This window comes from Tachysurus fulvidraco, chromosome 13 (assembly GCF_022655615.1).
Source record: "Tachysurus fulvidraco isolate hzauxx_2018 chromosome 13, HZAU_PFXX_2.0, whole genome shotgun sequence".
NCBI classification, from domain to species: Eukaryota; Metazoa; Chordata; class Actinopteri; order Siluriformes; family Bagridae; genus Tachysurus; species Tachysurus fulvidraco.
Genome location: NC_062530.1, coordinates 11678389 through 11822567, shown reverse-complemented (window position 1 = coordinate 11822567; position 144179 = coordinate 11678389). Strand labels below are relative to the sequence as shown.

At 39.9% G+C, this 144179-nt stretch overlaps 1 protein-coding gene and 1 long non-coding RNA gene across 6 annotated transcripts; one reads left to right on the top strand and one right to left on the bottom strand.

The window, feature by feature from the left end:
- The first annotated feature begins 1539 nt into the window (after positions 1-1539).
- Positions 1540-3067, top strand: LOC113660917. Its single transcript, XR_003444946.2, has 2 exons — positions 1540-1724; positions 2686-3067. It is a non-coding gene; the product is annotated as an uncharacterized LOC113660917 (long non-coding RNA).
- Positions 3068-34102: 31035 nt separating this feature from the next.
- On the bottom strand, positions 34103-121035 carry sema4ba (sema domain, immunoglobulin domain (Ig), transmembrane domain (TM) and short cytoplasmic domain, (semaphorin) 4Ba). Of its 5 annotated transcripts, XM_027174700.2 has the most exons (15): positions 120458-121033; positions 108800-109173; positions 100979-101139; positions 100264-100326; positions 97234-97332; positions 96886-96997; positions 92161-92277; positions 78811-78968; positions 57377-57558; positions 56575-56725; positions 41772-41982; positions 41446-41561; positions 40035-40192; positions 38639-38724; positions 34103-38382 (listed from the first exon to the last, which is right to left on the bottom strand). In XM_027174700.2, the coding sequence occupies exons 2-15, from the start codon at positions 108966-108968 to the stop codon at positions 37619-37621; spliced, it is 2547 nt and encodes an 848-aa protein (XP_027030501.1). In that variant the 5' UTR covers positions 108969-109173; positions 120458-121033; the 3' UTR covers positions 34103-37618. The 5 variants fall into 5 exon arrangements, with proteins under 5 accessions (XP_027030501.1, XP_027030504.1, XP_027030502.1 ...); XM_027174703.2 differs by lacking the exon at positions 92161-92277 and having other exon boundaries at positions 120458-121035; XM_027174701.2 differs by lacking the exon at positions 97234-97332.
- Between the last annotated feature and the right edge of the window lie 23144 nt (positions 121036-144179).

Genomic DNA, 144179 nt, shown 5'->3' with positions numbered 1-144179 from the left:
CCCAGCGGTACTGGACCATGTAATCCAGCCGGCCAAATTTTTCTCGGTTTATCACATGGACAGAACACTGGAATCAGGAAAGGCAAGAGGAGGTGGAGTGTGTCTGATGGTGAACAACCACTGGTGCGACAGTGCGAGCACCATTCCTCTTACACGCTCCTGCACACCAAATCTGGAGCTACTGACCATCAAATGTCTGACCATCTATTTACCTCAGGAATTCAGCTAGGTCACAGTCAGTGCCGTTTATATTCCATCTCAAGTGGACACAGACACTGCAGTATGGGACTTACATGAGACACTAACATTACACCAAACACATTATTGGGACGCTGCGCTCATGGTGGTGGGGATTTTAATAGTGCCAACCTCAAACGAGCACTACCGAACTTTCAGCAGCACATCACCTGCCCCACCAGGGGCGAAAGGACACTGGACCACTGCAACACACCGATCAAAAACAGCTACAAGGCACAATCACGTCCACCGTTTGGGAAATCGGACCATGCTGCCATCTTCCTCATGCATTTTTACAAACAAAGGCTGAAACAGGAAGCTCCAGTTCAGAGGGAGGTCACTCTGGGTGGCCGCTCTGCAGGATGCTCTGGATAAGGCAGACTGGGACATGTTCAGGAGCATCTCTGATGACGTCAACATGTTGGTTGGGATCCGTAGAGAAACTAGTGGATGATACGGTGCAGAAAACCACCATCAGAACGTTTCCCAACCAGAAGCCGTGGGTGGATAAAACCATCCGCAATGCTCTCAGATTCTGCTCCGCTGCCTACAACATGGGGCTCGCCACCGGGGCACAGAGCGGTGAAGGAAGCAAAGTGGCACTATGGGAGGAAACTAGAGTCACACTTCCAACATGGTTGCTCTAGGAGCCTGTGGCAGAGACTAAGTAACATGGACTGTAGAACACCTGCATTTAGAATGGGGAATGCGAACACTTCTCTGGCAGACGAGCTAAACACCTTTTACACTTGCTTCAAGGCTGCAGCTAACCACGCTAGCGGTGCTAGCATTGCTAGCAGCACAAACAGCATGCATGCTGAGAGAGCTGGAGAGGTAAACACCTTCACCATCTCGGATCATGACATGAGGAGGGCATTCAAAAGAGTGAATACCAGGAAGGCAGCAGGATCAGACAGCATCGTGTGTTCACTGAGATATTCAAACTCTCACTGGCACAGTCTATTGTTCCCTCATGCTTCAAACAGTCCACCATTGTTCCTGTCCCAAAGAAACTCCAGCCTGCCTGCCTCAATGACTACCACCCTTAGCTCTGACCTCAGTATGCTGATAAAGTTCTTCAAGAGACTTGTCAGAGACTTCATCACAGCATCACTACCAGACACACTGGATCCACTACACTTTAAAAAATGATTCATGCGGTTAGTTTGTAAAACTTAAAATAAACAATATTTTCAGCATAAAATAATTAAGTTTGTAATATATACTTGTATTGGTGAGTTGATAACTCATTTTAATAAGTCTTTCAAAATTAAAATAAAGAATACTGTCTTAACTTAATTATATATCGATTTTGAACACACACTTTTACCTTCTTGTAACAACAGAAAAATATTAAGTTAGTGAAACTTGTATATCTAGTGAGCATCCTTTAGAAGTTGAGTAAAGGCAGAATTTGCCCGGACGTGTTTTTCTGCCAGAGAAGGACTACTAGGAGCCGGAGAAACAGGAGAATCGAGGCTATATAGGTAAGTTAATATTTTTGCTTTGTTTTAATCTCAGCAGCTACCAACTGTATGCACAAAAAATCGTTGACTTAAGTAAAGTTGTCCGCAGATTCACAGATTCGAGTTTCCCGAGTCAATGACTCCTGAGCTAAACGCTACACCTCTTTTCTCTCGTAGTAATGTAGTGAGGCGGCTACAACCGCGTTTTCCTCAAAATCAACTTTCCTCCACGGTGGACAAAATACATATAAACCTAAATATGAAACAAAATGAATGCGGCAAACTTTACTTAAGTAAATCGTTGTTGTCACACACTAAACTGAAAAGACAGTTTGAGCTAAGCTAATTCATCGATTCTAAAGTTAGATGTTTAGCTAGCTAGTGTGTTCAAAATAGGCATTATGTTTTGTTTTACAGTGGCAGCTAAATGATGTTAATTGATATCGAATATGTTTAGTGTCGTCCGAATTTAAAGTTTACACTGGGTTGATTAAGACACACACACACACACACACACATATATGCATACATGTATATACATACATACATACGTACACACACACACATATACAGTATGTATACATACATGTACATACATACATACATACATACATACATACATACATAAACCTGTAACAAGTTAAATAGTTAACTAATAAGCAAGTTAATTTAAGCACAATACCTAACATGACAATGTGTGTGCATGCCATTTTTATCTGCTGTCACGTTTTCACAGTTGATCCATCTTGTAACCTTGTAAACCTTGAGCTTTTTGTAAATTTGCCATTACAACATTCGAGTTTTTATTTTTCTTTCATATACAATCTGCAGCATTATGTTTGATGGTTAGGCAGCTGACATTTCTTTAAGTTTGCAATTTTTCATGGGTAGTAAGTTTTAACTCCTAAGATTTAACTCATGTGTCTAATGTCCTGTTCCTTTCCTTGACTTAAAACACTGACATTGATTTTGATCTACTTAGGATGATGAGGTGCCACAAATTTTGACCCAGCCAACGCCAGTATTATTATTGAGGGAACGGAAGTCCTGCAAGACCTGGATGTATCCAGAGCCTGTGCCCTGCTAGGGCTGGTATATGCTCTCAACCTCAGCTACCCAAAGGAACTAAAAAATACTTTTGAGGTGTTTCAGAAAATAATTCTTGAGCTGGATGGTCTGAAAGCCAGGCCGAAGGTAATGTCTTTAAACAATAAACTGTTGTATTCCTGAAATGTTACATGTAAAAGTTTTGTTGTGCATACACATACAGAAGCTGTAATTTTGACAATTTTTTACATGAAGGTTACAGTGTTGTATTTGTTTGAGACTTTATGGTGGCTGTAGTTTATGTGATGAAGGTAAAAATTAATACTTTGCAAAAAATTAAAAAAAAAAAGGAAGAAAACTTTTAGTTTCAGCTAGGTGGACCCAATAAGCTGACAATTGTGTCTGTTGTAGGAATTCATTTTCCACGTTCCCACTCTTCCTGTACATAAGTTGACATTGGTTTTATAATAAACCAGTTTCATCATAAAACTGGAATTGCTGTGTTATTTCTCCTGACTGAAGTGAAATAAGTTACTTGTACTCAAAAAAATTAAGGTAACAATTTGCATGGACATATCTAAGTAGAATGGAATCAAAATAAAGAAGTTAGAATAGCTTAAATTATGTAATTTGACCATTTAATATCACCAAAACTTTGAAATTAAAATTAAGTTGTTTCAACTTAATTAAGCTCATAGAGGTTAAGTCAAATCATGTTGGTTGTACTAAACAAATTGGGTTAGTCTAACTATAAAAGGTACATGATATCTACTTAATAATGACTGAGTTGAAGCTACTTAAAAAGATGCATGCAAATTGTTACCTTAATTTTTTTAAGTTGAGCCAGCGTTTTATTTTTTAGAGTGTACAGTTCTACTGAGGATGCCATTGCTCATCATTGCTCAACACCACGATGAGCCACCTGGACAGCAGAAAAGGGAATTATGCGAAAATGTTGTTTGTGGAGTACAGTTCAGCGTTTAACACCATAATTCCCTCCACACTCACCTCTAAGTTGGAAGTCTTGGGACTCAGCCTGCAGCTGTGTCAATGGATCTCCAACTTCCTGACAGACAGACAACAAGCTGTACAGGTGGGCAAACACACATCATCCACCCTCACCCTCAGCACTGGAGCCCCCCAAGGTTGTGTTCTGAGCCCCCTGCTGTACTCACTGTACACTTATGACTGTGTGGCCACTTCCAACTCCACCACCATCATCAAATTTGCTGATGACACTGTTGTGGTGGGCTTGATCTCCAACAAAGATGAGACGGCCTACCTACAGGAGACTAAAAACCTGCAGAGATGGTGCCAGGAGAACAATCTTCTCCTGATGTCAGCAAGACTAAGGAGTTGATAGTGGACTTCAGCACAAAGCAGGAACGGTCATACCAACCGCTAAATATCAACGGGATCCCAGTGGAGAGAGTGGACAGTTTCCGGTACCTAGGTGTTCACATCACACAGGACCTGTCTTGGTCCTGTCACATCAACACCCTGGTGAAAAAAGCCTGGCAGCGACTGTACCATCTGAGACACTTAACCCTCTAAGGTCTAAGGGTATTTTTTGGGCCTGGAGAAGTTTTGTCATACCCTGACACCCTACCCTTTGTGCTTTTTTCAGTTGCTTATGAAGATATAAATGACTAAATTCTAATATCACTGTAATCAGCACAAACTGGACTACAATAATATGTGAGCAGCATGTATGTACATGATTGTGTTTTTGAGAAAACAATGTTTATGCATGGTTAGTGAAAAAGTAAACATTATAAATCACTTGAATAAGGACATAAAACACATACAGAACATTGGTTCACCGGACTTTTGCGAACTGGATCTTGTAGCCTGGAGTTTTTGCTTCAAAGTTATGTGAAAATCATCCTGTTTACTCGCTCACAGAAAACAATATATTGATTTAAATTTTCTAAGACACTTTTTGTTTGTAAAGGGCATATGCGAGTAGGCCTCAACTATCAGGAATATTAGTGGGATTCACACCTGAGAAGACAAGGGCCCGCATAATGAGCTGCATAATGAGCCTTACAGGTAAGTGTGACTGAGAGAGGAGTTACAAGAAAGAAGGTGAGGACAAAATAAATGTGTACATTTTTTGTTTGTAGTTTATTTAGAATATTTAACTATCACAGAAAATAACTTTAGAAGTTAGTAATAACACAGAAGACACAATCAGGGCAAAACTGTGCAACAAAAAAAAAGTGTCAACAGGAAGAGTGCAAGATAAAAGGGTGTAAGGGTGTAAGGTTTGTAGAAGCCCACTAACCTACTATACATACTATAACAGTTATACATCTTTGTGCCACTCCAGGAAACAGTTCCTTTTCAGCTGAACACACAACTGAACATCACATGCCTGGCATTTCCAAGGAGTGTCCTGGCTCTTACCTGCTTTGCTTGGCTTTGCAAAGCACACAGGTTCGGATTTCATGTAGTGAGTTATTCCTGTGTCTCTGGGGCGTGTACATGATTACCTGAATCACCTCAGTTCATTTGCACATGAATAGCGCGCTCACAGGGAGGCGGGAACACATTAGCTATAATTAGGCGGACCACTCCTTACTTTCTTACGGATTACATAAAAATTGATTATTTGTTTTTGACTTGAATTTGTTTATTTAAAAGTAGACATTTCAAGCTTTCTATGCATATATTCATCTTGTATTTGAGGCAAGTATTCGCTGAGATTTGGGTTGTTTTATTTATGTGTCTGTAAAGAGTAGTGTCCAAGACCGAGATGGCAGAGAACGCACTCTGTTTATTTTCTTTATTCTACAAAAGCACAGTGTTTTGTTGTTATTATGTGTGTATACAAATAAAAGTAGACACTTCACAGTTTTGAATGATGTATTACATGTATGTCTATGACTATGAATGACGGAGTATTTTAAGTGGACTTCACGTTGAAGAGGAAAAAATGTGCCAAAGGCGTGTGTTGGAAAAAAATCTTAGTAGAAATAATTAAAATATTATTCCTTACAATACTATAACCAAAGTAAAGTATTAGGCCTTGCAAAATATTACAATTGCTGTCATAAGACATATGTAGGTGATGTTGTAGGCCAAAGATGTTTATTGCAACCAGATTTGGGGCTGTTAGGCCTAGTCAGTCTGAGCACATTTGTAATAACAACTTATGTAGAAGGGAAAATACCATTGTTCCCAGACCTTAGCTCATAAATTGTTATGGAAAATGAAGAACACCATGGTTCTCAGACCTTGGTCCATAGCTATAACATGTTATGTAGAATGAAAAAAACAGTGGTCCACAGACCTAGGCACTGAGAACTAAAGGAAGGAAAATCCATATATGGGCATGTGGTGCTCATAAACTTGTTGTGCAGACTGAAGAAGGCCCAGGTGTTTAGTCTGAGGTCATGAAAAATAAGGGAAGGAAAATCCATAAATGGGCATATGGGTGAAAGGTAATGGGAAATAAGGGGAAATTGGGTCAGTGTATTTAGAAAACATAGGAGATGATTTCAGTAAATAAGGTGATATGGCACCTGGGCTCCTAGGAGCGCCAGGGTATATATTGAGAAGATATCTGAGGTTTTTTTTGGTTCTTCACTTAGCATCACTTCCTGGTTCGGGAACAGCACCATGCAGGACAGGCAAGCCCTCCAGAGGGTGGTGTGGTCAGCTGAACGTACCATTAACACTGAGCTCCCTGACAAGCAAGACATCTACAGCATGCAGTGTAGGAACAGAGCCAGGAAGATATAAAATATTTAAAATAAAATATATTTTAAATAAAATATATAATAAAAGTAAAATATCTCAGCATCCCCTGAAAACACACACACAGAGAATGAGGAGAAGCTTTTTCCCGCAGGCCATTCGGATCCTAAACCAGGAGACACCCAAAATCTAGCACTGGACCTCTCTCTCCATACCCACTGTTCTATGCACCTCCCCCCCCTTTTTTTTGCACTGACACTTTAATTCTGGACTTTATACACTATTTACACACCATACTTCACCTGGGCATTTTAAGGACACTTTAACTCTGCACTTGCACAGGACAGTGCCACTTTATACACTTTACACACCACACTGCACCTGGACACTTTAAGGACAATCTTTAAAAAACATACACATTTATGTATATGTATATTTATGCATATGTATATTCATTATTTCTCCATCTATATTTTCATACTTTTATAGTTTTTTTTATATAGTTTTCTTACATAGTTTATACTTTTTTATTAATTTTATGATTATTTTATTTTCTTGCTTTTTTTTTTTATACTTTTTATTCTTATACCAGACAGTTGCATAAAGCATTTCACTGCATGTCATACCGTGTATGTATGTCTATGTGACAAATAAAATTTGATTTGATTTCATTTGAGTCTATTGTCCCCTCATGCTTCACACAGTCCACCATTGCTTCGGTCCTGAAAAAATCCCAGCCCGCCCGCCCGCCTCAGTGATTACTGCCCTGTAGCCCTGACCTCAGTAGTGATGAAGTGCTTTGAAAGATTGGTCAGGGACTTCATCACTGCATCACTACCAGACACACTGGATCAGTTACAGTTTGCATACCGCCAGAACCGCTAACTGAGGATGCCATTGCTCATCTTCTCCACACTACGATGAGCCACCTAGACTGCAGAAAAGGGAATTATGCAAAAATGCTGTTTGTGGACTACAGTTCAGCATTTAACACCATAATTCCCTCCATGCTCACCTCTAAGTTGGAGGTCTGCCACTTTGTCAATGAATCTCCAACTTCCTGACAGACCACAAGCTGTACGGGTGGGCAAACACACATCATCCACCCCCACCCTCAGCACTGGAGCTCCCCAGGGTTGTGTTCTGAGCACCCTGCTGTACCCACTGTATACATATGACTGTGTGGCCACTTCCAACTCCACCACCATCATCAAGTTTGCTGATGACACTGTTGTGGTGGGTCTGATCTAGAACACCGATAAAACTGCCTACCTACAGGAGATTAAAAACCTGGAGACATGGTGCCAGGAGAACAATCTTCCCCTGAATGCCAAGAAGTTGATATTGGACTTCAGCACAAAGCAGAAGCGTTCATACCAACCACTTAACATCAACAGGACCCCAGTGGAGAGAGTGGACAGTTTCCGGGACCTAGATGTTCACATCACACAGGACCTGACTTGTGATGTCTGTACCAAATGAGATGTGTCTGTACCAAATGAGATGCTTAAAAGACTACAAACTACCCTCTCAGGCTCTAAAGACTTCATACACCTGCACCATTGAGAGCATCCTGACGGGTAGCATCACTTCCTGGTTCGGAAACAGCACCATGCAGGAAAGGCGAGCCCTCCAGAGGGTGGTGCGGTCAGCTGAATGTACCATCCACACCAAGCTCCCCGACCTGCAGGACATTTACAGGACACGGTGCCAGACCAAGGCCAGGAAGATTGTAAGGGACCTCAGCCATCCCAACAATGGACTCTTTGCTCCTTGAAAGCAAACACAAAGAGAATGAGGAGAAGCATCCTCCCGCAGGCCATTCAGAGTTCAAACCATGAAACATCCTGGTACTGGACCTCTCCCTTCATCTTCACTTTTGTGTATTGTCTTTTGTGTAATGTCTTGTATTGCTTTTTTGCACTGTCTTTTGTCTTGTACTGTCTCTTTGTATTTTGTCTTGCACTGTTTGCACTAGATTGCACAGATGCACTTTTTGGACTAACTTTTTTAAAGTTTTTATTACTACTACATGGATGCCAGAGACAGCGGTGTTCATGTATACAACCACCAGGACCTAACAAAGTACAGAAATCGTGTAACAACCAACCTGCACAATGATGTACTGGATAGGCTACGTGACCTCGGTCTGCTGTGGAGACCCGGCCTCTGGTCCCTGGTGTTGCCTGATACCGGAGACCAGGAGAGGGGACGCCGAAAGCGGTGTGCAAGGAAGCGGAAGCGCGGTAAGCGGGCGGGTGTCCATGCTAGGCTAAAAACAAACCCTAGCTGGCCGGCTCTCCCGTCCATTATACAAGCTAACGTTTGCTCCCTGGACAATAAACTGGACGACATCCGACTTGAACGTTCTACATGGCGAGAGATTAGAAACTGCTGCGTGTTTGTTTTCATGGAGAGGTGGCTCAGCGACAGAGTTCTGGACACCGCCATTCAGCTGGATGGGCTAACTTCATTTAGAGCCGACAGAAATGCAGCCCTGTGCGGTAAGACTCGCGGTGGTGGTGCGTGTGTGTTTATATCAACACAGAATGGTGCAATAACTCTGTGCTTGTTTCTACTTACTGCTCATCATCAGTGGAGTTTGTGATTGACATTTTATTTACCAAGGGAATTTACTACTGTTTTCATTATCGGAGTTTACATTCCTCATAGCGCTAATGGGAAGCTTATGAAAGTCTAGTTTGTACAAATAAGCTATTTGTACAAATAAGGAGGAACGAGTGTGCACGCGATTGGGCGACTAGCAAAAACAGTGTGACTCCATCGAATGAATGTTCTAGTGGTTAATTTGTTTATTTCAGAGGAATATGACCATGCATCGCGTTGGCATTTTTGCATTAAGATAATTCTGTTCCCGCCCTGGTCCGTGTAATATTAGGTCATTTTAGTATATACAATCCTTTACTGAAAAGGTCTATTTTAGTAAGACACTGCAATGTCTAGCCTATTCATACTAAATATAAAACTGTTTTTTCCTCCTTCTAGTTCAGAGCAAGAAAGTGTTGCAAAGTGGGCAACATGAAGGAAGTATCCTGTTGGGAGTGATCTTTCATTTGTTAATGTGACACATTTGTTATACATTCATGATGTGTGGCTTTAGGCTTCACCATTGCATTGCAGCCTGTTTCAAAAAATAAAGTGAAATGCTTTATTTTGTGTGATTTGCATGTGTATTTTATTTTAGTGAAGTGACATATGGTGACCCATACCTGTACTAGGAATTTGTGCTCTGTGTTTAACCCATTAAAGCAGCAGTGCAATATGCAGACCAATAGCTGATCATCTACAATAAGTTAAAATTTTACATTGGTTCAACTCAATTAATTGTCTTTTTTTAACATAAATGAGCTTAAATTTTAAGATAACTTAACTTGCAATTACTTAGTAGATTCTATCATGTTACATATATTTTTAAATAAACAATGTTGTGTGTACCCAAAAATTTAAGTACATATAACAACGTTTTTTTTTTGTTAATTTTAATTAATTTTTTTCCAAGTTGGGTTTACTTAAAAAGTGTGATGCAAAAATGGTGCATACATATTTTAAGTATATCCAACACATCCTTTTTTACAGTATAGGTTTCTAACTGGCACAAAAATTAGAGAAAACATAGCTCCAGTATGCTTCCAGTTCAATATAGAATTTATTTCATAATTTTACTGATGGTTTTTAAAGCTTTTCACAACATCGCCCCAAGCTATATCACCAACCTCTTAAAGGACCATACTCCAGTCAGGTCTATGAGATCAGGAGATAAACTTCTACTGGCAGTTCCCCATTCCTCAGAAAAATCTAGGGGCGATAGAGCTTTCATGGTCATCGCCCCAAATCTGTGGAACAGCCTCCCTTTGCACATTCGGCAGGCCTCAACTTTAGAAGGTTTTAAGTCTCAGTTAAAAACGTATCTTTTTAATTTTGCGTTCGTTGAGAATAGACTTTGTTTAGATATAGTTTCTTGATGCTTTTATATATTTTATTTTATTTTTATTTCATTTAACCTTTATCTGTTTCCATTTTATGTTTTTTATTGTATTTTATTTTTTATCTGTTTTAAAGATTCTTTGTTATATTTGGTCTGATATATATTGCTTTATGCTTTTTGTAATATTGTGCAGCACTTTGGGCAATTGAAATTGCAGTAAAATGTGCTATATAAATGAATAAAGTTGAAAAGCTACTGAAGACTTTTTTGACTCTGTGGTGGCCTCAACCATATTCTATGGTGTGGTATGCTGGGGCAGCAGCATCTCTACTGCAGAAAGGAAGAGACTGGACAAGCTGATCAGGAAGGCCAACTCAGTCCTGGGGATTCCTCGGGACACTGTACATGAGGTGGGAGAAAGGAGGATGGTAGCAAAACTATCATCATTGCTGAAGGGTCTGAAGGATGAAGGAGCGTTACAGACAGTCTTTTCTCAATGCTGCTATTAGACTTTACAATAAAAGCTGCTCTCAGTGAACCAGTCACCATAAAACACACTGGATTACTGTTTAACTGCAAGAATAACAATAACAATGTATTTTAACAACACATGTGCAATAACAGAAATTTTAAAAATGTGCAATATTACCTGTGTGCAATATGTCTGTTAGCGTAACTACTTATGCGTGGTCTCTTTTTTCTTCTTTGGATTTATACATTGTGTTGTGTATGTACTGTATACCATATTGTGTCTTTGTTTTTGTTTATATATATATATGAACAAATATATTATATAAATGCAAAAATATATATATATATATATTTTTTTTTTGCATTTCTTACCAGGACCTGAACACCCTGCCTCGGGCTGATGTCTCTCATGCCAGCATGTGTTCTTGTTCAGGATCCTGGGTTCCTACGCAGCAACATCGATAACATGAGCACCAGGAAAAATGCAAGTGTGCACTTTACCTTCAGATGACCTCTCCGATGATGATCGCAAAGGGGTTCCAGGTAGTGATCTCAAAGAATGGTGGTAGAGGAGTGGGGAGAGGGCCCTTACCCAGGGCCAGGCTTGTGTCTTCTGCTGCTACTGCACCCAGGATCCATGCTTCTCTGGGTGCACTGGGCCTTGGCCGAGAAATGTGGAGTATAGGTGGTGGGGGTATTAGTTTCACACCATGAATTTCTTTAATATAAACTAATTTTAGGATTTAAAATCAAATAATTAGTAGTCTATGATGATGTCACATGATGTAGTCACATGATGGCATGCTGGAATTTGCTAAAAGGCACTTGAAAGACTCTCAAGCCACGAGAAAGAAAATTCTCTTGTCTGATGAATCAAAACATTTAACTCTTTGGCCTGAATAGCAAGAATCTTCTCTGGAGCAAACCAGGCACAGCTCAACAAATGGCTAATACCATCCCAACACTAAAGCAAGTGGTGGCAGAATCATGCTGTGGGGATGTTTTTTTTTTCACCAGGAACAGGGGAAACTACAGTAGTCAGAATCAAGGGAAAGATGAATGCAGCAATTAATGTCATCTTTTAGATGGTAATGGAAAGATTTGTAAACTTGTAATGTCTTGAGCTAATCATATGTTATGTAATGTAATGTATGTAATAATGCTTATTTGTTGTAAAATAAAGAGAATAGGGATAATACAAGAAAATGCAACCCTGTGGGTAGATTAAAACTGTACAAAGTTTGACCTTTGTATCTGTTACATTACCATTAGACAGTCGATACATAATTGTGTATAATTTTCATATTCATTTTTGTTATTCACAACATTTTCTATTACATTTCCACCCTTTTGAATCACAAAAAATTACATAAAAATTGCTAAGGAAAAAACATTACTGCAATTACTGATCTGTATAATACACATATATTAGACTTAATCATGCATGCTTGTGCTAAAATGTGGTTTGAATAGGGCTTCTTAAGCAAGCATTAGCTAAAACAGTGATGACAAAACAGAAAATGGGTCTTCTTCTAGTTGATTCCACACTTGTGTCCATCTTCAATGCTGTTCTTAATGCGTTTATACATGTCGGCTTGTCTGTGATGTTTTCACACTATCTGGCGCCAGTTCTGTTCAGGTATCGTCTATGTTGATGTCCGCGCTCCTTCTCTGTCGTGTTGCCTTATATGCACGTTTCTGAGATGCAGACCTGGGCCATAGCTGTAAGGGTGTTGTCAAAAGTATCATATCTAGGTGTCAGGGTTTTGTTGTAGTAGACGTTGGGAACACCTTACACACGTAACATGACTCATTAGTATGTTGCCTGGCCATCCATTTGAAGAATTTCCAGAATTTGTTGTCATGTGGCTGAGACAAAGCTGGGTTGCTCCAGATGATCAGCAGCGCTGACAGGATCAAGAAGACTCTCATTTTCCCTTTATGGCACCCGGCACACTTTTCCCATACCCCTAGTCACTGAGATTAACCCAACTTCTTAAGTCTACGTGATGGCACTTCAGGGCAAATACTTTTCCGTATTCAGTTACACACCTGGCCCACCCAGCAGACTACTGGGTGTCTCACTAATCTAGTGCGTGTCACGAGTGTCTGTCAGTGGTGCCGGAACCTTCTGTGTGTGGCTTTGATGGATCCAGGACACCCGTCCATCAACCTTACATGCTGTCGGTGTACATGTGGCTTATCTAATTTCCTATACCTTTCTCATAGCTCTCATCCGATTCACATCTGTGTATGTGTGCAGTGCAATGTAAAGTTTTTTATGTAGATGTGTGATAAGAAGAGGAGAGAATTTTTCCCTTTCCACAAGTGTGTGTGTCATCAGTAAAAGAAAAATCACACAGTTTCCATTTGTATCATAGAGCAGAGATCGGGGATACAGTTTTACAAAGCAGGAGTCATCTCCCCATTCTATCTTAAGGCTTAGTGATGTGCTGATTATATATAAATTTAATTTGCACATCAAATCTCGACCCAACAGATTTATTGGGCAATACTCAGAAATCAAAAAGAAAATTGTTTCTGTGTAGTTACGGTTTCACACCTTAAGGGCACTGAGAATGTCTCAATGACTGACATTCCTGATGCTCACATAGTAAACAGGGAGTTTCTGGGAGTCATTTTAGGTGAAACAGATAATTCACACAATCATAACACAGAGTGCTGCTACTGAGTCAACTAAAAACTGTATCGGTATTTGTTCGACTAGTAATGTAATCACAGGCATTTCTTCAAACCTGGGCTCATTATATTTAGCATATCTTTCATTTGCAGATATAATAAAAAACTCTGATTCTTTGCTAGACATTGATTTAGTAACAGGTGGAAATAGGACAGTTAGCTTAAGCTTTTCTTCCTTGCATTACATAAAAGTGTCAGACTTACCCATCCCTGGGTGCTCACCCATCCCAGACCTGTTCAAACCTCAGGCCTCTTGGTTTCCCCTCGACATTTCTTAGGACAATACCATGCCCAGTGATCTGCACTTCCACATATCCATTCTGAAATCCACATCTGTTCCGTCCTCTTCCTCTGATGGAATCTCCTCAGACAACCTAACCATGTTGAGAAGGTGTTTCATTTTTAACCTTTCGTCTTTTTCTTTTGTCTGAAATGCTGTTCAATCATGCACAGCTTTTCAGTGTCCCAGGTGATGCAAGTTTGCTTGACGTTTCTTGTAATGTCCTCTCTTAATCCATTTATGAAACTGTTTCCCAGATGAGCCTCATATGGAGTGAGGTCAGCAGCTTCATCCATTTTATCAGGGCGCTCAAGGCCACTGTGTGCATCATGTACTACTGTCAATAGTGCAAGATATCTGGAGACTGTTTCATCGTCCTCTTGTCTACACATGGATATTTTTGTCATGTCCATTTTTACCGGAAAGTGAAAAGATCATGTTCCCTGAGTGTGTTGGAAAGAGGATCATCTTGTCTCACACTTCTGAGAGCTGCATTCCTTTGTGCACATCTGTGTGTGTAACATCCTGCTGGAAAGTAAACTGTCCGATGATTGGATGTAGAAGTAGTAGCAGTAGGAAGCAGTATAACAGCTGGTGGTTGGTTATTGTTTGTCTGCAGGGGTGCCTGAGGTGATGGTCTGAGAGAGCAGCCATCCAGGTCTGGGTCTACAAAAGATTTAAAACACTGAAGAGAAGAATATTGTGAATAAGTTGTGTGTGCTCTTTTACTTCTTGTATCTTGACTTTGAAGCCTTATGATCCTGCATTTTTTCTAAATATTTCTCTCAATGCCTTTCACTGTCACTACCTTTTTCCCAAAATCCACAGTCCATTACCCACTTACAATATTGTGATACAGAACCAGGTATATAATTAGTTATCATAAATTGAACATTAGGATGTTTACAGGCCCTTAAAAATTGTCAAACTTTTCCTCTCTTCATATATTGTTACATCAAGGGTGCCGTGTGTACTAGCCATCCATAGCCCTAAATTCTCCCACTTTTCAGACTTTGATTTCATAAGCCTATACATCTCTCTCAGACATCCCTTATCATATTAGCTGAGTCCCAGACTCTGCAAAATATTTTCCTCATCCTTCTCTTCCCTTTTGCAACAACACGCACTCTTAGTACAACAGGACCCCATGATTAACAATAATATGCTCCCATGGCTTGTCAGCACGTGAGCGGAAACCCAGTTTCCCTTTCACTATGTGCACCAAAAACTGTACTTATGTCAATCGTTGTTTAAAAAACCCCTCTGGAGTCTGCTTGTTCTTTTTCTCTGCAAGGTTCTTTTTCCCTATAGGATAGTAGCGTTGTCCCAGTCCCACACGGACTCCCGCTGTGCTTTGGTGACTTCTGCAGCAGTCCGTCACCTTTCAGATGGTCCTGTGGACGAACGAACTATCCCGGACGAGCCCCCAGAAAATGTGGAGGAAATTCTATTCTATTAATCAAAGATAATATTTCAAGTGAACTTTTCCCTAAGTTGCAGAGAAGAATGCAGCAGTGTCCTGTGGAATATCAAACATATTTATTCAATACACTTGCAAGTGTGAAGTCAGTCTGTCCCAACCTAAGTCTGAACAGAGTGAGTTACTTGGATGTAAGGTAGTTCTCCTTTTATACATGGAGCTATGTGTGTGTGTCTTCCACTGTGCGTGACTTCCTCTAATCTTGTCTTTGCACAAGCAGTGCAATGGTCACTCCTTTAGTCTCCGTTATTTCCACATACCTGCAGCCTGCAATGTTCTTGTCCCTTCAGCCTAGTGTGCAACTGGAAACAGTTCAGTTCCCCATTGTTACTTTTTTGCTGTTCCTAGTTTTTGGTGTGTGAGCGTATTGGTACAGAATGTTCAATGTTCATTTTTTGTTATTCACAACATTTTCTATTACAATATGAACAAGATCATATGAATGGTTATAAGAATACCTATAAAAGAATAATTAAATGTAATCATCAGGATTTAGGGCTAAGCATAGCACAGGGATACTACTGGTGTCAGGAACATCTGTGTGAGCATTTAAAAAAAATTTTCATCACTAATTTGCACTGTTGCTTTAGATTGTTAACATTTTTAATGTTTAAGTCAAAGGTACACAATCCTTACGTATGGCAAGCATTGAGTCCAGTGTTTGGAGCTGCAGGATGTTTAGCAATTCTTCCTCCATCATTAGCATTAATATTACTTGTGAAAAATGTATGTTAATTAGCTCTCTTACAGAGAAGATTTAAGTTTTAGGGGTGTGCATTCAAATGCCAGAGTCGATTAGCGATAAGAAGAGTAGTGTAGTTTCTGTAGAAAATAAGCTGGATTGTTCCAAGATGGAGGCACAGCAGTAGCAAGCAACGGCCACTCCGGATTCAATATGGTGCTATTTGCGTCTTTTAAGGTTTTAATTATGGTTTTTAACCCGGCTATTGCTAGTAAATTGACACCAGAGACAGCAGTGTTCATGTATACAACCACCAGCTAATAGAGTACAGAAATCATGCAACAACAAACCTGAACGATGCTGTACTGGATAGGCTTCGTAATGTCGGCTTGTTGCATAGACCATTCAGACCATTCTAGCCTTCAGAACAGAGGACAGGGTGGCCCTAAGAACGGTCCTCAGAACTCTATGTAGAGTCTCTAGTCCTCAGAACTCTATGCAGAGTTAACCCACGGAAAGCTGCTGGACCAGATAACATTCCTGGCAGGGTGCTCAGAGAATGTGCAGAACAGCTAGTGGATGTCTTTACTGACATCTTCAACATTTCCCTGAGCAGCGCCATTGTTCCTATGTGCCTAGAAATACTGGATTTTTTATTTTCTGGTGCAGGTCCCAAGGTGTGATTCCCCCCTGTTGAGATTTTCACAGTTCTTCAGCCCTGCTTTTGTTGTGCAAACGGCCCCATCACCTAGGAGGCCTGGCTCATTTGCATTTGTTCACTCAGAGTAGCTCAGATCCAAGGCAGGCCAAACCTCTGTCTGTGACGGAAACATTCAAGGCCTATCTATACAAAACAGTCTGTTTAATTTATATTAAAAAATTGTGTGCTAAGGTTTGTCATTGCCATAGTACATATCATATTTATACAACCCTTGTGCAGACCTGGGCTGAAAAAGGGTAATAACCCATTGCACTGAAAAGGGTAAAAGTGTGACCTATTGGGCCACTAAATCTGAGGACAAGATTAATTTTACTTGCAGAGTTCATAATTTGGAACAATCCTGGTAAATTTCAGGCAAATATGTGGAAGGAAACCCAAGTTATGACACATTAAACTTTCCAGATGAGTCAAATAGACCCCAGGTCTGCAAAGGGGTTGTATAAATATGATATGTACTATGGCAATGACAAACCTTAGCACACAATTTTTTTATATAAATTAAACAGACTATTTTGTATAGATAGGCCGTGAAGGTTTCCGTCACAGACAGAGGTTTGGCCTGCCTTGGAACTGAGCTACTGTGAGTGAACAAATGCAAGTGAGCCAGGCCTCACAGGTGATGGGGCCGTTTGCAAAACAAAAGGAGAACAATGGAGCTGTAGGGGTGCTGGTAGGTTTGAGATCCAGGGATTTTACGCAAAATTGCGCAGGTTTAGCAAAGCTAGTGTCAAGACTACCACTATTGTCCCCGTCCCAAAGAAGTCTACAGTATCCTGCCACAATGACTATTGTCCCGTCACACTCACACCCATCGTTATGAAGTGCTTCTTCAAGCTCGTCATGAGGCACATCAAGACCAAGCTACCACCCTCACTGGACCCCCTACAGTATGCGTATCGTCCAAACTGCTAGACAGATGATGCCATTGCCACAGCCATCCATTTAGCCCTCATCACCTGGACAATAAACAAACTTGTTTACAAATGCTGTTCATAGACTTTAGTTCAGCATTCAATACAATCATCCCGCAGTACCTGACTGGGAAGCTGAGCTTGCTGGGACTAAACACCTCCATCTGCAACTGGATCCTGGACTTCCTGACTGGGAGACCTCAGTCAGTCCGGATCGGGAACAGAATCTCCAGCACCACCACACTGGATCCCCTCAGGGCTGCATGCTCAGTCCACTGCTGTTCACCTTGCTGACTTACAACTGAGCAGCAAAGCACAGATTGAACTATAGCATCAAGTTCGCAGATGACACGACTGTGTCTGGTCTCATCAGCAAGAACGACGAGTCAGCATACAGGGAGGAGGTGCAACATCTAACTACCTGGTGTAGAGCCAGCAACCTGTCTCTGAATGTTGATAAAACTAAAGAGTTGGTTGTTGACTTCAGAAGAGCACAGAGTGACCACTCTCAACCGAACATCTACAGATCATCGGTAGAGATCGTCAAGAGCACCAAATATCTTGCTGTTCATCTAGCGGAGAACCTCACCTGGTCACTCAACACCATCAGCTCCATCACCATGAAAGCCCAGCAGCATCTCTACTTCCTATGAAGGCTGAGAAAGTCACATCTCCCTCACCCCATCCTGACCATGTTCTACAGAGGAACCATTAAGAGCATCCTGAGCAGCTGCATCACTGTCTGGTTTGGGAACTGTACGATCTTGGTTCGCAAAAACCCTGCAGCGGATAGTGAGGACAGCGGAGAAGATCATTGGGGTCTCTCTTCCCTCTATCATGGACACCTACACCACACGCTGCATCCGCAAAGCCAACAGCATTGTGGATGACCCCACACACCACCCACTGCCGTCTGGAAAAAGGTACCGAAGCATCCGGGCCCTCACAAACAGACTGTGTAACAGTTTCTTCCCACATGCCATCAGACTTCTCAATCACTGAACTGAGCACAACATACACACACATCATCTGTATGGACTGCACAGACTCTCACAAAACACACACACTGACACATCAAACTGTTTACATGCTGCTTACAATCCATAAAACTGTTTACATGCTGTTTTGCACAAACTGTCCAACATTTCAGCCGTTTTTGCATATATTGTACAATATCTCAGCCATTTTGCACATACTAAACAATTTTTCTGTCATTTGCACAATTCTCTATATTATCCCAAGGAGCTGCTGCTAAGAAAATGTGTTCATTCAAATGTTTTTCAATCAAATATTGTTTGAACATTCAGTATTCACATACAGTATTTACTCTGGTCGGTCGGTGCTGTTTCTGTTACTGTTTATTGTCTTTTGTGTATTGTATTTTTTGTACTTTTTGTATTGTCTTGTAACATTTTGTCTACACTGTATTTTGTCCTGCACTGTCTTGTCTGTCTTGTTTGTGTAACTGGGTCCTACTAATGTGTAAAGCTCTATAAATTCTACATAAATAAATTTTAGGTCACTGTATAACACACTTGTGAAATTACTGAGGATGCTTTTGGACTTGAATCAGAAGATGAAGATCGTCTCACTGGAGCAAAGGTAAGTAATAAGTATAATCGTATAATCTAGAAACAGTCAATAATCAATAAATCACAGAATAAATTAAAATAAAGATAAAAAAAATAGCCAATAGTGAAAATAATATAGTGTAATGTTCTGATTGGTTATTCTTTAACTTCAGTCACTTTCAATTTGGCAATGAAATAACAGAACCAAAACACAACAATAACAATGAGTAAATTTAATAATAAAGACTTTAAAACAACAAAAGGGTATGAAAATTCAAAAACCCAAATAAAATTTTCAGATTCAGAATACAGAAAGTAATAATTTCCACACACTAAATTTCAAAATCAGTGTCTCAGTTTTGAATTTAGTTCCTCAAAGTCATTCAGATTTCAAAGTTTAAATCAGTTTAACAATAGGGTTCAGTTCTTCCATTCAAACTCAGTCTTAACGTCCAGTTGAGTTTCAGTTTAAGCTCAGTATCTCTATTTCAAGTTCAAAAATATAAACAATGTTCCTCAGAGGTGGAAAAAATGTGTAATCCAAGAGAGGAAAAAACAATGTTTTATCCACTGAAGATCCAGGCAGAAAACTTGAAAAAAAGGAAAAAAAAACTCAAAGGAAAAAATAGTTTGGAAAAGGAATAGGAAATTTCACACTTTTCTCTCTTTTCAGGTACGAGTTGGTGGAATGGCTTGCCGGACTATGAATATTCGGCAAGGACACGATTCAGGAACAGTTCTTCATCAAAGGGAAGCAAACTCTCTGTCTCAATCGTTTGCACATACATGAGAAAACATACATGCTAATCACCATGTGCTCAAATTAACACTAGGGCCTATGCACAGTGTTAGCAAAGCTAGCGCCACATGGTGCATTTTTCACGTTATGAAATTATTTGTTGAACATGTAAAACATCTTACAAATATCACTATATAAACACATTAAAGCACCATTTAGATTCCTTTTTTCACATTACAATTCATAGTATTCATGGTCAAAACAACTAAATACACTTCTTAATAATGAAATTTGTACTCACCAAGGAGAAGTATAACTCAAAACAAAAATGAAATAGTTTCTCCCAGAAAAACAGTGATTTAATCTCTTTTTCGTCTGTCTCGTCACATCGCTTTCTAACTTCAGTTCAAACTGCTATTTTCAAACTGTAAGCTTCAAAAAATTATATATCAAGGACTGATATTTCAACTTGTTAATAATCTATTTTTGATTACTCAAATTAATTTTATTGTGTCTCTCATTCGCATCTGCGTCTTCTCTCGTCCAAGTTCACTCTCATTCTGCCTGCTAGTGCGCTAAATTTTTGCAGGGGGCAGGGCTAACCTTTCACTTTAGTGATTTCCTTTTTCTAGATTTATTATATAATATATATTAACTTCGATCTGCATTTTCATATGAATAATAAAGATATTAATAAAAAATTAAATATGTATTTATAACTAGTGATCCTGTTAGTGACCTGGGTTACACTCTCCTCTCCTGAATGTATGCAGGTCTCTCTGCATCAGAGGTTGAACAGTCACAATGATTGGTGAATTGCTAGCAGGTTCCAGGTTCCCTTCCAGCGAATTAGTGAACCCTGTACTCAGGCTTGACAACAAAGTCTGGATCACCATACTAAGAGGATTTCCCAACTGGGGATAGTGAAGTCTTTTTGGAGGTTCATGGGGTCTTTGGGTATGTCTTAGTTATCCTACAGGTTCAGTTTCTTTATTCTGATCCATTTCAAGAATTCCAGAAATAACAGAAATGTTATCCCTCCATCTTTTTCATTTGAATTTTCAGCTGACTTATGATCACCAGCAAATTCCTCTTGATCACTTTCTCTTTCAACAACTTCTTCTTGATAATTTTCTGCCAATTTCTCCTCCAGATTCATCTTCTAGATCCTCACCAACAACTTCATCTTCAAGCAAGTCCAGAGGATTTCTTTCCACAGGTTCAGGTAAGTTTGTGTCATTGAAAGGTTTTTCCGGAACATGACATTCCACATCCTTCTCTGAGACAGGTTCCACACCAGGTAAGTTTACAGGTTTTCCACTTCTGGTAGAAACAACAGGATTTGTATCTGACAAAATCCTATTTCAATTTCCAGTGTTCTTCCAGGAACAGAGTACTCAATCACATCTTCATCAGATTCTGAATACTAACTTCGGATTTCAAATTCTTTAGGTTCTTGGGCAGAACTAGCTCTGGTTCTGGGTTTTGTATGTACTTCTTTGGTAAGAATCTCTTCAGGTCTGTCTGTCTGCAGGAATCCACATGGCAGCAACAAATCTCGATGTAACGTTCGAAGGGGTCCCTCCTTTCCTTCAGGTTTGACCGTTTAAACAGGTAAGTTACCAGCCATCTTAGTTACAATCTACACACCGGGTTCCCATTTATCTGCTAGCTTGTGCTTTCCCCTTATTTGGACATTTCTTAAAAGCACACGGTCACCCACGTTTATCGTACCTTTTCTTGTTACGTGCTACTTTAGAAGTGTTTCCTGTTGCGACTTTGTAGCTCTCCTCCAGTCGGTTCTTGAGGTTTTGCACGTACTTTGAATGGGATTCAGGCTGACTGCTGACGGGTAGCCCAAAAGCCAAATCAACTGATAGTCTGGGTTGTCTCCCAAACATCAGTTCGTAGGGCGAGAATCCAGTCACATCATTCCTTGTGCAGTTGTATGCATGCACTATAGGTTTGACTAAATCCTTCCAGTGTGATTTCTCCTTAGTACTCAAGGTTCCCAGCATCTGCAGAAGGGTCCGGTTGAACCTTTCCACCAGATTACCTCTTGGATGGTATGGGGTAGTCCTTATCTTGGATTTTCCTGACAATTTACACAGCTCTTTTATGGTGCAGGCCTCAAAGTCTGGACCTTGGTTGCTATGGAGTTTTTCTGGAAACCCATAATGTACCAGGAAGTTATCCCACAGACTCTTGGCTACAGTCTGGGCTTTATGATTTCTTGTTGGTACAGCCACAGCATACTTTGTGAAATGGTCTGTTATCACCAGTATGCCCTTGGTGTTACTTCGGTCTGGCTCAAGTGATAGGAAATCCATGCAAACTAACTTCAATGGTCTGCTGGTTTTAATGCTCACTAATGGAGCAGCTTTTTCTGGTGGAGTTTTCCGTCTGACACATCGCTCACAGGTTTTTACTTTTTGTTCTATTGCCAAAGACATTTTAGGCCAGAAGAATCTGGATCGAACTAGATCAAGAGTTCGTTCAATACCTAAGTGACCCATTTCGTTGTGCAGTTCCTTCATGACCAGATCATAGAGATCAGCTAATTGATATAACTCACTTCCTTGCTCTTGTCTCTTCCTGAACAACACCCCATTTCTCAGCTCTAAGCGATTCCACTCATTGAACCACAAACTTAATTCAGGAGGCAGGGTCTTAGAACAGGGCTTTTCATTGGATTCCAGCTGCTTGACAACTATTCCGATTTCTGGATTGGCTCTCTGACTTTTCCTTAAGTCTTGTTCAGACAAGTGTGAAAGTTCTCCAGCCCGGAAAATGTATTCCTGCTGGAACGCTAGAGGTAAGGCATCCATTCCAACTGCAAGAGATTCCACTAGTCACTGGTTGGTACAAGGAATTAGAGTCATCACATTGCTGACAAACTTGATGGCGGTCACAGATAGCTTTTATTGCTTCAGATGAAACATTTGTTTGTGTGGTTTCTGTCAAGTGATGGTAAGCAAATTGCCTGATTATTTCCTTCTCTTTCCTCATTTCCAGATCATCAGGAGCTTCCTCTTGTGAACGTCTCGACAATCCATCCACATCCTGATTCCTACTTCCAGCCCGGTATTGGATTTTAAAGGTAAAAGTCGACAGACTTGATAACCACCTATAGCTGGTAGCATCCAGTTTTGCAGATGTTAAGATATATGTCAGCGGGTTACTATCAGTTACCACAGTGAAGTCAGCTCCATACAAGTAGTCATTGAATTTTGTAGTAACGGCCCACTTCAACGCCAAAAATTCTAACTTGTGGGCTGGGTACTTTGCTTCACTCCTGGTAATTCTGCACGAGGCTGCTGGTACTGGCGTCAGTGTGCAACACATATGGCAGCCTGGAGTTGGCAAATCCTAAGACTGGAGCAGATGTAAGTAATGACAGTGTCAAATGCTTGTTGACACTCTTTGGACCATCGTTCTCCAAATTGTTCCTTTGGATCGTAGTACTGCTTGGTCTTATCCATCTCTTTTCTGCAATCCTTTTGCAGTAGAGGTTATCCAACTGTAAGATCATTAAGAGGTTTTACGATCTTAGAATAATCCTGTACGGACCTCCTATAATAACCTGAAAATCCAAGGAAAGATTTTAACTCCTTTAGATTCTTAGGTCTTGGCCAGGTTTTGAGGGCTTCTACTTTTGAAGGGTCGATTTCCACTCCATTTTAGGATACAATGTGGCCCAAATCTCTCACATATGTTTGACAGAACTTACACTTTTCCGGGGAAAGCTTCAATCCAAACTCTCGGAGTCGTTTAAGCACTTGTATCAGTCTCCTCTCATGTTCCTCCAAAGTTTTTGAAAAAACTATGAGGTCATCAATGAACACGAGGGCTTCTTTCCGGTTTAGGTCTCCCATACATCGCTCCATTAGCCGTTGAAACATACTAGGTGCATTGGAGATTCCTTGCGGCATCTGATTAATTTCCCAGAAACCTAATGGGCATAGGAAAGCAGTTTTCTGCTTGTCAGACTCTTCCATCTCAATTTGGTAATAGCCTGACTTCAAGTCTAGGACTGAGAACCATTTTGATCCGGTCAAGACTGAAAAAGCTTCTTCCAAGTTGGGAAGGGCATAAGCATCCTTTATGGTCTGGGAGTTTAATTTCCGGAAGTCAATGCACAGGTGCACAGAGAAGATAAAATAGGTGACTCCACTGATACCCGCTTCTCAAACTCTCTTTCACGTGCACAAGTGCATCTAGGACTACAGTACATCCTGCTGGCACAACTTCTGGTTGGTTTCCTTTCAACTTTACACATCCCACTTTTCCATTTGAAGCTTGTTGGTTCCTCTTCTCCAGTACATTTATGATACCTTGATAGCCATAGAAGAGAGACTTGCAAGTAAAAGTTTCTCCTTGAGTGCAATTGGCATACAACACATCAAGTGAATTGGTTCCAATTAGAATTTGTCTAATTGATACATTAGTCACATCTGGAACTATCAATGTAAGGGTGGGGATTTCAGCTTCCATACCAAGGAAAACTTTGGGAAACTTTAGGATGACCTCCACATAACCAAGATACGGTACGGCCTGGCCATTGGCTCCTTCCACTTCTAACAAATGCTCCAATTATTTCATGGGATGTCTGGATTAATATTTTTCATAATAGGACTTAGGAATGGTGGTTACCTGTGATCCAGTATTTAGAAGACAATTGATTTTTTTTTCCTTCTATTTGTAGCTAAGAGTACTGTGCAGTACACCTTCTTCCTACCAATCCTATAGGTATTTCATGACATGGAGTGCCATAAACATTCTGGTTGTACAGACGGACATGTTTCCTTGGGCATTGTTCTCTTTTGCCAGTCTCTGTCTGCCCCATGATATAGACTAGACTCTATCTCAGTTTAAAGTTTGAGAGTTAGAGGGATTTTTAAAGTCCCAGGCAGCTTGTCTGTCCCTCAGCTCACAGTGCTTTTCTTCAACTCTACCAGGATTTGAATCATTCTCGCAATTGTCTGCAAGATGGCCATCTTCTCCACACCGGAAGCAGTAGCCAGGACGGGGTCTGTTGGTTGAATTCCAGGTGGGTCGTGAGCTTTCATGCATCTCTTGTTCCATCATCCTGGGTCTCTGTTTTTCATTGACATTCCTAGAAGCTGGAGATTTTGCTGAATACTTTTTTTGTAATCTTGGAACAAAGTGAGCTTGGAGATCAGCTACTTGCTGCTTCAGTTCATAAATTTCATTCTCATGACGAGTCTTCTCTTTTCTAGCAGGGTCAGTCTTCATCATAGAAATCTGAGCTTGAAGCTTCGCTACTTCTTTCTTAAGTGCATCTACTTCAGAATTATCAGCACTGCTTTTTGACTTCTGTTTTTGACTTGAGTGATGTTGCGCTTCATCCATAGGCTCATAAGATACATTTCTGCTGTTAACAGACTGTTGGTGAGTGGTCGTCCGAAACTTGACCGCAACAGGAGAATGCTTGTTTAAACCAAGATGTTTTCTCGTTTTCTCCTCTTTTAGAGATTGCTTGTCTTCAGCGGTACGAATGAGTAATAATAACCTTTATTTTCTATAGCGCCTTTAAAAAAACATCTCAAAGTGCTTTACAAAAGCAAAATAAAAACAAGAAAAATACTGTACAGACATAATCTAAAGATTAAAATTAAAACAACAAAATAGACTATAAAATAAGCACTATGTAAAATTACAAATTAGTCAAATTAAAAGCTAACTTAAAAAAATTAGTTTTAAGTTGAGATTTAAAAGTACCAAGAGATGTTGCTTGCCTTATCTCAGTTGGTAAAGAATTCCAAACTTTTTGGAGCTAGTGAAGAGAAGGCCCTATCTCCCATCGATTTTAAAAGAGTTAAAGGTACAGTTAAAAGACCAGTTTCAGAAGAACGAAGGTCGTGAGATGGAATATATGGAATTAAAAGCTCAGTCAGATATTGAGGAGCCAACCCATGTAAGGCCTTGTAGGTGAGCATCAGAATCTTAAAATCAACCCTAAACCTAACGGGGAGCCAATGCAAGGACTCCAGAACGGGATTAATGTGATCTTTTAGCTTAGTTCTAGTGAGTATTCTAGCCACTGAGTTTTGCACTACCTGTAATTTGTTTAGGGTAGCTTTATACATACCAGCCAACATGGCATTGCAATAATCAATACGGGAAAAAACGAAAGAGTTGATCAGTCTCTCAGCAACAGAAAATGACAGCATTGGACACAATCTGGCAATATTTCTGAGATGGAAGAATGCAGTTTTAACAGTATTTTGGATATGTGGCTCAAATGTTAAATTGGCATCGAAAATTACCCCTAGATTCCAAATTTTTCAAACTCAACATTTGAACCATCAAGAGTTAGCTTGACTGACACGGCTTTGCGTAGGTGGTGGGGAGAGCCAACAAGCATAATCTCTATCTTTTCACTGTTAAGACAAAGAAAATTTTCTATCATCCATTCTTTCATCCTAGAAATACATTCAGAAAGGAAAATGACAGGCACAGTTTCATTAGGTTTAAAATGAACATAGATCTGAGTGTCATCTGCATAAAAATGAAATTTTAGACCAAGTGATCTCAAAAGCTGGCCAAGAGGAAAAACATAAATATTAAAAAGCAGAGGGCCCAAGATTGATCCCTGAGGCACCCCAGATTCAACCACGTTAACCTCCGATCTAAAACCACCCATGGCAACAAACTGCTTCCGATCATTAAAGTAGGACTTAAACCAAACTAAAACGGTATTGGTGACACCAAAAACCATTTCAAGCCGAGTAATTAAAACTGAATAATCAACAGTGTCAAATGCGGCACTGAGATCAAGAAGGATCAAAACTGAAAGACAGCCTGAATCTGAAGCAGTTAACAAGTCATTGGTAACAATGACAAGGGCAGATTTTGTACTATGGAATTTACGAAAGCCCGATTGCAAAGGCTCAAAGAGAATGTTCTCAGTTAAATGAGAAATTAACTGAGTAGCAACAACTCGCTCCAAAAGCTTAGCAAGAAAAGAGAGATTAGATATGGGACGGAAATTATCAAGATTCTTATAGTCTATATTTGTCTTTTTAGGTACCGGGGTGATCGCAGCCATTTTAAAAGCTGTTGGGACAACCCCAGTACACAGAGAGTCATTTATAATGCTCAAAACAATTGGACCCAGAGAAGTAAGACATGACTGAAACATACCAGTGGGTATGGGATCTAGTAAGGAAGTGGCTGCTTTCATTTTAGAAACCTCTACAAATAGACAATGCGTGTCAAGTGTCGAAAATGTTGAAAACATAGAACCAGAATAACAAGGAGTAAAAACAACAGAAGAAGACAATGAGGAAGAAGCACAAAAACCTCTACGAACATTATCGACCTTTGTGCCAAAGAAATGCAGGAACTTATTACAGAGATGATCAGAAGCAGTAACATGAGACAGTTTTATGGTTTAGCAATTTGTTAAGAGAATTGAAAAGTTGTCTTGAATTTCCTTGTCGTTAATCATATTAGAAAAATATTCAGATCTGGCAGAAACAATACCAGCCTTAAATTCTTGTAGGCAGTCTTTGAAATTTGATGATGTGCAGTCAGACCTGAGAGGTGCCACCTACGCTCCATTTTACGGCAAGATGTCTTCATCATACGCAAATCTTCATTATACCAAGGAGCAGGACGTACAAATGAAACGGAGCATGACTTTAGAGGAGCAAATAAGTCCAGGCCAGATAAGAGAGCAGAATTTAATGTGGACACCCTTGTCTCTAGAGAATCAGATGGAGAGAAACTACTTAGTGAGGAGTCAATGAAAACGGGTCAATAGACCTCCATTTCCGGTATGTCAAGATACGAGAGGAGGCAGTGTTGGCAACAGGTATGTGCATATCAAAAAAGACTGCCAGATGATCAGACAACCTTAAAACAATAGTAGACAACTGAGACACAAAAGATCCATTTGATATCACAAGGTCTAATATATGTCCTTTGTTATGTGTCATACAATCAACAGACTGATACAATCCAAAACACTCCAGGAAAGCCAAGAAATCCTTTGTTAAAGCAGACTCCTTTTTGTCCATCTGGATATTAAAATCCCCCCCAAAAAAGAGTTCTCTCAAATTTGAGGCACAGATATGACAGCAGATCCGCAAACTTTGTTTGCTTTAGGAGGCCAGTAGACTGTAGCTATAGCAGTTGAGTGACACTTGGAAACTGACAAGACGAGACATTCAAATGAAGAAAACGGAGGAACAGCTACAGGTATTAATTTGTATTGCTGGTTGTACAATACAATAATGCCACCACCTCTACCAGTGGATCGCGGAAGATCGAATAACCCATAGCCGGCAGGAGTAAGTTCATTAAAGAGAAGACCGTCCGATTGTTTGTGTCATGTTTTGACTAGACTTAAAATGTCGAGTTTTTCTTCCAAGATAATGTCAGATATAATCACAGCTTTGTTGTTGACAGAGCGAGCATTGAAAAACGCCGATTTCAACAGACTCGGGGATTTAGAAAACACACGTGCATGCTCTTTATATGTGAGCACAGACAAATTGTTATTAGTTAATCCCAGCAGGGTTATACACCAACCTGTGGGGTTTTCGAAGGAATGTAGGATAGGAAACAACATCAGATGATGAACGTGTAAAACTGCGCCTTGAGGAGCGATGTAAGTAGCGCTTATGCCAGAGTATACCGGCATCGCCACAGTTAGCATAGGTATCATGTGCCAGATAATAATTCCGTTTCAAGTTCAATAGTTGGCTAGCAGTGTACCTCAGTGCCATGCAGGAGGAATCCACACCAACAGCAGACCCGCAGAAGTGTAAATCCTGAGCAGAGCAACAGGTGAGTTGATTCCAGCAGCCAGCAGACATTCAGAATTAAGGAAAAAAAGCTGACGAGTAAAACGTAATTCCCACATCACAGTACAATAAAACAAAATATTGTTCACTCTTCAGATGCTCCAAAACTGTTGTCTGATAATAAAAAAACAAACAAACAAACAAACAAACAATACGGGAGAAAGGAGCGGCAGCCAAAACACGCCAGCGTACCCCTTCAACCCGGAAGTCCATCTCACCCACAAACCCTGTATCCCAAGTACTACAAGCTCAGCAAAAGAAGGGGGTGATATTTTCCTTCCATCCAGCTGCAGGTCGGCAATCAAGCTGTTGTCCCAGGAGCCTCGGCAGAATTGCTTAAGAAGAGAACGATTCCGTTCAGCCTCTGTGAAAAAACCACGCCTGATTGTGGCACTTATCATTACATGCAGATGATGCAGGTCGGTTGAAGGTTTTTCTCCCTGGTTTTGCAGAGCACTTATGAACTTAACTAGCAGCTCATCTCTGTCTTCCACTGAGCCATACACAGATTCCAAAAGTTCTAAGCACTGTGCTGGTGAAGAATCTGGGCCAACATGCCTGACAACATCTGAGGCTGGGGGCAGCAGGCTGTCAAGAATTCTCCTAGTTTTGTGCAAGTCAGAAAGAGACACATCATTAAAGACTCCTCTTATGCTGCCAATACACTGTTTGTCCCTCTTCCCTCTGGAAGGTCTTCAGGAGCCTCTGAACAAAAAACAGTAGACTGTTCAGGCTCTGTTTGAAATCTTGAACTCTGCCTCCTGGTGACCGTCCACCCCTTTATATTATGTCAATAGCACCTGTATATTTGTCAATGTATGCTCTCTCTTTTTGGCTCTCAACAAAGGCATTTTCTTTCCCTCTTCCTCCCCTTTACTTTCATTGCTTTGCTCCTCTTGTCTCGTCTATTGTCTTATTCTTTGAGAGACTCTCTCCGCACTGCTCTCCAAACTAAAAAAACATCATGGATATGATAAACTGGTCTCTCAACGAAATAGACACCAACTTCTCGACGAGAAGCTTGTTTTCGGGGTAACCCGACTGCCCTGCCTGAACGTTCGCAGCTGGCTATATATATGACGCACGGGAGAGGTGGCGTGTCGTGTGTCTGGCGGCTCTTTCCGTGGAGGACATTGAAGATATCTACCTATTCGGAACCATGATAACAGGAGTTCTGCTGATTGGATTAGGCATTGCCCTGGTTTATCGAGGAAATCAGCTGTCCAAAACATCCCAGTAGGCAGAGCGGTCAGCACTGAGGCTGGGACTATTAACCGCAATATGGATAACATCACGGTGAGGCTCACTGCTTTGGATACTGTTAACATCATGGAGAACGTTGGAAAGGAAAAATAGATCGATTTGGAGACCAGAATGGACTTAGAGTAGTCGTGTAAATTGGATGTGTCTACTCGCCCCAAGACCAAACAAACCTAATCTTATCTGCTTTTGGCTCCCCTCGACCAGCACTGGCCTCGGCCAAGGCCCCTCCTGGAACAACAATTCCGCTGGAAGAGCACTGCAGCGAGACGCTCTTGCATTCCTTCCCCCATTTCCATAGACACCTGCGAATTGTTGATTCTGTCTGGGATCTGATCAAGGCTATCTCCATGGCAACTTGCTGTGTATCGCTATGACAATCTTGCGGACTGAGGCACCGAGATTTGATGCCGGGAGCAACGACTCTCCAGGACTACACATACACATACACACACACACACACACACACACACACATAAAGATATGCACTCACCCCCCCACCCCCCATTCCACGCCTTCGCCGCTTTGTACTGCCAGTCTGACAAGCGGGTCTGTGACCAGCGAAGAAGATAAAGGCTGCAGGACCTGATGGCTGCCTGTCTGTGCTGGATTACCTCCACCCCCCACTCCCCTCCCCTGTTGCAAGTCATGTGTTTATGGTGTACTGTATATGTGCTTATGTTGCTGAGGTGTTTTTCCTGTTCCCACACTGTACTCCCCACCGGAGCGTAGTCTGGGGTTTTTTTTTCTCCACCCCTTCCTCATGTTATGCTGTATTTCTTTTCCATTCCCTGTCTTCCTGTCCTGTCCCCCCCTTGTCATTTTGTATGTATTGTATGTATGGACAGGTTGATGGCTAATATCACGGTATCTGTGACCAATAAAGGCTACTACTAATATAATATGTAATATATAATCCCCTGTATATCAGGGGTAATATAAACTTGAAAGGTCCACTTACCAAATTTTCATTCAGTCCGAGGTCCAGAAATGTGGTCGTTATCTTACAAATAGAGAACTCCAACAAAAAAAATCCCCAGAACTTGTGAGCTATACACAAAAAACATCAAGGTAGGTCTTTTAGTGTGAAAGCTGTTCCAAACTTGGGCATAAAAGGTGTGATGGGGAAGCACTGATGTAAGTGTTCATTGGTGAGTGTGGTGCGATATGCATTTTTCACCATGTTCATGGTTGAAAAGGCAGATTCACAGCAGAATGTTGAGTAAAAAATTGTGATAATTTGAAGGGCCATCTTCTGCAGGAGAGGAACACCTGCTGCAGTAACCATCATCCAGAAGGTGACAGGGTCACAGTTAGATTCCTGCAGTGCTAGGTTTTTTGGAGTTCGATTAGCTTTGTTTGGAGAGAAGCCACACTGGCCCATGTGAAGACTTTTGTGGTTTCAATTGAGAATTCTGCAATATCTTTGACAAGAAAAGGATTTTTGATGCACAGCAAGACTAGCACTTCACTCACACACTCCTTGACTATTTCAGCATCAGTGAAGGGTTTCATGTATTTTCCCAGGACCCATGCTACTCTTAGTGAGGCTTCTATTGCCCGCTCCTGTTGTGTGGCTGATCTAACTATTACATTGCTTGTAGTTCATAGGATGATTTCAGCTGGTTTATTTTTGTTGTCCTTAACTCTGAGTTCTGAGGGTAATTTTGTTCAAAATATGCATGCTTGGTTTCATAGTGATGTTTTACATTACCACCTTTGATGATTGCTACCGTGTCCTTGCAGATTGAACACATTGGTTTTTTGCTTCCACTGGGAGAGCACGAATGCATATTTTTCTGTCCGCTCAGTTTTAAACTTGCAGTTTTCAAAATCAACTTTTCTTTTCTTATCAACGGGCAGGTTTGAACAAGCCATTTTCTCTTTTAGTCAGCAAAAGAAAGTCAATAAAAATGTCAGTTACCGATATTTGTCGGAGTCTGCCTTTTCACATGTCTGACCCTGGGCACGTGACCGGTCTGGCTGCCTTGAAGAAGCGAGCGAGCGAGCGATGTTGCTATAGCGATGCTGTTACTGCTTCTGTGATTGGACAGATGAATCAAACAGAGTAGTAGACGTGCACGAATCACGATTGTGCTCTGCACGGAAAACTCATTTGGATTATGATTAAAATAGCAATTTGGTTTTGGCGTCGGTCCAGATTTAACCCTGCTTGGGTCCCCCCCGCCCGGAGTCCACCTATTCAGTACCCCTTCTGTATATCATGTCTATAGCACCCAACCAGTATATCTTGTCCATAGCATATTAATCTGTATATTATCTGGTTTATACAGTACTGTAAATATTCTACTCATACTGTAAATATTGCACTTGCTGCTTATTGTACTTCTGGTTAGATGCCAAACTGTATTTCATTACCTTGTACCTGTACATGGGTAATATTTTCCAGAACAAATACTCCACAAAAATCCCCAAAGGTCCAAGGAACTGGAATCTGTAAGCCTTTTAATCCAAAATGCTTTGGTCGCCTCGCAAATATTCCATTTGTGTTCCGAAAACTGGAAACAGTAGTGCGCCACCATCTTGTTTTTCGGCTCTAACTTCTCATTGGGGGCTTAAAAAATTACACTGATGCATCATATTTATAGCCCAGGGCCTAACGAATCAAACAAGCCCTCACTTGAGCCAATCGGTGCTTGTATTGCAGAGGTAGACGGCTGAGAAGCCAATGATGTCATGGCATCATTTTTGGGAACCCTCCTTTGACTACCAATTGCTCCTTCCAATAGCAATGAAATGGTCCGGGACCTCTACAGCTCTTTAGCCAATAAGGAGACGATTCCAACAGTATGCAACATGCCATGTCTCCGAGGCCTCATGCTGCGCAAAAAAGTTGCGCAAAGGATTTATTGCACAATCCTCGACTTTTTCACACTCTCACAGCTCAGGGTGTCAGGTTACAGGCCTTTTTTCACAGCAGACTTGTAGACAGAGAGGCTCTGTTTGTTTTAGGCCTTTTAAACTGAGCATGCAGTCTTTTTATTCAAAGATATACAGTAAGCAAGTACACAAGAAACACATGACCGGACGGACATGTCCGTAGTAAAATATTTTTATTGAAGCCATTTTTGGGTCTTTTGACTTAAATGATTTTTTTTGGTGAAAGCCAAGACATGTGGCTATGACCCTCAGTTGTTATTTGGTCCTTAACATGTTCCAGAGAAATAAGATTAATCAGTTTATCAGGTAAACAACTCTTACGGAAATCAAAACCTTCCATTCTAGCCTCTGTAACTTTGTGCCAGTAAGGCCTAGAATCAATCTAGAATCAATCACTTGTATCTGAAACTAGAGAATCTCTTCTTTCCAATGAGACCAGGCTCACCCCTGAGCGTGTGTCAAAGTATGTGGGAGCTGTACCACTTTGTGTTGGGTAGGTCATGTAGGCGAAAAACCTGCAATAGGGGGCGAGATCCCTAAGAGGTTTTAAACAACCAGTCTGAATAAAGAGTGTGAGCTTTTCTAAACAGTCAAATTGTTTTCATCAATTTGTTGTATAGCTATAAGCTACACATAAACTGAATGAAAACTAAATTCCATTTGTTATTAGATAACAGCTGTCAAAATATGTCAGAATGGATTATTTAATTGCAATTTTCTCTCTTTCCATTTTTGGGGGTAAGGCTTTATGCAAACTGCGTGAGATACAGACAAAAAGTAATTTATATATAGTGCTCAGCATAAAGGAATACAACCCATTTTGAAAAATTAAATTTTTATCAAATTCTCAGATCCTGGATACTGTATGGAGAATGAAGTTCAACTTGTCGGTTAAGGTCTGGTGACATGCTTGACTGAATAACTTTTACTGTTCCTCCTCAGAAATAAAACAATGGTCTTAGATGTATGTTTTGGGTCATTATTATGTGAAAGAGTGCCCAGCAACCTAGGGCACACACGATTGATTGTAGCACCTTCTCTTTCAATATTTCATATTATGTTTGTGAATTAATGATAGCATCTATGAAATGCAACACCCCAACACCTGCAGCACTCATGCTACCCCACACAATAACACTGCCAAGCCCATAATGTTCATACCAGGCATTTTTTTTATTGTACTCCTCACCATTGCAATGCCATATAGTTTGGAACCCATCAGAGCCAAAAACATTAATCTTTGTCTCATCACTCCAAAGTATAGAGTCCCAGGAGTCTTTGCCTTTGCCAACATGAGCCCTGGCAAATTCTTTTTGTGCAAAGAAATGTGCAACATTTCTTTGTGTGACATTTCTTTCTATGTGCTGCTATTTTGTCAGCATTATATGAGAGTGGATTTTTTTCTCTTAAATATCACTTTTAATCATTAATAATTCTGTGGCTACCTGTATTTTGATTTATTAGATTTATCTTATGGTGAATTCCTGTTCATTACAAATTTATTTCATGCTTTCTCTTAACACATTCATTGGGGTATATGCATTTTCACACCATGATATTAAATTATTTTGTTAAAATAGTTCAATTTTTCCCTTTGGTACTGACTAATCTAATTTAAAACAAAGTAATCAGATTTGCGTAACTATCTCATTGTAATGAATCCCATTGAAAGTATTAATTTTAAAGCAAGATGGAGTTTTTTTCTGAGAAATATGTAGTTAGCTATAGTATAGTCTTTATATAGTATAGAGTCCTTATGCTCTGCTTAAAACATTATATACATTTGGAGTAATGTTAAAGATTATTGTGTATTTGTGGACAGATTTGCAAAAAGAGCATTCATAATAATACATTTACAAATGACCAAACAGTTAATGTAATTCATTCATAATGAAGAGCTATTTTATGAGTTTTATTGATAATCCTAAGGCATCTTCTACACTGAATTCTTTTACTTTTCATTCGAGTGTGTAGCATACAAATCATTGGAGGCATGCAGGTTAGTGTCGATGTATATTCACTTGATTGTGCACAACCATATAAAAAGCTATGAGGATGTGTTTTATAATTGAAACCAACTTGGATTCACAAATTGTGCCTTGAAAGGCATTATGGGAAAAAACAGAACAGCCCAATTTTACACAAATAACCCCATGTTACCATAACATTCTGTGAACATATTTTATACACATACACCCAATACAACAATGGCAGTAGAAATACAGTACTAGGCTGCTACTTTTTACAAAACATACCAGATAACATTAATCATAAACATATAGGAAAATAAACAAGAGACTTTCTTTAAGTAATTACGTTTTGGAATTATTTTAGTAAATTTATCACTACAGTCCATGGCACAAATGTTTGCATGCTCTTAAAAGAGAAATTTTGTTGAGTTTTTGGTTTGTGGTGATCATGTAGTTCCAGTGAAATATTTTACATTTTTTTAACACACTGATCTATTCACTTAAGCAAATGAAATAACAGGAGGAATGTTCAGTTATCTTTGTCTTCAAAAAAGTTAGCATGCAAGACTAGTTGCTTTTCCCATTAATCTTAAACGTTGCTCACATGACATTTATATTACCTCAGTCCTTCAAAATACAAAACTGCCTCATTTCAATAAAGTAAAATATTATTAAGAAAATTTGGCACAATGAACCACAAACTAAATTATTTAAATGTGTATATTATTTACTTTTGTCCACCTTAGGTACTTGATTTTTTTTCTTCTTCATTTCCCATAATTCTCTGTACCATATGCATTCTTAGGTAATGTAGCACTTTGCACTAATATAATCACTCTGTACCACATGACCTCAATCTTACTTTCAATACTTGAGTTTATGTGTGTTGCATTGAGAGGCAGTACAGTACGAAACTTTTGGTCATAAGCTAATGCTAGCTTTTCTAAAAGACTTCCATGTCTTGAAAAATTACCTGTGTCCTGTACTATTAACTTGCTGAGTCCATGATTCTTGCATATACAGTTGTGTTCTAATAAATAGCAGTATGTGCATAAAAGTGCAAATAATTTAATAGCTTTTGTTTCAATATTTAAACGGATGTCAAAATATTACAAATTCAATTCCAAAACAAGGCATTGGCAAATTTTATAAATTGTTTATCAAAGGTTATTCTTTTCACGGAAGCAAACCAAACAAAAAAAGAATATTAATATGTTAAAGAATAGGTACAAAAAACACCTTTTCACACAGTTGTAAATCGATTTTTATTTCAAGATTTAACTTCACTTATTACAAATTACTGAACTAATATTTAGTTGCATAACCATCGTTTTTATGAACTGCTGCACATCTGTGTTGCATGGAGGCAACCAACTTCTGGCACCTAAAAAACAGGTATTTCATCCCAGAATGAATTAACTACATTTCACAGTTCCTGTGATTTTTTTGGGTTTTGATTATTTGCATTTTAATGTCATCCAGCAATTTTTCTACGGGGTTAAGGTCCGGGGATTGAACTCGACAATCCATTACCTCAATCCTTTTTGTCTGGAACTTAGATGTTGCTTGCTTACTTGTGTGTTTGGGGTCATTGTCTTGTTGAAACATTTCCTCTTTGGCTCTTCTCTGTATTTTGATCAATACAAACTGATCCAGGGGTTATGGATCAGTTGCACCATTTCTCTTTGGGCCAATTAATGTGATCATTGGTAAATTTTTAAATGAATCTGCACATGGCAGTTTTTTAAACAATGGTGCTTTATGGGAGTTTCTTGCTGATAGCTTAGCTTCAGTCAAACATCTTATTATTTTACTTAGCAATTCAGAAGGCAATATAATGTGTGGAAGTTCTTCAATGAAAAGGTTCTCTAATTAAACTCTACACTGCTACTATTTTGAACACACCCCTTTCATTGAATGAGTCAATTACTCAGAACCAAGACTATCATGGCAGTTGGGTAAGCTTAAAAAAAATCTACATCTACAAGAAAACATCTACAAGAAAAATTATTTGCATTGAAGTATCACTACTGCTAAAACAGGTTTATCAGGTTACTGATGTGCACAACTGTATATCATGATCATGGATGGCTTTTAATTTAAGCTTTTTCACATTTACACTATCTATGCTGATTTACAATACAACATTTAGACATATGGAACTGTATAGGATTCTGACACTCTGCACTGGTGAAATTAATGTATTAATTAATGTATTCATTGTTAGAGATTTAAGCACTTATGTACATCACTCTGGATAAGGGCGTCTGCCAAATGCTGTAAATGTAAATGAAAATGTAATTAATCATCAAATGGCATAAGCAAGGTTGTCAGAAGAGTAATCCCTGAAAGCACCCATAATGTGTGGTGATTTAGATGAAGTAGATATCAAATGTTCCATTGGCATTACATCAGCACATCATATTTCTATGATCATATAGCTTTAAATGCTGTTTTAAGAGTTATCGGTTTGCCCGTCTCTTGTATTTTGAGCCAAGAAATGTACATCAGTGACAGAGAATGTGGACATTACCAAGACATAAGTAGAAGTGTAAAAAAATAATACAAATATTCTTTGAAACATTCAACAGAAATGGGTTTCAAGTCTTTGCTGTGTGTCTTATGGTGCTGTCAATTCCCTCCACATCACTTTATTGTCAGTGTTAATTGTCTCTGATGTTGCTATTTGCATCTAGAGTCTCAAATGACAGAATCTTTGATCTGTGAACCAAGTCGTACTCGAGGACGAGGGCAGGTGGGTGATATCTCTACACAAGTGTCCTTTAAGTGCTGTTCTGATTCTGAGAAACTTTTGCTGTTCTCAGGTGAGGAACACTCTTGAGTTGGTGTATTGCAGAAGTAGTTGTCATGCAGTGTCTGGTATCCCTTATGGTCTGCTACTGAAGAAGGGACATTGTTACCATTCAGTGGTAGACTTTCAGTGGGCTTTCCTGCCATTTGTGCCTTTTTCTGCTGCATGTTGGGACACTCGCTCTGCTTTAACATGGTTTTCATGCGGTCCCTATTTCGGTAGATTAAACACAATGAAAAGACAAGGAGAGAGAAGCCCAGCAGCGTACATACCACAATGAGCTCATTCCAGTAGCTTTTGTTCTCTACCAGTGAGGAGCGAGCATCACCTGGAAGGATCACTGGTTCCTCCTTGGGCATCAGTGGGGTGTTCGAGCTACCAGTAGGTGTTGTGCTCTCATGTTGTGGCTCTGCCTTCACACAGTAATTGGCCAGGGGCTGCCAAAAGCCCTTTTCTACTGACCAACATTCATAGAATTCATCCCTATCTGTTTGGGCTACTACAACCAGCCCCCCATCAGAGCTTGGATAGAGAAAGCGCCCAGCACCCTTGCTATACTCCCATCGTCTTTCAGCTAAGTTAGAGCGCAACTTACATGGCAGTACTTGAAATGTGTTTGCTGGGATTCTGATCACTTGACATGGAAGAATACCTGTGGGTGAGTTACATTACATTTATATAGTTATATAATTTAAAGTTTTTTTAATACATCACATATTTAAAGCACACATATACACATGATATGATATGTTTATTTGTGAGATGAGTCTGTTTCTGATTCCAAAGCTTATAGATTTCTGCTGTGTTGTTTTATCAATGGTAACTGGACATGAACTGAGCCTAGTCCCTTACAAAAAAATGTTGTTCAAAAGCATTATCACATGTTGTAAAGTCTTGATTTCACTCACGTATGGATGAAAGTGCAGAGTAGGATTTGGGCAGGGCCTCATCACATATGGCTATGTTGGCATCTTCTATATCTTGCAGAATTTTACTGTAAAGGTATTAAGAATAGTATCAATAACAGGCTAATAATACTTTTGGTTTAAAATATTGGTTTAATGAGATCTAATAGGTGTACAGTAGTGATGCACGGATTGCGGTTATATCCACGGGCACTGCGGATAATCCGTGGGTCGGGTAGGTTGGTTAATAAAAAAAAAAAATTACATTTTGATTAATTTCGGGTGGGTCCCGAGTGGATGAGAAATCAATAATTTTTAAGTACAGGCTAAAGACATTTTTATTTTCAAAAGCATATGGCTGATGGGATATTTGTATGATTTTTCTGTTTGTTTGTTCTGTGTTTTTTCTGTTTTTAATGACCTAATGAAAAGCACATTGTTCGACGGAAGTTGTAATTAATTGTGCTATATAAATAAATTGTCATTGTCATTAACAATGCAAATATTAACTACATACTCTAAATATCAGAGGAAAATTTGCTTCTGTTCTGGTAGAAACAAGATTGCTAGGAGAATCTTGTGCATTCCTGCACCAAGCAGTGTGAGCAAATGCTAATTTACTGCAGCAGGCCAGATTTTAGACCGGGAATCACCTGAATCCTGGCACAGTTGATGCTATTCTGTTTTTGCCAAATAAGATAAGGCCAAGAACATAAATGCCATTAAGGATAAATTGGTATTTTTTTTGGAAATTTGCAATACAATAATCCGAACTGAGGAGGCACGGTGGCTTAGTGGTTAACACGTTCACCTCACACCTCCAGGGTCGGGGTTCGAGGCTCCCCATGACCCGAGGTAGTTCGGACAAGCGGTAGAAAATGAGTGAGAATGTATTTTGAAAAGAGTGTTTGTGTATGTGCATTCGCCTTTTTGGAAAGTTGACACAAATGGTGATATTCCAGCTTAAGTATGAAAGAGAGTAAAGCCTGTGTTTATGCTATCATTAAAATGTAGCATAATCTGGCCAAAGAGGAAACTTTTGTTTCATTAATTAATAAATAACTAAATAAAAAAATAAACAGTCATTTAAAAGCAGCATCATCTAGCGTATTATGTTGTGAAGATTGCTCTCACTGTACCGAATGGGCTGTTAAAAAAGAACCATCCATTGATCATTGACCATCCACATCATGCTGAAAACTAAGAATTAGTATAATTATAATGTGATGATTGGATGTAGTTTGGGTGCAGATATCTTAACCTGAGAAAATTAGGGTATGGGTGGTTGGTGGGCAGATGATTTATTTGAAGCAGCGGATTCGGGTGACATTTGAGCTGATCCATGCATCTATAGTGTATAGGCATTTTTCACTCTTGAGAGTGTACATGCTCTTCTAACCTTTTAGATGATGCATGTCTGACATCCAAACACTGCCCCCTTGTCCAGCCACAGTAAGGGTCTCTGGTGAGAATACACTCCTCACAGCTCTTGTGGTTGGAGCAATTAGCAACAGGTATTTCCACCAGTATGGAGTAAGAGGACACATACAACACACCCTAAGCCAGAGATGAGACAGAAATTAGTGAGCACCATTATACCTCAGATGCTGATCATTAACAAACAGTGGCTGCTTAATTGTCACATATTATCTTTTTGCTTTTGCAGAAAGAAAATCTAATTGATCCTCTCCTTTTAGTACATGGTCCTCTCCTTTTCTCCCTGTATACTTACTCTCTTAGTGAAGTTATTTCCTCGCATGGATTCTCTTACCACTGATATGCTGATGACACTTAACTTTTATTCTCCTTCCCGCCCTCAGATACTACGGCTTCTGCTCGGATCTCAGCACGTCCGGTGGACATACCATTGTGGAAGACAGCTCATCAGTTGAAACACAATCTCAGCAAAACTGAACTGTTGGTTATCCTAGGTGATTTGTCTGCAGCTAAGGATCTTGCAATATCCCAACACCTCAATCTGATCTCCCCTTTGTTCACAGCTCACACCCTTGAAGTAACCATGGACAATCAACTCTCCATTTCCTTGCATGTTGCTAATGTGACACACTCATGCTGGTTTCCTCTCTACATCAGAAGGATTCGGCCACTTCAGTCTCTTGTCATTTCAAGACTGGACTACTGCATCTCACTGCTGGCAGGTCTACCTATAAATGCAATTTGTCCTCTGCAAATAATCCAAAATGCAGCTGTACAACCTGCTTTCAACCTGCCTAAGTTCTCACATACCACCCGACTGCAGTGCTCTCTCCACTGGATTCAAAACACTGATGCTGTTGGACCAGCTGTCTCTTACCTCAAAGCTCTAATCACTCCTCGCAAAGCAACCTGACAACCTTTAGAGCCACCAGCACTGCTCTACTAGTTCTGTTTGGGCATCAAGGTGGTGGAATGAACTTCCCCTAGATGTCTGAACAGCAGAGTCACTGGCTATCTTAAAATAACAGGTGAAGACTTCTTGCTGAAACACTTGAACTAGCACTTTTTTCAAGTTTTACATTGATGGTATCCCAAGTCTGTTACCTAGTATATTCATCAATAGAGATTTAAACGTACTTTTGTAAGTCACTCTGGATAACCATGTCTACCAAATGCTGTAAATGTAAATGTAAATGAAGAATTGAAATTGAAAGACAGGCTTAATTACTTACATAATTGAACATAGGTCAAAGTAGAAATAACAGATGAAGGAAATGGCACCCAAGAGAACTAGGTCTGGTTATCACTACAGAAGAAACGAATCTCTAAGGTTTTGATTTGCTGACTCTGAATCTTGAAACATATGTCAATACCTTTTCAGCATCTAGAATGATGTTCTGTACAGGCTGTGGTTCTAGAAAAAGCTTCAGCTCCTCAATGATGTGCATCTTTCCCTTGGAGTTAATGGCTTTGTGAAGTCTGCCATCATCTGGAAAACACGTGACATGTAAAAGGCTACAGGCAGGAATCCAATATAAGCCAATTCTAAGCTATATTCTCTGTTAATGGGTGCATTTCAGGTAGTGTTTTAGTGTATTGTACACATTATTAGTGAATACGCAGTAGGACATATGTAATAAATAAATGAATAAATAAATAAATAATATTTTGTGTTAAACAACTCTAAATAAACTCTCACCTGTACCCAAAAAAAGCACATTGTAGGCACTGTGTACAGCCTGGACACGATGGACAGTGATTTGTATATAATGCACATTTTTTTGAATCAGTAATGGTTGGCCTCGAATCACATTATCCATCAAGAAGTGATCCTTTACAAAGTTCAGCACCTTATCTGGCATGTGCAGTGAGGAGAACATGCCATGAGCGCGAGCTGCATTGGTGATGCACTACAAAGTGAGCAATAAAGAAAGAGGTTAGCAGTGCTTGGATCACTTTATTACAATTCGTTAATTAAAAATATGCAATAATACAAGAACATTTTGACACTAAGTTACATATGTGTAGTAGGAGTTAATACTGAAATTTCACATTACAACTTGACCTAAATACAGACCTAAGTTTTATTCAGACAGTTTTTCAGAAATTGAAATTGTAGGTGGGAGTACATTTTTATTCATTTACCCCATTTTTAATATGAAATGGATTTTTGAAAAGTTTATTTTGAAAAGTTTATTTTGTCAGGCATTTTTCTTTTATTGTTCTGTATTAATTTATTGTTATGTGCTGTAGGGGCTTCCAAGTTATGCCTGAAAGTTTTCATTCAGTTGCTGAAAGAGTTATCCTTTCATGCTGCATACACCACATCACCATTCTTTATAACACTTAGACACATGACTGCACAGCATTGTTCAGGCTAAGAAACCGTCCCCTGTGCCACACAGAATCTCACTAGTAACGAATAACCCAAAACCCAAAATAGCCAAGCTGTCCTACTACACCATCCCGTGTGCTGGAGCATGCTTGTCTGGTTGAGATTTCAGAATCATCATCTCTGTGCACAAATCTGTTGGGCAATGATTCGCAAAATGATTTTGGGCTAGGTCACAATTTTGGCAAAACTTTGCATGCACATGGTTACAGAGCTGCTAATGGTAAGCCCATTTCATACCCTACACTGGTTTTTGATCTTTTAGAAGCCTCAATGTTACCTAATCATCTAGCCGTAATTAAGGTCAAGGGTGAGAACCCAGGAGATTCGGAAAAAAGCTTGTGGTAACTCTCTAGCTGATGAACTAACCAAGTGGGCTTTGAAAGAGCGGGTCTGTTTTTGCACAACAACAACAACAACAACAACAACAACAGTAATAATAATAATAATAATAATAATAATAATAATAATAATAATAATAATAATAATAATATATACACTGGTCAAAAAATAAAAGGAACACTTAAGCAACACATCCTAGATAGTTGAATGTGCACAAAATCACACAAAAATTATCAATGAAAATGAAATTTATTAACCCATGGAGGTCTGGATTTGGAGTCACACTTAAAATTGAAGTGGAAAAACACACTACAGGCTGATCCAACTTTGATGTATTGTCCTTAAAACAAGTCAAAATGAGGCTCAGTAGTGTGTGTGGCCTCCACGAGCCTGTATGACATGCTCCTGATGGGATCTCCTCCCAGACCTGGACTAAAGCATCCGCCTACTCCTGGACAGTCTGTGGTGAAACATGGTGTTGGTGGATGGAGAGAGACATGATGTCCCAGATGTGCTCAATTGGTTTCAGGTCAGGGGAACATGCGGGCCAGTCCATAGCATCAAAGTCTTCATCTTGCAGGAACTGCTGACACACTCCAGCCACATGAGGTCTAGCATTAGGAGGAACCCAGGGCCATCTGCACTGGTGTATGGTCTCACAAGGGGACTGAGGGCGAGCACATGCAGGGCTGTGCAGCCCTCCAAAGAAATGCCACCACACACCATTACTGACCCACTGCCAAACCGGTCATGCTGGAGGATGTTGCATGCAGCAGAACGTTCTCTACAGCGTATCCAGACTCTGTCACGTCTGTCACACGTCTGTCAAACGTCCTGCCCAGTGTTGGGCTGTAAACACAACCCCCATCTGTAGATGTCAGGCCCTAATACCACCCTCATGGAGTCTGTTTCTGACCGTTTGAGCAGACACATGCACATTTGTGGCCTGCTGGAGGTAATTCTGCAGGGCTCTGGCAGTGCTCCTCCTTTTGCATAAGAATGCATAGGAACTGAGAAGTGGTCTGTGGTCACCACCTGCAGAACCACTCCTTTATTGGGGGTGTCCTGCTAATTGCCTATAATATCCACCTGTTATCTATTCCATTTGCACAACAGCATGTGAAATTGATTGTCAAACAGTGTTGCTTCCTAAGTAGGCAGTTTGATTTCACAGAAGTGTGATTGACTCTGAGTTACACAGTGCTGTTTAAGTGTTCCCTTTATTTTTTTGAGCAGTGTATACAAGTGTTGGGATGGCATGGCCAATGCCTTTCGCCTTTGCTATACACAGGGAACCTAATCATTTGAGTTTAAATGAAAGTGAAATGATAAATCAGAATTTTAGAAATGTTTTTTTACAACTTGGAACAGTCTTAAAGTATATTTAATAATTGGTTGTATATCCCTTGGTTGGAATAACTGCATCAATCCACTGACTATCAAACTGTTTCATTTTTTCCCAGCTTGTAGTGCAGTTTCTATCTATCAACAGTATCTCACAGAAGTGAGAACACCCCTCAAATATAATTGTAAATATTTTATTATATAATGTATCATATATAATGACACTTTTCCACAATGTGTTACAACTGTGTAAATTTGCTGTCCCCTTAAAATATCACACAGTGATTAATGTGTAAACTGCTGGCCAAAATATTGAGTACACCCCTAAATGAAAATGCCCAATTTGGGCCCAAAGTGTCAATATTTTGTGTGGCCCCCATTATTTTCCAGCACTACCTTAACCCTCTTGGGCATAGAGTTCACTAGAGTGTCACAGGTTGCCACTGGTGTCCTCTTCCACTCCTCCATGATGACATAACAAATCTGGTGGAAGTTAGAGACCTTGCACTCCTCCACCTTCTGTTAGAGGATGCCCTATGGTTCCCTATGCCCTATGAAGGGAGGGAATCATGCTCTGCTTCAGTATGTCACAGTACATGTTGACATTCATGGTTCCATCAATGAACTGTAGCTCCCAGTGCCGGCAGCACTCTTGCAGCCCAAGACCATGACACTCCCTGAACCAAAAATGTTTATCTTGGTCTCATCAGAACACAGGACATGGCTCCACTAATCCATGTCCTTAGTCTGCTTGTCCACAGCAGTCTGTTTGCAGGCTTTTTTGTGCATTATCTTCAGAAGAGGCTACTTTCTGGGATGACAGCCATGCAGACCAATTTGATGCAGTGTGCGGCATATGGTCTGAGCACTGACAGGCTTAACCCCCACCCCGTTCAACCTCTACAGCAATGCTGGCAGCATTTATACGTCCCAAACAACCTCTGGATATGACACTGACCACATGCACTTGCTCGACCATGACAAGGCCTTTTCTTTTTGTAGCCTATGCCATCTTTATGTAGAGCAACAATTCTTTTTTCAGATCCTCAGAGAGTTTTTTGCTAAGTGGTTGCTTGTTGAACTTTCAGTGACTAGTATGAGAGAGTGAAATTTAACACACCACATCTCCATTCACACCTAAGACCTTGTAACACTAACGAGTCACATGACAAAAATGTGAGGGGTGTACTTACTTCTGTGAGATACTCTATCTACCCATCCATCCATCTATCTATCTATCTATCTATCTATCTATCTATCTATCTATCTATCTATCTATCTATCTATCTATCTATCTATAATAAGACCTAATTTACAGTACCCCACAAAAGTGAGTAAACCTGTCACATTTCAGCAACCTGTGAAGGCAGAGCATGCAGGAGGGAAAGCAGAGGGAAAAGGCGGTGGTTTAGCACCATGGCCAGTGCTGCTGAGAATGCCACCCAGCACTACAGCACCACTGGATTAGAGTGCGAGGTGGGGCACACTTGAATGTGCGGTCTCCCCTATTCTTTGTGTTTTTAGACTCTTCAAGATGCATGATGGACCGACTGCCATTCTGAGCCAAAGCCTCGCTCCTGGGACCACGCTCCCTACACACGTCACTGCTGGCTGTGACTTCCATGCCGACCTCAACCTCAATAAGGCTACCTGTACAAAGTTTTGCTGAGTGCAGCTCCATATTTCTCCCTCCCCAGCTGGAGTACCGCCCCTCCCTGGGACCGGTTGACGAAACCCATGCCCACTCCTTCCCATCCACACAGGTTAAGATCTACAGCCAGGACTGTGACCGGCCGCTCCTCATCGGTCTTATCCCAGACCTCCCCGTCCTACTGGGACATGATTGGCCTTGCTTCACCAAGGCCATGAGCCGGGCCAAAAAAAAAAAAAAAAAAAAAAAAAAAAAAAAAAAAAGGGCTGAAAGCAGAAGACACAAGTGCAGCAGGTGTGTGTGGCTCAGGAAGAGCATGACGCTGATGGCTCCTCCACGGGTGAGTCCCCCTTCTCAACTAACCCTGTGTCACCTATATTCCAGCAACACACCTGGGAGAGGAGTTTTGGGAAGGAACAGAAAGAGGATGAGCAGCAGAAGCAGCTGGTTTTGCAGGTGGAACGTGAAAGCAGACAAAAACATAAGCATGATGAATAGGACATGTGGCTTTTCATGGTTAAACAATGCACAGCTGTTATCACTTGGTGTACTCACTTTTGTTGCCAGCTATTTGACAATAATGGCTGTATGGTAAGTAATCTAGCCATGGGGGTCACAGTCCAATGACCTCTGTGCCGGTCCCAAGCCCGGATAAATAGAGAGGGTTGCGTCAGGAAGAGCATCCGGCATAAAACATTGCCAAATTTAACCATGCGAATCGTCAGTACGAATTTCATACCGGATCGATAGAGGCCCGGGTTAACAACGACCACCATCGGCACCGTTGACCTATAGGGCGCCGGTGGAAATTGGGCTACTGTTGGTCAAAGAAGTAGAGGAGGGAGTGCACAGACAGAGAGAGAAAAGGAAAGGTAAGAATGTAGGACTGAAAATAGGAACTCTGAATGTTGGTACTATGACAGGGAAAGGTAGAGAGCTGGCTGATATGATGGATAGGAGGAAGGTGGATATACTGTGTGTACAGGAGACCAGGTGAAAGGGTAGCAAAGCTCGTAGTATAGGAGCAGGATTCAAGCTATTTTATTATGGTGTGGATAGTAAGAGAAATGGAGTAGGTGTGGTCCTGAAGGAGGAGTTTGTGAGGAATGTTCTAGAGGTGAAGAGAGTGACAGACAGGGTGATGAGTCTGAAGTTAGAGATTGAAGGGGTGATGTTGAATGTTGTTAGTGGTTATGCCCCACAGGTAAGTTTGGAGTTAAGGAAAGGAATCTTGAAGGACAGATCGTAGTAGACTTTGCTAAGAGGATGGACATGGCTGTGGTTAACATTTATTTTCAGAAGAGGGAGGAACATAGAGTGACTTACAAGAGTGGAGGTAGGAGAACAAAGGTAGACTGCATCCTATGTAGAAGAGGCAATGTGAAAGAGATTAATGACTGTAAAGTGGTAGTGGGAGAGACTGTAGCCAGACAGCATAGGATGGTGGTGTGTAGGATGACTGATGGTCTGTAAGATGAAGAGGTCAAAGATAGAGAAGAAAACCAAGTGGTGGAAGCTGAAAAAGGAGGAATGTTGTGAGGAATTTAGTCAGAAGTTCAGGCAAACTCTGGGTGGTCAGGTAGTGCTGCCAGATGACTGGGAAAGTACAGCAGAAGTAATCAGGGAGATAGGGAGAAAGATGTTGGGTGTGCCATCTGGAAGGAGAAAAGAAGATAAGGAGACTTCGTGGTGGAATGAGGAAGTTCAGGATAGTATCCAGAGGAAGAGATTAGACAAGAAGAAGTGGGACATGGACAGGACTGAAGAGAATAGACAGGAATACAAGGAGTTACAGCGCAGAGTGAAGAGGGAGGTGTCTAAGGCTAAGCAGAAGGCATATGATGAGTTGTACTGTAGGTTAGACACTAGAGAAGACTTGTACAGGTTAGCTAGGCAGAGGGATTGAGATGGGAAGGATGTGCAACAAGTTAGAATTATTAAGGATAGAGATGGAAGGGTGCTCACAAGTGAGGAGAGTGTACAGAGGAGATGGAAGGAATACTTTGAGGAGCTGATGAATGAGGAAAATGAGAGGGAAAAAACAGTAGAAGGGGTGAACTCTGTAGAACAGAAAGTAGATAAGATTAGAAAGGACGAAGTCAGGAAGGCTTTGAAGAGGATGAAAAGTGGAAAGGCAGTTGGTCCTGGCGACCTCCCGGTAGAGGTCTGGAAGTGTCTAGGAGAGGCAGCAGAGGGATTTTTAACTAGTTAGTTCAACAGGGTTTTAGAGAGTGAGAGAATGCCTGAGGAATGGAGAAGTGTGTTAGCTCCGATCTTTAAGAATAAGGGTGATGTGCAGATTTGCAGCAACTATAGGAGGATAAAGTTGATGAGCCATACAATGAAGCTGTGGGAAAGAGTAGTGGAAGCTAGGTTAAGGAAGGTAGTGGAAATTTGTGAGCAGCAGTATGGCTTCATGCCCAGAAGAACACAAAAGATGCAATTTTTGTTCTGAGAATTTTGATGGAGAAGTATAGGGATGGTGTTTGTAGACTTGGAGAAAGTGTATGACAGGGTGCCAAGAGAAGAGCTGTGGTACTGTATGAGGAAGTCAGGAGTAGCAGAGAAGTATGTCAGAGTGGTGCAGGACATGTACTGTATGAGAGGAGCAGGGCAGTGGTGAGGTGTGCTGTAGGTCAGACAGAGAAGTTCAAAATGGAGGTGGGACTGCATCAGGGATCGGCTCTGAGCCCCTTCCTGTTTGCTATAGTGATGGACCAGTTGTCAGAGGAGGTCAGACAGAAGTCTCTTTGGACGATGATGTTTGCAGATGACAATGTGATCTGTAGTGAGAGCAGAGAGCAGGTGGAGGTAAACCTGGAGAGGTGGAGGTTTGCACTGGAGAGAAGAAGAATGAAAGTCCGTCGTAGTAAGACTGAGTACATGTGTGTGAATTAAAAGGGAGGGAAGTGGAAAAATAAGGTTACAGGGTGAAGAGGTGAAGAAGGTACAGGAGTTTAAGTATTCGGGGTCAAAAGTCCAGAGTAATGGGAGTAATGAGAGTGGGACAGAGATAAAGAAGCGAGTGCAGGCAGGTTGGAATGGGTGGAGAAAGGTGTCAGGAGTTCTGTGTGATAGGAAAATATCAGCGAGAATCAAGGTGAAGGTGTACAGGACAGTGGTGAGACCGGCCATGCTGTATGGTTTAGAGACAGTGTCACTGAAGAAGAGACAAGAGTCAAAGCTAGAGGTAGCCAAGCTGAAGATGTTGATGTTCTCTTTGGGAGTGACAAGATTGGACAGGATTAGGAACGAGTACAACAGAGGGACAGCTCATGTTGGACGTTTGGGGGACAAAGTTAGGGAAGCCCGATTAAGATGGTTTGGACATGTTCAGAGGAGGGAGAGTGAGTATATTGGTAGGAGAATGTTGGACATGGAGCTGCCAGGCAGGAGGCAAAGAGGAAGGCCAAAGAGGAGGTACATGGATGTAATTAATTTAGGGATAGGTGGAGAAAGATGATTCGCTGTGGCAACCCCTGAAGGGAAAAGCCGAAAGAAGAATGGCTGTATGTTAAGTAATTTTTAGAGGACAGTAAATCCATACCACTATACAAGCATCAATTGACTACTCTAAAATATATATAAATCTCATTTCTATAGTATTGTTTCTTGAGAAGGGGGGGCACGGTGGCTTAGTGGGTAGCACGTTCGCCTCACACCTACAGGGTCGGGGTTCGATTCCCACCTCCGCCTTGTGTGTGCGGAGTTTGTGTGTGCGGAGTTTCCTCCGGGTACTCCGGTTTCCTCCCCCGGTCCAAAGACATGCATGGTAGGTTAATTGGCATCTGCGATGGGTTGGCACTCCGTCCAGGGTGTATCCTGCCTTGATGCCCGATGACGCTTGAGATAGGCACAGGCTCCCCGTGACCCGACGTAGTTCGGATAAAGCGGTAGGAGATGAGTGAGTGAGTGAGTGTTTCTTGAGAAGATGTGCTAAAATGGTTGCTGAAATGTGAGGGGTGTACTCACTTTTTTGAGATACTGTAAGTATTTCAGGAATAAATTTAAACATCGCATGAAAACTGCCAGTGACTTAGCTCTTCATACACCTAGGGTAAGTTCATTACACCAAATACATGCCAGAACAAAGAAGAATCTTAATGTGTACCGTTCTTGTACCATGAAAGATGGTGGGAAATATCAATTGTGACAAGCTGGGTATGATAAGAGCTATAAGGTAAGTGGGGGCTGGTCTGTTTTTGTCTTTGTAGGCAAGCATTGGTGTTCTGATGTAAGCAGCTGCTGAAAGCCAGTGGAGGGAGCTTAGACATGAGGTGCTGTGGGAGAAACTCAGAAGGTTAAAATCACATTTTTTAAAAATATATCTTCTGTATTTGCATATTATTTGTATCTATAGTTTAGATGATTGTATAAGTTGTATGGCACTAACTGGTTGCAGTTGTCCAGTCACGAAATGACAATGAACTGAATACACACGTGGACAAAATTGTTGGTACCCTTCGGTCAATGAAAGAAAAACTCACAATGGCCACAGAAAAAACTTTAATCTGACAAAAGTAATAATAATAAATAAAAATTCTATGAATGTTAACCAATGAAAAAGTCAGACATTGCTTTTCAACCATGCTTCAACTGAATTATTTTAAAAAATAAACTCATGGAACAGGCCTAGACAAAAATGATGGTACCCCTAACTTAATATTTTGCTGCAATCAGTCGATTCCTGTAACTGTCAATGAGACTTCTGCACCTCTCAACAGGTATTTTGGCCCACTCCTCATGAGCAAACTGCTCCAGTTGTTTCCGGTTTGAAGGGTGTCTTTTCCGGATGGCATGTTTCAGCTCCTTCCAAAGATGCTCAATAGGATTGAGGTCAGGGCTAATAGAAGGCCACTTTAGAATAGTCCAATGTTTTCCTCTTAGCCATTGTTGGGTGTTTTTAGCTGGAGGTTTTGGTCAGTGTCCTGTTGCAAGACAAATGACCTGAGACTGAGACCAAGCTTTCTGACACTGGCCAACAAATTTCTCTCTAGAATCCCTTGATAGTCTTCAGATTTCATTGTACCCTGCACAGATTCAAGACACCCTGTGCCAGATGCAGTAACGCAGCCCCAGAACATAACAGAGCCTCCTCCATGTTTCACAGTAGGGACAGTGTTCTTTTCTTCATATGCTTCATTTTTCCGTCTGTGAACAAAGAGCTGATGTGCCTTGGCAGAAAGTTCCATTTTTGTCTCATCTGTCCATAGGACATTCTCCCAGAAGCTTTGTGGCTTGTCAACATGTAGTTTGGCATATTCCATTCTAGCTTTTTTATGATTTGTTTTCAACCATGATGTTCTCCTTGGTCGTCTCCCATGTAGTCCACTGTGGCTCAAACAACAATGGATGACACTGATGTTCCTTGAGCATGAAGTTCATCTTGGATCTCTTTAGAAGTCTTTCTGGGCTCTTTTGTTACTATTCGGATTATCTGTCTCTTTGATTTGTCATCAATTTTCCTCCTGCAGGAAGGTTGGCTACAGTCCCATGGATCTTACATTTCTGAATAATATGTGCAACTGTAGTCACAGGAACATCTAGCTGCTTGGAGATGGTCTTATAGCCTTTATCATGCTGGTCTATAATTTTCTTTTTAATCTCCTGAGACAACTCTTTCCTTCGCTTCCTCTGGTCCATGTTGAGTGTCCACTGTGTTGTCTGGTGACACACCATGTCACCAGACAACACAGTGACTACCTGGAGCCCTATATATAGGCCCACTGACTGATTACAAGATTGTAGACACGTGTGATGCTAATTAGTGGACACACCTTGACTTAACATGTCCCTTTGGTCACATTATTTTCAGTCTTTTCTAGGGGTACCATCATCTTTGTCTAGGCCTGTTCTATGAGTTTATTTTTTTAAATAATTCATTTGAAACATGGTTGAAAAGCAATGTCTGACTTTCATTGGTTAACATTCGTAGAATCTTTATTTATTATTACTTTTGTCAGATTAAAGTTTTTTCTCTGACCATTGTGAGTTTTTCTTTCATTGCCCGAAGGGTGTAGTGAAGGGAGTGGACTGTGAAGATGAAAATCTACAAATCCTTCTGATATATATTAAACCAACATCCAGACCAAAGAGCAGTTTCTGTGATAAAAGACAAACATAAATAGGTAATAAAATGTAAACAAAAAAGCTTATAAACATTGTAACAACTCAAAAGAAAACTCTAAAAACAACAGACAGTGACATCACAACAACTTCCAAAGGGTAGGGTTGAAGGTATGACAATCCCCTGTATAAAGAAGACTTTGAGACGGGAAATATAAAGATCATAACATCTTGATTAAAAACACTTAGTAGAAGTAAGATTTTGGAAGATAAAAAATTCACAAAGAAATACAGAAACGAGACACAAAACTGTTTTTAAACTATACCAATGTGATTGAAAGGCGCAAAAAAAAAGTATTTGCTCTTCAGAAACATAAGTTCATCTGCTAAGCCCAGTGGAAGTAGTGGCATAGCTTGGGCTTGCATTAATGCTTCTGGAACAGACACACTAATCTTAATTGATGTAAATCATGATGGCAGTAGCAAAATTGAATCGAAGTCTACCGAATAATATTTGCTTATTTAAACTTATTTAAGTTATTTTAAAAAAATACATACAATTTCATTGTGGAGAACTTCATCTTACAGCAGGACAATGAGCCAAAACACACTGCCAACACAACAAAGGACTTTGTGGGTAGAAAGGTGGAAGGGTTTAGACTAACAAAGTAAATTATCAGTCCGGAACCCACTTGAGCACACATTTTGATTTGATTGATTTTTCACTGGATTATTATTTTGTGTATATCTACCTTTAGTTTTGACTTTAATTTTAAAAAGCAGTCATAGATTAGCTCAGCAGAAATTTTCTGTACTACTGTAATGAGTCAGCAGAATGTGGTAGCTGCTCTGTGTCAGTAACTCCTACAAAAGCGGTATCTTTCTTTGAATGTGTTAGATGCAATCTCTGTAAGTATACAATGTTAAATCATTATGTGATATTAGCTTGATAATCATATTAAGATGCATCTTAGTTTGTTTCTTATTTTAATGTCAGATTTGCAGTTGAATAATATAAACTTCAGCAATGGGTCTATATTGAAGTTTTTTCAGTCACTGTTTAACTTACTGTATAGTTACTGTAAGTCTTATAAGGCCAGTGCCTTGAAAAATCTTTTATACAATGCCAATGAATGTTTATTTGGAATCAATATACCTCCCTGAGGAGGTGATCCAGGCATGTCAAACTGGGAGGAGGCCCTGGGGAAGACCTAGGACACGCTGGAGGGTCTATGTCTTGGCTGGCCTGGGAACACCTCGGTATTCCCCCGGAAGTACTGTAGGAAGTGTCTGGGGAGAAGGAAATCTGAGCGTCCCTGCTTAGACTGCTGCCCCTGCGACCCGGCTCCAGATAAGCGGAAGAAGATGGATGGATGGATGGATGTGTGACGGGTCTCCTACTTCCCTGCTATGGCCGACCAGTGGGTGGAGCTGTGTTGCTAAATCGGGTGCACCTGTTTCTTGTTATCGCTCCTTATTTAAGTTTGGTGTTGATTGTGTTTAGAAGATCTTTTTCCGCTTGGGATCTGTTTGGGGTTGTTTTCTGTTTTGTTTCTTTATTATTTTCTAAGTATTGTTTTCCATTTGAGTTCACCACTACACTGTCACGTGTAAACTTAAAACATTCTGCCAAAGCTCAGATTAATTATTCACAATTATTTATTAGACAGTAACTAGTATTTTGGTTTTCACTGCGTCCTCCCTTTTCTTTGTCATGATTTGAGCCGGTTGTGACAAAAGTGGGGGCTCGTCCGTTTTTGCAATTTGTGTATGTTTGTACACGACTTTAATTTGGTTAATTAGTTGTAAATTCCATTGATATTCGTTATTCGTTGATCCTTTAGTTTTGGAGGGCTGCAGTGAATTAGGTATATTGTTTTTTTTTGTATGGTAAAAGCGGTTGGAGCAGTAGCTCGGGAACACGTCCATGTTTTGTAATGGCAACTAGTCAATTGGTTGTTTTTGTGAACACTGGTTTATAGTGTGTAAATACCCGCCGCAAGTAACTATATGAAGACTAGGGTTATTTAGTTTATGGTTTAGTTAGGGGGAACTGCACTTCAATTTTGTTACCTATGTATTAAAATAGGCTTACCGTGATTTGTTATGGTTTACGTCGAGGAGTTTATTAAAACTCCGTCAGATGATCTTTTGGAGGTCTTTTCTAAAGACCAACTTTTGGAAATCGCAAATCATTATGAAATTGTTATCCGTCCTAGATAAGCATTTAGAAGATATAATTGGATCTTGAACGTTATCGCTTGGATTTGATAAAAGATGGAACCATTTCTGGCATGAATGGGGTAAGGAAGTGGGCATGATTTGCGTAAATTTGATATGAGTAGTTTGAAATTGGTTCCGAAATTTGATGACAAGGATGTGGAACGGTTTTTTGTATTTGGATGTGTTGCTGAGGTAAGAAGATGCAACACTTTGATGTGTATGTGGGGTCGGCGGACATTTTTGCGCTCCCTACAAAGCCCAAATCAGAGGCTTATGAGATGGTGCCTATTTCTCCAGGCTTATTCATTAGAAATTCGCCATATTAAAGGCTCAGAAAACTTAATTGCTGATGCCCTGTCGCGTATTCAAACGGTGTGAATGTTTTGCTGGTGTACCCATATTCTTGTCTCCGTTTCTTCTTTCCTTTCTTAAATTTTGCTTCCTAGATGTCAAGGTTGCTGGAAGAAGATGAAGAACTGAGGGACTGGACTTATGAGAGTAACTGACATGGCATTAATGCTGATTAGGGAACATGATAATGATGTATTATTTTGTGATTCTTTTTGATTATTGGTGGTTTTGTTTTTTAGAGGGGGTGTGTGACGGGTCTCCTGCTTCCCTGCTACGGCCGGCCAGTGGGTGGAGCTGTGTTGCTAAATCAGGTGCACCTGTTTCTTGTTATCTCTCCTTATTTAAGTTTGGTGTTGATTGTGTTTAGAAAATCTTTTTCCGCTTGGGATCTGTTTGGGGTTGTTTTCCATTTGAGTTCACCACTACAGTGTCACGTGTAAACTGTTAAAACATTCTGCCAAAGCTCAGATTAATTATTCACAATTATTTATTAAAGATTAACTGGTATTTTGGTTTTCACTGCGTCCTCCCTTTTTTTTGTCATGACTTGAGCCGGTTGTGACAGATGGAATGAATATAGCATTCCAAATACTCTATCACATAAATCCACTTTCGTATTTCATTCACCCCTTCATTGTCTACATAAATAACTTAGAGACAGGACTGGGTGCAGTCCTCTACACTGGAAGGAAAGGGAGCCCTGCCAAGAAGAAATATGTAGCTATGGAGTGAAAAGCCCTGGCAATAAAGTGGGCTATTGTGGAGCTCTGCTACTACCTGGCAGGCTAGCATTTCATTCTAGTGACCAAGCACGTAACATTGCAGTGGAAAGCCAAGGCAGAGGAGACCAACATTTGGGTAAATTGATAGTTCCTATCTGTTCAATTGATAGTTCCTATCTGCTACTGGTCCACCATAGCAATGCAGATTGCCTGTCCAGGAGATATGCCATGTGGGTCTAGGACTCAAAAAGACTTCAGCACCACTGCTGTGGAAAGCAGAAAAACACGTATCTAGAAGATGGGGCAGCACTCAATGCTGACAGTCAATTTGTGTGGCAGCAAAATCTCCTAATTCTCAGTAAGAGTAAATGAAAGTGTGGTAGAGGTATAGCCAAGGCCCGGTTTGAAGTAAGAGGAACAAGAAGTAAGGATTACACACCAAAACATGTGCGCTCTCCAAAAGTGAATGTCAACAGGGATTTAAACATGTAAAGCATTTAGATATTTATGTATATATTTATGCATTTGTGTGATAGCGATAGCACTGAAATAAAAACAAAATATTCTAAAACTCTGTGAGATTGAGAATACACCTTGTCTCTCTCTCTCTCTCTCACTTTTTCTACCTACTCAGGAATGTTACAGAAAGTATTATAGCTCACAGCACGTATTAATCCTAGGTCCACACTTTTCTTATATCAGTGCCAGAAAGACCAGAGAAGGTTAAGGTAACATAACATGTACAGATATGTCTTCAAGTATGTGCACAAGAGCTGTTAACATCAAAGAAATTTTTTTTTTAAATAATCATATATTTATATATTCCTTAAATATTCTTAGTTTATTGTCAAACAATCATTATTCTGTCTCAAATTGAGTATATTTTCAGTTTCACAGGTGAATCATATAAACTTCAGAAATGGCTTGATGTCTCTAGTAAGGTTTTTTGAATCACTGTTTAACTTACTGAATAGTTATATGCCAGAGAAATTTACTATTGCCATTTCACAAACAAGAACAGAAAAAGCTGCAGTACAAGCTTGAAAAGGCATCTGAAAAGAATGCAACACATTTATTGCAAGCAGAGTTTTTTCAACAAATACCAAGTGTACTTTAAGACTGCTCCAATATTCTGCTCACCTAAAAAATGTGGTGGTCTGTCACCAATATGTCCATGATCATCAAGATGTATATATCAAGAAATGAAATCTGAAATTCTGATCTAGCATCTCATATTCATTGTTTAATCTAAATGCCAAATGTCTTTACTATTCAACAGTAAGAAAATAATTGTTCTTGTTTTTACAATACTTTCAGATTAGAATTTATATGTGAACAAAATATTATGACTGTATGAAGTATTAAAAATCCCACAACCAAAACAAGGTTATTCCGATAAAAAGGTAAATACCGATCCAGGTCTGGGTTCTGGGATAGGGTTATTATAGGTATACCACTGCTGTGTTTCCCTGTTAACTTCCCGATAGCGACCATTGAACACCTCCTCCACTTGACTCATGGTAAAGGTGCACACAGCGGAGCTTCCAATTGCTGTTTTATACCTGAAAACAACAAAAAAAACACAGTTCAACATTATTTATATAGTGCTATTAACAGTAAACATTGTCACAAAGAAGCTTTAAAAGAAATGACTGTCATCTTGTACCGTGATCGATATAATTAATTTGTATTCCAATAATTTACACTAGTTCACAACTTAAAAATACGCAAGGACATGAACAATTTGGATGAGAACAAAAGAAATCTCTTCTGCCTGAAACCTCTTACAGACCAAAGACAATCTATGAAAAACAGAATGACGTATGTGTTTCTCTTTTGTGTCTTTTAAGGTATGCTTCTTGCAACCCATTTTTTTTTCTAACCAGTGTTTCAGCCTATTACACAGTGAATCAAAAGCCAACACACCGAAAATCAGTGGCTGTGGGTGAAAAAAAATATGATATGACATGGAAGTGAACTTGTTTTGTAAGCTTTCATTTACACAGGAAACCGTTCAATCCTGGTATTCCAAAGTGACATTAACAAAGCATCTGGGTCAAAAAAAAAATACATAAAAAATTTCATATATCTCATGTATTTTGCTATATAACAATACTTAGCCAACTGTACCAGTTTGCACAAATTCAATACATGTTCACATTTGTCGGTCATGTTTTCAATCAAGCATTTGTCACCAAACAGCTAATACCTACCATTGAGATGTGAAAACTCCATAGAACACAGTGCTCTTCCAGTCCTCCTTACTGGGTGTCAAGACAAATATGTCTTGAATGATGTTAAAAGGGAAGCCATCACCAGGCAATGAGCAGAGGAGCTGTGCTTTTAGAAAGGTGGTCCACTTTTTCTGCAGGACTCTCTCTCCTCCTTTATCATCCTACAGTTAAACATACAAATTTATATTTGACAGCTGACATACCTGATTCAAAAGAGGACAATTAATTTACCAATTCACAACATAAATTCACTGACAGACTAGATTTGAAAAAAAAAAAAAATATATATATATATATATATATATATAATAATTTTCAGAAGAATTAAGCAAAAACGAAAAAAATGCTGAAACTGATTGTAGTACATACTCTCTTATAACCATAAAATGTCACTGAATGCTAGCAACCAACAGTTATATACAGAAAAACTATTTGTTGAACTAGAAAATGAGTCTGAGCAGGTTAATATCAGAATGGAAGTGACTAAAATATGAATGTCACAGGTAGAGACAGCAAATATCTAAAAAAAAAAAAAAAAAAAAAAAAAGAACTAGACGTGAGGATTTAGATGTAAAATCACATCTTTGTAATGCTGGAGCTCTACTATTGTGTAATTAGTGAATAGTAAATATTTTATTTTGGTTTTAAATTTTAAATGACAATGGCAACATCATAAAATTGGAAATATACTGAATAACGTCAGTGAACTATGACAGTCATATTTAAATAGTGATGCTACTCAAATATTGAAGATTGGCATAAGCACTTTGCTAGTCTTTTAATTAACTGGCCATTGCAAAGGAAAAGGAACAATTTCAGGTAATTTTTTGATATATACTAGAATTAGCAAAGACTGAGACAACATATTCAAAAGTGTAGGATAGCAAAAACCATTTTTTATAAAAGATGGGGGGGGGTTACACAGATCATTTATGGTACTGTTGTATATTCATTGTTATTGATTCTGACTACAGACAGTGAAGTTTAAAATCACTGTATTCCTTATATATACACAGTTGCAATCAGAAAGACTTTATAATGATGTTGATAAACAATAGTGACAATAAATGACAAAAAAATTAAACAAGAAAAAATATTTATTGATACAAGTTATTTTGACAACAGACGTTGACTTAATTTCAAGTTTAAAGTTTTAAACTCTTACTTAGCACATGTGCATTATTATTCAACCCCAAGTTTCACTTTGTCGAGCATCTTTTAGCTTTTATAAATTCTAAAACATTTTTGGTAAGTGCTGACAAGCTTCTTACAACTCTCCATTGGAATCTTTGCCTATTCTTCATGCGCAAAAGCCTCTAGCTCATGGCTTCTGTGCTGCAACTTCCTTATTTATATTACACCAAAGATTTGCAATTGGATTTAAACCTGGTGACTGAGATAGCCACTCCAGGACATTCCAGGAACTTTTTCTCATCCAACCTTTAGTTGACTTGGAGGTATGCTTGGGATCATTGCCTTACTGAATGATCCAATGGACTGATCCAAAGTGCAATGATCAAGGTTTATTTTATCAACAAAATAAATAATATTTGCAGCTGTTCCATAAGTTGTTCCCAATTGTGTCTCTTGGAATGTTACATTTTTTGGAAATCTTTTATACTCAAGGCCCTTCAGGTGTGATGAAATAATCTCCTCTCTCAGCCTTTGTGAAGGCTTCTTTGCTCCTTATCCATGCTTGCAACTCATTTTGAATACCTTTGTGGGTGGGGTTTATTTACATATCACAGCTAAAGCAAATGAAAGATCATTATAGAGTTCACAAAGCTATAATTGATAATTATGAATATTTCTGATTGCAACTGTATCTACTATGAGTCAAATTCACACAACTGTGACTATTTTATCTGTAAATGCTTAGGAAATGCTTAGGAAAATCTCACAGAATCAGAGGTAAGAACAAATCAAGAGAAGCTCAACTGGTAAAGGTTGAAACAGATATAGGGACTACTGAAAGAAATCTCAACACCAGCAAAAACTTTAAAGCATTACTTTAAAAAGACATGCCCCATCAAAGACAAAGTAAGTGAACAACGCTACAGCCTTGTTAATGACACCACCAAGAAATGACACCTCAGGTTGCTATGCATCTTCCCTATTGGTGGAGTGAGACTACGGCGCGAATGTGACTGAGACTCGGGCAGTGGCCGGCATTTCTGCTTTCCTCACGACTGTGTAAGCTACGTTCAGGTAAGTGAGTGGCACTTTACAGTCATATAATTGAAATATGCAGCATTATGTGTCAATATTGCGTGTTATTAAGCGTTTAGTTATTAGTTTAATTGAGGAAGGGGTCAAATTAACTAATATTTTCCTCAGTTTAACAATACAGTTTAATGTACGCTAGGGCTCCGCTGGTTTGGCATTTTAAATTCCGATGTTTTTGGCTATAAATCAACAGTACTTAAGTAAAGTTGGCCGCATATTCACAGATTGAAGTTTCCCAAGTCAATAACTCCTGAGCTAAACTCTGTTACTACACAAATAACACCTCTTTTCTACCATAGTAATGTAGAGAGGCAGCTACAACCCAATTTTCCTCAAAATCAGATTTCCTCCACAGTGGACAAAATACATGTCTCTATGTGCGAACCAAGGGACCGTCTGCAAAGTGCAAAACCCGAAAAGCGAATACTAAAAACAGTCAACTTGGGAGAAATGTCTTTTTGTATCATTTTTATGTTTTTTTTTTTATATGAAAATATTTCCCCCAAAAGTAAAACACATTTCCCCCCAAGTAAGTGTTGTGGTATAACTATCAGGACATCGGTGATGTGTGAGCTGAATCTGGTGACAGTACAGTGTATTACAGTGGTTATTGACTGTTTTTTAGTATTCGCTTTTCGGGATTTGCACTTTGCAGACAATCCCTTGGAATCTCTCTCATGCACTGAAAGTCATGCATGTCTTTTTTAAAGAATACATCCAGTGTAAATTTTAACCAGTTGGTGAAAAAGTATTCTAAAAACAAAATCTAAATAATTTGTCATAAGAAATTATGCCATTATTATGGCCCACATATTGAAAAATACAATTTGCAATTCCTTTCGAAAATATACTGGAAAATTTTTTTTTTGGTCAATCAGAGGTGGTTAATTATTGCAATTAAAATATTAAAGGAGGAAATTTATATTAAATTATTTTTTCCCCATTATTCTCCAGCTCTAACTTCCAGGTTGTATTGCTGCTAGCATTATTTAAATTCATCTTTATTGCAGAGACCGAGAGGGGGGTAGGAGGGAGCGAATTAAGAAACACAAGGCCCAACAAAACACTGCCGACCCTCATTAGGGCACATCAAAACATTTTTTCTGTGATTTTTATTACTGAGTTGAATACATTCTTAAATGTATTCTTATGTTTACTCTTAAAGCTGTAATTATTTAAACACTTGTTTTGAAGTAAATTGTTTTGAGTACATTTGTTGTTGAGTGTTTCATTTACCTTCAAGTTAATAAGACTTTTACATACTGTCAGCTGCATGTGTGGAACATATGGGCCAATAAATTTTAACAGAACTCAACCATACTAAAATTGCATATAAGGCTCATATTTGGGCCACGTTAAATTGTATTATTTGTCTCATGTTTGGTGGAGTTATGGCACTCCTTTGGTTCAGTTCTTTCAAAGAAGAGGTGTGCCATATTTGGGCCAAATAAAATTACATTTGGCTCATGCTTGGTGGACTTATGGCACTGCCTTGGTTCAGTTTTGGCAAAGAAGAGGTGTGCCATATTTGGGCCACATAAAATTACATTTGGCTCATGCTTGGTGGACTTATGGCACTGCCTTGGTTCAGTTTTGGCAAAGAAGAGGTGTGCCATATCTGGGCCACATAAATTACATTTGGCTCATGCTTGGTAAACTTATGGCACTGCTTTGGTTCAGTTTTGGCAAAGGAGATGTGGGCCATATCTGGGCCGACAAACACAAACTAATCTGGGCCACAGCTCAGCTGTTTATCTGGCCCAAGTCTGGGCCAAAGGAAATTTGCTGACTGGGAAGGCTCTTTTGAGCACATTTGTAATAACAAATACAAAATTGTTATGTAGAATGGAGAAGACCATGGTTCCCAGACCTTAGCTCATAAATTGTTATGTAGAATGAAGACGACCAGGGTTCTCAGACCTTAGCTCATAACTATAACTTGTTATGTAGAATGAAAAAGATATTGGTTCACAGACCTAGGTCCTGAGAACTAAGGGGAGGAAAACCCATAAATGGGCATATGGGAATAAGGTGATGGGAAATAAGGGGAAATTAGGTCAGTGTATTTAGAAAACATAGGAGGTGATGATAAATAAGGTGATATGGCACCATGGGACTCCAAGAAATACTGGGAACCAAAGAGGAGGCTAGGAGCGCCAGGGTATATATTGAGAAGATATCTGGGGCTTGGGGGTGAAGTGTGTGTGCACGCGCTTGTGTGTGGTGTGTGTGTTTTTTACTTTTGCAAGAACGTCGCAAGAGTTTTTGTTTTTGATTGATTTTTGGGGTTTTCATTTGCTACTTTCAACTTGGCAATTTCTCTTAGAAGATTGTTGGCTGATTGACCACAATAAAGAAGTTTGCTCATTCTCATCCAGGTCTGAGGAGTTTTCTCAGTGTTTGTTGTAATAAGTATAGAGTTATCAGTTAAGTCTAACCAAAAAACAGTCTTTAGTAACCAAAAAGTATAAGAGAGGAGGACACCCTACGATGTGTCAACTTGGAGACAGGCTCTAAGTTCCGGCACCATCAGTAAGAACATTCTCTTCTCTACAACACCAACTTCAAAATACTGACTGGAGGGTGTATGTATATGCCACTTTTGGCTTACACACAAATATAATTCTGTCCTGGAAGTATAACACTTGTATATTCAATGCCATCAGATGTGTGGATGAACTGTGAAAGATTCGAACCCATGACCTCCTGATCAGTTGTCAGACACCTTAACCACTGAGCTACCACCCCACCTAATTAGAATCCCATATCACCAAACTATCATAGCACAGAATTTAACTTGGACTAAAATCTTGATAACACATTACTGTAGCGAAACACTGAAATTATGTAAAGAATAAGTCAGAAGACTTTGTTTCCTCTTGGTCCTAAGCAGAGATGTTGGATTCATTGATTGGCAAAGACAAATCCTTTCCAGCATTGACTTGTGTCAGCAATAAAAAGTCTAATTGTAATTTAGGTAGGTCAGTGGCTTTCAGGCTGACCTTCTAGTTTTAAGGCTTTGAGAATTTTCCCGAGTTATGAAAGTGAAAGTGACATGACATACGGCTAAGTATGGTGACCCATACTCAGAATTTCTTCTCTGCATTTAACCCATCCAAAGTGCACACACATAGCAGTGAACACACACACACACACACACACACACACACACACACTGTGAACACACACCTGGAGCAGTGGGCGCCCAGGGAGCAGTGGGCACCCAGGGAGCAGTTGGGGGGTTCGGTGCCTTGCTCAAGGGCACCTCAGTTGTGACTGGCCCGAGACTCGAACCCACAACCTTAGGTTTAGGAGTCAGACTCTCTAACCATCAGGCATGACTTCCCCCATGAATTACCCATATCAAAAGTATAAAATACTGGTCCTGTATAAGAGGAAACAGTGCCCATTTTCTAATTCTCCAATCTGTGTCGATAATTCTGGACCAAAACTGTCCTTGAAATGGACCAACAAAGACGATGTGAATATGTGGCCAAATGTCCAAGAATGTAAAAGTGAATGACAGGGACATTTTTGGTTTTGCTGGTATGACAAACAAACTAAATTGACAAAACTAAATTAGCAAAGAGGATTTCTGATGCTGTAGCATGCTCTGGCCCCATCACAATGTGACATGGAGATGTACCTTACAGCAGGTTATGATCGCTAAACTGCTGGATATCCAATTAGTGCTCTACGTAGGCTTCATAGATAATTGGAGGATTTTCAAAGGCAAGCCACGGCTGTTATGACCTGTTATGACCTGATGGTGTCTATCCCATTCGGAAAGGTGCTGCTCTTATTCCTTGCAACATAGCACATAGTTTAAGAACAGGCCAAATTAATCTGTTACAATCCAGAACCAAGGCCAGGGAGCAAACAAGCAGGCTAATCTGACAATCTGCTAGCTGCAATAAGTTGTTACTCATAGGTTTACAATATAGAGACTATCTGTATCTTGAGCTAAAAAAATACTCAAAAATATTGTTTTAGTGACCTTATTAGAATAAAACTATATAATGGTGAATGCACAGCCAGCATGTTAGATCTAAAGCTAGAACTGTTAAATGTAAGATCTCTTGCATCTAAAGCACTTATTGTTAATGAAATGATTACTAATCAGAAGCTTAGTGTTAATGTTTAACAGAAACATAAGTTAAACCAAACAAGTTTGTCACATTAAATGTGTATATACTGTATAACCAGGCTTGTCTGCCTGGTTATATATACATGACCTGATATATACAGTACATCAGCCACACCCAACAAGCCAGGAAGGAGTTATTCATGGTGATAAGCTAGGCACCATGCAAAGGTGTAGACATAAATTCAACTTGTTTGAAGTTCTATTTACTAACATGACATATGTAGCCACAAAAATAAAGTGTGCCATATCAATTCCACCAATTGTTATTTACAGACCTCTAGAGCCATATTCTGAACACCTCTAAGAATTTGCATATTATATTTCAAAACCAGTGAAGACTATCATTCATTTTGATAATTTATAAGATCCTCTGAAAACAGCAGTCTTGTCTATCTATATAGGGATTAATAAGAACATAAGACCCACCCATAATACAGGTCAAACTCTTGATCTCATTCTAACCTTTGGACTAAACATAGAAAATATAGTCACACTTCCATAATCGAAAGATATCTCAGCCCATTATCTCATTTTGTTTAAATTGCCTCTTAGACACAGCATATGCAATTTGACATGTCACTGTGTTAAACGTTCATTTACTCCTGTAAAGAGATTTACCAACAGTCTCCCAGAATTATTATCCATGATTAAATTGTTTTCTGACCCCACAGAACATGATAAGGCAACTGATTACTTAGAGTTAGGGTTTTGCTACTTCTTAGATGTTGTAGCACAACTTAAAAGGAAAATAAGTAAAAAAAAAAAAAAGAAAAGAAAAGAAAAAACTAGCAAGGTGGTACAATGTCCACACACAAACATTAAAACAATCAACTATGAAATTAGATGGTGTAAAACTAAAACCTTTAAGCATTAAAACTAAAGCCTATAGTGAGCTACAAAAAATCTATTGGTGCTCTTAACCATAATTGAAGATAACAAAAATAATCCAAGATTTTTATTTAATACAAATAAAAATATAAAATGAATTTAAATGAAATCAGGATTAAAACCACAATGTATGTATGTACTTTTTTTAAGATGCCAAACAAATGTTTGTGTGATTTTTTTTCCTGCATAATTGTTTCGATTAGGACCTATTAATATGTATTATGCTTCACATTGAAAAGCAAAATAAATTTGGGGACAATCAGATCCTCCCTGCTGGAATTGCATGATGGATAAGTATCTGCCTGTATTTCTCAGCATTGAGGACATTATTAATGTCTAAGTCCAAGTATCCAACTCTATTTGCAGAAATGCAGACCCAAACTTAAGGAACAAACTGTGACTGTGCTTCATTGTTGTCCAAAGACACTCATTATTGTACTGCTGTCCAGCCATTCAGCAAACAACCTGCCTCCTGCTACAGTGAAATGAGACTTCTCTGTTCAGAAGAAGAATGTACCTTGATCCCACGGGTTTCTGTTGCTCAGTTCAGTTCTTTGCTGAAGGCACTGTTGGACATCTTCCAGTTTCAAAGGGAAGTAAGCATGACGTGTCTTTCATCTGCTGCATTAAGTTTAATTACCATTTTTTCTATTGCTATATATTGTATAACAGGATTCTGAGCTAAATGGTAAGATTTCTATTTATTTATATTCTTGATTTTTCCATCTTCAGACAATCTGCCTGAGATAGGCAGAATTTAAGTTTGGATTCTGGCCAACGGTTCTGGGAACTGGTAAATTTACATAAAAGTTCTGATTATGCTTCAATCATGTTAACTACTTTCAGCAAGCTTTGAAGAAAGCTGCCGCTGCATGCTGACAAGCACAGCAAAGGGTAGCTGTGTAGGTAAAATCAAATAAAAAGAGGTAATAAAGGCTTGTCTGTTGATTGAAAATTGAGAGGGTTACAGACATGGGGGTTGGAGGAAGCAAAGATGAGAGTGCTGTTTTTTAAGAGCATTTAAACAATCTAATATTAAATTTATGGTAACTAATTATGAACGTGGTTCTGTATCACAATATTGTATGTTGGTGATGGGCTCTGGATTTCCAGAAAAAAGGTAGTATTAGTAAAAGGCAGTTAGAAAAGTTGAAAGAAATGATGCAAGAGCAGGAGGAATCAAAGTAAAAGGGAAAAAGACGAGAAGATTGGGTTGCATATAATATGTGGGCAGTTGAGGCCCAAACCAGAGCATGAAAAAACAAACACACAAACTAACAAATCTTTTTCTAGACCTGGACGGCTGCCCGCCCAGACCGCACCTCAGGTGCGCAGCCAAACAATAATCAACCACCACCCTGTTGCACTGCTGTGGCTTCACAGCTTATGCACACAAAATAATTCAGCTTTCAAAGGGACAAAACCAGATGATCCTTGTTCCTGCACAGACGGTAAAAAATGTTTACCCTCCATCATGCAAATGCTCGAGGTAGCAGGTCCAGCAGAAGACCCACTTCTAGTGTACCATCTATGGGGTCCAAATGACATAGAAGATGCTCAAAAACAACACCCAAACCCAAGGGAAGAGAAAAGTCGAAAGTCTGGTGATGAACTGATCCGATTTTGCTGGCTGTGCTTTGACGGGCCAGTAGGAAATACTCAGGTTTGTCATATTAACTTGAATAACAGTGAGAATGTTGAATACAGAGACTTAGCAGCAAGGCTGGCTGAAGCTCTTGACCAGGCCTTTCCAGTAAAAATGGATATGACAAAATCTCCTTATGTAGACAACCCAAGGAGATTCCAGCTGAGGTATTGGCCATGGAAAAGTTAGAGGAAGAGGACAGGGCAGACCTGGATTTTAGAGTGGATGTTTTTTTATGCGGATGTTCAGACCACTAGACCACAGGATTGCCCTAAGAAATATTGAGGGGAAACAAAGAACAAGGAAGGATGAGGTTTGGAGGGGCAGGTGAGCACCCAGTGATGGGTAAGTCTGACTCTGTTATGCAATGCAATAAAGAAAAGCTTAATCTAACTGTTCATTCTCACCTGTCAATAATTCAATGTCTAGCAAAGAACTGCAGTTTGCTATTACACCTGTGAATGGAACCTATGCTAAATATAATGGTCCCAGGTTTAAAGAAATGCCTGTGATTACATTACTGTTGAACAAATACAGATGCAGTTTCTAGGTGACTCAAGAGCAGGACACACTGTGATATGATTGTGTGAATTTTCTATTTCACCTAGAATGAGCAATTGCTCCCTGTTTACTACGGGAGCATCAGGGATGTCAGTCATTGAGAAATTCTCGGCACCCTTAAGGTGCGAAACCATAACTACACAGAAACACACATTTTTTTTTATCTCTGAGTGTTGTCCAATAAATTTGTTAAAATCCATAAATCCATTACTTGGACTTCAGATAGAATGGGGAGATTACTCCTGCTTTGTAAAATATGATCCTAGACCTCTGCTCTATGTGTATGAGTGGAAACTGTGTGATCTTTCTCTTACAGCTCTCATACTCTCTCTTGTTTACATTGCACTGCACACATACAGACACAAACCAGATGAGAGCTGTGAGAAAGAGTGGTATAGGAAGTTAGATAAACCAGATATACTGATGTTCAAATGTTTGATATGGAGTGAGCACAGATGTGCTGTAGAGGTAGATTATCTTGAGTTTTAGCTCAAGCTGGTCATCCACACCCATTCCAAGCAAACCTTGCATCTCCGCATCTCTCTCTAGCCAAATCTGCTGATGAGTGGAAAAACTTGAGAAAATGGATGTTACAGGTTTCTCAGACTCAAGATTGGGAAAAATACAAGCAGCCAGCTGTTTTACAGCCCAAAATTGAATGCATAAGCACACCACTAAATTAGCTGGCTAGAACAAAAAGAGATGTGGAGATCCGTCCTGATGACGAATCAGACCCCAACCCATGTTGCAAAATTGAAGCAACGTGTTGGAACAGGGCCAGAACTGCAGTCTTGACCCTGCCCAAATTAGAATCTTCAGACATGCAATTACAAAATGTGCCCAAAGAGCTATGGGTGGATGGTGAAGGCCTGGTGTATGATGGAATATAATATAGGCCTGAATAAAAATTGCCCTCCAGTGACCATTACAACAAAAAATGATCACAGATCAAAAAAGGCTCAATATCCCGATAAAACCAGAAGCTATAGCAGGTATAACACTTACAACTCCCTGTTAAAAGCCGGAGTTATTGTGGCAAGTGAGATGTCTCCTGTGCAAACACAATTATTCCCACTAAAGAAAATAAGAGCTTCAGGGTAGGCAGAGGAGTGGAGATTTAAAAGCTGTTAATGATGCTGTGATCCAACGAGCACCAAATGTCCCAAATCTATACACTATCTCGTGTCAAATTCCAGCAGACTATGCATGTTTTTCTGTTGTCGATTTGGCCAATGCATTCTTTAGTGTACCAGTACACCCAGTAGTCAATTTTGGTTTGCATTTTCCTTATAGCGTATGCTTTTACACACATAAGTCAGCACTGTTGTATATCTCCCACAATTTACAATGAAGCACTGAAGAATAGTCTTGACGTACTGCAGCTAACTGCAACTTGTTCAACAAGAAGTGAAGTTCCTAGGACATTTAATTTGTGCAGAAGGTAAAAGAATCGAGTCGAGCAGAATAGAGGCAATTCAGAAAATTGCCAAACTGATTACAAAAAACAGTTAATGTCTTTTTTAGGCATGTGTTCATACTGTAGGATGTTCATAGCCAATTATGCTGTTTTAGAGGCACAGAAGACTGAAACATACATTACAGGCAACACCCTAACTAGGCATCCCTGACTCAATAAGACCATTTTAACAAACTGTTGCCAAAAAAGGGGAGGTGCATGACATCAGTTTTGCTGTAAGATCAAGGGGGCAAACTCAGACCAGTAGCATATTTTTACAAATGTATCTAAATTAGATTCAGTGGCAGCAGGCCTGCCCATGTGCCTCAGGCTGTCAATGCCTTATGAGACATTGTGGGCTACAGCAAATTAACTCTGTTGGTACCAAACGCAGTGTTGCAACTGCTTTTAGAACAAAATGTAGAACATATGGTTGAGATAAAATGCTGTGCTTTTAGAAATGCAGAATGTCACAGTTAAACGATGTACAGCTCTTAACTTTGCTACTCATCTTTTAACAGAGCAGGATGGAGAGCCTCATGATTGTGTGAGTGTGGTTTATGAAGTTTGTAGCCCAAGACATGATTTGCAGGAAACACCGCTGACCAACTCTGAACAGAACTATCTGTGGATGGAACAGCATTCTGGAACTAAAAAACAGGTCAAAACTGTGTGGGGTTTGCAGTTGTCACTCAGAATGAAATTTTACTTTCAGGTAAGCTCGCATCTCATTACTCAGCACAGGCTGCAGAACTTTCCGCCCTAATAGAAGCCTGCAAATTGGCAGAGGGTAAAATTGTGACTGTATATACTGATAGCAGGTATGCCTTTAGAGCAGGGGTGTCCAAACTATTGGCCCGCAGCAAATTCTGAAAATATAATTGAATATGGCCCGCACATGGCGCTTGAGCTCAACTCTGTTGCACTTCTCAGTTTCAACACTAGATCGAGCTAGTCACAGAAAAGGTGCTTCTCCACTAAACAAAATTAAGCAAAGAAAAATATTAACAAAACAAAATTACACTAAACAAAATTAAGCAAAGAAAAATATTTACCACGAGTCACCAGAAATGGCAGTACCGAAGAAACGCAAGATAGCAAGTGAGTGTAGAAGATTTCAAACACGGTGGGAAAATGAATATTTCTTTAAAGAAATCAACAGAAAGTGTGTCTGTTTGATTTGCAATGAAGATGTTGCCGTGATGAAAGAGTATAATGTCCGTCGGCACTATGAGACCAAGCATCAGAGCTACGCATCGTACACAGGTGCCGAACGAGCACAGAAATTCAAGCAAATGGCAGCTAGCCTGCAAGCTCAACAACAGTTTTTTTTTCGTGCTAACAAAATACAGGAAAATGCCACAGCAGCAAGCTATGAAGTCGCACAACTTATTGCCCAGCATGGCAAACCGTTCTCAGACAGTGATTTCATAAAGCAGTGCCTCATCAAAGTCACAGAAGTAATGTGCCCGGAAAAAGTGCAGGATTTCAACAACGTGAGCTTATCCAGAAATACAGTGGTGCGGAGAATCGAGAACTTGTCAGCTAACCTGAAACTTCAGCTGAGAGAGAAAGCTGGTTCTTTTGATTTTTACTCGATAGCATGCGATGAGAGCACAGACGCCACAGACACTGCACAGCTTTTAATTTTTTTGCGGGGAGTCGATGATAATTTTTGCTGTACGGAGGAGCTGCTTGATATGATGAGCCTAAAAGGCACAACGACGGGTGGAAATATTTTTGTCGCTGTGTCAGAGGCAGTTGAAAAGATGGGGCTTAAATGGGACAAGCTCTGTGGGGTAACAACGGATGGAGCTCCGGCCATGACGGGTGAGCGCAAAGGAATGGCATCCATGGTGTGCGTCAAGGTAAAAGAGAGCGGAGGTGAGGCTGTTAGGATGCACTGTATAATCCACCAAGAAGCACTGTGTGCCAAGACTGTCCAGCTGGGCGATGTGATGAACACTGTTGTAAAAACTGTCAACATAATTCGAGCTAGAGGACTGTACCACAGGGAATTTCAAGCTTTCTCATCTGACGTGGATGCTGAATACGGGGATGTACTCTACCACTCTGATGTGCGCTGGCTCAGCCGCGGCTCTTTGCTGCAGCGGTTTTATTCGCTGAGATCAGAAATCGACAAGTTTTTGAAAGAGAAGGGGTGACCTCTTCATAAACTGAGTGACCCTCTGTGGCTGGCAGACCTGGCATTTTTAGTTGATCTCACTCATCATCTGAATACACTGAACAAGAACCTACAAGGCAAAGAACAACTGGTGTCACACCTGTATGCGCACATGAAAGCCTTCTGTGTAAAGCTCCGCCTGTTTGAGACACAACTACGAAGCTTTAATGCTGCACACTTCCCTGCGCTGTCTGAAATCAAGTCTGCTTTTCCAAAGGCAGACCTTTCTGCTAAAAAGGAGAAATATGCTTCAGTAATTACATCTCTTGTGACAGAATTCAACCAGCATTTTCAAGATTTTTCTGTCATTGAAAAACAAATCAAGCTGTTCTCGACCCCCTTCCTGGTGGATGCAGAAGAAGTGGAGGAGAGTCTGCAGTTAGAACTGATTGAAATGCAATGTGATGATTATCTGAAGAGTCAACATCATTTTCTCTCCCTCCCTGACTTCCATCAGACTTTGGATCATGCCAAGTTTCCTCTGATGAGACGCCACGCAAAAAGAATGATGAGCCTGTTCGGCTCAACATACATATGTGAACAAACATTTTCTCTGTTAAATCAGAACAAAAGCAGACTGAGATCCAGAATGACTGATAGCCATCTCTGTGAAGTCCTTCGTGTCTCAACCACCAAACTTTCTCCTGACATCCCAGCCATCCTTCAATCCAAAGGACAGCATCACTGCTCCCACTGAGAACAATGTTCTTCACATTATAGGTGAGTTAGAAATACACACAGTAATCATGTGTCAATATGTCACCTCTTGTGTGTGGCCCGGGCCTTTGCTTATTTTTCTGTATTTGGCCCACACCAAAAAAAACTTTGGACACCCCTGCTTTAGAGTCACAAGACTTTGGGACATTGTAAAATTACACATTATGCAAATTTTTCATTGAATTATGCACCATGGCCTGATAGCTAACCTCCTGGATGCAATCCTGCTTCCAAAAGCTATTGCAGTCTGTAAATGTGGAGCGCATATGCATAATAATTATCCTATTTCAATAGTCAAGTCAAGAAGTTCTATTGTCATTTCAACCATATAGTCCTAGCCACATAATGTGCAACTTGCTGCAAACATTGCAAGACAAGACAAACAAGACAGACAAGACGGTGCAAGACAAAAGAGTGCAGACAAAAAATTACCAGACAATCCAAAAATAAGACTATACACAAAAGACAAAAAACAGAAACAGTGCCAAGCAGTGTAAATACTGTATATTAAACAATATTGCATGAAGTAATACTAGAATGAAGAGAGTGTTATAGCAGCAGGTTCCTGAGATAATCAAAAAAATTGTGCAAAACAGCAAATGACTTAAATGTGAGACAGTATGTGCAAAGGGCAAAGACAGTATGTGCAAGGGCATTTGGTGTAGGTCTATGCAGTCCATAGAGTTGATGTGCATGTGAATGTTGTGCTCAGAACAGTTCAGTTTCAGTTATTAAAGAGTCTGATGGCTTGTGGGAAGAAACTGTTACACAGTCTGGTCACGCGAGCCCGAATGCTTCGGTACCTTTTTCCAGATGGCAGCAGGGTGAAGAGTGAGTGTGATGGGTGTGTGGAGTCATCCACAATGCTGTTGGCTTTGTGGATGCAGCGTGTGGTGTAAGTGTCCATGATAGAGGGAAGAGAGACCCCAATGATCTTCTCAGCTGTTCTCACTATCCACTGCAGGGTCTTGCGATCCGAGATGGTGCAGGTCCCAAACCAGACAGTGATGCAGCTTCTCAGAATGCTCTCAATGGACCCTCTGTAAAACATAGTCAGGATGGGGGGAGGGCGATGTGCCTTTCTCAGCCTTCGTAGGAAGTAGAGATGCTGCTGGGCTATCTTGGTGATCAAGCTGGTGTTGAGTGACCGTGTGAAGTTCCACGTTAGATGAACACCAAGAAATATGGTGCTCTTGACGATCTCTACAGATGATCCGTTGATGTTCAGCAGAGAGTGGTCACTCTGTACTCTTCTGAAGTCAACAAGCATCTCTTTAGTTTTATCAACATTCAGAGAAAGGTTGTTGGCTCTACACCAGGTAGTTAGCTGTTGCACCTCCTCCCTGTATGCAAACTCATCATTCTTGCTGATGAGAAACACCACGGTTGTGCCATCAGCGAACTTGATAATATGGTTCGATCTGTGCATTGCTGCAGAGTCGTGAGTCAGCAAGCAGAGGACTGAGCACACAGCCCTGAGGGGATTCAGTGTTTAGTGTGGTGGTGCTGGAGATGCTGTTCCCGATCTGGACTGACTGAGGTCTCCCAGTCAGGAAGTCCAGGATCCAGTTACAGAGGGAGGTGTCCAGTCCCAGCAGGCTCAGTTTCCCAATGAGGTGCTGAGGGATGATTGCACTGAATACTGAACTAAATATGAACAGCATTCGTATATAAGTGTCTTTATTGTCCAGGTGGGTGAGGGCTAAATGAAGGGCTGTGGCAATGGCATCATACGGGGAACAGTGTGGATGATACGCTTTGCCTCTCTGATGGCTCGTGACAGTATGGCCCTTGCTGTTCTTAGGGCCCTAAGTTTTGTTCTGTCCCCTGTTCTGAAGGCTAGGTCTCCAGTCTTCAGCAGCGCATGCACATTATCAGTCATCCGCGGCTCCTGGTTGGAGCGTGTGGTGATGGACTTGGAGACGGTCACGTCATCAATGCACTTGCCGATGTAGCTGGTCACTGATGCCATGTACTCCTCCAAATTGATTGAGTCGACTAGAGCCTCCCTGAAGATGTTCTAGTCAGTGCACTCAAAGCAGTCCTGAAGAACAGAGGTGGCTCTTGCTGGCCAGGTTTTCACCTGCTTCAGAACCGGTTTAGAGCATTTGATGAGTGGACTGTATGCTGGAATTAGCATAACAGAGATGTTAAACAAGATCCAGCGTGTTTTCACATCTCGTCGCAAAGTCCATATACAGGTGGAATTTAGGCAGCACTGACTTGAGATTTGCATGATTGAAATCTCAATGTAAGCAGTGGTGAATTCCCATGGTAAATAAAATGGCCCACATCTAACAGTCACAAACTCTACTGACGATGAGCAGTAACTAGAAACAAGCAGAGAGTTACACCATTCTGTGTTGATGTAAACACACACATCTCCACCACGAGTCTTGCCACACAGAGCTGCATTTTCGTCAACTCTAAATAAGGTTAGCCTGTCCCGATGAATGGCAGTGTCCGGAACTCTGCAGCTGAGCCATGTCTCAGTGAAAACAAACATGCAGCAGTTTCTAAACTCTCGCCGTGAAGTGCATTCGAGTTAGATGTAGTCCAGTTTATTGTCCAGGGAGCAAACACGATGGGAGAGCCAGTTGGCTAGGGTTTGTTTTTAGCCTGGCACGGACACCTGCCCGCTTACCGTGCTTCTGCTTCCTTGCGCACCGGTTTTGGCGTTCCCTCTCCTGGTCTCTGGTATCAAGTGACACCGAGGACTGAAGAACTGGTCGCCGCAGCAAGCCAAGGTCACGAAGCATTTCCAGTATACTGTCGTGCAGGTTGGTTGTTGCACGAGTTCTGTACTTTAATAGTTTCCGATGGTTGTATAAATGAACAGTGCTGTCTCTGGTGTCCATGTACTGGAAGTAGTCAGGCTAAAAACCATAAAGAAACCCGTAAAAAACAATAATAGCACCAAATTGAAACTGGAGTGGCCGCTGCGTGCTACTGCAGGACCGCCATCTTGTTATAGAGGTAATGTCAAAGCTGATGCAGCAGCAAAGGCAGCTGCAAAACAACCTGTCATAAACAAAACACAAACACCATGATTAAACTGTCTTCTTCCTAGAGATCTCAATACATTACTGAGTATGAGTGATTGTGAGGAGAAACAACGCTGGAGAAAGCTGGAATGTGTCTAAAAACAGGGTGTCCAAAAGGGCATGGTCCAACTGGAAAAGCGTATTTACCAAAAAAAAAAGTTTCCTTATTATGCTAAATTGAAACATGGTATAGACTGTGTCAAAAGGAGGGATGGTAACAAAAATAAGGAAACTTTGGCATGTCACAGGCTTTACTAATTACTCCCCAAAATTTTGTGAACGCTGTGTTATATGTGCAAGAAACAACATTGGAGAAGGCATTCCAGTTACTCTGAGTGCACATCCATTTCATTTATTACATTTACATTTTCAGCATTTGGCCGACGCCCTTATCCAGAGCAACTCTCATTATTTTATATTTATACAACTGAGCAATTAAGGGTTAAGGGCCTTGCTCAGGGGCCCAACAGTGGCATCTTAGTGGACCTGGGATCAAACTCACAACCTTCTGATTGGTAGCCCAGGACATTAACCACTAGGCTACCACATGCCCCATCCGTCACCACAAGGGACATTTGAACACTTATAGATAGACTTTAGGGGACATGGTGGCTTAGTGGTTACCACGTTCACCCCACAACTCCAGGGTTGGGGGTTCGATTCCCGCCTCAGCCTTGTGTGTGTGGAGTTTGCATGTTCTCCCCGTGCCTCGGGGGTTTCCTCCGGGTACTCCGGTTTCCTCCCCCGGTCCAAAGACATGCATGGTAGGTTGATTGGCATCTCTGGAAAATCGTCCGTAGTGTGTGTGTGTGATGAGAGCGTGTGTGTGCCCTGTGATGGGTTGGCACTCCGTCCAGGGTGTATCCTGCCTTGATGCCCGATGACGCCTGAGATAGGCAAAGGCTCCCCGTGAACCGAAAAGTTCGGATAAGCGGTAGAAAATTAATGAATGAATGGATGGGCTTTATTGCGTAAACACCCAGTGAAGGTAAGAAGTACTGTCTGATCATTGTAGATATGTTCTTTACCTACATCTATGCAAGATGCCAGTGCAGTAGCAAAAGCATGAAAATTATTCCACGATGGGGAATTCCTGAGAGAATTGGCAGTGATAATGGCACCCCCAATCAGGCACTACAAAAAAGTCAGTAAATACTTAGGGTTCAACCTAAAACAACACTGTGCCTATCACCTAGCTAGTGGTGGAACAGTAGAGAAGGAAAATGGCACACTAAAAAACAAATTGTTATAAGGCTGTGCTGAAACAGGCTTGTCATGAGTCAAAGCGCTCCCAATAATGTTGATGCAAATGTGAGCGCGAGCAAGAGCTAACCTGAGTCCATTTGAAATTCATTGTGGCAGGCCTTTATCCACAGGAGTGGGTCCCCCGGGAAGCCAAAGATCAAGCATTAGCAAATATGAAGATGAAATGTTGAACTATTGCACAAACATGTGTCATCGGATATTCACAGACAGGTGAAGGGCGCCCTTTCTAAACCACATGCGTATGCATTGCATGACCTGAAGCCTGGCGAGCGGATCGTGTTGAAAGACTTCAAACTGAGTCAGAAATACATGCTAGTGGCTAAATTCTCCGTGATAACCAACAGACTAGTCGCAGATCACCTGAGAGGAATTACAAAAGTAGTTACTGAATTCACACCATCACATTGACGTCACAGATTAACATTATATTGCATTAACATCACACATTAAGGCAGTTGGGTGGGACACTCTTTCCACCTGGGGTGACACTAAGCCCCTACGAATATGTATGACCCACACTCACTTGAACCTAGAACTGGTAGTGGTTCCAAGCCCCAGTAAGGTGGGACAAGTGCAAAAGGGCAGTGCACTTAAAGTTGAAAGGTTCACTTAAAGTTTAGTGCTGTCCACATGAATCACCCGACAGAAATCCTAAATATACTGTTACCTAGACACAGAGAGTTGAAATTTGATGAGCACCTCTGCTGGAAAGAGAACAGAGGATAAATTTGAGGAGTGGAGAGAACAATTTCGACACATGGACTTTTCGCCTGATCCAACTCAAACTGACTATGATCCAGCATTGACAAATGTAGATTGATAAATTAGCTTTGCTTACTTTTATTCTTCTTGCATGTCATCGACCGAGGTCTTTCCCTCACAAAAGTAGCAACATTTTCTTAAGTTTAGTTTTATAGCTTAATCTTACAAGTGTGTTTTTGATAATGTTTTGCTACTAATTGGAAGTTGTGCTTCTTCTCTTCCTATCCTTTCCTATGCTCAAACTAGAAGGGCCTATCCCTCAAAGAAAATGTTTTAGGTAATGAAGAGGTCATTGAAAAGCCCAAGGGAAAAGATGGTGTCTGATGTTACGTCTTTTGAATGCCTTAAGTAATTATTATGTTAAAATTTTGTTTAATATAGTTTGTCCTAAAGGAAAAAAAGAGGGAAATGTAATGGAAATTTTAAATATCATGAGCGTTTATATATAATGTTATGTGCTTTTACAGTATACTGTGAAAGACTAAGAAAGAACAAGAGGCCCTTGTTCCAACTGTTATGGGAACTTTAGTGGAGTATGTGTGCATGTGTATTTCGCCCGAGATGCTAATGCCAAGCTTGCTATGAACAAAGGTTATGCAGCCAATGTGCTAATAACAGCTTGCAGGTGATTATACGGACATCTACAACCTGTCCTTTGCCCGAGCGAGACTGTGACAACATGCTTTATATCCACCTCCATTGTGCCAGTTCCGAAACACTCCAACCCGATGTGCCAGAACGACTCTAGACATCAACACCTCCCTCTGTCACTGGATTATGGACTTTCTGACCAACAGACCCCAGCATGTCAGGTCAGGCCACATGCGCCTTGCCACCATCAACCTTAACACAGGTGTACCACAGGGCTGTGTACTGAGCCTATTCCTCTATTCCCTCTTCACTTACGACTGCAGGCCTTTGCATGGATAAAATTCTATAATCAAGTTTGCTGATGACACCACAGTGATTGGCCTCATCACCAACAACAATGAGACAGCCTACAGGGAAGAGGTACAGCAACTGGCCGCATGGTGAGCCGACAACAACCTGCTCCTTAACACCAGCAAAACAAAGGAGCTTATCTACTTCAGGAGAGAGAGAGGAGGCATGCATGCCCCATCCACATCAATGAGTTGCCAGTTGAACGTGTCTTCAGCTTTAAGTTCCTGGGGATCCATATGTTAGAGGACCTGTCCTGGACCACCAACACCTTCAGCCTGGTCAATAAAGTTCACTAGTGCATGTTCTTCTTGAGGACATTGAAGACACATCACCTGTCTTCAGTCATCCTGCTGAACTTTTATCCCTGTGCGATTGAGAGCATCCTGACCAACTGTGTCACGGTCTGATTTGGGGACTGCACAGCCACAGACCGCAAGGCACTGCAATGGGTGGTGAAAACTTTACTTACAGCCATCACGGAAGTACAAAAGAAACACCATCTGTGTCAAGCTGACAGCATTCTTAAAGAATCCTCTCACTCTGCCCATAGACTGTTTGTCCCCCATCCCTCTGGTAGGCAATTCAGAAGCCTCTGGACAAAGACCAGTAAGAAACAGTTTTCTTTTAGGGCTGTCTCCCAGTGAACTCTGCCTCCCGGTGACCACCCCTGTATAATATGTCAACAGCACCTGTATATTTGTCAATATAATATACAACACTCTGTATATAATGTCTATAGCACCCAACCTGTATATTTTGTCCACAGCATATTCATTTGTATATTATCCTGTTCATACTGTAAATATTGTACTGCTGCTTATTGCACTTCTGTTTAGATCCCAAACTGCTCTTTTTTTGCATTGAAATTGTACATGTGTAATGGCAAAGTCTACACTTTTGAGGAGGGTAGCAATGGTTTTCAAATTCCTCCATTAGTACACACTTTGTCTGACTGTGGATTCCCAAACTCTTTAAAGATGGTTTTATAACTTTTTACAGCCTTTTGAGCAACAACAACTTTAAGGTCCTCAGAAATCTGCTGTGTGTTATGATACACTTCCGCAAACATTTGCTGTTTAAATCTGACGTTGATAGATCCTTGTTTTTTAAATAAAGCAGGGAACTCACTCCCACTGAAAACAGATGTACTTTTCAAACTATTAACTAATCACAAGTATGTATAGTACTTTTGTCTGACTCTTTTGATTTGGTTAACTTAGTCTACAATTAGTACTTGTGAAAATCTTATGTTTTGGGTATATTTATGCAGACATATAGAAAATACAAAATATTTCAAGCAACACTATCTGTTGCCAGTGTTAAAGATTTAACAAGCAAATATGTCAGTACATTGATATATGTAAAGCAAATAATTTTATTACATTTAAAGGTAGAAAAAGTGCTACACTGCTTACTATGATGCTGTAAACATAGTGAACAGAGTTCAGTGAATTCTGATTTCTGGGGAATATTCACTAGTTATCCCTATTTGGAGGTCTACAGCCCAATCTCCCAACCCCAAAACCCTAAGCCCACAGCCAAACACAAACTCACTCCAACAAAGCACTCCTCACCTTACACACACGAGCAATACGTGAAACAATAGTGTTGTCGAAGAAATTAAACTCTTTTCCTGCTTCGCTGAAGAAAAAGTAAATTTTATCATCATCACCCACTGCGTTGCCTTTTGGGAGGCTCTCCTGGATGAAGGCAGAGCCTACAAAAGCTGGGTCTGTGGAAAGAACAAACCAAAAATTTATAATAAGAAACCCAAATATTCTTTAAATGTAGAACATAACAGTTCTTCTGATTATTTATGCTGACATTTTATATTTACACTGATGTCTGTCTGAAAATTAACAATAACACAAATGTAGAAATAGTTTGATTCTATTTCTGCAAACCCATTTTTGTAAAAGTATGTGTAGAATATTATATTGGCTTTTTGAGAGAAGCCAAGGATTTGGTAGAACGAAAAACTTTGGCTTACAATTCTTGAGATTTAGTTTAAAATGTGCTCTGTATTATTTTGCCATTAGGATGACTGGGCCCATCTTGCTTACCTGTTTAGAAAGAGGGAGTTTTTATTTTATTTTATTTTTTATTTTGTATCATGGGACTTCTGGCTTAAGCCTGCTTTGAATAGTTGTGTGTGTTGGGTTAGAGTTCATCGTTTACCATCGATATACACTACCTTAAATATGGCTTTCTGAATAATGCTGGAACATAAGTAATTATATGGATGTTAGAATGCAGCTTCAAAATAAAAATGGAGACTGAAATGAGGCAACACCAGCAATTCGGTACCGCCCGCTGAGGATTCAACTACTCTATTTGATGATTCGAATTCTACTATGGAACAAAAGTCATATTACAATGCTCATGACAAATGCCTTTGAGTGGTATAAGACTGAGCATTGAATGCACATCCAATTGAAGTGGATGTGCTACAAAAGGAAAACAAATTTTTGAAAGCAGTAGATGATCGTGGAGGCCAAATATGAGAGTGGTGGGCATCCCAGAAAAGCTTAAGGAGTCAGACACTATTAAGTTTATGACAAAAGTTTTCAAGGCATTATTGTGAAAGGTCTTTTACATCGGACCTCACGTTCTTTCACAAGTGCACAGAATTGAAAACTAAAAATGCTGAGGCCAAACAAAGAAGACCAAAGGTATATTTGGTATACTTTCATTTTATTTAGGACAAGCATTCAATCTTTTTATTTATCAGATGAAAACAAAAGTTGTATTTTCACAGACAAAGGGTGTTTTTTTTCTTTAAAGAGGATTTCAGTGCAGAGTTGATGAAATAGTGAGCGTTTCTACAAGAAAGGAACCAAATTCACACACATGTACATGGCAAGGTCACATATTACTCACAAAGGGAAAATACACTGCTTTGATATTAGAGATTATACTTTTTGTTTTGCATTTTTGCATGTTTTTTAGGGGTTGGGAGGCTTGCAGCTTACACCATTTGTAATTACACAAACCTTTCCCACCTCAAACATTTTAAACCAGATATAGTGTTTATTCAAGAAACTCAGTTAAGATTAGAAGACCACAAAAGAATCTATAAAACATGGTTTAGTCATGTTTTTCATTCAAAAGTGAATAACAGATCTAGGGGTGTGGCAAATATTAGTTAATAAGCGAATACAGTTTATACCATCTGACACAATTAGAGATTATTTTATCGCTGTCTCTGTTTTTCAAATACTGGGTGTTTTAATAAACCTTTTTGCTCCCAACTGATATTCCGATGCTTAATATAAACTTATTCTGGAGACAAGAACTGTGTTATTAACCCACTCTATGAAAGATCTACAATTAGCAGGAACACATTGGCTATGGCATTTTTTACATTTGTGCATCAGAATGGTTGTGTGGACCCCTGGAAACTTCTTAACTTGTGCAGTTCTAAATTTATTCCCATGTTCATCATTCCTTTTCCAGGTTAGATTATTTCTTTATAGCTAACATACAGTTGTGCTTAAAGGTTTGCATACCTTGGAAGATTTTGCAAGGTGTGTACAATTTCTTAAAGAAAATATGAGTGAGAAGGCAAAACAAATGCATTTTATTTCTTATAGGACTTAAGCTATGTAAGACATAACAGAATGTCATGAAACAAAATATAACAAAAAAGTAAATAAGTAAAAAAGTCCATGTTAAAAAGTTTGCATACCTTCAAGTTTACAACTTTGTACCTCTATACACCAGACAGGCACCCACTGTTTCCTTATTTAAAAACCAATTCAAAACACATTTCTATTCCGTGGTTATTTGATTTTGTTAATATTTAATAATTTTATCTTATTTTATGATGTACAGTACTTTGTGCTCAGCTTTGGCTGTTCTAAAAGTGCTTTATAGTATATATTATTATTATTATTATTATTTCTTAATATTGTGTATTGCCCCCTTAAACATCAATGATGGCAAGTAGTCTTTTGTAATAATTGTGCACAAGTTACTTAATTCTCTCAGGTGTTATAGCTGCCTATTGTTTTTATACTGTATTGTTCTGTACTGTATATATCCCTTGATGCCCTTGAGGTAAGGCTGAGGTCCAATAGCGATTTTTGTACATTGTACTTTTGTTTTCTTCCTGAATTTTGCAACTCTAATGCTTCACAGTAAAACTGATTTATATTCCATTATCCCTCTTGCCTTTCAGATATGCATGGGCTCTTGCTTTAAAGCCAGACTCGCAATGTATCCAATTTTGGCCACAATTTGGTTGTCTGAGATAAATGTTGAAAATCCTAAAAGATTTTTAGCATTAAAAATCTATAGTCTTTGATCACTGGTTTGACAGTCACAGACAGCGATTAATGGCTGTTGTGATCAGACACTTACCTGCAATGTGACAACTCCTGTGACAAACCAAGAACCAATAGCGCACAACTTCAATTCAGGGTGATGTTTAAATACAGCAAGAAAAAAAAACTAAAAATGCTGTAGATGGTTTCCGATTGCTGCTACTTCCATATTAGCAAAAAAAACATGGGTCTGAATGTGCCACAGATTGATGAGGTAAACCAAAGGTTCTCTCCTGGGGCCACATTTTTTGCTGGACACTCTGGGTGGTCAGAACCTTGGAGTATTCGTGCCATCGGTCCTGGTGGCCCAATATGAATAAAGATGTCTGGACCTATGGCATGGCCTGCCAGACCTGTGCCCAAAATGGTCACACCTTTCCTTGGACTTTGTCTCAGGCCTAGCAGTGTCTAAGGGAACGGGGTGATGCATGTGGTAGTGGCCAGTCCTCAGTTCTCAAAAGCCTATACATTTATTCCACTGCCCTAACTCCCCTCAAAAAGAAACGGCTGAGCTCCTCTTGCACAGCATATAGTACGAACGCAGGGCTTTCCATTTGCCTTGGTATTTAAACAAGGACCCTCAATGTGAAGTCTCTTCTGGAAGGCCTTTTGCTGTCTAATAGGTGCTACAGTGAGCATATTGTCTGAATATAATCCAAAGTCAAATGGCCAAAGAGGGTTAACTAAAATTTGGTGTAAAATCCTTTAACATGGGCAAAACATCTAATGTGAGTGAAGTATTCCCATAACACACAGTGGAACTCAGCTCTGGGCATGTCACCTTTTGAATGGCAGTTTGGCTACCCACCTCTCATGTTTCCCTAGCAGGATAAGGAGCTAGGTGTTTCGGCAGCAGAAAAAATGGTGGTCCAGCAACGTCTGCAGAAGGCCAGAACAGCCCTGCAGGCAGCTGCCCAGAGTTCTATCAATGTAGCTATTTGCAAGAGGTGCATGCACTACACATTCTGCCACAGCCAGAGGCAGGAACAATAAAATCTGCTATAGTGGGTAGAGTTGAAGAAATTGGCACCTCCATATATTTGGCCCTTTAAATTCCTGAGGAGAATAAATCCCATGGCATACCACCTGGATTGTCCCCTCCTTGAAGATCAACCCCACTTTCCACATGTCTAGACTTGTGCCGGTCCTCTGCAGACCGTTGGCACCTCCTACGAAACCTGTCCCACCCCTCTCTGTATTGTAGATGGATACCTGGCCTTTACATTACACCTGATATTAGACTCCCCATGCTGCGGAAGGGGTGTACAGTACTTTGCCGACTGGGAGGGGTACAGATTAGAGGAGCTCTCATGGGTCCCAGCATGACACATCCTGGACCCAGAGCTTATCGGGGACTACTGGAGAAACCGGGCTGCGGGTTAGGAATGTTGGAAGCCGTCCATAGGGTTGGGGGTACTGTAATGTCATTAGTGCATTTTCAGGCAAATCCACAGCCAATTACGCCAGCTTTTATAGGTCCACAGTCCCATGAAGGTAATCAGGGCTAATGTGTGGCACCCGGAGTTTTTCAGTTTTAGGTATTAGTGGGGTAATTTCTCAGAGATCTCATTTTCCCGCAAGAGTTTATCTTCCTGATTCACCTTGATATTTCCCAAGTTTAGGATTTAGAGAGGTTTTATTGAGATTCAGAAAAAGAGTTAGGTCTCCTCCCCTCTTTCCTTGAAAATCCTATCAGGCGCAGTGATCATGTTTCTCGCTGGACCATTAATAGTCCTCTTCATGGCAGGTATTTCCAGGCAACATCTACCCTCATGCGGAATATTCCTGTGCTCTTTTTACAAAAACAATGAAAAGAAATTCAACATAAAGTAAGTAATAATAGTAAAGTCAAGTTTATAGTTGAAAGATATAAAATTGCAATTACACATTTGCTAAAACTCACGGATAAATTACCCAATGTAGAAGAAAACAAGGGGAACTGAAGCAGGCACAGCAGATTTCAATGACCAATGCAACAGGGGTGATATGCCAATATTTTCTGAAAAGTCAGGGGACTTTAGGGAGTTTTGGGCATATTCTGCCCATGGGAGAAATTCACTCCACTCATGCTTTTAATGGCTACAATATGACTTTAGATATAAAGTTGAGTTTTTGGTTTAGGCATTCCACTTGGCCATTGGATTCTGGGTGGTAGCCTGATGTGAGACTTTTTACCCCCAGTTTTTCCCCTGTCTTGATACCACATCTTTGGGGAGGCCATAGAAAACACTGTGAAACATGGCTTTGGCTATGTCCATGGGCATAGGAAGGCCCTTGAGTGGCACCAGTTGGTGAGCTTCAGAAAAATGATCTAGAACAGGGGTATTCAATTAAAATTCAAAGAGGTCCAGTTTCTAAAATTTCCTCCCAGCAAAGGTCCGAATCTTATATTGTCACTTAAAATAGTGTACCCTCGTGTTAATAAAATCAATAATGCACATACATTTCTATATAATTTATTGTTAAATTTCAAGTGTTTTCAAAGTCTGAACTTGTATGGCACTTGAATGGAAAACAATACTGTAGTTGTCTTTACTACATGTCAAGTAACAGACAACAGACACTGAATTTCTTCTGAATAAAATAAGTAAAAAGTGCAAACACAGCTTTTAGCAGCCTGAACTTAGGGCCTATATTTCAAGTAATGTAAAACATTCAGAATCTTTTGAATAAAAAAAAGTGCTTTTAATCTTTAAGAAAAAAAATTAAACAAAAGACTTTTGAGCTGCCCCTTTTTTAAACATTAACTACATTAATAACACAGGAACATTAGGCAAAAGAACATTTCAAGTAAAATAAAATAGGGCAGAATTTACTGAATAAAAGAAAAGTGCAGAGCTTTGATCAGCTCCCTTTTTCCTCTCTCATTTCTCCCTTTCCATCTTCCGCTCCTAGTGAGAGAAATGGGCATGTAACTGTCCTGCCAGCAGTTTGAATCATAATTGTCCTGCCAGCGTAATTAGGTGCATTACTGCCACCTTCTACTCTGGAGTATGGAACAGAAACTATCTATTTTTGGCTCGGCTTTTGATGACGCTCCTGTCGTAATAACTAGATTAACTGCGCATGAACGAAATATTTATCTGTTTTAATAATATCAAAGAGCTTATATAATCTTATAATATTAGATTATAATAAGGAGATGCTTAATATGATAATATTAGAATTTTAACGGGTCCGGGCAGACCCGTCACTCGGTCCGGATCCGGACCGCGGTCCGCCATTTAGTGATGCCCGATCGTGAATAACTAGAATAGTATTGTAACCATGTTAATTCGGTAGGTCTGAGACAAAGTGTATTGCGAGGTGCGACCAGGGGTGTCATGATATTAAGTAATCCTGCTGGCAGTTGACAAGGTGATTGAGATTGTGCTCACACTGAAAGGTCCTGACATAGGGGGCAATAGGTTCTGTCATGGGAGGTTTCTGCATGTGGTCACATTATTATTTTATAACGCAATTTAGATTACCTTTTTGATATATTTACCCCTAGATTATTTTGTTAAAGCTTTTTTCACCACTTGGACATATCAGGGCTGGTAAAAAAAAAAACCTGTGCCACCGCGACCCAACAACTGAGGCCTGCTACACAGGTAGCTACCCCGGACCCTGTGGCTCAGTATTCACCCCGCAGCTCCACCTCTCTGAGGGACGACAAGCAGGTACTTGATGTCCCTGAAGCGAGACTGCTAAGCTCATTAAAGCAAGACATTGCTGAGATTTTTTAAAACTGTTAAAAATTCTGTTGTATTTAACATTTTTAAAAATCTGGTATCAATTTAGGAAACGTTTCAAGTTTGTAACTGCTTCTCCTTTAGGTCCATTATGTGACATACTGTACTCAGAGGGATTATTTTAACAGTTTTGCTAATATGTCATCATTGTATGGGCTACCTGCCAGACACCTCTCTAGATATTTTCAAGTTAGGCATTTTGTTCAAAAATGTTTTCCTGGCTTTCCCTCAGCTCCACCTCTCCAACAGTGGGAAGGTTTGCTTACGTATAAAAAGTTGTTATCCTGGTGCCACCCAAGTGGCAGCCTGTTGCAGCAGCTCCTGTTGTTTGTACTCTTTTTATTTATTTTATAGTGTTCAGGCACTTTGTGTTTTTGTCCTTTTAGTGTATGTGTGTGTAGCTGTAAACTGCACAATTGACATCAACAAAGTCACAGTTTGCTCTACTTTTCCTGCTTTTTTTTGTACTTTGTTTACAGTCGCATCTGGAAACTCTGTCCACAGCCGCGGTCCTATTGTTTACACCAGGGATCAGCTGTTAGCATTCCGCAACATGGCAATGATACTAAAGGAAAAACCGGACATTCCCCGAGAGCTAAGAAGGAGATGACGGGGGAACCATGCTGGGGTTCTGTGTTGGACTAAAAGGAGACATTACAGACCAACTCTCCCATCCATCCTTACAGGAAATGTGAGATCTTAACCCAAAAAGATGGATGAGCTAGCGGCTCTTACCCGGCATCAGAGGGAATTCCAGGAGTGTAGCATCATGCTGTTCATGGAGTCATGGCTAACTACGTTAACACCGGATATGACCGTGGCTCTGGATGGTTTTCAACTGCTGCGCGCAGACAGAACGATGGAGAGCGGTAAGAGAAAGGAGGAGGACTAGCAGTTTTTGTGAATAATAGATGATGTAAATCTGGTCACATTACTACTAAACAACAGATCTGCTGTAAGGACATTGAGCTGTTAGCCGTTAGCATGAGGGCATACTATCTGCCCAGGGAATTCTCCCATGTTATCGATATAGCTGCGTATATTCCCCCTCTGCTGACGGTGAATCGGCATGCGATGTCCTGCATTCTGTTGTTAACAGACTGTTAACACAGAGCCCAAACTCCCTTCTCATTATCTCTGGAGATTTCAATCATGCCCCTCCATCCACCACTCTGCCCACATTTACCCAGTATGCTTCAAGCCACACCAGAGACAATAAAACTTTGGATTTATTTTATGCAAACTCAAAGGAGGCTTACACCTCAGCACCCCTCCCCCCCCTTGGGAAGATCAGATCACAACCTGGTTTATCTCCAACCTGTGTACAAACCCCTTGTATGCAGGCAACCAGCTGCCTCCCGCTCAGTGAGGACATGGTCTGATGAGACCAGTGAGGCTCTGAAGGACTGTTTTGAAACAACTAAGTGGGAGGAAGTGTGTAATCCTCATGGGGAGGATATCGACAATCTAACAGACTGTATTACGGACTATATCAACTTCTGTGTGGAGAATACTGTACCTACCGGGAGTGTACAGTGTTTTCCCAACAACAAACCATGGATCAACCACGATATAAAGACTCTTCTTAAAGAGAAGCAAGTTTTTAAATCAGGAAACAAGGAAGAGCTGAAAACTGTCCAGAGAGAAAGATGATCAGGGAAGGAAAGGCATGCTACAGGAGGAAGATGGATTATCAGCTGAAGCAGAACAACATCTGAGGTGTGTGGAAGGGGCTCAAAACCATCACTGGTCATAAGGAGCACAACTCTCAGGTTGGGGGTGACCAGAAGTGGGTGAATGATCTAAATATATTCTTTAACAGATTTGATCTGCCACCCTCCCCTGCCCCATCCAGTCCCCTCTGCTGCAACCTCCCTTCTCTGCTTCCACAGCAAGCTGTTCCAGCCCCAACTCTCTCTGCACTGCTATCAGCTCACAGCCTACACACAACACAACTAACCCCCCGTTCCTCTTCACAGTCTACACTGCAGACTTCATGCTCAGCTCAGCAACCAGTCACCTTCAGAAGTTCTCTGATGACTCTGCCATTGTCGGTCTGATCACAGATGATGATGACAGGGAGTACAGAGGACTGATCCAGAACTTTGTGGACTGGTGCCAACGGAGCTGCCTCCAGTTAAATGCGGGGAAAACCAAAGAACTGTTGGTGGATTTCTGTAGGCACAAACAAACTTCTTTACCAGTGAACATTCAGGGAAAGGACATCGTGAGAGTGGACTCTTACAAATACAACCCCAAATAAGAAAAAGTTGGGACAGTATGGAAAACACAAATAAAAAATAGTGTTTAAAGTACACTAGTAGTGATTTCTAAATTTACTTTGACTTGTATTTCATTGCAGACAATACAACAGCACATTATTTAATGTGTTCCTCATGATTTTTATTGTTTAAAAAAAAATCCTATTTTGGTTCTTGCAACACATTTCAAAAAAAGTTGGAACAGTAAAGCATTTACTTAATGTTGCCATTCCGTTTCACAACACTTAAAAGATGTTTAGGGACTGAAGACACCAAGTGATGAAGTGTTTCACATGTAATTTTCTCCCATTCTTGCTGCAAACAAGTCTTAAGGTGGACAACAGTACGGGGTCTTCGTTGTCGCATTTTGCGCTTCAAAGTGCGCCACACATTCTCTATTGGAGACAGGTCGGGACTGCAAGCAGGGCAGTCAAGTACCTGTATCCTCTTCCTCCACAGCCAGGACTTTGTAATGTGTGCAGAATTTGGTTTTGCATTATCTTGTTGAAATATGCATGGACGTCCCTGGAAAAGATGTCTTCGTGAAGGCAGCATATTGTGCTCCAAAATCTCTATGTACTTTTCAGTATTAATGGTGCCATCACAGAAGTGCAAGTTACCTTTGCTAAGGGCACCGACACAACCCCATACCATGACAGACCCTGTCTTTTGGACTTGTTGCGGGTAACAGTCTGGATGATCCTTTTCTTTTTTGGTCCGGAGCACATGCGTCCATTTCTCCCCAAAAATACCTGAAATACTAATTTGTCTGACCACAGTACCCATTTCCACTGTGTGATGGTCCATCCCTGAAGCCTCTGAGCCCAGAGAAGTTGACGGCACATCAGGACACTGTTAACATAGGGCTTCCTTTTGGCACAGTACAGTTTTAACTGCCATTTGTGGATGTAACTACGTATTTGACAAAGGTTTGACAAAGTAGTCCTGAGCCCATGTAATGATATCGCTTATAGATGAATGACGATTCTTGATGCAGTGCCGCCTGAGGGATCGGAGATCACGGTTGTTCAGCTTAGGCTAGCACCCTTGTCCTTTACGCACTGAAATTCCTCCACTGTTGAATGTGAAATAAGCAAACGTCTTCCTATCTTTCTTTGAGGAACGTTGTTTTTAAACATTTCAATAATTTTTTCATGTATTTGTTGATCCTCTGCCCATCTTTGCTCCTAAAGGACTAGACATTTCTTGGATGCTGCTTTTGTACCAAATCATAATTACAATCACCTGGTGACATCACCTGTTTCAAATCACATCACTATTTAACCAATTTACCTGATTACTAGCCCTAAATTAAATGTGCTGTTCTATTGTCTGCAATGAATTACAAGTCAAAGTAAATTTAGAAACTACTTTCTTTTTTTAATGTGTGTTTTCCATACTGCCGGAACTTTTTCTGATTTGGGGTTGTACAAATCAGACAACACTGAGGCAATCTATAAGAAAGGGCAGAGAAGATTCTTTCTGCTGAGGAGACATAGGTCTTTTGGAGTGCAGGGAGAGCTACTGAAGACTTTTTTGACTCTGTGGTGCCTCAGCCATATTCTACGGTGTGGTATGCTGGTGTTGCAGCATCTATACTGCAGAATGGAAAAGACTGGACAAGCTGATCAGGAAGGCAGCTCAGTCCTGGGGATTCCTCTGGTCACTGTACAGAAGGTGGGAGAAAGGATGATGGTAGCAAAACTATCATCATTGCTGCAGAACGACTCTCACCCCCTGTATGAAACGGTTTCAGCTCTGAGCAGCTCCCTCAGTGACAGACTGTTACATCCTAAGTGTATGAAGATGCAATACAAATGGTCTTTTCTCCCTGCTGCTATTAGACTTTACAATCAAAGCTGCTCCCAGTGAACCAGTCACCATAATACACACTGGATTACTGTTTAACCTGTTATCGCACACGAACGATCGGACGAAATTGTATACAAAACAAAAAGTGATACAGCTCCCACATACTTTAACACACAGGGGTGAGCCTGGTCTCATTGGAAAGAAGTGATTCTCTAGTTTCAGATACAAGTGTCAGATTGATTCTAGGCCTTACTGACACAAAGTTACAGAGGCTAGAATGGAAAATTTAGATTTTCGCCTGAGGTTTTTAAATTATCTTATTTCTCTGGAACATGTTAGGTAACATTTAACACCTGAGGGTCATAGCCACATGTCTTGGCTTTCACCAAAAAAAAAATCAAGTCAAAAGACCCAAAAATGGCTTCAATAAAACTATTTTTCTACGGACATGTCCATCCGGTCACGTGTTTCTTGTTTACTTGTTTACTGTATAACTTTGAATTAAAAGACTGCATGCTCAGTTTAAATGGCCAAAAACAAGCACAGCCTCTCCCTAAGCTGTGAGAGTGTGAAAAGTTCAAGGATTGCACAATAAACCCATCGCGCACGATTTTCGCGCAGAAGCCAGCATTAGAGAGGCAGGTCGTGGCATACCGTTGGAATCGTCTCCTTATTGGCTAAAGAGCTGTATATGTCCCGGCCAATTTCATTGCTATTGGAAGGAGTAATTGTCAGTCAAGGGAGGGTTCCCAAAAATGATGTCTGACCTCATTGGCTTCTCAGCCGTCTATCTCTGCAACACAAGCACCGATTGGCTTAAGTGAGGGCTTGTTTGATTCGTTACGCCCTGGGCTATAAATATGACGTAAATTTAGAATTTTTGAATACCCCAATGAGAAGTTAGAGCCGAAACAATGATGGTGGTGCACCACTGTTTCCAATTTTTCGGAATATTTGCGGCGCGACCAAAGCGTTTTGGATTAAAAAAAACCTGTGTGGATTTTTGTGGAATATTTGTTTTGGAATATATTACCCCAGTGAAGAAAGGGATGCGTCTAAAGGTAAGGAAAAACTGGTCTAGCGCCACCTAGGTCAGTTTTCTCCCAAAAAATTTTTCTAAGAGTATGACGGCTATGAATCATATTATGCTTTGTGCGTGGGCTTAAAAAATATTGAGAGTATAAACTTTACTAGAAACATAAGTTTTTTCGTGTTTTTAGAGGATTTAATGCTTAAAAGTTACAATGAAATTATGCAGCTTCAGCCCCTAGCGGTAGTGTTCCACAGGTGGAACGGTGTTCAATAACAATAATAACATTAACAAAGTAACAAAACATTTTAAACATGTGCAATTACAGAAATTTTGAAAAACGTGCAATAACAGAAATTTTGAAAAACGTGCAATATTACCTATGTGCAATATACATCTTTTTATAGATTTTGTTTTGTACATACTGTATATTATATTATGTCTCCATTCTTTTTGTATATTTGCATTTTATTACTCTTGGCTGCTGTAACAGTGAAATTTCCCCATTGTGGGACGAATAAAGGTATATCTTATCCTATCTTAAATCACAACAAAAAGGTTCTGTTTCTGAGATCTATAAACGTATTCTGGATTTCTGTGACCAAACTCCAAAGGCTGCTTGGGAGGGAGAACTGGGACTTCAACTTGGGGACGGGTGGTGGGATAGTGTTGTGAATAGCTTTGGTAATGTCTCATGTGCTCGTCTCGCACTTATCCAGTTTAAGGTCATTTATAGGGTGCAATTTTCTAAATATAGATTGTCTCAAATTTACCCAGATGCCTAGGACAAATGTGACAGATGCTCTAACTCACAATGTCACCTGAGTCACATGTTTGTTTGTTTTTTCTGTCCACAACTATGTAATTATTGGTTGGGTTATTTCAGTACGATGTCCACTATTCTTGGAGTTTGTAACCCTGCCCATTGATTGCTATATTTAGACTTCTAGATGAAGCATCTCAGTTAAACTCTATGCAAAAATAAGTTATTAGCTTTACATCACTGATGTCCAGACGTCGCCTTCTTCTTCAGTGGAAGTCCTCTGTCCCACCATCTCACTCACAATGGCTAAAGGATACAGCGTTTTTTATTAAGCTTGATAAAATTGAATATACGAAAAGAGGTAATACCTTCAGGTTTTTTCATAAATGGCAACCATTTATGTCATATTTTATAGGCCTTTAGGTTTTGCTAGATTAGGTTTTCTTTTCTTTTGTAAATTTAAAATGACTTGTATTCGATAATTAAAAAGGGCCAGGACCTGGGGTGGGAGGGTGTTCGGTGGTTTGTTTCTTCTTTTTACTTCCTTTCCATTATTGTTATTATTGTTGTAATTCTTTTACTTTACTCCTTTTTCATGTAAAACCAAAATGGGATTCTGTATTGTTATTTGACTTTGTTTGCAATAAAAATACTTTGCAAATATATATATATATATATATATATATATATATATATATATATATATATATATATATATATATATATATATTATTTGTGACAGAAATTAGATACCGTTTCAATAAAATTAACTAAAATTAATAAATATGACCTGACTAGTAGCTGGATTCAATGCATTTTCCTGTGACTTTGTCCACAACATACAGCCACACTAAAGACTGTTTTAAAATAGACAACCATCACCAGCTATCTACGAGTGCCTTTTCATCATTTCAGTTATTAATTTGATTCTAGTTTTTATATATATAAATGTATTCTTAGTATATAACCGACCATAAGTTTCCAGATACTGATTCTTACCTTCAAGCCAGTTCAATGAGTTTTCTGTCTTTAAGGTAGTGCCCCGACCAAAACTTTTATAAATGATGGGCTCATTCCCTTGAAAATTGCTGATGGTGGCAGCATACAAATCTCCACCTGCATGCAAAATACAATAGAAGATATATATCATCTCAAACATGTTGTGCACATAAAAACAATTCCTGAACAATTTTTTTTTTATTTGAGACACATCAGTGAATACTATTTCCATGAAAGGTAAAAGTGTGATGCGCTGTGTATTCTGACACATTTCCATCAGAAACACCATTAACTTTAAGCTACAACAGTTGGATCGGACCACATGGGCAAGTTTTCATGACCCTGTTGCAGGTTCACTACTGTTCCTTCCTTGGACAACTTTTGGTAGATGCTAAACACTGCAGACTGGGAACACCCCACAAGCGCTGCAGTTTTGGAGATGCTCTGACCTAGTCATCTAACAATCACAATTAGGCCCTTGTCAAGCTTACTCAAATCCTTATGCTTGCCCATTTTTCCTGCTTCTAAAACATCAACACTGGGGACAAAATAATTACCTGCTGCCTAATATACAGTATACCTGTCATGAACACAGGATAAATGGGGACCCAAATGCAGGATGGCAAAAATAACAGGGTTTTAATAACAAAAAATATGAAACATAACACAGACTAGACCAGACAAAGACAACAGTTGATTCCGTGCTGCACAAGGCAACGCGGCACAGTTAAATACAAAAGACAATGAGACACGATTAGGAACAGGTGTGGAGACAGGGAGGGGCAGACGAAGGAGGGGCAGACACGTGACAAGGAACGTAAACAAAGGCACATGGCCAAAAGTCCGGGCCAAGTCCTGACCGAGCCCCTCCCCAAGGCGCTTCCCGACACACCAACCCGTCTTGATGGTCCTGACGGGGTCCAGGTGGGGGGAGCAAGGCACACGGCGAGGCAGGTGGGGGAGCAAGGCATACGGCGGCACAGCCAGAGAGGAACGAGCGATGTCCACAGCCGAGCTGGGGGAACAAGCGACGTCCACAGCCGAGCAGGGGGAACGAGCGACGTCCACAGCCGAGCAGGGGGAACGAGCGACGTCCGCAGCCGCGCAGGGAGAGCCAAACCCAACCCCCAACACACCATGGCCAGACCCGCCTCTCAGAAACCAGGAACGGGGAGGGAGGGCGGGGTGGAAAATAAATAAATAAATCCTCCACAGAACAGAAAATCCATGGGGCAAAACACGGGCCTACAACACCCCCCACTGACAGGAAGTGGGGCGACGTCCTCCACGGAAACCAAATGTGAAGCGACAGTCCCCACCAGAGAAATGCGGGGCGATGTCACAGGACATCAAAAAACAAAACAAAACTCAGGTTGGCGACATGGCCCGCAACCATGAAGTGAGGCAGCGCCCCCCGCGGAGAAACCGGATGTGTAGCGGCGTCCCTCACCAAAAAAATGCGGACCGATGTCACCAAACCCGCCAAGACCAGGGGAAAAAAAAAGGAAAATGCTCCCACGATAAGCCGGTCCGAGCTACAGCCATCCTGCTGGGTCTCGGTGCGGCGGAATCATCTGTCATGAACGCAGGATAAAAGGGGCCCCAAACGCAGGATGGCAAAAATAACAGGGTTTAATACCGAAAAACATGAAACATAACACAGAGTAGAAAATACAAAGACAACAGTTGATTCTGCGCTGCACAAGGCAACGCGGCACAGTTAAATACAAAAGACAATGAGACACGATTAGGAACAGGTGTGGAGACAGGGAGGGGCAGACGAAGGCGGGGCAGACACGTGACGTGGAACGTAAACAAAGGCACATGGTCAAAGGTCCGGGCCGAGTCCTGACAATACCACCAACTAACAGGTGCTTGAATAAGAGACAAGCGCTTAATTTTTCTATATTTTGTTATGTTACAGCCTTCATTATTTTCCTGAAAATTATACAAACAATACCCCATAATGACAAAGTGAAAGAAGTTTGTTTGAAATCTTTGCAAAAAAAAATATATAAGTATGTACATAAGTATTCAAAGCCATTGCCATGACACTCAAAATTGAGCTCAGTTGCCTGTTTCCACTAATCATCCTTGAGATGTTTCTACAACTTGATTGGAGTGCACCTGTGGTTTAATTCAGTTGATTGGACATGATTTGTTGTCACACACTTGACTATATAAGGTGCCACAGTTAAGCATGTCAGAGCACATACCAAGCCATGGAGTCCAAGGAATTGTCTGTAGACCTCCGAGACAGGATTGTATTGATGCACTTATATACAAATATATACAATGAGAGGAAATAATTAGTTGATCTAGTGATTTTGTAAGCCCGATTTTGTCAATATAAGACATTTATCACACAATCAATTTCCAAACATCTCCACCACCATGTGCGAGACCAAAGAGCTGTCAAAGGATGTCATGGACAAAATTGTAGACCTGCACAAGGATAGAATGGGCTACACGACCATCAGCAAAATGTTCTGTGAAAAAGAGACCACTACCGGCATAATTCAAAAATGGACAGTTAATCGCCCTCACTTGGGAGCTACATGCAAGATCCCTTAATGTTCTCAAGAAAGCTGGGACCACGGTCACCAAGAAAACCACTGGTAACAGTTATATATACTGTATATAGATGGGTATCAATATATGTAGTTATCTAAACCATTATTTGTCTGTTTCTTTCTCTAATCTAATGTTACATTAATGTAATTCAATTTGACATGGAATTCCATATATTCCAGGTCCCTAATAGGACAGATGAGCATATGTGATACAAGCATATCAGCCAAACAATGTCTGAGTAGAAGAAGATAATAGAGAGTTTAGGCATGGTGTCTGAGTTCTGACAGTTTGAATCAAGTACAATGTAAGATAGGCTGTAAATATTCAGACAATGTAAATATACAAATTTTTTCCCCTGATTTTTCATTCACTGCTTGAACATCATATGTCTGATCAAAGTCAGAGTACACTTCTTCTCAATAAGACATGTCTGTAGCACAATTTGTGCAAGAAAGATGCCATTTTTTTCAATAATAATATTTGTGAGATAATATTGCTGGTTTTCTATACAGCCATCACTAATAAAAGCTTTCTGAGAATAGTGATGCTTTACTATGAGTTGCATTAACTAGCAAGCATCAGTAATAGGTACTTAAAAAATATAAAAGGAATAATTCTATAGGCATTACTTTAAATTATGCCAATTCTCAAACTGTCAACTTGAAATCACTACCAGACCAGTGGATTGGTATGTAATTAAATCCAAATCAATCTATATAAATAAATAAATAGTTTAACCCCACATAAATAAAAGTGTAAAGGGTTTTAATTTGAACAACAAACCACAATTAAAAAGGTTCTGCACTGTGTATTATAAGTTGTGATGGCATAGCCCACACTAAATCACGCTCCTTACATGACTATTGTCTGGGTTCTAAAAGAACAGCTTTAATTCAGCACCCTTGTTGGAAAAAGCAGAGAAGCATATGGCTGCAGGGTGGATCAGCAGGAAAAGCTGGAAAAAATCCTTATGCTCCAGGAGAGCGGGGATAGTATCTAGTATGCCACATATACCGGGAGGTAAGAAATCAAGTGGGCAGAGGAACTGATTCATATTTCTGCAGAAGCTCCCACAAGCTTCTTGGGTCCTTTTTCATCACTGCTCAAATACGCCTGGAATAGCACCACCACAGAGCGCACAAAGACCATCACATTCCTTTTTGCACCTCATGTCAAACATCTTCAGCCTTTTTGTTAATGAAAAAGCAGAGTTTTCCACTATCCTTATCTCTGGTGTGTTTGTTCAGCCTATATTGCATTTATGGTTGCTACATTGGTAGAGAATGAAGGCATAAAATCAAACTCAAACTACAAACCCAAAATGGACCCTATGCTCAAGCCTTCAGCAGCAAGTGGTGAACCAGGAGCTGGCTCAAAGCCTACACATAGTCACCACAGAACTAATCTCTCTGAGGAAAATATCCCTCAACATAGCTGATCCTCTCTCTGACCATTGACCTCTTACCAAATTAAGCAACAAGGATGATGTCAAAGCCTACCTGCATCCATTTGAGAGAACAGAAAAAAGTGGCACAAGGATGATTTATCCTGCTTCGTCGATCCCTTCCTTTCCAGGGAGGTCCAAGTGTCCTACTCTATGCTCACTACAGAGGAGGCCACAAATATGAGATACTAAAGAATGAGATCCTGGTGTGCTGGGGGTGGTGTCCTATCAATGCATCGACATAGTTTCACATTGCTCGAACTACAGCCCTGGTGCCAGCCCCAGAGACCAAATTGAGACACTTAAGGACTGCAAAGTGATGCCTCCAACCCAAAAAAGCACACAGCTGGACAATCAGGTTTGGCATATAAATTATATAGTTGATTATGTTTGCCCTAGGCCTGTCACATTAATTTATAGGACTGTTGAAGACTAAAAAAAAAACAGGTGATTTTCTCCCTAATCATCCACTATCCGTGAGTCTATGCCCTGATAGCCTCACATTCTTTCTAAATTACGAATTACTGTTATTAATTAAACAATATGGAATATATGGTGAAATAAAGAAAGCAAGACAATACATATGTCCATGCATTTGAACTTTAATAGATAGAAAACTGTTTGGTGGAATATTGGATTTCCGTCTGGTTTATGAGCACAAATACACCTAACTTTACTAAAACATTGACAAATAAGGTTATGCATACCAGCCATGATGGCAGTGGATTTATATTCTGGATTATAAGGGCAGTGATTGCGACCATCCTCTGTCACAATATCCCCTGTACTGCTGCGTACCAGAGAGAATTCCTTTGTGTTCTGTAGAGGGAACCAATTTAATAATATTAGTCTTTTTGAAATTGCATTGCATTCCACATTAAACTATTGTCACTCTTTGCAAATGTGCAACTCTTCAAATAATCAAATAATTATTAATATTGTCTTTGGGAAGCATAAAAGAGAAATTAAATACATTATAATTTTGATTTATAACATTACATGAAATTTTCATGCATCACCTGCTAGGTACAGTAATAAAATAAATATGTACTTACAATGTGAGCACAAACAGGGCTGAAGGCATAAGTTCCACACACATATAGATGAGTGGCATTTACACGCAGTAAAATCTTAATATAATTGAAACAGTCGGTCTGGTAAATCAACATGAGACCGGATGGAAAAGACAGAAAAACAGAATGACCACTATATCAGTATTTCATATCAGATCCCATGTTAATACTTACACAAAGTCACACAGAGGCACATTGTTAGATTGAACAAATCAATCTTTGGAATTACAAAAAGAAAAAAATTGCCCCAGAGCCTTGCTTAGGATACCATGGAATAGCAACGAATTCGCACACTATTAAACTAATAACTTATTTAGTTAATTACATATTTTTTAATTGATTTATTTATTTTTAAAAATTTTAGTATTCCAGTCAATGCCCTAATGGAAGACCCAGCAAATGTAAACAGAACAACCTCACCTACAATTTAGCATTTACAATGGTGTGAAAAAGTGTTCACCCCTTCCTGATTTTTTTTTGTTTTTTTGTTTTTTTTTTCACAGTAACAAGTAAACACAACATGCAATTTTTAAATGAATTTGTTTTTTTATTAAGGGAAGACAAAATCCAACCCACATGGGGCTGTTTTATATTTTCTCAGAGTCAAGTCATAGTCAAGAAGCCTTTATTAATGAGAGAATGTTTCTCCAGGACAATGGTGTCACACAAAACAAAGACAGAGCTAAGGACTTAGTAAGTATTCCTAACCACCTAAAGTGCAACCTGGTGCAAACAGTGCAAGGGTGCTTTCACATCTATTGTTCGGTTCATTTGGTCTGGACCAAAAGCAAAAAATGATACATTGTAGCTTTTTAGCAGTTTTGGTTCCTTTTCACACCACACTGATAGTTCTGTTCCGCACCAGTTGAAACGAACCAAAATGCAGTCATATGATAACATCCACATCACTCATTGGCCACATGTCTTTGAGCGTATTTCCTAAACTGCTTCTCGATTGGTCAGAATAAACGTGCGGGAAATTCCAACGAAACTCCGGAAGTAAACAAAAAGAGGAAAATGCTGCATTCTCACCTGCCCAAACGAACCGCACCAAATGAGCAATCAAATTCTAGTACGATTCAACCGAACTAAACAAGGCAGGTGTGAAAGCACCCCAAGACAGGACAAACAAGACAGACAAGGCAGTGCAGGAAACTGTTGGGGACTGCAAAGTGATGCCTCCAACCCAAAAAAGCACACAGCTGGACAATCAGGTTTGGCATATAAATTCTTTAGTTGATTATGTTTGCCCTAGGCCTGTCACATTAATTTACAGGACAGTTGAAGACTAAAAAATTACCAGATGATTTTTTCCATAATCATCCGTGAGTCTATGCCCTGATAGCCTCACATTCTTTCTAAATTACTAATTACTGTTATTAATTAAACAATATGGAATATATGGTAAAATAAAGAAAGCAAGACAATACATATGTCCATGCACTTGAACTTTAATAGATAGAAAACTGTTTGGTGGAATATTAAACGATCAGTCTAAAGCTGCTTTGAGACTATTTCAATTGTAAAAAGCGCTATACAAATACGTTTGAATTGAAATTGAATTGAATTGTTTTGCTGCTTCAGGACCTGGAAGATGTGCTGTGATAAATGGAACCATGAATTCTGCTGTCTACCAAAATGTGCGGATATTTGTTCGTGACCTCAAGCTTAAGTGAACTTGGGTTCTACAGCAGGACAATGATCCAATAAACACAAGTTCACATCTGAATGGCTGAAGACAAAACAAAATGAAGACTTTGGAGTGGCCTAGTCAAAGTCCTGACCTGAATCCTACTGAGATGCTGCGGCATTACCTTAAAAAGGTCCAATGTGGCCGAATTACAACAATTCTGCAAATATGAGTGGATCAAAATTCCGTCACAGCAATGTAACAGACTCCTTGCAAGTTATCAATGCTTGATTGCAGTTCTTGCTGCTAAGGGTGGCTCAACCAGTTATTAGGTTTAGGGGCAGCACTTTTTCACACAGGGCCATGTTGATTTGGATTTTGTTTTCCCATAATAATAAAAACCATCATTTAAACCTATGTTGTGTTTACTTGTGTCATCATTGACTAATATTTACATTTGTTTGATGATCTGAAACATTAAAGTGTGACAAACATTAAAAAAAAACAGGAAGGGGCAAACATTTTTTCACACCACTGTAGATTTTAGGACTTAAGTGCTGTTTAGCTTTACATATCAATATCAAGGAATTTGTGTTGCAATATGTATTTTATTTTTCGTAGGGTATACATTATCTCCATTTTGATCTCCAGTAGTTTCACTGCTTTGTTTATTTTCCAAACCTATACTTGAGTAATTTGACAGGGTTAATATGGTGTTCTGTTTACACCATCCACCAGACCCAAATTAAATTGGCATTCATGTTAGCTTAATGAGTGCAATTACACTTTGTGTACTGTGTACATATTGGACTGGCTGAAATGGCTGAAGTTCCAATGTTCCCACTCTACTTTCAAAATGTATTTATCAAATTCATTAATTTAGTGCATAAAATTATTAGGGTAAATCCATGCATCAATATGTGCTCGGAAATAATGTCTGAAAGAATGCTATGAGTCTGAAAGAATGTGCAATTTTCCATGACTTAAAGATTTCAGTTTTTGTTTCACAAAAATCCATTTTAATGCTAATATTATGATAATAATGGTCCAGTGGGTAGTCTAATGATAGAAATGCTCACCTTTCTCAATCAACCAACAGTAAAATAAACATTGTCTTTCTATTTCTTTAGAAGCTTTCTTTACATCCTCACAACAAAACTATGCAATTTATAACTGTATATATTAAAGGAAAAGATGTTGATGAGTCACCATGGATAAGGTAACAGTATGCTAAATTACATTATGGTAAATATAATTAATATTGATCATAAAATTATGAAATAAAATTACTTTTTAATTTTTGAAATGTTTATGTTTATAATTTTAAATAATTTATTAATGTATTAATGATTGTAAGTCAGGACATTTAAGGATCCACTTACGTGTAGATTTTTGCCTTTAAAGCTACACTCTTCTCGTTTTCTTTTTGGTGTGCTCCACGTGATCTGCAAAAAATGGGCAACCACATGCCAAGAGTGAAAGATAGAATAGTATATTAATATATAGAGGACAGTGCAGTGATGACCAATACACAGTTTTGTAATGAATAAAGAGCAAGAGTAAAATACAGTGGATGTAAACATTAAATATAGCTAGCAGCAAAGATGTTATAGGTGGTCCATATAGCATTTTGTTTTGTGTTGTCACAATTGCAGCAATTCTCTATAGCTTGGCAGGCAGAATGGATCTGCAGAATTCTGAAATCAATCTGCTGCTAAGGTCATGAATTACATCATCAATAAAGATAAGTGAGCCCATTCTAAATGTAGCCCTGCAAGATCTTCACTCCCATAAGCAGCTCTCTGGTAATTTTTAGTTTAATACTTAATCAGTCTACTTATCAGCCTTTACTAGCAAATGCAGTCTTCACTTTCAAAAAGGCTATGGATTGTTTAAACATCAATCTAACAAGGTTACATTTTTTATCACATATTAAAATTTTTTTTTTTTTTATCAATGGTACCCTTCATACATTTTTTTAAGAGATGTACATGTAAATACCAAGAAATTAAAACATTTTTTTAATGTTTGCTATATTATCTCATATTTATGTATAGGCACACACAAACTCGCACACAAACTCACACACAAACTCACATTGCGGTGCAGTTGCAATCTGCTGATATCGCTGAGATTAAGTGCAAACAGAACTTCTCGTGCACCTATGTATAAAGTGTTATCTCCTGGGCTCAGGAGCATAGTGGTAAAGTTGAACACTCCAACAGGTGAAAACCTCTTGGCTAGCCTGTCTTCTGTATCTACAGACAAAAACATGGGAGACAGAGATTTAAAATCCATGAGACAATAATGTTAAAACCTACCACAATAGCTGGTGCTATGGAATGAGATCCTTGTTAATTTGATTACATTTTAGTTTTAAACAAAGCAATATGATCATGGTAACTTGCATATTGTTACTCTATAATATGGAACCTTCTTATTTTGAAAAAAAACGTTCTTCAGAAATTGTTTTCCTGAACCGAAGGGGTAATAACTTCTGTACATGTACCAGAAAGATGTTTAAAAAGTCCTTTATGCATTCTGTATGTGTGTATTATATGTGTGTGTTAATACTGCATGTCAAACAGGAAAGGGAACAGGTATTCTCATTTTAAAATACACTCAATGTCAAGTTTAAAAGGAAGACATGCATTTATGCTATCTTATGTTATCTTATGAAACAATCATGTGGTAATAGCACAATGCAAAATAATGTAGATACTGGAAAAGAACGTCAGTTATTGTGGACATCAAACATCAGAATGGTCTGGTTTGAGTATTTTAGAAAGTGCTGATTCTCCTGGGACACAACAGTGACTCTATGGCTTACACAGAATGATGATTTAAAAAAAAACAAAAAACATTAAGGACATGGATAGACAAGAGAGGAAAATGGCCAGATGGCTTGAGCTGCAAAAAAGGATATAGTAAACCAAATTATCACTTTTTGAAACTGCAATAAACAGAAAACTTATGCTAAAAAGGTTGGAACTTAAGGTGGATGGACTATAACAACAAAAGACCAAACTGGGTTCAACTCCTTTCATCCAAGAGCTGGAATCTAAAGCTTGAATGGGCATGGGCTAACCAAAATTGGACAGCTGAAAATTATACATTACTTTTTTTTTTTTTTTTTAATTACAACCCAACTGTCTAATTATGTTGAGTGTGTGCCAATGATACCATCAGATTCCTGCTTTGCATTCAGTGTTTTTATCAGCTGATAACTATAAAGAACTCAGAAATACCCCTAATGTTCATGATGCTCATAAACTCATAAGTACCTGCTTACAGAATGACACTTTTTCAATATTGCGTATCAGTCACAGTTGGGAAATTGTTTAGAATCTGTTATCACCCAGATGAGGATGGGTTCCGTTTTGAATCTAGCATTTCACAAAATATCTTCCTCATATCATCTTAGGGAGTTTTTCCTTACCACTGTTGCATCTGGCTTGCTCATTAGGTAAAAAAAAATTATACATGTAAAATGTATACCCAGTGTCAGAGATATTAGAGAGAGGTTTTGGTAGTGGCAAACACTCCTGTGACAAGTGGGTGCATGTTGGCACATTTCTGTATATGAGTCTTCTCAATTATAATTGATTTATGTGTCACTATAGGTGTTCATTGCATCCAAATCAAACAGTTTTGGTTTGTTTTGTCTACCCACCTCTAAATACAGTACAGACTGTGCATGACTATATGCCAGGGTGAGCCGTTTCCCCTAGATAGAGCTAAAGGCCAGCGCTTCCTGGTTACAAAACAATTTAACTGCTTAGTGTTGGAATTCTGCTTTTCTGCTTCTACATCATTGAAAATTGTGTTCATAGTCGTATAATAGAGTTTTTACCCGTTGTTTTGGCATGCTGCATGTTTAGATATATAGTACATAAACATGTTTTTGAAGTTCATTAGCATATTTGGATGCCATCTTGCCCCCAATATCGGGGGAGCTCAGGCTTATAAGCTTTCTGCTTGGAAAGCCAAATTGGAATTTCATTTGTTGTGTGAAAAAAATGACCAGATTTATACTGTATTACTACTGGTTAGACTATATCAAAGAGAACTCATAAGCTCTGATTGTCTCTTTTTACACTCTTAGATATACTGATGCTGTAAAAATTGTGTCTCTTGTATCAGAGCTTTAAAAGTTTCTTCATAGAAGAAAAAAAAAGTAGAATATGTTAAAATAATTTATTACTGGTGGAGATATAATCACAGAATTAATTATTAGCCAGTAGTCCTGTATTAAATTTCTATTGTGAATGCCTTTTTTTTTTTAAACATGGGGCATGATAAAAAATTACTATGGCAGCGTGTTTAGCTAATCTAACATAAGAAAAAAACACAGATGAGCTTCCTAGAAAACATTATATCCATATTAAAGGACTTCAGATAAAAAATTAAATTGGCCACATAATCCTTCTATGTATCAAATCTGTCACTGAGCTTTACATTACTTTAAAATATAAGCCATTACCCAGCCATATATGGAGATTAAAACTGCCACTGGCAAACAGGAAAAAAACTGGATGGATAAAAATGTCTGCTTTGCATACATCAGTGCAGAGAAAACATATAAACTGAAATGACGTTGTACCTGAAATGCATTGTGTAGTAAATGAATTAGTTATCCATGTTGCATCTATGGCGTTACCACAATAATAAAAATCAGTAGGCTACTAAATACCACATAAAAAAACACCGCTTTATTCATGGCAAGTGAATGGAAGGCACAATTGAACATACTCCTGCAGTGTGTCAGTATCTGACAATGAAATAATTTGCTTTATTTAAATTTTCATTAAATTTCTGCAGATAAAAGAGATTGTCTTTTTCAGGAAAATCAAAATGACAATTATTGCCTATCAAAGAGAGCTATACCCAGCATACCATGTGGCGGCAGCCGCCACACCGGCGCAAGAAACAGAGGAAATCGCACGCATTGCTGGGAAAATCATGCAGAGAGAAAAAATGCAGAGGCAGTGCAGCACCCGCTGACACACAGAGGAAATCGCGCAGCACCTAGGTCAGTGCCGCTGATACAAAGTACGGGGCGGCAAAATTGCCAGCCACAAAAAGGGGTCAATCAGGAGCGCCACGGTGGCACTCACGCTCTGGCAAGAGAACACAGCGGAGTGCTAGGCTTAGCGGAAAAAGGGAGGTAGGGTGGAGACTACTTAACAAAGGGTAACATTCCATCTCTCTATGATATTTTTGCAAACTCCTCTTGAGGAAAGGAGTCCAATCTGGATGCTGTGCTTTGTCCATGAACCAGGAAGGAAACTGAAGGTGGCCACCTGCTCACTCGATGCTGCTTGCTGGACTGACTCCTTCCTTTGGGCCTGAAGGCCTCCCCCTGGACATTATAAGTAGACTCCATCCTATTTTAAACTGACACTATTGCTAAATGAACACTTATTAAATTCACATAGGTGATTGACCTGCTATTTATATTGAGTACACACCTGACTCTGTGCTATTTTCTGCTCTCAAAGATCTTACACTGGTGGAGAATGCGGCCAGTGGACTCGGAAGCAGCTCCTGGGCCTAATGTGGGACAGGTCCTACAGCACCATCCTCCATCAGCACGAGGTGACCCAGGAGCTGGCAAAGAACCTCAAGAGCACCACCGAAGAGCTAATGGAGCTTCGGCGAGGCTCCCATGCAGCATCCATCCCTCTCCCTGACCCTGGCCATATTTGGACACTTTCAAGCAGACCACGGTCTGGTCTAGGTGGAACTGGGCCGACACCCTCGTCCCATTGCTCAGTGGGGATGCCCAGCTGGCATACTATGCCCTAGAGTCAGATGATGCCTGGGAATACGACATAGTAAAACAACAGGCTTCTACTGGCTTCAGCCCATTCGAACCGCTGTTTGGGCGGCGACTTTGGGGACTGCTGGACGTGGCCCAAGAAGCAAGGGAACAGCAGCCCTCACCTTTTCGAACGAGTGGGCCCCATATTAAAGGAGCATCTAGGGAAGGCCCAACAGGCACAACAACATACATATGGGGAAGTCGTGGCCTAATGGTTAGAGAGTCTGACTCCTAACCTTAAGGTTGTGGGTTCCAGTCTCGGGCCGACCATGACTGAAGTGCCCTTGAGCAAGGCACCGAACCACCAACTGCTCCCCGGGCGCCGCAGCATAAATGGCTGCCCACTGCTCCGGGTGTGTGTGTTCACTGCTGTGTGTGCACTTTGGATGGGTTAAATGCAGAGGACGAATTCTGAGTATGGGTCACCGTACTTCGCCGTACGTCACGTCACTTTCGTAACTTTCCTTACAGAAAATGGCACCATCTCGACATTTTAGAGATATACCCGACCGTACATACAACATACATATAACCGGAGATCAAAACCCCTGGATGGTGGAATAAGAATGTCCCTATCGGGTCCCGGAGGCCTGCCTCCAGGCCATGGAAGGAGGAGTGGAACCGAAGAACATATATGCAGCATATGATGAAAAGTTAATATTTTTCCTCTTTCCATTCTAGTTTAGTAGCAAAGTTGAATCATACTAAGGGGCTGTGAAACAGTAAAATATTTACATTTTGTGCATGGAAGTTTGGCATATCAAACTCTGTTTTCTTAGATAACCCTATTTCTCAGTCAATTGTATGGTCTGTGTGTGCATGCATGCTTGTTACAAGTTATTGGAAAGGCAACACCAATTCATTAGTTTGTGCTATACCTCAATTAGGTTTGAGATCATAGGATAAGAAGTGTTTTGGATTTCAGATTGTTTGCATCTACATGTTTTAAACAACAAAAAGCAGAACCTTTTGTATTAGACCACCGATTTTTAGGTGTGCAAAAGTATAGACATATATGTCTTGAAATAAGTTAAAGTAAATAACAATAAATATTTGTTTGCAATATCAGTATCATGCCTGCAACTCAACAAGAACAACTTTTCTGGCACTCTCAAAGTCTTCTTTAAAGAGTGGGTTGTTATGTGTTCACCTCTGCTTTTTGTGATGTTCCTCGCTTTTGTTTTATTCAGAGCTCTCTTATTGCGGCAGCGACATTTTTTCCTTGGCCGAACGTATTCCAAATAGTTTTGGAGGGGACTGTATATTCACTTTAAGATGAGGTTTGCAGGTCCAAGCGTTATACATAATCATAAAAGTATGCATGTGACAGTCTTTATATAGGTGAGGATAAATTCTAAACATACCAAAAGGCCTAGCCAAACAATCAAACAGCCCACTGACAAAAAGCAACTGACAAAAATAAATTCCTCAGGCTTACACCAAGATACACAGAGCTGAAAGAAAAACATGTTATAGGTTGTGAAATACGATCAGACCTGTTTTCGACTAGAAAGGAATTATGCTGATCAAAAACCAGGAAGCCTGTGCAAACATGCATATATCCAATGTTTCTGCCTTTTTTTTTTTTTTTTTTTTTTTTTTAAGTATGATTGCGCGGGTGGATATTTTGGCAGCACAATGTTGAATTCACTGTCCAACACAAAAAATAATGACTTGAGTAAAGCACCAGTATTCATGTACAAACATTGAAATTTAAGAATCTAAACTAAACAATTTCAAGGTTAAATAAAACACCCCAGAACCAAAACACATTAAGATTGGTCTCTTGGATAAATAAGTAAATATAGCCATAAGCAGCTATCTGCAGGCTATAAGTGCTCATTGCAAAAAGTGCCCCCAGAGACCATTTCTTGCCACTGGACCCAATGAGTGAAACGCATGATGATTGGCAGAAGACAATTAGAATTCAGCATAGAAATATGAGCGATAATGTTTTATTGACATGTAAATGATATTTGACTTTATATTTCTTTCTTTTTTATTGCGACATCACTATAACAAGTGTGAATAAAATTTACTAATTAAAAAAACTGCTTGTAAAATGTATTTACATTTTTTATGAGACTAAGAGACTTTTTACCAAGACTTGTTCAATTGAAAAATCTCACTCAAATATTTTTTTTCAGTGTTGTCACTGCTGCTGCCACTTAGGAAGACTGGATGGGAAATATGAGCAATAGGCATGTTTATAGGCATGGGGATGTGGTAGCTCAGTTGTTATGGTTTTGGACTACTGATCGGAATGTCATGAGTTCAAATCCCAGATTCACCAAGCTACCAATTGTTCAGTTGTATAAATTGAAATAAAATGTCAGTCACTCTGGATAAGGGTGTCTGCTAAATGCCGTAAATGTAAATGAAATGTTTAGATAATGATATTTTTTAACATTGTTTGTGTTTCTGCATTATTTTCAAATTAGAAAGATATCCAATTTTGTAGTAAAACCTGTTCTTGCATAACTCCATTATCATACTATATTGTAACTAGGGATGCACCGATCCGATATTTTGGATCGGTATCGACGCCGATCCAAGAATTTTGAGTGGATCAGGTATCCGTGGTGTATGACCGATCCAAATCCGATACCCGTGGTGGTTGATTAATGAACAGCAAACATTATAGACTATTGCTTGAACTTAAGAAAAATACAATTCTATATTAAATTGCATTAATGAAAATAAATATAATACATTTTATAGGAAATATGTTGCACAACCACCTGCGACAGACAGGCAAGTTTAGCAGACACCCTTTCCATTTACCTCAGCACGTTAAACATGTCGCTCATTTGGAAGTATTTTACGCTTGATTCAGAACAGTGTAGCACTACAAATAGTAATGTCTGTAAAGCCAAAGTTCCAAGAAGTGGATGTAGTATTTCGAATTACAATACGACAAATGTAATCAAGCATATTCAGAAGCATCATGCAAAAGAACACATGGAGTTTGCGCAAGTTAAGCGGAAAAAGGATGATCCGTCAAAGCAGATGACTCTGACGGATGCCCCGTTCCCGACCGCCCCCCGACCTGCCCCTGGACCTACCCCCGGAAAACCCAGAGGAGGAGGAGAACCGAGTGCAGGATGAGGGGGGACGGGGGAGAGGGCGCCGAGGTGAGTGTCGCCCACGGCCCCGAAAGGTAAGTGCGAAGTCTGGGCGAATCCTGAAACAGGTTTTTGTCATTGGTGACGTCTATATACTTGGACATGGATGTTCCATTGTTCCATTTTTTTTTTTGGATGAGTGCAAGGTTTACCGTTTAATGCATTTTGCATTGTGTTTCAAGAGTTCTAATTTAAGATTCACTTTAAAATATTGCCTTTTCTTCAGAAAATAATTTAATCTAATAATTGTATATATTAGATTGTTATACCACTAACTGTTAAAAGTTTGCTACTGCATTAATACTTTTTTTAAGGTTTCTTGTGTTTTCATTTTTCATCCAGTAATGGACATTTTTGTATTTCTTTACCAGAGACAAATAAATCTTAATAACTAAATGAGTTGTATACATTCTTTAGTTTTAAAGGTAGAAAAGAACACAGATATCGGATCCGCATCGGCCGATACTGGAAAACTCTGGTAACGGAATCGGATCGGAAGGGAAAAAGTGGTATCGGTGCATCCCGAATTGTAATGGTCTGTTAAACTTTATTTTTACAACAATGTGCACCAATCCTTTTTTGAATAACATAACATTTTTATACTGTCAACAAAAATGTGATTTAGAGTCAGAGAAAGTGAATATACCTTACCAACAGTTCTATTTTTTTTTTGTACATTTTTAAATCTTACACCATTCATTGTCTCTTGTGCAGGCAAAAACGGAAAAGACGAAACCTGTCTTTATCACCAAAAGCTGACACATTTACTGCGTTTACTGTTTACCAAAAGAGAGTTTGATATTGAAAGCAGGTCCAAGAACAGGAACTTTAAAGATATCTCCGTGTTCAACTTCTGCTCATCATTTTAAACCTATTTCAGATGTACGATAAATATACACTATAGGCTATCGTGCATACAATTGCAATCAGTAGCACTTCAAATCATCGGTGTTTGTGTGTTGATCTTACCATATATAAAACTTAGCCGTGGTGTAAGATCTTCCTCAGCTCTTTGCACTGAAACAGCTTTGAAAAAGATGATGGTCAGAAGGAAAAGGGAACAGGCTGGGATAGAGTGCCACACCACACTTTCCATCCTTATGTCTCTTCTTGCTAAACTCACTACCATCATGAACATTCAGGAGTTCAAGGGATGCATGAATAACATTCCTTCTTTAACGCAATGTTCCTTTTCTGAGACCCAGTGCTACTGCAGTGAATAACAGAGCTGTTTACTGATGATAATGATCAATAACTTGAGCTTAGAATTCAATAGAGCATCCGTCTTCAAGTCTCCCAGTTCAGTCTCATTTCAGCCTTCATGTGATTACAGCAAAAAAAACCTGTTAACAGAACACAAGACAACAGTCACATTACACTCATCATAAGGTGAGAATTTTCCATGTACCCTGATAAATTATCAGTTTTTTTAAACATTTGACATTAAACATTATTCATCTGGCACCAACAACTATGCCACTGTTAAAGTTGCACAGTTTACCCATTTTTCCCATTCTGATGTTTGATGGGAATTTTAACTAATGGTCTTTTACCTGTATCTACATACACTGTGCTGCTGTCACATGATTGTGAGTTTATGCAAAAGTGCTGCTGCCACATGATTGATAGAATAACTGCATAAATCAAGTAAAGGGGCTTTTATTGTCATTTACACATGTACTAATACAGTACAAGTACAGTACAAGTGAGATGAAACAAAAAATAACCTTTTAACATAAATTGAATGTGTGCATACTTTTGCAAACAGTGCAAGGCAAAAAAAGATATCACAAAAAAGAGGCATTTCAAACAGACAGTGCATTCAGCTACAAGACAGAAACAAAGATAATGCTGAACACAATACAGTCTGTTTGGTGTGCAAAACAGTTGTAGCAGCATTTAGGAAAAAAGTAGAAGTAGAATAGTTAAAGAAAATATTAGCAAGTATACAGGTATTTCTATGAAAGTGGATAGCATAATTAACAAGTTTAACAACCCGTGGCTACTATGAAGGGTTTCTTTGCGAAATAGAAATTTTAGTTCATTACAATTTAGAATTTAAAATGAAGAATTTTAATCAGTGCATTGAATTAAGTAATAGTTATGTATTATCTGGTGCAAAAAGAGCAATGAAGTTTTGCGTTTACAAAGCACATAAAATAATGATCGATTGGATTACACTGACGAAATCATGTGTAACTGGATATACCAATACCCGCATTACTCCTATTTGTGTTCATTATTAGGACTTTTTCATATTTTATAGTGGATACTAGGGCTGCATGATTTAGGGAAAATGTCATATCACGATAGCGATATAATAAACAAATGCTATCATGAGTCAACTTGCTTGGTTCTCAAGGAAAATGCACACACAGATTACTGATAAAGCTGAAATTTGTATTTCTAAATTCAAGCTAGCAACAACAACAAACAAATGCAAAGCGTTTTCAAATTAAAATATAAAATATCACATTAATGCTGATTAATGAAAAGCCTAAGATCAAAACTGTAGGTGTACTATATATATATATATATATATATATATATATATATATATATATATATATATATATATATACACACACAAGTAATTTACCAACTTAATGCAAGTTATACATGGTATTGCACATACCATTATTGATGATATTTGGAGCAATATTACATGTAATTGTTAAACTTGATTCCCCTACATATACGTTTCCTTTTAAGCCTAATTATTAATTTTGATTATGATGTGATTGTGACAGGGGCGTGGGAAGAGGTTTCAGGTTGGGGGTAAAGAGTTTTTTCTGTCACCACTTTTGAATAAGAAACAATATCAATTCTATAAAACTTATCAAAACTCCGCGAATCACAAAAGCTTCAGTGAGAAGTTGAGAACACTCGTTTAAACAGTGCATACACTCGAACTTGACTGCACATCACATTTTTTACTTTATTGATACTGCTTTTAATCATAATGCAAAGAGAGGTCATCGGGACATAAGCTGACGTACAATAAAAGAGCCTGCGCATAGACAGTAAATATAATTTAACACAAAAAGCCTGCCTAGATGGTGGACTTGCGTTCAGGATTTTTTATTTTTTTGAGCGGCGTGTGGATGAATTCTTTCTACACACACACTATTTTATTTCTTGATAACAGACCGCTGCTAACTATAACGCACCGTTGCCATGAAAAACAGAGCATTGCCATGTACACAAAGGATTCTAACTGTAGAGACGGAGCGCACTATTTTCTTTAGCGGAAGCAATACAATTGTTCAGCAGTTTCGTGTTGCAGCCACAGGCGTATGAGACCTGTAACTTGAGCAACAGCGCGAAGCCTCGTACTCGTTCTGAATATTTTAAAGTCGTAACAGCTTTAAAAAAAAAAAAAGCAGAGACAATTGTAGACGAAAATGGAGAGATTTTATCTTATTTTTTATTTTATGCAAAACATTTGGATCTCATCTTTTTTTCATCAACAATAATGCATGTTAATTTAGTCTTAGTCAGCGTTTTTGGACAGTTTGCAGTGTTGTCATCGTCTTGTCTTAGTCATGAAAAAAAAAGGTTGTTGATGAACATATTTCGTCTCGTCTCGTCTGATGAAATGAACACTACAGTTTAGATAAATGATCAAATAAGATAAACTAAGTAGTCAAACTATAGAGGAATTGTAACGTTACCTCATTGATAACCTTTTCTGCCTCAAGTTTCAAAGGTGACTCTTGAAGGTAACAGAGGACTCATTCACAGCAAAAACTTGTTCACAGCAGAAAAAAGAATGTTATTAACAGATATGACAGATCTTTGCCATCTCTAAAATTATATTAAAGGTTTTAAGGCCAGTTCTGGACAAGCTATGTGTATGTAGGTGATATTTTTCTGTTTTGTTTCCTTATGATTTCCTTTTATTTATAAAGCAATAAAGACAATAGGAAATGGCATTATTGATAGATCATTGAAATAACTCCTGTTAATGTTTTTTAATTAAATTCAAAATTATTTGTATATAGGGTTGCAACCTTCTGGGAATTTTCAAGGCTGGAAACTTTCCATGGGAATTAACGGAAATATATATATGGGAGTTAATGGAAATATATATATAGGAGTTAACGGGAATATATGAAAATAAACTGGGAATTTTTAAAAAAAAATGCAGAGTTGCCTATAACAAGGACTTAACTTACAACTTAAATGTAGTTAAAAAAATCTTGCAGCATAATTTTGTTTAAAGATGCACTGTCACACTTATTTCATTACTTTTGTGGTAATGTCTGAAGTTTACCATGGACTACGTTGTTTCAAGCCATTCTAATGTGGTATAGAAAGCCTGCAGGAAGACTCAGCTCGATTTGCGCCAGTTCTCATTAATATTCAATGAGCTATGCTGCTTGGCTCCGATTGGCTAACCGCTAGGATATGAGAGCATGACTATTCATTCACCCAGTGCAATAAGTAGCCTAGGCTCGAGGAACTTTGTTTACAATCACCTGGAATTGTGGCAGAATGGCTTCTTCAGGTATATATATATATATATATATATATATATATATATATATATATATATATATATATACACACCCTGAATCTGAAGAGGAGACAGAAGCACCAGAAGAACCACAAACAGCTCGTTTAGCCATGGATGAATCTGGATGGTAATTAACCATTCAAGTAAACCATCAAGCATTTTGAAATGTAATAAAATGTATTCGTGGCAATTGTCTTCTGACATTATCACTTTAAACCATTACACCATTGGCTAGTGACCAAATGTGTGTAGATGACAAAAAGGGCGATGCCTGCATTTTCTTCAGAGTGCTGGTGCATCATGCACAGAACGCAATCCACAAATGCGCGCAGTGATTCACAAATGCACAGAACGCGATTCACAAATGAGCAGGAAGCAATTCGCAAATAAATACAATTTATAAATATTTTTTTTATTTGCAAATCCCATTTTAATTATTTGTGAATTTCATTTCTTTTTGTGAAATTTGTAAAAATATTTGTGAAACTCTTTATATTTATTTGTGGATCATAGTGTATTTATTCAGAATAATGAAACAATTCTGACCCCATATCTGTGATAGGCTAGTCACAGCGCCCCTCCCCTACACACATACAGATGTATTGTGTTGCTGTGTCTCGCTCTGCTCACTCACAGTCACACACAGAACAGCTCTCTGTCTCTCCCTCAGTCACTCGGGTTCGCAGGTCTATTCCTTTAACGTTTAGGGTTGCTTCAGATTTTTAGTTCGGGTTAACAATACGTACTTACTAACCAGTATAGTTCTGGTAAACGTGGGTTCATTCAGACGTGGTGCTTGCTTGGTAGAATGCGACTCGCATTGCGTCTCTGTCTGTTTTTCTTTTTTTAAACCTTCAGCTGTCTCTAACCAGTAACCAGACACTGAGTGTCTGACATGTTTTTGCTGTATTTCATAAAAACATAAAGGTTACTCACGATATCAGTGTTTCATATCGGTCGATATCGATATATATTGAACTTTTTTATGACCCATTTGAAATAAGGACCAGGAGAAAAATATTACATTTAAACATTTTTATTTTAAACTTAACCTTCCTCTTATCATAAACCCCTCAGTTATTAAGACAGAAATGTCAACAACCATGGAAAACTCAAATAATTAAAATGTAAACATAAGTCTAAAGTCACAATGAACACTTAACAATTATCTCTTAACATGCAAAATGAAAGGAAATGTAAGAAATGCTTAATAAAGTGTCATAAAATAGTGCAAAGTGTTAAATATAAACATAGACAAACCTGAGAATTTAGTGCAAGTTTAGTGCTAGGAAGTTCACTAGCTGTTCACCTTCTGGTGAATAAAGTGTTTTAAAATATGTGCAGTGTTTTGTAAACATGAATAAAACTAAAGTAGACTGAAGTATATCTGTAACATGAAAAACAAACCTGATACAGTACAGTAACATTGTTTGAAATATAAAACCTGCAGAAATATGAAAAAGTAGCTGATTTTTCCTCTTTTATTTACAATTTCACGAGACAACGTATGGCGCAACCAAACATGATACTGTTACATTGATTGGCTGTTAGCGTATCACTCCCTATGTTGCTATGTTACCAGTTGTGCTGCAAGATTAATCAAATCGCAATTTCAAGCCTGTGTGATATGGCGCAAAATGCTGCGATTTGATGAAATAAATAATAAATAAATGCATGTGTGGACATGACAACCCATTCTCTCTGAAATCTGTTTGCCTATTTCATACACTACACCGCTATCTGCTAATAAAAAAAAAAAAGACCAGTGAATTTCAGTTTAGGCAGTGGCACGTGTGGCACGTATGGTCATTTCGTGACTTTTTCCGCTGTGCAGCGTGAAACGTTTGAAGATGGATGCAGAGAAGACGGACACTGAACTGGTGGCCAGAAAAAATGCTACCTCTGTTATATGTAGTGTAAATTTCGTCAGACGAGACAAAATATGTTCGTCAACAACCTTTTTTTCATGACTAAGATGAAACAATGACAAGACTGCACCACTGTCCAAAAATGCTGACTAAGACTAAATTAACATGCATTATTGTTGACACAAAAAGACAAGATGAAAATGTTTTGTATAAAATAAAAACTAAGATAAAATCTCTCTTCATTTTTGTCTACAATTGTCTCTGCTTTTTCATCAGCTGTTACGCCTTTAAAATATTCAGAACGAGTTCGCAGCTTCGCGCTGTTGCTCAAGTTACAGGTCTCATACGCCTGTGGCTACAACACGAAACTGCTGAACAATTGTATAGCTTCCGCTAAAGAAAATAGTGCGCTCCATCTCTCCGGTTAGAATCCTGTGTCCCCATTCCAACGCTCTGTTTTTCATGGCAACGTTGTGTTATAGTTAGCAGCGGTCTGTTATCAAGAAATAAAATAGTGTGTGCGTAGAAAAAGATTCGTCCACACACCGCTCAAAAAAAAAAGGAAAAAAAAATAATAATAATCCTGAGCGCAAGTCCACCGTCTAGGCGGCTTTTTGTGTTAAATTATATTTCCTGTCGCTTTTTATTGTACATGACAGCTTATGTCCTGATGACCTGTCTTTGCATTATGATTAAAAGCAGTATTAATAAAGTAAAAAATGTGATGTGCAGTAAAGTTCGAGTGTATGCACTGTTTAAACGAGTGTTCTCAACTTCTCACTGAAACTTTTGTGATTTGCGGAGTCGAAACCTCTTCCCACACCCCTGTCACAATCATATCATAATCAAAATTAATAATTAGGCTTAAAAGCAAATGTATATGTAAGGGAATCAAGTTTAACAATTACATGTAATATTGCTCCAAATATCATCAATAATGGTATGTGCAACTTGCATTAAGTTGGTAATTTACTTATATATATATACACACACACACCCCTACAGTTTTGATCTTAGGCTTTTCATTAATCATTAATCATCAATTAATTCATTAATTGACCAAGATACCTTGAGTTTTCTTTTGACTAAAACTAGACTAAAATGACGAGACTTTTAGTCGACTAAAACTTGACTAACAAAAAATATATGTGAATGACTAAATATGACTAAAACTAACAAGGACATTTGGCCCAAGACTAAGACTAAATTAAAAATAGGTGACGAAATTAAACTGTCTACAATAGTGTGTGTGCGCTTGTACAGCTTGCGGTTATATTGCTTAAATATATTGGTTGTATGCCAGCAAAGAAATCAGTAGGCGTGCCTCTGTTGTATTGGTAACAGACAACTGTGCAGACATATCTTTTCTTTCACAAGATAGTATCACCATAATAAAGAAACAGTAGACCAGCAAGCTACATGAAACACACATATTAAATATAAATGAGTAACCAGTTAGGAAGAGATGCAGAGCATCACAGGAAACTATGCATTTATCATCAAAAGGCAATAAACGTGTAAGCCTCAATAATTAAATGTTTTGGTTAATATGAAATGAAATTACAATGGCAGAGACCAAACAAAGATTCAATCTTGTTCTCAAATACAGTCGGTCAATGAAGATATAAGTAGTGAGAGTGCTGAGGAAAAAAGAATTTGTCCTATGTGGGTAGATGGAAGAGAAGTTGGGGGTTTGGACCTGAGAAATATATTATGTGAGATTAACATAATAATAATAATAATAATAATAATAATAATAATAATAATAATAATAATAATAATAATAATAAATTAAAACATTGTATCATGTGTACATATTCTTTGTTGTCTAAAACACAGTTTTTTGGGCTGGAAGGTAATGTCAGCATGTTCCCCCAGCTACAGCAACAAGTATAATCACACAAAATATTTAGCTGAATCAGCCTTTCCTCACTGACTAAAAAGAGAGAGAGTAGGCTTGCTCACTGCCAATTGCTCAAAAATGTGTTACATATACAAATTGATATTCTGTAGGCCAGCAGAGAATGCAGGTTTCAAAATTAGTGCTACAGAGCCTAGCAACCTAGCTTTTATGAGCTAATATTGTGTCCCCACAGCAAAATATTGTTTTAATGTTTTGTTGTTTTTTTTCACCCACATTCTGACAACCCCCACCTTACTGACTATCATCACCTAAAACATGCAACTTCTTTACAGCAAAGTTTAAATAGAGTGAACTTAACTCTTCCCTCCTCCTCAATGACAGCACAGCAAAAAATAAATGGGACAGCATGTGAAAGGTGTAGTCAGAAATAGCAGACGTAGGTCATGTATCACAGAGTGATCACTGGACCTCAGAAAACCTGGAATTATCTGAGATCTAAGTTCACTGCACAAGTTTGCCTAATGTATCTGTATCAGATTTAAGCACTTGATTACAGTAAAAGATAATACAAAACACAAACATACAGCACCCTTTAACACTCACACATTCCATTTCCTTCATTGTCTTTCTGGAAGGTGAAATTCCTTTTAATCATTTTTTGATTTGACTAAAAACATAGTGCTGCCACCTCCATTCTTCACTGTGAGGGTGGCGTTCCTCTGGTGATGTGCTATGTTTGTTTTAACCAAACATATATTTTTGTATTATAGCCAAAAGGTTTAAATAATGTCTCACCAGACCATACCACATAATTTTACATAGTTTTACACTTGGATGGGTTTTTTTCCTGGTTAAAAAAGGCTTCCCTCTTGCCAGCCTCACCCAAGGCCAATACATTTAAAAAAATTCAGAGATTATCACGTGAGTAGCAACCAAATCTTTCCAGAGATAACTGTAATTAGGGGCCGAGCACCGAATGGTGCGAAGCCCTATTGTTTTTGCTCGGGTTTATTATTAGGGCCCGAGCATCGAATGGTGCAAAGCCCTATAGTTTTTGCTCGGGTTTATTATTAGCGCCCGAGCACCGATGGTGCGAAGCCCTATTGTTTTTGCTCGGGTTTATCATTATTATATTTTAATTTTTTTTAATCGATGTGCCTATTGTGAATCTTGGACATAGTGCCACCAACAGGTGCCAGGAAGTGTGTCAGTCACAACAGTTGCATGTGGTGAACTTTTAAATACTCCTCCTAGAACATTCATGCGATTGACCCCAAAAGTGGTCAACATGATGCCGAGACATTGCACTTGCTAAATTGCGAAAGGATTTTTGATATCTCGAACGGTGCTGCTATGGCAAGGCAACTAATTATTGGCGAATTCAGAGAAACAGGAAGTGTCTTCTATCTAAGCCAAAAAATTTCTTATTGGGATGACACGCGGTGTGTATGTTCGGCCAAGGATTCCAATCGCATCGATGTGCTTATAGCGCCACCAACAGGTGCCAGGAAGTGTGTCAGTCACAAAGGTGCATGCAATGAACTTTTAAATACTCCTACTAGAGGATTCATGCGATTGAATCTAATGTGAAATTGCGAACGGATTTTTGATATCTCAAACACTGTTGCCATGGCATCGTGTCAAAGTTTACCTTTATTTCAGGCATATTTAAGGCTTTTGGCGGGCTTAGATTAACTTGAAATTTGATACATACATCACATTTGTCGGCTGTTAAGTGTGGACAAAAAGGTCAGTCAAAGGTGTGTCTCTTAAGTGGCTCACTAGCACCCCCATTTATCTAAAATGTGGGGTTTCATTTACATACAGTCCCCAAATGGGTCAGTAGCAACATAAAATAGTCCACTGATATTTAACCACTTCATGCACTTTCCCACCGTGCATTGTTTTCTGGGAGGCACCGTATAGCGATAAAAAAATGTATGTAGAAGACCTTTGTAGAAGCCAACATTCTGATTTCCGTTATAAGCTTCTTATTATTATTATTATTATTATTATTATTATGATGATGATGATGATGATGATGATGGCTTTGTAGAAGCCAACATTCTGATTTCCGTTATAAGCTTATTATTATTATTATTATTATTCTTAGACAAAAAATTATTTTAAAAAATGCGGCCTAGGGCTTTCGAGCCACATGCACCAAATTCGGATATGTCGTAGACCCTGGTCTGAAGTTTGTTGCTTCTATTTTTCTAAGCGATCGGAATTCCGGCATTCCCGGTTCGGAAGCTCAAAGTGGCCTTTTTTCCCATAGACTTCCATTATAAACTTTTGAGGTATATAACTCAGCAAGTTTTCGAGCGATTTCCACCGAACTCGGACAGGTTCTTTAGGACCTTATTCCGGACACAATTTTTATTTCGGAGTTCCGACGGAATTTTCGGTTTTCCTATAGTCGACGATCGAACATCCCATAGACTTGAATAGGGAATTCCGAAAAGTCCACTAAGCTGTCACACACACAATTACATCCAACATTAAGAATTGCATGTACTGTTCTATGCATTATAATAAGTAGAATCCCATAATGACTGCAGTATTGACATGAAATGTCCAAACCCTCAGTAGCCACTTTTTTGCCAAAAGTATTGGCACCCCACCGGGTATTCTGTTGATGTCACTCGACACCACGTGACGTCATGTGTAGCCCCGCCCCCAAAATAAGCGAAATCTAAAATTTGCACAACATGGACATGTGACATATCAAAATACTCAGCACAGTGAGGGGAACTGCCCCACGGGTATTCTGCTCACGTCACGTGACATCACGTGAAAAAAAAAATTTTAACAACATGGACATGTGACATATCAAAACACTCAGCACAATGAGGGGAACTGCCCCACGGGTATTCTCGTCACGTCACATGACGTCACGTGTAGCCCCGACCCCAAAACAAGCGAACTCAAAAATTTGCACAACATGGACATGTGACATATCAAAACACTCAGCACAATGAGGGGAACTGCCCCACGGGTATTCTGGTCACGTCAAGTGACGTCACATGAAAATTAAAAATTTGGATCACGTCACATGCTCATGTCCGCTCACCTCCAAAAGTATCTGCACTCTAGCCATCCAGTAGCTTTCACAATCTTTCTGTCCACTCGCCTCCAAAATGCACCGGCCTTTGCGAATTCTTGCACCGTCAAAGCCAACATCAAAGTTTGTCGCAATGAACTTTACAAATCTAGTTTTAATTAAAGTTGTTGTAGGCCTGTTGGCATAACTTTTCCATCTATAAATTACCAGTAAGATGTCCGAAAAATCCTACTTTGGATTATATATTTAATTGAATTGATGATAAGTGTATAATAATAAGTATTCAACATGAGTTTAAATGTGATTGGTTGGTTATAAAAGGGTGTACCCACCTATGGAACCAGATTATTGTCATTTTTTCCCCTTAAAATTTATAGTTAGCAGCACATACAGGATTAGGATAGAAAACGTCCCACAGAACACCTGGTTCAGGAGTTGAATATATCTATCTATCTAAATATACTCATTCTTTATATATATATATATATATATATATATATATATATATATATATATATATAAATACACATATATATATATATAAAAACACACACACACACATATATACACACACAACTTATAGTTAAGAATGAGTATAGATAGATAGATAGATAGATAGATAGATAGATAGATAGATAGGTAGATAGATAGATAGATAGATAGATAGATAGATAGATAGATAGATTCAACTCCTGAAGGTAAGAATGTATGTTGATTATTTGTAACGCATTCCACTCAGTAGTGCTTTATAAGGACCTAATTCAAGTAAATGGCTAGGAAAATGTTAACCGTCTGTTAATCCCTGAAGGTGTTCAGGGATTAACAGACGGTTAACATTTTCCTAGCCATTTACTTGAAATAGATCCTTATTGAGTGGAATGCGTTACAAATAATCAACATACATTATTACCTTTAATTAAATTGTTTCAGAATTCGTAATTATTTTCAACTACCGTAACGTGCGTGGTGAACTTCGGCCACCCTATTTGTAACACAAATTTACTCTGTTATTTAAAAAGAGATACGGGGGCGGGTGTTGGTACACGGCACATAAGCTATTTTAACACCTTGCAGGCGGATATGGTCTTGCTGCAGAGAGGAGTCTCCACCTGCCCCTTCCCCTACTGACACCACACTCAAATGGAGAGCTCGCGATAACAGAGCCCACGTAAACAAAACTATAACTTCCACAACAGGACAAGATCAGCATTGAAAACTCTCGGTTTTGCACACTAAGCAAACATCCAGCAATTAATTTTAAATCATTAACAGCTACCAGTTAATGACACAACACAACGTAATCTGTACCAACCTGTGAGGACTCGCTTTTGTCCAGGCTTCCTGTCCAGTGCACTATTCAAATCCGTTGATGGAGATAAAATTTAGAGTTCCGTTTTCGCTGTTCGGATCTAGAAGCCAGACTGTAACAAAGATCCTTAAATTTGGCAGGAGAGAGCAAGTTTCCCCACGGTTAACTGAGCTGAATGTCGAATGCATTTTGAGCATGTTGCAAACATGTGTGGCGAGTAACTGACACGATGCCCTGCCCCTCCCTTACACAAAAGACAAGGAATATAGGTGACGGGGAGAAGGGTGGAAGGGCGGAAACACATGGAATGCTAAATAAATATACGTTTAAAAAGCAGGTTTGATTTGAGGTTGTCTTAAGGCATTGGATTTGAATTCAGACCTTGGGGGTATTTCATAATGTTAGCTACCTCGATAAACCAAGCATTATTTCAGCATGCTCGGCTAATTTCCGTCACTTTCGGTTAAACGAAAGCTAATCTTACAAGTCGAGTTACTAAGGTATTATACGCTTTTGAAAAGCATCCGTTTCTGGTTCATTTTGAGCTTGGCTAATTCTATTGGCCAACCCTTGTGCTTTCGTAGTTAGGTCGGGCGGAAACAAAACTCGGCAACTGTTCCGCCGTTAGCTTTTGTATGATGTTGTTTTATTTTTTATTTATTTTTTCTTACAGCATTACAAATGTTTAATAAAATCATCTGTATACTTAAAATTCAATAATATCACAAAAAAGTTCAATAACATTTTCTTACATATTTCTTGCAGTAGCAGCATAAAAATAGTGGTGGTAATTTCAATTAATCCCAGTGATTTTAATCTTTTTATTCCAATCACCAGAATTAGTAGTTAGTAATTAGAGAAATCTGGGGTTTACTCCAGGTACTCTGGTTTCCTCCACAGTCCAAAGACAGGCTTTGTGGTCTGACTGCTATCTCTAAATTGTCCATAGTGTGTGTGCTTATTTGTTTGTGTGTGCCATTTAGTATATGGCAACCTGTCCAATATGTTTCCTGCCTTGTGCAGTGTTCCCCTGTCTTGTGCCCCAAGCCTCCATGAATACGCTCCAGATTCCCCATGACCAAGTAGGATAAGCAATATGTGGATATAATAGATGTAATGGTTGGATAGAGGAATCCTCAGTTTTAAAGTACAATTAGACTATTTCTCATAGTCTAATTGTACTTTTTACTTGAAGTTAAGTACGTATTTATCATTTTAGTTTTTACTATAGAACATGATTAAGATGTACAGTTTTGCCAGGCTGCTTCTCCATCTTACTTAATTGCTGAGTTGTTGGTTTTCTTTGCATATATTAATATATATGATTTAATATTCTCTTTCTATGGTGCTTGCAAAGCATCATTAATGTGCTTGCTAAAGCGCATTCTTATTCTCTTGCATACTTATTAGGGGTCAAGCCCCGAAGGGGCATAGACACCTATTGTTATTGTCGGTTTTTATTATTATTATTATTATTATTATTATTATTATTATTATTATTATTATTATTATTAGGGGTCAAGCCCCGAAGGGGCGTAGACACCTATTGTTATTGTCGGTTTTCTTATTATTATTATTATTATTATTATTATTATTATTATTATTATTATTATTATTATTATTATTATTAGGGGTCAAGCCCCGAAGGGGCGTAGACACCTATTGTTATTGTCGGTTTTCTTATTATTATTATTATTATTATTAGGGGTCAAGCCCCGAAGGGGCATAGACACCTATTGTTATTGTCGGTTTTCTTATTATTAGGGGTCAAGCCCCGAAGGGGCGTAGACACCTATTGTTATTGTCGGTTTTCTTATTAGGGGTCAAGCCCCGAAGGGGCGTAGACACCTATTGTTATTGTCGGTTTTCTTATTATTAGGGGTCAAGCCCCAAAGGGGCGTAGACACCTATTGTTATTGTCGGTTTTCTTCTTATTATTATTATTAGGGGTCAAGCCCCGAAGGGGCATAGACACCTATTGTTATTGTCGGTTTTCTTCTTCTTATTATTATTATTATTATTCCTCTTCTTCCATTGAAGTCAATGGCAGCCCATAGAACTGTATGTAGGAAAGTTATGTAATTTGGCACACATGTAGAGGCCAGTCTTAGAGGTTACTCTAGCAACTTTGGTGTGTCTAGCTCAAACCCTTTAGCGCCACCAACAGTCCAAAATCCAATTATGTTCATGTTCATAACTGCTGACTGGTAAGGCCTAGAGACACAGTTCTTGCATATTTTGGATCGTTTGCTCATGCCAATTCGAATGCACCATATGACATAATTTCCGTCATGAATACCTTTCCGGGATTTTGAATTTTCCGTATAACCTAATCTTTCGAACTCCTCCTAGACCGTTTGTCCAATTTGCATGTCCTTTGGTATCTAGCATCTAGAGACACCCGAGACAAAATTTTATCAAAAGTTTTTTGATAGACCAATGCCTTCTCATATACCATGGCAACATACATGGTGGCGAGCACGCCAAAACAGACGTGAGGCTGTATCTTTGCAAAACTTATGCGTGTCGACACGAAACTTGGTATATGTCATTATAGTCATGACCTGAGGGTGTATGCAACGTTTCGTGACAGCGCCACCTAGTGGCCACGAGATTTTAAAAACAGCTATTTTTGCTTATAACTACTGCAAAAGTGAGTCTAAAATCATGAAGGAAATGTTGTTAGACTCCTTGAGGCATGCTGAGTCAAAGGATACCAAACGGTTTTCTGACGGCCTTTTTGTGTGGTGGCGAGCACGCCAAAACAGACGTGAGGCTGTATCTTTGCAAAACTTATGCGTGTCGACACGAAACTTGGTATATGTCATTATAGTCATGACCTGAGGGTGTATGCAACGTTTCGTGACAGCGCCACCTAGTGGCCACGAGATTTTAAAAACAATGCCATATCGCTACGAAACTTGGTATGGTTCATCAGCGACATGTTCTGAGTGCATGTGATCGGCTTGACCCCGGAATGGCTGCTTGCAGCTATATTTAGGGGTCAAGCCCCGAAGGGGCGTAGACACCTATTGTTATTGTCGGTTTTCTTCTTCTTCTTCTTCTTCTTCTTCTTATTATTATTATTATTATTATTATTATTATTATTATTATTCCTCTTCTTCCATTGAAGTCAATGGCAGCCCATAGAACCGTATGTGGGAAAGTTATGTAATTTGGCACACATGTAGAGGTTAGTCTTCGAAGTCTCTCTAGCAACTTTGCTGTGTCTAGCTCAAACCCTTTAGCGCCACCAACAGTCCAAAATCCAATTATGTTCATGTTCATAACTGCTGACTGGTAAGGCCTAGAGACACAGTTCTTGCATATTTTGGATCCTTTGCTCATGCCGATTCGAATGCACCATATGACATCATTTCTGTCATTAATACCTTTCCGCCATTTTGAATTTTCCCTAATACCTACTTTTTCGAACTCCTCCTAGACCGTTTGTCCAATTTGCATGTCCTTTGGTATCTAGCATCTAGAGACACCCGAGACAAAAAGTTATCAAAAGTTTTTTGATAGACCAATGCCTTTTTGTATACCGTGGCAACATACATGGTGGCGAGCACGTCAAAACAGACGTGAGGACGTATCTTTGCAAAACTTTTGCGTGTCGACATGAAACTTGCTATATGTCATTATAGTCATGACCTGAGGGTGCATGCAACGTTTCGTGACAGCGCCACCTAGTGGTCACGAGATTTTAAAAGTAGCTTTTTTCGCTTATAACTACGGCAAACTTTAGTCTAAAATCATGAAGAAGTTGTTGTTAGACTTCTTGAGGCATGCTGAGTCAAAGGATACGAAACGATTTTCGGACGGCCTTTTTGTGTGGTGGCGAGTACGCCAAAACAGACGTGAGGCTGTATCTTCGCAAAACTTATGCGTGTCGACACGAAACTTGGGATATGTCATTATAGTCATGACCTGAGGGTGCATGCAACGTTTCGTGACAGCGCCACCTAGTGGTCACGAGATTTTAAAAACAGCTATTTTCGCTTATAACTACGGCAAACTTTAGTCTAAAATCATGAAGGAGGTGTTGTTAGACTTCTTGAGGCATGCTGAGTCAAACGATACCAAACCCTCGCAACATACATGGCGGCGAGCACGCCAAAACAGACGTGAGGCTGTATGTTCGCAAAACTTATGCGTGTCGACACGAAACTTGGTATATGTCATTATAGTCATGACCTGAGGGTGCATGCAACGTTTTGTGACAGCGCCACCTAGTGGCAATGAGATTTTAAAAACAATGCCATATCACTATGAAACTTGGTATGGTTCATCAGCGACATGTTCTGAGTGCATGTGATCGGCTTGACCCCGGAATGGCTGCTTGCAGCTATATTTATTATTATTATTATTATTATTCCTCTTCTTCCATTGAAGTCAATGGCAGCCCATAGAACCGTATGTAGGAAAGTTATGTAATTTGGCACACATGTAGAGGCCAGTCTTAGAAGTTATTCTAGCAACTTTGGTGTGTCTAGCTCAAACCCTTTAGCGCCACTAACAGTCTAAACATCCAATTATGTTCATGTTCATAACTTCTGACTCGTAAGGCCTAGAGACACAGTTCTTGCATATTTTGGATCCTTTGCTCATGCCAAATCGAATGCACCACATGACATCATTTCTGTCATGAATACCTTTCTGCCATTTTGAATTTTCCGTAATACATGCTTTGTCGAACTCCTCCTAGACCGTTTGTCCGATTTGCAAGTCCTTTGGTATCTAGCATCTAGAGACACCCGAGACAAAATGTTATCAAAAGCTTTTTGAAATACCAATGCCTTCTCGTATACCATGGCAACATACATGGTGGCGAGCACGCCAAAACAGACGTAAGGCTGTATCTTCGCAAAACTTATGCGTGTCGACACAAAACTTGATGTATGTCATTATAGTCATGACCTGAGGGTGTATGCAACGTTTCGTGACAGCGCCATCTAGTGGTCACAAGATTTTAAAAACAGCTATTTTCGCTTATATCTACTGCAAACTTTAGTCTAAAATCACGAAGGAGGTGATGTTACACTCCTTGAGGCATGCTGAGTCAAACGATACCAAGCCGTGGCAAAATACATGGTGGCAAGGACGTCAAAACAGACGTGAGGCCGTATCTTCGCAAAACTTATGCGTGTTGACACGAAGCTTGGTATATGTCATTATAGTCATGACCTGAGGGTGCATGCAACGTTTTGTGACAGCGCCACCTAGTGGCGACGAGATTTTAACAAAAATGCCATATTGCTACGAAACTTGGTATGGTTCATCAGCGACATGTTCTGAGCGCATATGATCAGCTTGACCCCGGAATGGCTGCTTGCAGCTATATTTATTATTATTAGGGGTCAAGCCCCGAAGGGGCGTAGACACCTATTGTTATTGTCGGTTTTCTTCTTCTTCTTCTTCTTCTTCTTATTATTATTATTATTATTATTATTATTATTATTATTATTATTATTATTATTATTCCTCTTCTTCCATTGAAGTCAAAGGCAGCCCATAGAACCGTATGTAGAAAAGTTATGTAATTTGGCACACATGTAGAGGCCAGTCTTCGAAGTTACTCTAGCAACTTTGGTGTGTCTAGCTCAAACCCTTTAGCGCCACCAACAGTCCAAAATCCAACTATGTTCATGTTCTTAACTTCTGACTAGTAAGGCCTAGAGACACAGTTCTTGCATATTTTGGATCCTTCGCTCATGCCGATTCGAATGCACCATATGACATCATTTCTGTCATAAATACCTTTCCGCCATTTTGAATTTTCTGTAAAACCTAATTTTTCGAACTCCTCCTAGACCGTTTGTCCGATTTGCATGTTCTTTGGTATCTAGCATCTAGAGACACCCGAGACAAAATTTTATCAAAAGTTTTTTGATAGACCAATGCCTTCTCGTATACTGTGGCAACATACATGGTGGCGAGCACGCCAAAACAGACGTGAGGCTGTATCTTTGCAAAACTTATGCGTATCGACACGAACTCGCTTATAACTACTGTAAACTTTAGTCTAAAATCATGAAGTAGGTGTTTTTAGACTCCTTGAGGCATGCTGAGTCAAACGATACCAAATGGTTTTCGGACGGCCATTTTGTGTGGTGGCGAGCACGCCAAAACAGACATAAGGCTGTATCTTCGCAAAATTTATGCGTGTTGACACGAAACTTGGTATATGTCATTATAGTCATGACCTGAGGGTGTATGCAACGTTTCGTGACAGCGCCACCTAGTGGCCACGAGATTTTAAAAACAGCTATTTTTGCTTATAACCACTGCAAAAGTGAGTCTAAAATCATGAAGGGAGTGTTGTTAGACTCCTTGAGGCATGCCGACTCAAACGATACCAAATGGTTTTCGGACGGCCATTTTGTGTGGTGGTGAGCACGCCAAAACGTATGCGTGTTGACACGAAACTTGGTGTATGTCATTATAGTCATGACCTGAGGGTGCATGCAACGTTTTGTGACAGCGCCACCTATTGGACACGAGATTTTAAAATCAGCTATTTTCGCTTATAAGTACTGCAAACGTTAGTCCAAAATCATGATGGAAGTGTTGTTAGACTCCTTGAAGCATGCTGAGTCAAACGATACCAATCCGTCGAAACATACATGGCGGCGAGCATGCCAAAACAGACGTGAGGCTGTATGTTCGCAAAACTTATGCGTGTTGACACGAAACTTGGAATATATCATTATAGTCATGACCTGAGGGTGCATGCAAAATTTTGTGACAGCGCCACCTAGTGGCAACGAGATTTTAAAAACAATGCCATATCGCTACGAAACTTGGTATGGTTCATCAGCGACATGTTCTGAGTGCATGTGATCGGCTTGACCCCGGAATGGCTGCTTGCAGCTATATTTAGGGGTCAAGCCCCGAAGGGGCGTAGACACCTATTGTTATTGTCGGTTTTCTTCTTCTTCTTCTTCTTCTTCTTCTTCTTCTTCTTCTTATTATTATTATTATTATTATTATTATTATTATTATTATTATTATTCCTCTTCTTCCATTGAAGTCAATGGCAGCCCATAGAACCGTATGTGGGAAAGTTATGTAATTTGGCACACATGTAGAGGTTAGTCTTCGAAGTCTCTCTAGCAACTTTGCTGTGTCTAGCTCAAACCCTTTAGCGCCACCAACAGTCCAAAATCCAATTATGTTCATGTTCATAACTGCTGACTGGTAAGGCCTAGAGACACAGTTCTTGCATATTTTGGATCCTTTGCTCATGCCGATTCGAATGCACCATATGACATCATTTCTGTCATTAATACCTTTCCGCCATTTTGAATTTTCCCTAATACCTACTTTTTCGAACTCCTCCTAGACCGTTTGTCCAATTTGCATGTCCTTTGGTATCTAGCATCTAGAGACACCCGAGACAAAAAGTTATCAAAAGTTTTTTGATAGACCAATGCCTTTTTGTATACCGTGGCAACATACATGGTGGCGAGCACGTCAAAACAGACGTGAGGACGTATCTTTGCAAAACTTTTGCGTGTCGACATGAAACTTGCTATATGTCATTATAGTCATGACCTGAGGGTGCATGCAACGTTTCGTGACAGCGCCACCTAGTGGTCATGAGATTTTAAAAGTAGCTTTTTTCGCTTATAACTACGGCAAACTTTAGTCTAAAATCATGAAGAAGTTGTTGTTAGACTTCTTGAGGCATGCTGAGTCAAAGGATACGAAACGGTTTTCGGACGGCCTTTTTGTGTGGTGGCGAGTACGCCAAAACAGACGTGAGGCTGTATCTTCGCAAAACTTATGCGTGTCGACACGAAACTTGGGATATGTCATTATAGTCATGACCTGAGGGTGCATGCAACGTTTCGTGACAGCGCCACCTAGTGGTCACGAGATTTTAAAAACAGCTATTTTCGCTTATAACTACGGCAAACTTTAGTCTAAAATCATGAAGGAGGTGTTGTTAGACTTCTTGAGGCATGCTGAGTCAAACGATACCAAACCCTCGCAACATACATGGCGGCGAGCACGCCAAAACAGACGTGAGGCTGTATGTTCGCAAAACTTATGCGTGTCGACACGAAACTTGGTATATGTCATTATAGTCATGACCTGAGGGTGCATGCAACGTTTTGTGACAGCGCCACCTAGTGGCAATGAGATTTTAAAAACAATGCCATATCACTATGAAACTTGGTATGGTTCATCAGCGACATGTTCTGAGTGCATGTGATCGGCTTGACCCCGGAATGGCTGCTTGCAGCTATATTTATTATTATTATTATTATTATTATTCCTCTTCTTCCATTGAAGTCAATGGCAGCCCATAGAACCGTATGTAGGAAAGTTATGTAATTTGGCACACATGTAGAGGCCAGTCTTAGAAGTTATTCTAGCAACTTTGGTGTGTCTAGCTCAAACCCTTTAGCGCCACTAACAGTCTAAACATCCAATTATGTTCATGTTCATAACTTCTGACTCGTAAGGCCTAGAGACACAGTTCTTGCATATTTTGGATCCTTTGCTCATGCCAAATCGAATGCACCACATGACATCATTTCTGTCATGAATACCTTTCTGCCATTTTGAATTTTCCGTAATACATGCTTTGTCGAACTCCTCCTAGACCGTTTGTCCGATTTGCAAGTCCTTTGGTATCTAGCATCTAGAGACACCCGAGACAAAATGTTATCAAAAGCTTTTTGAAATACCAATGCCTTCTCGTATACCATGGCAACATACATGGTGGCGAGCACGCCAAAACAGACGTAAGGCTGTATCTTCGCAAAACTTATGCGTGTCGACACAAAACTTGATGTATGTCATTATAGTCATGACCTGAGGGTGTATGCAACGTTTCGTGACAGCGCCATCTAGTGGTCACAAGATTTTAAAAACAGCTATTTTCGCTTATATCTACTGCAAACTTTAGTCTAAAATCACGAAGGAGGTGATGTTACACTCCTTGAGGCATGCTGAGTCAAACGATACCAAGCCGTGGCAAAATACATGGTGGCAAGGACGTCAAAACAGACGTGAGGCCGTATCTTCGCAAAACTTATGCGTGTTGACACGAAGCTTGGTATATGTCATTATAGTCATGACCTGAGGGTGCATGCAACGTTTTGTGACAGCGCCACCTAGTGGCGACGAGATTTTAACAAAAATGCCATATTGCTACGAAACTTGGTATGGTTCATCAGCGACATGTTCTGAGCGCATATGATCAGCTTGACCCCGGAATGGCTGCTTGCAGCTATATTTATTATTATTAGGGGTCAAGCCCCGAAGGGGCGTAGACACCTATTGTTATTGTCGGTTTTCTTCTTCTTCTTCTTCTTCTTCTTCTTATTATTATTATTATTATTATTATTATTATTATTATTATTATTATTATTATTATTATTCCTCTTCTTCCATTGAAGTCAAAGGCAGCCCATAGAACCGTATGTAGAAAAGTTATGTAATTTGGCACACATGTAGAGGCCAGTCTTCGAAGTTACTCTAGCAACTTTGGTGTGTCTAGCTCAAACCCTTTAGCGCCACCAACAGTCCAAAATCCAACTATGTTCATGTTCTTAACTTCTGACTAGTAAGGCCTAGAGACACAGTTCTTGCATATTTTGGATCCTTCGCTCATGCCGATTCGAATGCACCATATGACATCATTTCTGTCATAAATACCTTTCCGCCATTTTGAATTTTCTGTAAAACCTAATTTTTCGAACTCCTCCTAGACCGTTTGTCCGATTTGCATGTTCTTTGGTATCTAGCATCTAGAGACACCCGAGACAAAATTTTATCAAAAGTTTTTTGATAGACCAATGCCTTCTCGTATACTGTGGCAACATACATGGTGGCGAGCACGCCAAAACAGACGTGAGGCTGTATCTTTGCAAAACTTATGCGTATCGACACGAACTCGCTTATAACTACTGTAAACTTTAGTCTAAAATCATGAAGTAGGTGTTTTTAGACTCCTTGAGGCATGCTGAGTCAAACGATACCAAATGGTTTTCGGACGGCCATTTTGTGTGGTGGCGAGCACGCCAAAACAGACATAAGGCTGTATCTTCGCAAAATTTATGCGTGTTGACACGAAACTTGGTATATGTCATTATAGTCATGACCTGAGGGTGTATGCAACGTTTCGTGACAGCGCCACCTAGTGGCCACGAGATTTTAAAAACAGCTATTTTTGCTTATAACCACTGCAAAAGTGAGTCTAAAATCATGAAGGGAGTGTTGTTAGACTCCTTGAGGCATGCCGACTCAAACGATACCAAATGGTTTTCGGACGGCCATTTTGTGTGGTGGTGAGCACGCCAAAACGTATGCGTGTTGACACGAAACTTGGTGTATGTCATTATAGTCATGACCTGAGGGTGCATGCAACGTTTTGTGACAGCGCCACCTATTGGACACGAGATTTTAAAATCAGCTATTTTCGCTTATAAGTACTGCAAACGTTAGTCCAAAATCATGATGGAAGTGTTGTTAGACTCCTTGAAGCATGCTGAGTCAAACGATACCAATCCGTCGAAACATACATGGCGGCGAGCATGCCAAAACAGACGTGAGGCTGTATGTTCGCAAAACTTATGCGTGTTGACACGAAACTTGGAATATATCATTATAGTCATGACCTGAGGGTGCATGCAAAATTTTGTGACAGCGCCACCTAGTGGCAACGAGATTTTAAAAACAATGCCATATCGCTACGAAACTTGGTATGGTTCATCAGCGACATGTTCTGAGCACATATGATCGGCTTGACCCCGGAATGGCTGCTTGCAGCTATATTTAGGGGTCAAGCCCCGAAGGGGCGTAGACACCTATTGTTATTGTCAGTTTTCTTCTTCTTCTTCTTCTTATTATTATTATTCCTCTTCTTCCAATGAAGTCAATGGCAGCCCATAGAACCGTATGTAGGAAAGTTATGTAATTTGGCACACATGTAGAGGCAAGTCTTAGAAGTTATTCTAGCAAATTTGCTGTGTCTAGCTCAAACCCTTTAGCGCCACCAACAGTCCAAACATCCATCTATGTTCATGTTGAGTCATAGGATACGAAACCTGTTTTTGGACGGCCTTTTTGTGTGGTGGCGAGCACGCCAAAACAGACATGAGGCTGTATCTTCGCAAAACTTATGCGTGTCGACACGAAACTTGGTATATGTCATTATAGTCACCTGAGGGTGCATGCAACGTTTCGTGACAGCGATACCTCGTGGTCACGAGATTTTAAAAACAGCTATTTTCGCTTATAACTACGGCAAACTTTAGTCTAAAATCATGAAGGTATGGTTCATCAGCGACATGTTCTGAGCGCATGTGATCGGCTTGACCCCGGAATGGCTGCTTGCAGCTATATTTATTATTATTATTACAACTATTATTATAATTATTATTATTAATAATAATATTATTATTATTATGTTGGCTTTGTAGAAGCCAACATAATGATTTCCGTTATAAGCTTATAATAATAATTATTATTATTATTATTATTATTATGTTGGCTTTGTAGAAGCCAACATTCTGATTTCCGTCATAAGCTTATTATTATTATTATTATTATTATTATTATTATTATTATTATTATTATTATAATTATATTATATTATTATTATTACTTAGACAATTATTAAAAAAAATGCGGCCTAGGGCGTTCGAGCCACATGCACCAAATTCGGATATGTCGTAGACCCTGGTCTGAAGTTTGTTGCTTCTATTTTTCTAAGAGATCGGAATTCCGGCATTCCCGGTACGGAAGCTCAAAGTGGCCTTTTTTCCCATAGACTTCCATTATAAACTTTTGAGGTTTATAACTCAGCAAGTTTTCGAGCGATTTACACCGAACTCGGACAGGTTCTTTAGGACCTGACTCCAGACGAAGTTTTTATTCCGGAGTTCCGACGGAATTTTCGGTTTTCCCGTAGTCGACGATCGAACATCCCATAGACTTGAATAGGGAATTCCGAAAAGTCCTTTAAGCTCTCACACACACAATACATCCAACATTAAGAATTGCATGTACTGTTCTATGCAGTATAATAAGTAGAATCCCATAATGACTGCAGTATTGACATGAAATGTCCAAACCCTCAGTAGCCACTTTTTGCCAAAAGTATTGGCACCCCACCGGGTATTCTGGCGATGTCACTCGACACCACATGACGTCACGTGTAGCCCCGCCCCCAAAACAAGCAAAATCAAAAAGTTACACAACATGGACATGTGGCATATCAAAACACTCAGCACATTGAGGGGAACTGCCCCACGGGTATTCTGGTCACGTCACGTGACGTCACGTGTAGCCCCGCCCCCAAAACAAACAAAATCAAAAATTTGCACAACATGGACATGTGACATATCAAAACACTCAGCACATTGAGAGGAACTGCCCCAGGGGTATTCTGGTCACGTCACGTGACGTCACGTGTAGCCCCGCCCCCAAAACAAGCGAAATCAAAAATTTGCACAACATGGACATGTGACAAATCAGAACACTCTGCACAATGAGGGGAACTGCCCCACGGGCATTCTGGCCACGTCACGTGACGTCACATGACGACACGTGAAAATTAAAAATTTGCACAACATGGACATGTGACATATCAAAACACACAGCACAATGAGGGGAACTGCCCCACGGGTATTCTGGTCATGTCACGTGACGTCACGTCTAGACCCGCCCCCAAAACCATCGAAATCAAAAATTTGCACAACATGGACATGTGACATATCAAAACACTCAGCACAATGAGGGGAACAGCCCCACGGGTATTCTGGCCACGTCACGTGACGTCACGTGACGTCACGTGACGACACGTGACGACACGTGAAAATTAAAAATTTGCACAACATGGACATGTGACATATCAAAACACTCAGCACAATGAGGGGAACTGCCCCATGGGTATTCTGGTAACGGCACGTGACGTCACGTTTAGCCCCGCCCCCAAAACAAGCGAAATAAAAAATTTGCACAAAATGGACGTGTGACATATCAAAACACTCAGCACAATGAGGAGAACTGCCCCACAGGGTATTCTGGTCACGTCACGTGACGTCACGTGATGTCACATGTAGCCCCACCCCCAAAACAAGCGAAATTAAAAATTTGCACAACATGGACATGTGACATATCAAAACACTCAGCACTATGACAGGAACTACCTCACAGGTATTCGGATCACGTCACTTGCTCATATCCGCTCACCTCCAATAGTATTGGCACTCTAGCGGTCCAGTAGCTTTCACAATCTTTTTGTCCACTCGCCTCCAAAATGCACCGGCCTTTGCGAATACTTGCACCGTCAAAGCCAACATCAAAGTTTGTCGCGACGAACTTTACAAATCTAGTTATTATTATTATTCTTAGACAAAAATTTATTTAAAAAAATGCGGCCTAGGGCGTTCAAGACACATGCACCAAATTCGGATATGTCGTAGACCCTGTTCTGAAGTTTGTTGCTTCTATTTTTCTAAGCGATCGGAATTCCGGCATTCCCGGTAAGGTAGCTCAAAGTGGGCTTTTTTCCCAAAGTCTTCCATTATGAACTTTTAAGGTTTATAATTCGGAAAGTTTTCGAGCGATTTACACCGAACTTTGACAGGTTCTTTAGGACCTTACTCCGGACCAAATTTTTATTTCGGAGTTCCGACGGAATTTTCGGTTTTCCCGTAGTCGACGATCGAACATCCCATAGACTTGAATAGGGAATTCCGACAAGTCCTCTAAGCTCTCACACACACAATACATCCAACATTAAGAATTGCATGTACTGTTCTATGCAGTATAATAGGTAGAATCCCATAATGACTGCAGTATTGACATGAAATGTCCAAACCCTCAGTAGCCACTTTTTGCCGAAAAGTATTGGCACCCCACCAGGTATTCTGGTGACGTCACTCGACACCACATGATGTCACGTGTATCCCCGCCCCCAAAAAAAGAGCGAAATCAAAAATTTGCACAACATGTACATGTGACATATCAAAACACTCAGCACAATGAGGGGAACTGCCCCACGGGTATTCTGGTCACGTCACGTGACGTCACGTGATGTCATGTAGCCCCGCCCCAAAAACAAGCAAAATTAAAAATTTGCACAACATGGACATGTGACATATCAAAACACTCAGCACATTGAGGGGAACTGCCCCATGGGTATTCTGGTCACGTCACGTGACGTCACGTGTAGCCCCGACCCCAAAACAAGCGAAATCAAAAATTTGCACAACATGGACATGTGACATATCAAAACACTCAGCACATTGGGGGGAACTGCCCCCTGGGTATTCTGGTCACGTCACGTGACGTCACGTGTAGCCCCGCCCCAAAAATTAGCGAAATCAAAAATTTGCACAACATGGACATGTGACATATCAAAACACTCAGCACAATGAGGGGAGCTGCCCCCTGGGTATTCTGGTCACGTCACGTGACGTCACGTGTAGCCCCGCCCCAAACATTAGCGAAATCAAAAATTTGCACAACATGGACATGTGACATATCAAAACACTCAGCACAATGAGGGGAACTGCCCCACGGGTATTCTGGCCACGTCACGTGACGTCACGTGTAGCCCCGCCCCAAAAATTAGCGAAATCAAAAATTTGCACAACATGGACATGTGACATATCAAAACACTCAGCACAATGAGGGGAACTGCCCCACGGGTATTCTGGCCATGTCACGTGACGTCACGTAGCGACACGTGACGACACGTGAAATTTAAAAATTTGCACAACACGGACATGTGACATATCAAAACACTTAGCACAATGAGGGGAACTGCCCCACGGTTTTTCTGGTTACGTCACGTGACGTCACGTGTAGCCCCGCCCCCAAAACAAGGAAAATCAAACATTTGCACAACATGGACATGTGACAAATCAGAACACTCTGCACAATGAGGGGAACTGCCCCACGGGCATTCTGGCCACGTCACGTGACGTCACATGACGACACGTGATGTCACGTGAAAAATAAAAATTTGCACAACATGGGCATTTGACATATCAAAACACTCAGCACAATGAGGGGAACGGCCCCACAGGTATTATGCTCACGTCACGTGACGTGACGTGTAGCCCCGCCCCCTAAACCAGCAAAATTAATAATATGCACTACATGGACATGTGACATATCAAAACACTCAGCACAATGAGGGGAACTGCACCACGGGTATTCTGGTCACGTCACGTGACATCACGTGATGTCACATGTAGCCCCGCCCCAAAAATAAGCAAAATTAAAAATTTGGACAAGATGGATATGTGACATATCAAAACACTGAGCACAATGAGGGGAACTGCCCCACGGTAATTCTGGTCACGTCACGTGACGTCACGTGATGTCACGTGATGTCACATGTAGACCCGCCCTAAAAACAAGTAAAATTAAAAATTTGCACAAAATGGACATGTGACATATCAGAACACTCAGCACAATGAGGGGAACTGCCCCACGGTTATTAAGGTCACGTCACATGACGTCACGCGTAGCCCCGCCCCCAAAACAAGCGAAATCAAACATTTGCATAACATGGATATGCGACATATCTAAACACTCAGCACATTGAGGGGAACTGCCCCACAGGTATTTTGTACACGTCACGTGACGTCATGGGACGTCACGTGAAAATTAAAAATTTGCACAACGTGGACATGTGACATATCAAAACACTCAGCACAATGAGGGGAACTGCCCCATGGGTATTAAGCTCACGTCACATGCTCATGTCCACTCACCTCCAAAAGCATTGGCACCCTAGCGGTCCAGTAGCTTCCACAATATTTCTTTCCACTCGCCTCCAAAATGCACCGACCGGCCTTTGCGAATACTTGCACCATCAAAGCCAACATCATAGTTTGTCGCGACGAACTTTACAAATCTAGTTATGTTGGCTTTGTAGAAGCCAACATTCTGATTTCCGTTATAAGCTTATTATTATTATTATTATTATGTTGGCTTTGTAGAAGCCAACATTCTGATTTCCGTTATAAGCTTATTATTATTATTATTATTATTATTATTATTATTATTATTATTATTATTCTTAGACAAAAATTTATTTAAAAAAAATGCGGCCTAGGGCGTTCGAGCCACATGCACCAAATTCGGATATGTCGTAGACCCTGGTCTGAAGTTAGTTGCTTCAATTTTTCTAAGAGATCGGAATTCCGGCATTCCCGGTACGGAAGCTCAAAGTGGCCTTTTTTCCCATAGACTTCCATTATAAACTTTTGAGGTTTAGAACTCGGCAAGTTTTCGAGCGATTTACACGGAACTCGGACAGGTTCTTTAGGATCTTACTCCGAGCAAAGTTTTTATTTCGGACTATCGACGGAATTTTCGGTTTTCCGGTAGTCGACGATCAAACATCCCATAGACTTGAATGGGAAATTCCAAAAATTCCTCTAAGCTCTCACACACACAGCGTGCGCAGAGCTCAGACACGGCTTCTCTCTCTGTGATTCACACAGTATAATAATAAGTAGAATCCCATAATCACTGCAGTATTGACATGAAATGTCCAAACCCTCAGTAGCCACTTTTTGCCAAAAGTATTGGCACCCCACCGGATATTCTGTTGACGTCACGTGTAGCCCCTCCCCCAAAACAAGCGAAATAAAAAATTTGCACAACATGGACATGTGACATATCAAAACACTCAGCACAATGAGGGGAACTGCCCCACGGGTATTCTGGTAACGTCACGTGACGTCACGTGTAGCCCCGCCCCCAAAACAAGTGAAATCAAACATTTGCACAACATGGACATGTGACATATCAAAACACTCAGCACAATGAGGGGAACTGCCCCACGGGTATTCTGGTCACGTCACGTGACGTTACGTGAGGTCACGTGAAAATTAAAAATTTGCACAACATGGACATGTGACATATCATAACACTCAGCACAATGAGGGGAACTGCCCCACGGGTATTCTGGTCTCGTCACGTGACGTCACATGTAGCCCCGCCTCCAAAATTAGAGAAATCAAAACTTTGCACAACATGGACATGTGACATATCAAAACACTCAGCACAATGAGGGGAACTGCCCCACGGGTATTCTGGTGACGTCACGTGACGTCACGTGTAGCCCCGCCCCCAAAACAAGCGAAATCAAAAATTTACACAACATGGAGATGTGACATATCAAAACACTCAGCCCAATGAGTGGAACTGCCCCATGGGTATTCTGGTCACGTCACGTGACGTCACGTGTAACCCCGCCCCCAAAACAAGCGAAATCAAAAACATGCACAACATGGACATGTGACATATCAAAACACTCAGCACAATGAGCGAAACTGCCCCACGGGTATTATAGTCACGTCACGTGATGTCACGTATAGCTCCGCCCCCAAAACCAGCGAAATCAAAAATTTGCACAACATGGACATGTGACATATCAAAACACTCAGTACATTGAGGGGAACTGCCCCACGGGTATTCTGGTCACGTCACGTGACGTCACGTGTAGCCCCGCCCCCCCAAAAAAAATTAAATAAAATTGCACAACATGGACATGTGACATATCAAAACACTCAGCACAATGAGGGGAACTGCCCCACGGGTATTATGGTCACGTGAGGTCACGTGAGGTCATGTGAAAATTAAAAATTTTCACAACATGTGACATGTGACATATCAAAACACTCAGCACAATGAGGGGAACTGCCCCACAGGTATTCTGGTCACGTGAGGTTACGTGAGGTCACGTGAAAATTAAAAATTTGCACAACATGGACATGTGACATATCAAAACACTCAGCACAATGAGGGGAACTGCCCCTCGGATATTATGGTGACGTCACGTGACGTCACGTGTAGCCCCACCCCCAAAAGAAGCGAAATCAAAAATTTGCACAACATACACATGTGACATAACAAAACACTCAGCACAATGAGGGGAACTGCCCCATGGGTATTCTGGTCACGTCACGTGACGTCACGTGTAGCCCCGCCCCCAAAACAAGCGAAATCAAAAATTTGCACAACATGGACATGTGACATATCAAAACACTCAGCACAATGAGGGGAAATACCTCACGGGTATTCGGATCACGTCACATGCTCATGTCTGCTCACCTCCAAAAGTATTGGCACTCTAACTCGGCAAGTTTTCGAGCGATTTACACCGAACTCAGACAGGTTCATTAGGACCTTACTCCGGACGAAGTTTTTATTTCGGACTTCCGACAGAATTTTCGGTTTTCCGGTAGTCGATGGTCGAACATCCCAAAGACTTGAATGGGGAATTCCGAAAATTCCTCCAAGCTCTCACAGGCTTCTCTCTCTGAGATCCACGCAGTATAATAATAAGTAGAATCCCATAATGACTGCAGTATTGACATGAAATGTCCAAACCCTCAGTAGCCACTTTTTGCCAAAAGTATTGGCACCCCACCGGATATTCTGGTGACGTCACTCGACACCACGTGACGTCACGTGTAGCCCCGCCCCCTAAACAAGCGAAATAAAAAATTTGCACAACATGGACATGTGACATATCAAAACACTCAGCATATTGAGGGGAACTGCCCCACGGGTATTCTGGTCACGTCACGTGACGTCACGTGATGTCACATGTAGCCCCACCCCAAAACAAGCAAAATTAAAAATTTGCACAACATGGACATGTCACAAATCAAAACACTCAGCACAATGAGGGGAACTACCCCACGGGTATTCTGGTCACGTCACGTGACGTAACATGATGTCACATGTAGCCCCGCCCCAAAAACAAGCAAAATTAAAAATTTGCACAACATGGACATGTGACATATCAAAACACTCAGCACATTGAGGGGAACTGCCCCACGGGTATTCTGGTCATGTCACGTGATGTAACGTGAGGTCACGTGTAGCCCCGCCCCAAAAACAAGCAAAATCAAAAATTTGCACAAAATGGACATGTGACATATGAAAACACTCAGCACATTGAGGGGGACTGCCCCACGGGTATTCTGGTCACGTCACATGATGTCACATGTAGCCCCGCCCCAAAAACAAACAAAATTAAAAATTTGCACAACATGGACATGTGACATATCAAAATACTCAGCGCAATGAGGGGAATTACCCCACGGGTATTCTGGTCACGTTACGTGACGTCACGTGATGTCACATGTAGCCCCGCCCCAAAAACAAGCAAAATTAAAAATTTGCACAACATGGACATGTGACATATCAAAACACTCAGCACAATGAGGGGAACTGCCCCACGGGTATTCTGGTCACGTCACGTGACGTTACATGATGTCACATGTAGCCCCGCCCCAAAAACAAGCAAAATTAAAAATTTGCATAACATGTACATGTGACATATCAAAACACTCAGCACAATGAGGGGAACTGCCCCACGGGTATTCTGGTCACGTCACGTGACGTCACGTGAGGTCACGTGTAGCCCCGCCCCCAAAACAAGCGAAATCAAAAATTTGCACAACATGGACATGTGACATATCAAAACACTCAGCACAATGAGGGGAACTGCCCCACGGGTATTCTGGTCACGTCACATGCTTATGTCCGCTCTCCTCCAAAAGTATTGGCACCCTAGCGGTCCAGTAGCTTTCACAATCTTTCTGTCCACTCGCCTCAAAAATGCACCGGCCTTTGCGAATACTTGCACCGTCAAAGCCAACATCAAAGTTTGTTGCGACGAACTTTACAAATCTAGTTATTATTATTCTTCTTAGACAAAAATTTATTTAAAAAAATGCTGCCTAGGGCGTTCGAGCCACATGCACAAAATTCGGATATGTCGTAGACCCTGGTCTGAAGTTTGCAATTCCGGCATTCCCGGTACGGAAGCTCAAAGTGGTCTTTTTTCCCATAGACTTCCATTATAAAGTTTTGAGGTTCATAACTCGGCAAGTTTTCGAGCGATTTACACCGGACTCGGACAGGTTCTTTAGGACCTTACCCCGGACGAAGTTTTTATTTCGGAGTTCCGACGGAATTTTCGGTTTTCACGTAGTCGACGGTCGAACATCCCATAGACTTTAATAGGGAATTCCGAAAAGTCCTCTAAGCTCTCACGCACAATACATCCAACATTAAGAATTGCATGTACTGTTCTATGCAGTATAATAAGTAGAATCCCATAATGACTGCAGTATTAACATGAAATGTCCAAACCCTCAGTAGCCACCTTTTTGCCAAAAGTATTGGCACCCCACCGAGTATTCTGGTGACGTCACTCGACACCACATGACGTCACGTGTAGCCCCGCCCCCAAAACAAGCGAAATCAAAAATTTGCACAACATGGACATGTGACATATCAAAACAATCAGCACAATGAGGGGAACTGCCCCACGGGTATCTTGGTGATGTCACGTGACGTCACGTGTAGCCCCGCCCCAAAACAAGCGAAATAAAAAATTTGCACAACATGGACGTGTGACACATCAAAACACTCAGCACAATGAGGGGAACTGCCCCACGGGTATTCTGGTCACGTCACGTGACGTCACGTGTAGCCCCGCCCCAAAACAAGCGAAATCAAAAATTTGCACAACATGGACATGTCACATATCAAAACACTCAGCACAATGAGGGGAACTGCCTTACGGGTATTCGGATTACATCACATGCTCGTGTTTGCTTGCCTCCAAAGGTATTGGTACCATAGTGGTCTATTAGCTTTCACAATCTTTCTGTCCACTTGCCTCCAAAAGTAACAATGACTCTCATGTTCACTCGCCTCCAAAAAGCATCGGCCTTTGGGACTACTTGCACCGTCAAAGCCAAAGTTCATTGAGACTAACTTTACAAATCTAGTTGTTCTTGAACAGTTTATACAGTTTAAACTATTGAACCGTAATAACAGTATACTTTATGGTGACTGGTTCACTGAGAGCAGCTCTGATTATACAGTCGAATAGCAGCAGGGAGAAAAAAAATTCAGTCTTGCTCGTTAAGATACTTAGGATGTAACAGTCATTAAAGGAGCTGCTCAAAGATGAAACTGTTTCATACAGTGAGAGTCATTCTTCATCAATGATGATAGCTTAGCTACCATTTTCCTTTTTCCCACCTCCTGTACAGTTTCCAGGGGAATCCCCAGGACTGAGCTGGCTTTCTTTATCAGCTTGTCCAGTCTCTTCCTGTCTGCAGTAGAGATGCTGCTACACCAGCAGACCACTCCATAGCTGATGGCCGAGGCCACCACAGAGTCAAAAAAGTAGTGCTTCCTGCACTCCAATAGTGCCTTATAACCTCCTCAGCAGAAAAAGATGGCTCTGCCCTTTTTTATAAATTGCATCTGTCCAGTCCAGTTTGCCGTTCAGATGAACAGGAAATCCACCACCAGCTCTATTGGCAACAGTCGACATATTTCTGGATCAGTCCTCTGTACTCCATGCCATCATCCTCCATGGCCGATGATGGCAGAGTCATCAGAAAACTTCTGCATGTGACAGGTTGCCGGACGGAACATAAAGGTTGCAGTGTAGACAGTGAAGAGGAACAGAGCCATGTCCATTCCCTGACCGTTCCAGTGTTGCAGACAACCATTTCAGACTCACAGTCAACTGTCCTCACCTACTGTGGTCACCAGCATAATGCTACACTACCAGAATTCCCTCTTATGCCAGGTAAGAAATCTCAAATTCCATATGAGAATGGACAGGAGAGTTAGTCTGTAACATCTCCTTTTGGCTTGAAACAGAGCACAGCTCGGTTCCCCTGTCTTGTCCTTCCAATATCATGCCCCTGTTTTCTCTCCAGTTTGGTCTTTCTACTGTAATTACTATCCACTCGCTTACCCCTGTAATAAGATATCTACCAACTAGAGTGGGTGGGTAAAGAACATGATTGATCCAAGACAGGTGAACGCCAACCAACTACATCTTTTTGAATTGCTCCTCATAAAACAGCATCACAGAACAACATAGTACATTTGGAAGAAAGCATCCTGACCTATTCTGCATGAATGAGAACACAGATAGCCATTGGCTTTGCAACTGACTGAAAATGTTTTCTTTTGTATGAGTGCATCTAAATGGGACTTTAGAGATAAAAGAACAATGAAAGAAGATGCCTTTTGGCAAACACCAGATAAACCATCATGTGGCTTTTACTGAGGAGTGACTTCCATCTGGCCAGTCCACCATACAGGCCTGATTTGTGGAGTGCTGAAGAGATGGTTGTTTTGGATGGTTCTCCTCTCTACACAGAGAAATGCTGAAACTCTGTCAGAGTGACCATCAGGTTCTTGGTCACCTCCCTGTGTAAGGCCCTTATAGCCGGATCGCTCAATTCGGCTCTAGGAAGTTCTGATGGTTCTAAATTTCTATAATTTATGGATGATGGTGGCCACTATGCTCAATGGGACCTTCAATGCTGCATAGATTTTTCTGTTCCCTTCCCCAGATCTCTGCCTCAATACAATCCTGTCGGCAGACAATTCCTTGAACTTCATGGGTTGGTTTGCTTGTCTGCTCAGTATAGTTATACACATCAGCCATGCCTAACAGGCAGGGAAGGAGGTGTCACAGTTATTCATGATGATAAGCATTATAAGCTAGGCATCAAGCAAGGATCTAGACATATATTCAACTCATTCAAAGTTCTTCATACAAACATAACCTATGTAGTCACAAAAAATAAGTCTACTGAGTAAGCTCCTCTAGTTATTATTTACAGACCACCTAGACTGAATTCCTCTATGAATTTGCAGATTTCATTTCATACTGACTTGTTTCTTTAGACAAAGCAGTTCTTGTTTAACCCTCAGATTGTATCTAGAAAATATAGTCATAGTGCCTCAATCAGAAGCTATCTCAGACAATTATCTAATTTTGTTTAAAATGCACTTTGGACAGGATATTTGCAATTTGCCACATCACCATTTTGTATATTTACATCTGCTACTGCAGACAGATTTACCAACAGTCTCCCAGAATTATCATCCATGATTGGATTGCCACCTTACCTCACATAACTTGATCAGGTGACTGACAATTTTGAATCAGTGTTTCGCTATACCCTAGATATTGTAGCTCCACTTAAAAGTAATTAAAGAGAAAGTAATTAAAGAGAAAAAACTATCACCCTGGTACCATGACAACACACTGACTTTAAAACAATCAGCTAGAAAATTAAATCGTAAATGGTGTCAAATTAAATTATCAGTATTTTGATTAGCATGGAAGGAAAGCCTTCATAGATACAAACAATATCTTAGTCCTGCTAGATCAGTGTATTTTTAAAGCCTAATTGAAGATAATAAAAATAATCCTAAATTTTAATTTAATGTGACAAAATTAACTAGGAATAAAAACACTGTTGAAGCGTACATTGATAACATCAGGCAGAAAATTCAGACCAATAATATGGTACCAAACAATAATATATCAGTTTTTGATCAGTACTTAGACTGTTTTACTCCCTTTCAAGAAACTGACTTAATTTCACTGATTTCTTCTTCAATCTGCATCAATGTGCATACTGGATCCCTTACCCAATGTTTCTTTGCACAGATACTACCAGTAGGTACCCAACCCATTCTAAAAATAATACATTTTTCCTTTGCACTGGCTATGTGCCGCAATCTTCTAAGCTAACGGTTATTAAACACTTGATTGAAAAACCTGACCTCAACCAAACCCAGTTGACCAACTAAAAGCCAATATCAAACCTCCCCTTTATCTCCAAAATCCCAGAAATGGTTGTAGCACAACAGTTATGCTCAAACCTACATA

What these genes read in the sequence shown, in the direction of transcription:
- sema4ba (XM_027174700.2), bottom strand. Translation starts at nt 108,968, where the DNA reads ATGTTCATGATGGTAGTGAGTTTAGCAAGAAGAGACATAAGGATGGAA. An exon ending in TTAAAGGCAAAAATCTACAC is followed by an intron (nt 97,333 to 100,263) that starts GTAAGTGGATCC and finishes TTGATTTACCAG; the next exon opens with ACCGACTGTTTCAATTATAT. An exon ending in GGAGTTTTCACATCTCAATG is followed by an intron (nt 56,726 to 57,376) that starts GTAGGTATTAGC and finishes TGTTGTTTTCAG; the next exon opens with GTATAAAACAGCAATTGGAA.